The sequence below is a fragment of the Limanda limanda genome, chromosome 16 (genome assembly GCF_963576545.1).
Source record: "Limanda limanda chromosome 16, fLimLim1.1, whole genome shotgun sequence".
Lineage (NCBI taxonomy): Eukaryota > Metazoa > Chordata > Actinopteri > Pleuronectiformes > Pleuronectidae > Limanda > Limanda limanda.
Window position 1 is genome coordinate 23,146,017 of NC_083651.1, and position 144,179 is coordinate 23,290,195.

The following is a 144,179-nucleotide window of genomic DNA, read 5'->3' on the forward strand; positions in this document are numbered from 1 at the left end:
ATCCATCCATCCATCCATCCAACCATCAATCCAACCATCCATCTATCCATCTATCCATCCAACCATCCGTCCATCCATCCCTCTAACCACTCACTAAGGGCATCCAGTGCAGTGCAAGCCTCTAATCTGTGGGCCTGAGCAGCTGCTGCCTTGTGGCTGACAGGCAGCAGGGCTCTTATTATTGTACACACATGCATGCACTCACACACATGCAAGCGCACACATACATGCGCATACACACATGCAAACACCAAAGTCCTCTCATGTGGTCGGCCAGCTGCCGGTGGCGTGCCTTTCCCTCACCAGTGTGACCCAAACACTGCTGCTCCAGCTCCCGGTGCTACTGCACAACTCATGGGACTTTCCAGTATATGGGAAGTGAGAGATAGAGCGAGCGGTGGGATCAAGAGACGCGAGAGGGAAATTAAGGGATGGAAATATCCGCAAGGTGAAGTGGAAAAAAAGCAGAAGAGGGGAAAACGGAGTAGTGACAATTCAGGTATAGGATGGGAACACAGCAGATGAAGAGACGAGGGGGAGTTTGAAGGAAAAGTGCATAAGCACAGAGAGATATGAAACCTGGACAAATGATTAACTCCTCCCAGAAGGTTATGTTTTCACCCCTGTCACTTTGTTGGTTGGTTTGTATGTATGCTTGTTTGTTTGTAAGCAAGATAACAAACAAACAACTACTTGGCAGAGCATGAAACTTGGTGGAAGGAAGCTGTTTGGCTCAGGGAAGAAACCATTTTTACCTGTTTTCTCAGGGAATAATAATTCATCGATCTTGATGAAAACAATCAAGCATCTTTAGGAGATTGAATTCTATTAGTGTGTGAAATTTGGTGCAGCTTGATTGAATGTAAGGAGACTTTTGGACCTTTTCTAGTTTTGATATTTCGATATTTAATATTTGAATTGACAAGTTTTGTTGCCTTTTATTCAAAGTTGGGTTTGAAATTGAAAAAATATCTGTAAAACTAATCCAATATTCACTAATACTAAGTTTATTTTTGCACACCAATAATACATGACTCTAATTTCATGAATTCATGTTTTAATATGTAGAAATATCTCAAATTAATTGCCCATAGTGAAAATTATATACCGTATAATTATATTTCTAGGTCACCACCAGTTGTGGTTGGTTCACTCTCGTCTAAAAATAAAAACATCAAAGTGGTTGTGCCAATGCGTGCAAAGCGCCAATGAAACAGGAGCCGTTAAAGCCTGTGTTGGCATCTGGACTGATTAAGGTGGAAGCTTACCTGGTGACACAGTGTCTGAAAAGCAAATAGATGCCTCCTGTGTGGACACGCAGATGGATGTTAACACTCTGGATCGGTACACTGCTGATCCTTTTGACATGGTGGAAACAGCTGGAATAGCATTTTCAGGTGTAAACATCAGTAGAGAAGCATGGAACAAAGTATTTATTGACAAGATGCCATTACAGGCCGATCGAACTTCTTCATTGTGGTACTTAAAGAAATGACTGGAGCTGATATGCACTGCACGGATCTCTGTTGTCTACGAGACTTCGCTTCTCTTCTTCAATTTTTCTCTTTCTTTATCTTATATGCATGATGTCTTTATGTAGCTCACCCCTCATGTATGTGGTATTCTTCCTGAGTTTTCCCTTTTGCCTTTATGTAATCTCTCTCTCGCTCCAGACAGGTATCCACATGGTGGAGAGGAGACCATGTGACTCCGGTCCTACCTGTTTGGCTACATGCACCTAGAAAATCCCACGACATCCTCCTGCTTCACTGTCATCGTACATGTTCACAGTAGATCTTTAATTTAGCAAAAACACAGCATGTTCATTGGCTCAATCAGTGAACTAACCATCTATTTATTTATATACACAGGAAAATTACCATTAAATCTCCAGTGTGCCAGAACAATGACCACTTATTTCTAAGCATTAGTAATATACGGGGGAATTGACCAAAGCAAGAACTCGGATGGGAAGTATTCATGAAATTCATCACTCCACCTCTTCCCTGCCCCATCGTGGCCGTGCAGCCCAGCCCAGCAGGCTGCACATCTGCTGGTGAGGTCAGCAATCTCTTCCCATCGCAGTAACATGAGGATGATGGATGCTTTGGCCACAGAGGGTTTCTCTGTGGTTTCCTCCTCTATGGAGCGCAGATCCAGATTCGATCTGCCCGTCTTTCCTTTCTCTCTGATCTCCTTCTTATCTTGCATCTTTAGCAACTATGTCATTTTCAGAAAGGTTTTTTGTTCATTAATTACTCTCCTAATGTATTTCTCTCTCTCTCTCTCTCTCTGCTTCCCTCTCTTTCACTCCTCAGGTTTGGGGCGGCGAGGAAAGCTTTGGGCAGGGCCAGGCTGGGTTAGGTCTATATAAAGAAAATGGAGTAATATCTGTCATATGGTCTGCATCCCCATTGGTTGGCGGTGGCAACAAACAGTTTCTGACGGAAGCCTAAAATTGCCATTAGAAAAAGCTCAGCTGTAAAAGAATGAAGGCATTTTTCTCAGCGTCTCAAATGCACTGAAATGATTTACGACGAGACTTTAATCGATTCAGACCAATAACATTTGGAAAGTTATATATGATTCGATTATTTTGTCCCCTCCATGTGTGCAGGAAGCTGAGATGGACGCACATGTTCTCAATCGACATAAAGACACTGGAGGCCCATTGAGGAACTTCCACAGGAATCAATGGGACACCATCTTTGAACATGGTTCTCCTTCACACATCTAAGGTTGTGACTAAACTGCTAAGTCACATTACTAATTCTTCTTGGATCATTTCCTATGCTTGGCAAATAAAAACATCTTCATGTGCATCATCACCACCCTCTGCTCATGGAGGAGGGGACTGATGTGTTAAATGCATTAAATGGCCTGTAGATTTTATTCTGGATATGAGAAACTCAGACCTAGGACTCACTTCACGAGCGTAGCACCATGTGGAGATTCATGGATTGCGTGAGGACATGTTGTCTGTATTTTTTCGTATATGTTCTCGACAACATAAAACCCAGGCCTCAGAACCATGTGTATGTCATTAAAACCCATAAAGCAGCTGTGCTTTGGAGACGATTCCACAGTCCGACAGCAGCGAGCGACATTGAGGGCGATGTTTACAATGCATCAGGGAGCTGAGGTGTAGCGCTGGACGTACTGAACCATGAGAAACACTCGATAGGACTCACAGAACTCAGAGTGCAGACTGACTGGAGCTGCACAATTGTTTCGGCTAGCCAAGTTTTTCGGAGTCTCTCATTTGGATGCTTTCTATTTCTACAATTGGAAAAAGCACCTAGCGCCAAATCTTCTGTTTTCCACAGAACAGAGTCACACCTCACTTTGCCTTTACTCAGTGAGTGGCAGAGGGCAACAGTTCATCACGCAGACTGGGCTGTGCACAGATAAAAACTGCTTTCACACATGCACTGCAGCCCTGAACTTACCTAGACATGACCCGGAGGAGCTGTATATTCAAACCCAAACTTTAAAATCCATCAAACTGGACTTTAATCACTTTAACAGTTCTCTATCCATGTAATAACAGAGTTAATCAATGTGCCAATACCAATGCGATGAGGTCATTCATCTGTAAATTGGTATTGTGGTTCCATGACGTGTTTTGACTACATCCTCAATTTTACACAGTGCCTTTACTGGTCAAATCATACACAAGGTTATGATCTATACTCTTGTTAAATTTCTACCACTGTTTTATTTGATGCTAAGAGTTGCTTTGATTATACTTTACTTTGAGGTTTTTGTGGTTTTTGGAGTGAATACCAGGAAGGAGCTTTGCAGCATGATGTTTTGAAAACGTCTGGTTGGATCACACGTGTGACCTGCTTCGATCTTCTCCTTCCAGTGAACATCACATTGAGAAGGGGGAACGGGAGGAGCTGCCTCAGCTGTAATCACACATCTTCACGTCATGTATGGGACATCCATTCACGTTCCATTCAAATGGATAATACTGTATATATAGTACCATACACGCACACACACACACACACACACACACACATATACACACACACACATATACTTACAGCCCCATGTGCGTCTGGTCATGGGAGGTGATGGTGAGATCAAAGCAGTCCGCTTGTCACCCCACACCGAAACCTTTTCCAACACACTCACTCACACGCACACACACACACACACACACACACACACACACACACACACACACACACACACACACACACACACACACACACACACACACACACATGATTCAGGATGTTGTTAATCAGTAGCAGTTGGAGCCACTGGGGAGGAACATGAAGAGATCTTTTTTTTGTATTATTAGATGTTCCTGGCTGTTTTACGAAGCCCAACAAAAAGGACGGCTTCAACGGTTGCATTTCACAATATTTGAGATAATAATAATAATTTGTATTACAAGCCCATATCAAATGTTAGTGATGTTGATTTATGATAAATTCTTAACAATCCTCAATGCTAGTTACAATTAAAGTGAATTCAAAGACTATTTTTCTGTTTCCGATGGTAAAGGACATTGTGTAATACATGAGTAATCAACATTGAAATATCAAATAAACATGAAAGGCATGCAATCTGCACTTAAGTCTCAGAAATGTTAAGGTCTTGACCTTCTATGTAAAGGGCCTTGAGATTATGTATATTATGATTTGGCGCTATACAAATAATATTGAATTAAGTACCATGACCTTCAGACCTGCTCATCTCTTTAGTGACACATCAGCACAACTTTCTGGGGTGCGATGGATCCTTTTTTGTGGGTTTCAACTTATCTTTCTGCAAAGTGTTCCCTACATACACACTTTTGTGCAGGAAACAGTGGTCACAGCGAATGTTCAGAGTTATTGTTCTTAGGGTTTGTTGAATTTGTGTGTTACCTGCATCTCCATGTGTTTACTTTATCAGCAACTTTTAATGCAATTCCATCCATGTCATCCATTATCCTATAAGTGTGTAAATAAATAGGTTGAGCAGGTCTGTTGCATTACAACATGTCACCACACAAGGAAGACATTTGTGGAGGCAGGCATGTGGATTCTATTACATTATATAGTTTTAAAATGTTTAGGTATTCCTTTTTTAAAAGCAAAGAAACAGAAGACACAGATATCCCACTGGTTGCTCGACCACTACACAGGATCCAGAGTGAGTCACAGCCTGAGTCTGGTGGGTCACCACATGTTCTCTATGATTCAATGGGTTTGTGTCACACGATGAGACTGTGTTTCCCAAATTTAGGTGCCAGATTGAGACTCAAGGGAACCGTGTGAAAAAACACAAATCCTCTTCAACACACTGTTTTATTTACTGATCGACCAATCACCGCTGTTTTTGTATATTCTTTTTCTTCCAATAAAATTTACACAGTGTCCCCAGTACTGTGAGCCCTGTATAAATCTCCCTGGCCGTTAAGACGTCTGCAGTGACCGTAAATTGCTCCGCATGTGGGATGAAGTCTTTGATTCCCAGGGCAGACTAAGTAATGACATGGGAGTCATTAGATGAAGAGGTTAGTGCTCACCCGCAGTGAGGGGGGCAGGCTATGTGCTGGAGCTAAATAATAGGGTGGGGTTGACTCCCAGATCAGGTGAATGAGTACTTGTCATTTGTTAAATGCGCCACATTCACACACACACACTTGTGCTCACAGATACACACGTGTGTCCAATTACAGGGACACACACATTTGCATGAAGTCAACACTTCAAACGCACAGTCATAACATGCATAATATCCATCGTTATGGTAATTGAGCCATTTTCTCTGCTGGGATTACTAATCTGGAAAGAAAAGATAACACACTCACTCTTTTCACTGCAGGGGAAATTACAGGCATTTAGGTTGAGAGGCTGCGACTCTGTAAACTCTCCCCTGGAGCTGCTCTTTAGTGAGGATCATCTCGTGTTATCATGAAGTGCTCGTGATGTATGGATATTTGAAACCAGGTGATTTTCATTAGTCTTTCCAGTAAAAACTCCGGCAGCTGCTGCACGACCGCCAACAAACTTCCAGCAGCTACACACACAGTTGCAAGCTGTCTCCTTTATTTAAAAATGTTATGGGAACGAGAGCCTCGAGTTACGGTAAGTGTTTGTGTGCGTCTGCGCTGAGTCACCGCTCGAGAGCCACTCACCAAGTGGGGGTCAAAGGTCAGACGAGGTCCCACCTGGCTCGATGGGAGCGTCGTTGTTCTGTGTAGTCACAAGCTTCTTGTGTGGCTCCATCAGATCGTACAGACCGAGGAAATAAAAGTTCACTCTGATGCCGTATCACCAGGAACATCCCCCGCGTTCACACACACAGGCTGTAATGACACAACTGTATCCAGATGATCATGATGGCGGGAGGATCTCGGGTTTTTAGAAACACAGACCTGACGAACTTAGAGCTTCTGATTGAGATAACAGTGTTAATCTAGCCGTGCTTTCATCATCTGGTATAAAAAATGCAGAGGACCCACGCTCCTACGTCAGTGTGTCCTCCCACTTTCCCTTTGTGTGTCTTACTCCACTCATTGTTGACTTTGGATCAATGAAAGTTTTATTCCCCAAAATTAAAAGTTCTCATAACAACGACACTTTCCCCAGAGGCGAGCGCTGATGTGATGTGAGAACATCGTGTTGGAACGCAAACAATTCGTTCAATGTGCAAAAAAAGTAGTGATAAAATAGAAGGAATATGTAACAAAAGAGATATGTTGAAATTTTGGATGTGATGTTCCACTGGCGGATCGGTGTTTACATTTGAGTTTCCACAGTTTTCTCGGGAGGGAAGTTGCTGATCCTCATGCTAAGTGGTCTCAACGTTCCTACTTGTGATCTTGTGCTTATCCAGTGTTGTTTTGAATCTCTAAACGGAGATTTGACTCACAATGAAAACTGAAAATTGCCTTCCCAGTTCCTAATGTCGGCGATTAATCCTGTGATGGAAGGGCGAACATAATCACGTTATTTTGTGTTTCAGGTTCCAAGGCTCGTTTCACATTTTATTTTGACACTCATAGCGCTGAGAGAATCACAACATCTCGCTCAGGCCCCAAACTGAAAAAGACGTTTTTCTGCACTAAAGCTGGAGTAAAACAAAACAGCAGTGAACCAGCCATCTACAGCGTAATTCCCATCTTTTCTCATTTTCCCGTGTTATTTTGAACTGCGCTGGAAAGAAGAACAAAGTCCTCTGTCTCTGAAATATACCGTCACTGGTTATCATGATGTTTCTTGGTCTTGAGTCTGTGTAATGGTTGGTTACAGTCGAAGTCCCGGCCATGCAACGCCATAGCAACCGTTCAAGACATAGACAAGAGTGTGATCATGTCTGTGAGTGTGTGTGTGTTTGTGTGTGTGTGTGTGTGTGTGTGTGTGTGTGTGTGTGTGTGTGTGTGTGTGTGTGTGTGTGTGTGTGTGTGTGTGTGTGTGTGTGTGTGTGTGTGTGTGTGTGTGTGCGCACATGGTGTATCATGGGAATGTTTTATCGAGCAGACAAGAGGTCCAGACTGAGGGGTGAGACTTTCACAACTCAATATTTCCATGAAGTCAATGATTTCTTCACTCTCACAATTTAGCCTCCATCAGTGGCTTTGTTCCTGGAGAGCTTTATTCCTGGAGAGCTGCCAGCTGATGGAGACCACAGTATATTCAGGAAGGTGCGATAATTACAATAACAACTTCTACATAAACAAGCAAGAATAAAACTGATTTCAAGAATAAAGAATGTGTTTATGGTTAACAAATATTTTGTAAATAGTCTAATCATTCATCCAGTTATTGTCATTTTCTTTAAATACAAATAATAAGAAACCTGTACTACAGGGGTTGTTTATTTGAACCCAGCTCTCTCTTTCTTTCTTACCAGTACTCTAGACTGCACACTGTGTAACTATGGGACTCAGTAGAGCACGTACCTCCGCCAAGGCCCAACAGTCTCCTTATAACAGACACATTTAAATTCAATAAATCCAGATTCTTGTTTGGATCTGCACAAAATTACCCACACTCATAAAAAGTCTTCCAAACATGTCAGATTTTTTTTCATCAAGATCCACAAATTATTCTATGATGAATCAAGGAAAATGTAAAGAACAAACTGACTTTCTCACAATGTTAATGATTGCGAAAGAAATGTCCACCCCCTGATCCAAAGCCTCATCTAAAATATTAAATTGGTAGTTTCCTCACTCGTACCACAACGTTACGTTGAGTTACTTTGTAATCTGTCAAATAGTTTGAGATTACAAACAAATGGAGAAGGGTGCAAACATAACTTCTGCACAGGTAATAGAGTTAAGATTTAAATGAATACTTACTGTTAAAATGTTTCCATTTTATTATATTTATTAAGGATTTAGATTATTTAAAGGATATTTCGATTTTATCATCATTCATTAAGAATTTATCAAGCGATAAGAAATATAGCTCATCTAAGAAATCTTCACTCTATGTAGCTTCATTCACTTCAGTGTGAGATGGACACGTGCATGTGCCTGTCACAGTTTAACTAACTAACCCTTGCATGTAGGATTTCCTCTGGTGTATGAACACACTGTCAATAAGACATCTCTGCATCTGCCCAAAGGCCGCACCTGCATGTTATTAGCCCCACAAAGTCCCCATTAACACCCTGCCACCATCAGCAGGTAATTTATTGCTTTAATTACAGACAGAAAGAATACCAGAAAGAGTTTATAACCACTCTAATAGGTATAACCCCTGCAGGTCACCTGTGGGGGTCAGAGAGGTTCACCATCACTCTTCATAAAGTGAGTTCAGGGCCTGGGAATCTGAAGAGGACACGAGACTTCAGGATTCTGAATTTCAGGTGCTTCAAACACGGAGGAAGCTGAATGTGATACAGAATTGTCATGTTCCATTAAAGGCCAAATTACAAGGGGCAGGATGGAAAATGAAGATGCTCGGACTAGAAAGAAATACTGGGTTAGACAGGTAATATAATTTAAAAAATATGTGTAGCTCATTAACAAATACTGCAGTTCCTAAAGCAATTTTTTGTCTTATATTTGGGGCTCTGTAATAAATAATAAATTATTATAATGAAATTACATAGTGTTACGGATTATATGATTATAAAGTTAAATATGTGGAGTCCTACATTACATTCTGTCACTGAGTCAAGACAACCGCAGTACGACATCTCCAGCAGCTGCAGCTTATACAAAACAACCTTCACCAAACATTGGAAAAAAATTGTATTTAACGTATTTAACGTTCGCCTTTGATCCGGATTCCAATTCTCAGTGCATTCCTTTCCCACGGCATTTTTTAGATATCCACAAAATTTCTAAAAAACCAACCAAAACCACAGTAACATCGACCAGATTCAACGAGAAAAATGTCTTAACTGAAAAAACATTATTGGTTTGAACCCCTGCATGGCTCCATATGTCTCTGGTCAGGCTGAGCACGCATCTGTTTGTGTACGTGTGTGTGTTTATGTGGTCGGTGAGGGTATTTGCATATATATATACTAGAGAACAGAGCACATGTGAGTCTGGTCAGTGTGTCGTACTTGCATATTTATGTTTATCGTGTGACATTTGCGGAAGAAAAGTCTCACTAAGAAGTGTGTGGTTGTGTGTGTGTGTGTGTGTGTGTGTGTGTGTGTGTGCGTGTATGTGTGTGTTTGTCTGTGTGTTTGTTGCTCTTGCTGGTGAGCAGGGTGGGGCCAAAGACCCTGATGTGGTCGCCCTCTGCGATACCTCAACACATGTGGACGGGGGCAAGAAGCTCCATGCATCACCAAGAAAATCTGGGAACTGTGTGTGTGTGTTTCTGTGTTTGTGGTGTGTGTCTGTGTGTACAGAAGCATTTTTGATTGGTTGATCTGGCCATACCGATCATTATCTATTTGTGTGCCATGACGACAGCTTGGGAATATTTGCTCCAGATACGAGGAACAGCTGCCTGGCTAAACCCTGAATGGTTCACCACCATCACTGTCACTCATCCTGGGAATATGTCTCTGTTTGTGTATTTGTTATTGGTTGTGTTTGACAACATGTGCTCAGCAGCATCTCTGCTAGGGGCCATAAAGTGGGACCAATCATGAGTTTCTCATTCGTGCACAATTCCCAGTTCCCAGTATAGTGCATATGAATCATGTTTTGTTTTACTGTTAGCTGTATAGCTTTGATTCAAAACCACACATCAGTTAATTTGTTTTTTTACTTCAAAAAAGCTCACCAAACTCTTTATAAAAAACATTATATTTATTGTTAATATTTTTAGCAAGTGACTTTTTAAAGACTCAGATTGACTCATTTTCCCTTTGTATCCTCTCTATCCACACTCACACACACACACACACACACACACAGCACTGTGCACAGTAACTGTATACAGTATAATGTATGTACGAACAGTCACAAATCACAGATATATAGAGAAAGACTGTTTCATGACTGTGATTTACTGTGAGCTCTTGAACGTATCACCACAGACCAGTGATACTGAGAAGCATTAGTCATCCGCAGTGAATAAAAACCAAAGAACAGTCACATAAAGCATGACTCCGTCCAGCTTCTCAGTGAGCAATGGTGTCCCTGTGTGTGCACGTGCAACGCACATGACAGCGGAGGACTCACACAGATCAGTCATGTGCATGTGTGGGTATAAGACTTTCTGCTTTGTTTGTTTGTAAAGATCTTACGGAGAAACATTACAAAGAAATTAAGATCACTGCCCCTGCTTATGAAATAAAGCAGAGACCTTGTTTTAATGGGAAACTCCACCTTGCTTCAACCCCGCTCGTAGTTGGTAGAAGTTTTATACACCATTTCCAAAATAACTTCCTTAAGTGTCGTGGTATCATATATCTGTTTCACAACACACGCCTCTGTAAATTGTGGCTATGACACATGTCGAGGTTCTCCGTGCGGTGCTGTGGCGGTTCCCCGAGCGGTTCCTCGAGCGGTTCCCCGAGCGGTTCTCGTGGTGTTCGCTCAGCGAGCAGCTGCAGAGAGTCGGGGCCAATCCGCTGCTGACTCGACTGTTCTGCTTCCAGGAGCCGACCGACCCAGGCGAATGGAGTTCAGCTTTTCCAGAGATCCCGGGCTCTCGGGATCAAACAGCGTTGCTAACAGGCGGCCCCGAGCAGGCAGGCAGCGGTCACCACAGCAGCGGCCCCTGGGCCAGAGGGAAACACCCTCCCTGTGGCTTCCCTCTCCTAAATATTAAAGACCTGGCCTTCCTCTTTGGCCATTCCTGCTTTCCTTTATGTGTGTGCCATTTGTGGTGGTGTAAATAAGAGAAAAATATCCAAACAAGCTTGAGCTCCATTACTGGTGTTTAATATCTATGAATCTGGTGACACATTCCGAAAATGCAACAGAAACTGAGGAGCATCCACATCTGTTGAAACACTTTGAGTGACTTGCTTTTCTCAAACGTATTCTTGTTATGTCGCTAAAATATGAGGGTGCATTTTTTACTGAAAGGCCTTCGGAGAACATCAGCTGAGCCCTCTCTTGTTGCTCGGCCTTTGCCTTCCTGCCCTCCTCTCCTCGCCCATCCCTAGCTCTCCTCGCTCTGACAGGGCTACAGGATTAGTAACTCTCTTCCAACGCAGGGCCACATGTGTGCATTGCGGCGAAGGACAAAGGCTTTACACTCCGTCAGCCTGCAATCACCGGCACACTCCACCGCCCGCCGCTCAGAGTCATTATTACGTTTCGCCTGCTCGACAAAAAAATCCACATGTTGCACCTCATCCATTGTTCAAGCTACGACTAATTTTCTCTCTGAATCATTATGTGACTCATAAACAATTTCACATGTGGCAAAGTCCCTCCCTTCTTCTCATCCCCCCCAAAGAAAAATACACCAATTACACCATTTTTAGCCGCAGTTCACTTAGGTGTTGAAGTGTATAAAAGAGAGAATGAATATAAATACATCATCAATGTCAGTTTAAGGGGCTCAATCGAGCATGGAGGGGGCATGTGGGGGGGGGGTGGCGTAATGGGAGCGAGGTGAAGAGGTTCCCTTGTGTCTCCGGCTCCCGGGCACCAGGTGGTGTTTCAGTTCCTTCACCTCACCTTCACTTCCAGGAGCTCTGGCATAATAAAGGCTTGTTTAAACAGTCAGGGCTTGGAAAAGAAGGGTTGAGAGAGACAGAGAGACAGAGAGAGAGAGACACACACACACAAGGTAAGAGGTGAGAGAGGTGAGGAGAGTTCACAAAGAAGGCTGTGTGTGTGTGTGTGTGTGTGTGAGAGAGAGAGAGAGAGGGAGAGAGAGAGAGAGAGAGAGAGAGAGAGAGAGAGAGAGAGAGAGAGAGAGAGAGAGAGAGAGAGAGATGCTCTCTCTCTCTCTCTCTCTCTCACACACACACACACACACAGCCTTCTTTGTGAAGGCTGTGAGAGAGAGAGAGAGAGAGAGAGAGAGGGAGAGAGAGAGAGAGAGAGAGAGAGAGAGAGAGAGAGAGAGAGAGAGAGAGAGAGAGAGAGAGAGAGAGAGAGAGAGAGAGAGATGCTTACTAGAAAAGCCGCAGAGTTTGAAAGTCAAGCTCGTTTTCCTCTCTGGCGGAAGAACACATCTGGAGAGCAGGTGTTGCAGCCAGCTGTGGTGCAAAGGGGAGTCGGTGCAGGAGCGTAGGGCGCGGCTCCCTCTACAGGCCGTCGAGGAGCATTACACCTCAGAGGTCAAGGACAGCGATTGACATGTCCAGGCAAAGACCAGCCACTTCCAGAAGGTTCCCACTTCACTGGTTATAGACATGTTCATCAGACATTCAAATCTCTGTATTAAAAGTTATTGGATTTCATGTTGTATAAAACAATCGAGCGTTTTCAATGGAAACAGCTAAATGTTATCCGCATGGGAACCTTTTCCCCCCATTCAGTACTCTGGTAAATGTTGAGTTACTGCCATTGGAAATGTAAAGGAAACAGTTGTGGTGCAGCCCACACACACACACACACACACACACACACACACACACACACACACTCCCATCCCTTTCTGTGTTCATGAACACGTCCAGTTGCCTCAGACTTGGGCACTTCACTTTAAAGTCAGGGTGAAAAATGATTTCAGCGTGACAGAGCTCAAAGTAAAAGGGCTCCACAGGTTGGTGTTTTATTCTGTCACGGAAAGATTCCCTATCTGTTAGTTTGAGGGTGTGTGCGTGAGTAAGTTTGTGTGTGCGTGTGCGTGTGCGTGTGTGTGTGTGTGTGTGTGTGTGTGTGTGTGTGTGTCTGTGTGTCTGTGTATGTCTCTGTGTGTGAGTGCTCTTACGTGCTGTCTCTCTCTTCTGAAATGAGTATATCCGGTGTATATATGCCCTTTAGTATATTTAATACCAAGTGATACGCTGTTCTCTCAGACATAATAATAAGAATATTATTTAAATTTTTATTATTAGTAGTATTCATATTTTCAAAAGGTGCAGTATTGAATGTTTCAGCCTTTTTTTCAACGTGCAAGATTTACTAAGACTATTTTGAGGCCATTAAAATACAAATAAATCTGTAAAACCCTCAGTAGTGAAACGATGCAGGATATTGAAATACACACACAATCCATGATGTATCATTGAATCAGTATTTATTTACTCTTCCTGAAGAAGAGGCAGATATAAAAAACTATAAAGAAAGTCCACTTGTTTTTATCAAGTAAAAGTTTTTAATATAAAGCCGCAGCAGTGAAATATTAACTTACAGATACACACACTCTCGATGTTTGTCTCTCTGGATGTTGCCTAGGACAACCAGCTCATAACACTGCGAGTATATAAATATTGTATTATAAAGACGGCCAATTAATGACTAGGTTGAAGATGCCACTGCTAAAATAATGTCGCTCTAGATTATTAAGTAGAGAATAACTGTTGTCATACCGCAACAAATTGACCACAGGAAATCACGGGGGAAAAGTAACAGCTAAATGAAAGCCCTGAATAAAATCTGATGTGCTTTGGCACTGATCTTTTGGACTTTAAATTTAAAACATTTGTTGAAATAAAAAGCATTTAAATATATATATAGCACGTCAATCCAAACCATGTGAGCAAATACACATTCGTATACATATGCATATGGTAAATGGATTGCATAGCGCTTTTCACTACAAGTCACATTCACCCGTTTTACACACACATTTCCAGAGCAGCCGTCAGATGCAATTTGGGGTTCAGTGTTTCACCCGAACCACCGACCTTCTGGTTGGTGGACAACCCGCTCTACCTCCTGAGCCACAGCCACCACATGTAGTCCCTCAGACAAAACAGTCAAATTAAATCATTCAATTATTCCTTTTAATAAGTGCTTAGGGATGGTGGTTTCCGTCTAGAAACACCGGCCAAAAGAAATGTGCTTTTCACTTCGTTGGGGAGTGAGTGTGGAGAGAACAGAGCACCAAACATAAAACAGTTCTGCAGAATATCTAGTTTTTCACGGTTACTTACCACAGAATTCATTCAGCTGTTAAACCAAATCATCGGCTTAAAAAAGGGCCAGAGATGGAAGCAGCCTAACTGAAGATTTGAACCTGGCATGATCATATGGGACCTCACATAAAGAGGAAAATGAGGACATGTGATTCTTCCTCCTGTGGTATGATCAGTCACATATGAGCCAAGTGTCCTAACACAGGTCTGAGCCTGACAGTCTCACTCTATATCACAGAGGTAAGCTCCACATGATGATGTCTTACCAGTAATTATATTAATCCACTTTCTCTGTGTGGATGATAAATCTGAGACTTTCTACCGCTCATTAAATAGTGACTGTCGAGCTGTTATGACAAAGAGCATGTCACAAGCACGAGTACATAGTTGTGCGTGGCTGCACATTTACGTGTGTGTGAGTGTGTGTCTGCGTACGTGTGTTTGTGTACGCAAATTACCGTGTTTGCACATTCCTGGCCCTCCAACATCATGTGTAATAAGCTTTACTTTGACGTGCCCCGAAGATGAACTTGGGAATCAGCATCGTTTGACTTCTGAGCTTTTGACATGGCTGCCAGTCAGCATCAGTGGTGGGATGAAACCAGAGCTGCTGCCCTCAGAGGATCTTCTCTCGCCCTTTTCTTTTTTCCCGCTCTCTCCCCTCCGCACCCCCCTCGTTACCACTCGGTCTCGAACTCTCTGTTCCTCTCCCCTCTGCAGTCAGGTAAATCTGTTTCATATGACTGCGGAAGAGGCCCCCTCTTTAAACCTGGAACATCAAAAACAATATAGTTATGCAATAATGTATTAAGCTCAATCTAAAATAGATAATTTATTTAATACTGCTTGTAGCTTTGAATCACTAATCAAGATAAAACAAGATAAGATAAAATATGAGTCTTTATTGGGCCCACTTTGGAGATTTTTACAGCAAAGAGGAAATATGGAAATACACAATAAAAACACAATACATACAATAAAGTAACTTTTTTAAAAAACATGTGCAGTGGGATGTGAGATGCAGTGTTACAGTATAACTGTAATGCACATACATTGAATGACATCACACAAGCTTTTATAACCTCATGCCTTGATTAATGTAACAGTCTTTTCTCTGGTCTAACTCAGAAAAACCCTCAAACTACTGCAGCTTGCGTTTTAACTCGAAGAGATATGATCACATAACATCTGCTTCATCATTTTTATGCCGGCTCCCATATTGTTTTTTTTGGATAGATTTTATAATTTCATTCATTTCTTTTAAGGCTCTTCGTGGCCGGGCCCCCAAGCTACATCTTTCAAATCCTTATTTACTTCTATGCAGCTTGCGCTCTCTGGGCGAGTGTCTGCTGTCACTGAGGGGGAGAGAGAGTTCGCCATCAGAGGCCCGAGGCGCTGGAAGGATTCCCAAAGAAATCAGACTGTCTGAGACAGCGTCTTCCTTTAGTTCTCCACTTTTCTCAGAAGGCATATTCCTGAATTTACATGGCGTGCCAAGCTTTTATTGGTCTTATATCTCTATTATTATTATTATTATTATTATTATTATTGTAACTATTATTATTATTATTACTTATTTACATCCTCCTGTATTCTGTATGTGTTTTCTTGATGTGTGGCACTTTGTACTTTGTATTTAAAAGGGCTCTATAAATAAAGTTATAATGAGAAAATTATAATTATTGAAGCTGAGTTTGTTTTTTTAACCAGCAAGGAATGTGCTGTGGTATTGTGGGTATTTCTGTTATTATCTTCATTCCATAAGTATGGGCTGAATGACTTGATAGCACCACACACACACACACTCACACACACACATACACACACACACACACACACACACACACACACACACACACACACACAGTCACACTACAGAACTATTACACAGTGATTTCAACACCTCTGGAAAACAATTCCAACATTATAAGCATCACATAGAGTAGATTTACTGCCGTATTAGACTGTGCTGGTTTCATCTCAGAGCACCCAGTGAACTGCCAGCTCAGTGTGCAATTGTAATTGTCAGTTTTATGCACAGGCTGCACAGCGCCTGAGTGGAATTTATTGGTTGCCTTCGGTGCGTTTCCTCATCAGGGGAATGATTTATATGCATTAAAATAGCAATGCATTTACACCTGGTGGCTAAAAGGTGTTAATCAATTTAATAGTTTTGCCATATATCATTATTTTATCCTTATTATTATCAACACATTTTTAAAAAAAATAAGTCAACCCCTTAATCTTTTCATCAAACTCTTGGCAAGACAGCGGAGGAGTGTGCTTCCAGGAAAGTCTAACAATTACTGTAAAACTCGGTGTATGTTTCGGAGCTTCGTGTTTGTTCGAGCCTGCACAGTCGGGATATTTGTGCGTCGGTATGAGGATGTGGTCGTGTCACTGAATCTCACAGCATTTCTTAATTATCCCCTGAAACGTCAGACCTGTATACATTGAGCAGTTCAAACAAACCTCATAATCCAAACCCGTAGCAGATTAGTTTGGATTTCCTTTTCTTTTTTCCTTTTTTTTTCTGGCCACAAATTGATGTCACGTTTGTCCTGCTCTCCAGGAAGACGATGGGAGATGATGGTTGGTTGTTGCCAGGTTACAAGAGGTGAAGGGGTTGAGGAATGTCTCTGCCTGATGGTGTTTTCAGGGAGACGCCAGTGAAAGTCCTGCTAGCTCCTGGACACGCCTGCACACTCGTTATGCTTTTGTGAAGAATCAAATGATGATTTGGCTCTAACGCCGTTTGTCTGCGTTGCTTCTCCTTCTCGCTCAGTGCTCTCTAAATTGTCTGCTTCTTCAACTCGGGTTTTTTTTTATCTCCCTCTTCTCATTTCATTCTCTGTCAGTCTTATTATTTTCCTTCTTAACCTCCTCGTGTTTCATTGGCCCATAACCTCAGGTCATCTATTTGTCCGATTGTTTGTTTGTTTGTAGGAAAATGCAAAACTACTAGAATGAGTTCCGTGAAATTTTGTGAAGTAGGGGGACAGTTGATCCAGACCAGGGTGTGATTCCAATGTGGTTTTGTTATGGGACTGTTGAGCCTTGGTGGTCTTCTGCCCTAACATATTCTTCTATCTGAAGGTGTTGACTACCTTGTGAGAGCCGACAAAACATAGCTGGTCCAGGAACATGAATGACCAGACATGCACATACCATTCATACACACAGCGCTACAGTTACTGTATATGTGCTAATTCACATATACTGGGATAAAGAAGATTTAACCAGGTCTGATACTCTCAAAGATATTGTTTCGAGCAACTTACAAAGTCTGAATCTGTCGAAACAAACCTTTAACATCTCTGATCCAAAATCCCTGCACCCAAAAGGATCTTTGGCCACTTTTCTCTGACCACTCAGTGACATTCACTCTCTGCTTGGTGTCAGATATCATCCACATTTCACTGATCAAGAGGTTAAAGTTATCCTAAAGCTCATCTGTGTTTCTGTGGCTCACACATACAGCTTCTTCTTTCTGCCTCTGTCTCTCCCACTCGCACACACACACACACACACACACACACACACACACACACACACACACACAGAGAGCCCAGGTCATTATGGAAAGCCACTGCAGTCAAAAACCATCAGAGAACACAAGGCTACAGAGAGCATGATAAGTAGCTCTTTACGTGGCCTGATATTATCATATTCATGCCTCATTCATAACAGACAAACTGATCAAAAACCTCGGGCTGTTCCAAAAGGTCATCTCCGGGGTTCGCCATGGGTCGACCCAGCCCATGAAAGCTGAGGGTCATGGGAAGCTGCAGTTCTTGGCTCGACTGGATAGGAACTTCACTGACAGGTTCTCTCTGAGGATGTTTGTAAAATGGCCGACCACTGATACCACAGCAAAGAGCAGCACTCTGTGACTGTGCTGTACATCCTGGGCCAAGGACATGGCGAGCACATCATGACCAATGAGCTGAACCAGGGAGGAGGCGCTGAGAGAGGGGGTGGAAGAGAGTGGCCTTTACTCTGGGTTCGGAGTAGGAGAAGATGTGTGGACGTGTGTGCATGTGTGTGTCTGCGCGTGTGTGTGTGTGCGCGTGTGTGTGTGCGTGTGTGTGTGTGTGTGGAGAGCAGTGAGGGAGCATGTGCCCGTGTTTTAGTGGGTTGAATTGCTTTGATTACATTTGGAGATAAAAATCAGCTCCATTCCAGTCGCTGCTTTATTGTGTTTGATGTCCGATGAGCATCCAGACGGAGCTACTCAACACGCATAGCCTGTTAATGTAGACACACACACACACACACACAGACACACACACACACACAGAGGACATGGCGTTGCAGCACAGGTGTGTGAAGAGAACCTGACCTGACATCACCTTTCTGAATCCTCCTTTCGTGGCTCTTTTTGTCATCCTCCCTATTTATTTGACCATCTGTATCAGTCTGGATATTTTTGGTGTCAAGTGGTTTTCTTTCTAAGTAAACACATTTGGAAATGCTCTGTCACTGTTTAGGGTGGGAAAGCAGTGTGTGTGTGTGTCTGTGAGTGATTGTGGTGGGGAGGTACATCTCTGTCTCTCTCACACACACACACACACACACACACACACACACATGCAAATGTTTGACTCGATGCCGTGGAAACGGGGCGATGTTTGGTCCTGATAGTTTCTCTCTCTCTTTAATTGTGGGGAAATGGGTTTCAGATGTTACTGTGCGACTGATCACTTCGGGCCCTGCTCAGCCCCGTCATGTCCTCCCAAACCACATCAAGGAGCGCTGGGCTGATGTGGGACGATAGCGGCCCAGCGAGCGGAGGCCCACTCCGGGGCTGAAAGGCTCCTCTGGGTGCCCTTGCAATAACAAGATCCACATTAGCAGTAGCCGTGTGATCTGTCTGCGAAGCCGGGCCGGGCCGCTGCCTGCCGTGTGACATGTGACGCTACTGCACAAGAACAACAGATGAAACATGATTGGAGCAAAGGATTTTCATGCAGTTATAGTTTGTTTAATGTAGTTTTTTTAGCTGATTCTCGTCCTTGAGATGGGTTTTCATGTCTGGAATAAAAAAAATCCGTGCTGTTGTTGGGGGGGCTTCTCTGTTTTCTCGTCAGCTTCACACACAGACTATGAGCAGGCCAAGTCCTTGACCACACAGGAGATTTAAAAGCTCATATATTCACTATTTTCCTCCCATGTATATAAATATGTGGTGACAGCCAATTAGAAAAACGATGAAAAAAACTGCAAAGCAACATTGAAAAGTTAATGAGTATAAGCAAACTAATGAAAACTTTCCTCCACATGTTTTCAGCACCTGTTGAGGAGATGGCAGATCGCTGTGGGTGTGACAAACCCACATTCCAGTAATAGAGCCTTTTGGTTGCTCTGGTTTGTTTTCCTTGGATGACTCCTTACCCCTGGGTGAGGACTCTGGTAACTCACAGGGGGAGAAGGCAGGGGTTGATGTCATGTGTTCCAGCTTTAAGAGCGGGAGAAAAAGAGAAGGGAACGCAAAGATGCAATGCTGCCCTCTGTTGTTGGGTATGAGGACATTGTCCTCAACATATGGATCAATATGGACAGAAAAGAAGCCTGAAAATGCCCTTTTACATTTCATCAAAACTGGAAGAATCCTGTGTATTCTGGCAAGATGGTCTTAAAACCTATAGGAAAGCTGTCATCCCATTACAGCCTGTTACAGCATCAACAGACAAAACCCTTGGTGCCTTTACTATACTGCAGACTGACATAGAGCTGTGGCTCTATTGAGTCGTGTATTTCTACATTTCTCAGTACTAATGACTTGATGAGCGTATGTGGGCTAAAGACAAAATCCAACACAGTCTGCCCTCACACAGCATTTATCTTCATACAAGACTGGACACAGCTTTGAAACAGTTTTTCTCATCAGACTTCACCAACTAATTTAACTGATGTCTTCATCTAATGTCTCCTTGAAGTGTTTCCCATTGCTCAACAGTGCTATGATCAACCTGTAGCTATCGGGCACAGTTCTTTGATTTTGTTTTTATTCCATTATTTAAATGTTTTTGAATCTGGTGTTCAGAGCGGTAACTAACATTCACTTCAATCATCTTTAAGTGTCTTTTGGAACAGAGACAGCATTAGTGAGTGTTACCTAACTGCAGAATTCAACGCCATTGAACATAACATCCCGTTACAGAGACTAGGATGAAAGGAACCAGACTGAGCTGGTCCTATCTATCCGATCTGTCTTAGCTTGTTCATAGTGAAACCTCCATGTATGCAAAAGTTAGATACAGAGTTCCACACGGTTCTGTGTTTGAACCAATTACATTCATCTTATACGTGTTTCTTTTAAATAATATTATTAGGATTTCTTCATGAACTTCAAATGCTATGCAGATGACACTCAACCGATTAAATCTGAAGTAAAAGATTAGAACTAAATTTCAAGCACCTCTGAAGAACATATGACCTATAGAAAGACATAATGTAACGATTTACTATGGTTATACGATATACTCAATAATCACTGGGAACTTTTCGACCATTGATGTTATCGCACTTCTTTCCTGTGGAACCATGTTGACAGTTTGATTCTCTGAGGCAAACAACCTCCACAAGATAATGCTTAAGACTTTCCTTTTTGATAACAGGTAGGGCTGGCTCAGGCTTGCCTTGAACAATCCCTTAGTCATGTTGTAGAGGCCTCGACTGCCAGGGGACTTCCCATGATGCACCCAGGATAAATAATTAATTGCAGGTAATTCTCTTACTGTAGGCTACTTAAAAAATCATATTTGTGTTATTAACTAAATGCACTTAAATCCGCAAAAAGAGAAGTACACTCTGTCTTGAAAATGACCTCCTTGAGGGCTATGTTCTGTATTGGAATGTCAAAACTAATGCATTAATTCATCAAAAGCATTTGCTGAAGCCAATTTCATTTTTAATACCTGTAATTAAGTCCTTCTACAGCAATGCATCATATCTTGGAAACTCGTTAATATATTTTAAAACATTTCATCACGCAGAGTTACACATAGCTTCATCGTCAAATTAATGCAGTGAAGTAAAATGTCCAGTATTTCCCACGGAACCATTGAAGTAGAGTAAAATGATAAAGTAAAGGGAAATATCAAGAGATGTACTAACTTAGATATAGTAGGAGTATGGTACTTGAGTAAATGTACTCGGTTACATATGTGGTTTAATTTTCACGTCATTTTATTTAGCTTAAGATCACATAAGCAACAGAAGGAGTTCAGCAGCCCTTTTCCAAAAGTTTTCTTAACAGCCTCCCTTTAACTCTTCCAGGGAGATGGGGTCCTTGAAGTATGTTCTGGATCTCACATCTGTAGTCTCCAATATGAGTCAAGGACCCAGGCAGAGTCAGTTTGTACTTTATTTTATCTCATCTCGTCCTCGAATTATAACACAACTTCATCTGTACTTTACATCCCTCTGATTAAAACAAATGTAATCTCTAGAAATCCCACTGAAACCAAAGTTTGTGCGTCCGTGCATCGCTGATCCTTATCCTGACAGGTTACACACCAGTTTGGTTTGGGGGGGGGTTTCCATTATAATCTGCATTTACAAACACACACGCATTCAAGCATGTGTGTGTGTGCGTATCACTTTGTGCCGATGCCGTGGTGGGAAGGAGAGAAATGTGGGGGAGGATGTGGGAGGAAGGGGAAGTTAGATAGCCACCAGCTGATTGAAATGTATCAGCCAAGTGGACAGCCGCTTCGGCTCAATGCTGGAGCTCTCCCTGATCTCCGGCTCAGAGTAAATACAACCGCCAGAGGCTGGAAGGGGCTGTTTGCATTGAAAGTTGTGTTTTGTTGCAGTTATAATAGAAATTTAGAGTTATTTCTTGCAGGTAATTGCAAGTTTGTGAGCGAGACTTGCACCTGTGACTTGGCAAATAAGTTACTTTGTGTGATGAGCCCTTATCTCTTCAATGACCTTTACCTAAATACATTCAGTGCAAATTCTCTTTCAATCTGTTTGAAATAAAATCTTCGAAGAAATGCCACAGAGAGCAGGACAGATCACAGTGGCTCTGCCCTGTGGGCACGATAAGCCCACAGACAAAAACATAAAACATCTGTTCCCCATATTTCATGATCCTTCCATGAGGAGCAATCGGAGGTTACTCCAAGTCATCATCACTTTAATCTCTGCCTCTCTGCAGCAGCACTCTCTCTGTCTTCCTCCTGCTCTCCTTCAGTAGCTCCTGTTGAGCATCAAAGCCTCCACACTCGGTTCCTACGGAGCAGGAATCTCCCTACTGTGTAAACAGTCCTTTCCAACTGAGAAACAGATTGGATTTGAACCTGCGTGTGAACCTCGACATCTTCACCGCACCATTCAGCCGAAGGGAAACTAGGGTGTGGGCGGAAAGGGCTTTATCTTGCTTTGGGTCTAATTTACCTTTTTGAACAAAAGGAAAGCATTTAATGGGACTTTTCAAGACGAGACGTGTAGTTTCTCTCTGAAAATGATCATCGTCTGGCATTGGCTCTGTGCGACTGATACAGCTCAACATTAATAAATCCGTTTTGGACAGGTTGTAGGAAAATGTATATTTATTCAAAGACACGTAAATCATTTCCACTTGCTGGAGATGTTATTTTTACTTCATTTTTGTGACAGGGTTTTCCAGACAGGAAAGGAAAAGGCGAGAATGGGAATCAAGAGGGGTTTATTTTGGAAGAACAAAGAGGGGCTGGTAGGACCAGACAGCATGCCATCAAAGGCAGGGTTGATGACAAGCAGAGAGCGGTGTGTGTGTGTGTGTGTGTGTGTGTGTGTGTGTGTGTGTGTGTGTGTATGTGTGTGTGTGTGTGTGTGTGTGTGTGTATGTGTGTGTGTGTGTGTGTGTGTGTGTGTGTGTGTGCGCGCGCGCGTGTGTGTGTGTGTGTCTGTCTGTCTTGATTTTATCAACAGCACTTTGGCCCTATTTTGATGTGTGACCTCTGTCTGAGCATTGAGGATAAACCGTGTCTAAATGCACATCTGCTCATGCGCACACTTAAGTGCAAAGGGACACACACACACACACACACACGAACATCTATTGACACACTCACACTGCTGAATGGCCTCATATCAAAACGTTGCTGAACTTCCGTGCAAGGGCGCAGCCTGGTGGTTGTGCAGGGTATGTCACCTCATCTCACAGACTCCTCACAATCTCGGGCTGTAAACATCATAAACACGATCATGATTTTATTTAGTGTATTCATTCTCTGTCTCCTTGTTCCAACCGCTTTTTCTGATGTCCAGAATTTTAAATGGAGTTCCAAGCTTGAGCTTGCTTGAGAGTACATGAGGGATTCAGCCTTGCCTGTGTGCATGTCCCCAAGATAGGAAACATCAAAGCATTGAAATGCTTATCATCCCCTTGTTGTAATTATAGCAGTGAGCCACAACAGCACAGACGACTGCCGGCGGATTTTATATTTACATGCATCCACCAGTATCTGTGTTTGTTTGTGAGAGAGGGAGAGATCGGCCTTTGATCACCTGGCTGTGTTTGATTGAATCGGTGCAGCTCTGAAGCCTTGTTCTGATATCGCTCATCTTTTTGTCTTTTGGTGCATAATTCAATAGGAAGCAGCAGATGGGCTTGTTTAGCACCAGATGCTTCCTTTGTGCCGTGGCAGGTTACATGTGCCTGAGCAGGGTGGCCACTCCAGCTCTGACAGCCACTGCATCGCAGATGGTATACATTATGTGTAAATGATGTAATATGGCATATTATGTCAAATGGTATATGACAAATCCTGTTGATAACATTTATAAATGATCAAAAATAAAACATCAGTCAATAGCAGATGGCTGCAGAATACGACATCTACATTTTCACTGAAACACTTGAAATATGCCTTGAAATTATTTGATTTAATATTTGTTTGAATAAAGGTATAACAGAGAGTAAACTGTAGGCCAACTTAAGTATCAAATGAATCCATGTTCATCATGCAGAATTTAATTATGATCATTGGGATCATTACTTTTGATTTAATGTTATTAAGGATACAAGTAATTGACTATTGTATTAATGTGAAAGAAGTATAAATGAAGCTGGTGATTGCCAATTTCTACTGCAATTAAAGTGAATACAGACCATTTACACACTGTTGATTAGTTTCATCAGTAACTATGTAGCTTTGTTTACTTGAAGAGGCAGATTTAATGATAATCATACATCAAAGGACTTGAGGTAAATTTACACAAATGTAAATCCTAATGTGTAAATGTCTACTTATGAAAGAGAGTCGTGATAAAAGCAGCTTCCTCCACAGAGCCGGTGAGACGAGTTGCATATTTCTCAATGAGAGGATGACTGGGATATAAGTGCCCCATTCACTGGTGTTAACAATCCTGCTTTGTCGTGGATGGGAAAGTATGTGAATATCTGGCAAGTGTGTGTGTAAGTGTGTGTGTGTGCAGCATTATCAGCAACCTCATGGCCATGCAGCTGCAGACAAGAGGAGGAGAGGCAGCCCTGTCTGTGACATTCACAGTGACCCACCTGTGTGTGTGTGTGTGTGTGTGTGTGTGTGTGTGTGTGTGTGTGTGTGTGTGTGTGTGTGTGTGTGTGTGTGTGTGTGTGTGTTAGAGAGAGGGAGATCCCACCTGCCTCTCTCTAGCTCCCTTCTCTCTGTAGATTGTATTTTGTCTCCACCTGCCTGTGTCGGCCGTGCTAATCCCTCCCACCGGCTCTGACAGACACGTCTTCGATAAGACGACAAGACACCTGATACCTTTTCTGCTTCATCTCACACAGAGACACACACACACACACACACACACACACACACACACACACACACACACACACACACACACACACACACACACACACAGCTGTGTCTCTATGACTTCAGAGGATATTACATTGGTTTCCTGGATACTCTTACCTTAACCATAGTTGCCAAACCCAAACCCAAACCCAAACCCAAACCCTAACCTCAAGAAACTGTCTTCACCTTAGAATTTTATGATTTACATTACTGGGAGTTGCTTTTTGTCCCCATAGAGTGATTGTTTAAACAGATTTGTATTCATTATCTTTAACATAATTTAACACTATAAAACAAATACATAACAACAGGCATAAATAAATACTATGGCTTAAACATAAAAGTAACCTTTTTTGAATATGCAGCTTCTGGGAGAATTTCACAGATTTATAGCCTGAGGGAAGAAATTGCAGTAAACTCTGATGTGACAATATTTGTCGCATCTGCATGTCCGTTATATGTCCGTCCAATATAGACAAACATTGAAACACAGGACACTATCTTTCTCTTGTCTGAGCTGTGGGCTCCCTCCTCCACCCCCTGTCTCCCTGACTCCTCACTCCCACTGTCCTGTTGGCAGACCCTCAGTAAATTGACGGGGGGATTCTGTCACTACAGCTAATATTAGTCAGATGTCTCGGAAACCTCCGCTCCTCCTCCTCTCTTCAGTCAATCTGATATGTCATTCCACAGCTTCACTAAAACTAATTAAATGTTTGGGACGAGGTGGAGGAGACACCCGCTGACAGCAGGTGTCACCAGAAGGCCCCACAAGACAAATATGTCCTCAGCATCTGGGTTGATTTGCAGTGGACAGGATTTGGCTGCCCTCCAGTGGTCCACTTGGGACTTGTCCACCTCAAGTTCACATATTGACTGGTTGGGTTGAGAAGACATCACTCTCTTTCCAGGTCTGGTAAATCATGAAAGGTATGAATAGATTCTGAAACAGTTTAATTAATGTTATACATTTTGACTGTGAGTTCAAAATAAAATGGTTTTGTCAACTTTGAAAATGTGTATATACTTTTCAGCTTTTACAAGTGCATATCTGCTGCTTGGAGGAAAGCAAAGTAGATCAAGTTCAAATCATACAAACATGATCCTGGGTACATTTCCTTTTCCGAAGATAAAATTAATATAAAACTAAATGGGGTCTCTGTCTTGTATTTTCTCAACCTTTCTTTTGTAAATAATATTGAAACTTTAATTTAAGTTTGTGAGTCAAATAAAATATTCTTGCATTATTTTGTACTATTTGTAGGTACGTTACATTACGTTACTTTACATTACTTTGCTTCACAACTAGACAAAAAATATAACAAAAACATGTGTTTACGAAGGTGTTATTGAAACAAGAAGAACTAAGACGTCAATAAGGAGCAAAAACATGTCATAACGATGCTGATACTGCAGGATCTTATGTGTCTCCACTTTGAGAAAGTTAAGTGATTTCAGAATGAGTGTGTTGTGATCAGATCAGGTTAAATTGGAACATGGGTTGTTCAGAAGACAAAGAGAGATATGGCAGCTGCTGTAGTTACACTAAACGACCACTAAGAGGCAAACTCACCCCAACGAATGGAGAGAGAACTTCCTGACTGTCAACCACAGAACAATATTGCTGCATAATCCAGAAAATGCAAATGAAGCATAAATGTTTTGATGATGTTTTGCACTTTTTCCTTTTTTCAGCTCAGTCAGAAATTGATAAGCAAATACATATACTATATACACAGTGTTTTACACGATTTTACAATATGGGTAGATATAGATTTTATACTGCAGTATTGTGGTGTTTAGTTTGTTTTCAAAGCTGCATTATTCTGTGTTTTTATAAAAAATCACAGATCAAATGAAACCACAGACAATATCTCCCAGCTCTTCAGCCCCTCTCAGCTCTATCTATCTCCATCTTTAAAATTAACTTTATTGAAAATAGGTGGCATTAAGACCCATACATTTATCAGAGTTGGTAGAGACCTTAACATAAATTATCTTAGATTCAGCAGAACAGACAAACAAATCCAACTCCATCCTAATTTTACAGACATTATTATATTGGTGTTACATTTAAACCTGCTGCCGCCTAGTAGCCCACAAATAAGTAATCACAACTTTAATTTGACATTAAATTTATGACTATTTGCAGTCACTCTCATATTCAAAACATATATGCGAGACATTTAACTGTATGACTTGCCATTTGCTAAATAATTACACCATGATATATATAGAAATGTGTATAAAAGTGAAAAATAATTGTATCAAAAATAAGGGAAAAACTGAAGGAACCATCACACTTGATTATTCAGCAGTCCTGTGATTTTTAACATACATATACATTTGGTATCTAGGTAGTTATGTTACCGCCACAGAGGCTTTAAGCTTTATTTGAACACATTGAGATAATTCAGCATCACATCCTGTTGCGTTGTGTTTGATTTGTGAGGAAAGTGTTTTCTTTTGATCGCCGTGTGTTTGATCAAACGTTGCTGTGATCAAACAAGTCTGTGGGAAATGGGGGGGCACTCCCAGCACTCCCAGCACTCCCAGCACTTTGCAGGTTTAGAACATTGTTGTCCTTCATGTAGCTGAACTCAAATCTTCTTACTTCAACCGTTTATCCCGACACGGTGGCTTTGACCATTTCAACAGATGCATCAGACTATTTATCGGTGAGTTTGATTGTCATTATTATTCAGCTATGATGATGAGGATGACAACTATATTATTTAAATGGGGTTGTTAAGTTAGCATTGACGATGATGAATACTTGTGAATGTGATGACAATGCTCGGTGGAGTAACAGCTGTTTAGAGGATTATGTAAATTAAGATTATTTTTTTATCTCTTGTTACTTACAACTTTAGGAGAGGATTTGAGTGGATGCAAACGACCATACTTGTCCTCTTTGTACCCAGATGTATGTGTTTGCATCATAATATCCTCATCTAAATATCATCTTTCATCAACAGAAGCTAATACAGTCTACTTTAAACAGCACTTTGTATTTGCTGGAGGATCTTATTTCACATTTACCCATGTTATCTGTCGTCTGTGCTGAACTTATAGCACCACCGCAAATGTCTAAACTAGTATTTTAAATTTCCAAAAGTACAGAACACTGCATTGACCCACAATGCCGTTCAAGTTGCGGTACCTGTAAAGATGTTTTATGACATTTGTCCTGTGTGTTTTGTGGTAGTTCAGTGTAAACAATAGAGCAAAGGTTGACAGTGTACCTACTGGCTTCAAAACTATCCACGCTGATATGAGGTCAAATACAAGTGGAGACAAATACAGCCATAAATACTAAGGGTTGTAAACGGATATAAAGGCTTCTGACTGTCTCCCTGTACTCATCTGTATATAGACTAAAGCTTCACCTCACAAATAAGTCCATGGGCCACTAACTTCAGGTGACGGCCCGTGCTATTTGTATCTGTTTCCATTTCCAGCGGGATGGAGAGATCAGACAGTCGTCACGTAGCTTGGATGAGGGCTTGATCTGCTTCGGCTAATTGGATGAACCGTGTTTCCTGGGACATGCGGGTGTGGAAATAAACATGGAGTCCCTTGATATAGGTGACGTGTTGTCTTTAAAACATGACCCAGCCTGTCTGGCATCAAACACATGACGGTGTAGGAAATATTTTTAACATCGAGTTTGCCCAGAGTTGGATTTTGATTCTGAAATAGGATGAAACTGTTACATTTCTCCACAAATAAGAAATTGACCAGGATAAGTCTTCCAGGGGCCTATAAAGAATGAATGAAAACAAACTCATAGAATATAACCTGAACACATTATTCATAAATGTTGGTCAGTATATGAGCCCATGTTTCTGATAGTAGAGATAGTTTATAGATAGCACTCTCCCAAAGTATCTGGACTAGTAAGAAAAGATCCTGAGCCTCTCAAGTGCAGGTTACCTGCTAATAGGCTATTTATGAAAGCTTAGCCCTAAAAACAACAGCCCTAGTGATTGGATCATTGATCGGCTTCTTCATTGGCCGACCCGGCTGTCAGTCATTGGGCTGCACCCGCTGGTTCGTTCAAACCACAGAATTGACTCAGTGCGACTGATCTGGGTTTTGTCTGCAGCCACAGGATCGTGTCGCAGCGTCCCCCCCCCCCCCCCTGTGGCGCCGACTGAGCATCTGCTGGAATACAACTTCCTCCGGGAGAGAAGGAGCATCTCCAGCCTCCTCCGGGGATCACACGGGCTGAGGGAAACGCGTAAATGGAGTTGCCGTCGTCGTCGTGACTCTTCTCCACCGCCTCTCACCCTGCAGAAGATCCTGCGCTGCTGCTGTTGCGGCATCCGTCACCACCCCTCGGCTGTCTCCTCTGCAGACATGGGCACCGTCCTCTCCATCTCCCCCGCGTCCAAGAAGGCGTCCATCATGGACTCGGAGGTCGCGGGAGACAAGGCCGACAAGAGCATCAAGCGGCACTCCATGTTCGTGTCCCTCTCCTGGAGGAAGCTGGTGTCCAACTCGGCCAAGAAGAGCGCCAAGAAGGTGACTCCGAACCCGGTGGTGGCCACGCGTGAGGTCCCGAGGAACCAGGTGGCCCAGCTGAACAGCGAGAACATCAGGAAAACGCACGGGAACGAGGAGAGGAAACCCAAAGCGCCCATCCCGGTCCCGGTGCCCACGGTGCCCACGCTGAACCATGACGCCGTCACCCAGAACGGGAGGCTGTCCTCGGTGCAGAAGCAGCCCAGCAGCCTGTCCCTGGTGTCCCCGAGGCGCATCGTCATCCAGGCGTCCACCGGCGAGCTGCTGCGCTGCCTGGGGGACTTCATGTGCCGCAGGTGCTACAAGCTGAAGGAGCTCAACAGCGGGGAGGTCATCCTCTGGTTCCGCAACATCGACCGGACTCTCTTGCTCCAGGGCTGGCAGGACCAGGGCTTCATCACGCCGGCCAACGTGGTGTTCGTGTACCTGCTGTGCGAGGACGCGATCGTGGACAGTGTGTCGTGCCCGGCCGAGCTGCAAGGAACCTTCCAGACCTGCCTGTACCTCGCCTACTCCTACATGGGCAACGAGATCTCCTACCCGCTCAAGCCCTTCATGATCGACGCCAACAAGGACGTGTTCTGGGAGACGTCGCTGCGGATCATCGACAGGATGAGTGCCAAGATGCTGCAGCTCAATGCGGACCCGCACTTCTTCACCGAGGTCTTCCAGGACCTGAAGAACCAGCGGGACACCAGCGGCGAGGCGAACCTGGACCGCTGACCTGGGAAAACAAACCAAGACTCTGGAGGTTTTTTAATTTCATTAATCAAAACAAAAAAAGATGGTGAATGTTTTTTCTGCAAAACCACGCGACGGTGGCTTTGAATCAGAGGACTGAGGGGCTTCTCGCCCTGATGGGGGGGCTGAACATCTCATGATCAACAGCGTCAGTGTGGTGTTTAGGCTACAGTGTTTTAGGAGATCTCATTCATGCATGCCAGTGGTATATTGTCCGCTCTTTTTTTTTGTGTCTTGTCCCTTGCGACAGGGATTGACTTCGCAGGTACAGACATTCAAACCCCCCCACCACCCCTGATTCATTCACGATGGATGGAGGATGTCGCAGTGAGGTGGAGGCTCCAGGCAGAATAGATCCGTGAAGCTGGAGAGGCAGAGCTGTCCGAGGTGCTGACCTGTGCAGCCCACCCCCCACCCCAACCTCCACCACCTCCTGCTCACTTTTCCACAACAGAGCTGAGCGTGGCTTAAGAACAGCTCCCATTCATCCCAGTGCATCTTTAGCACATAAGCCTAAGCCTGCAGAGGTGATACATGCGCCGTGCACAGCTCGCAGTGGTATAGTTGTTAAAGCTGTTAAACATGCAACAGATAACAGAAGCATGATTCCTTCAAGAGGAAGAAAGACTCTGTACATCTGTAGATATTCTCTCTACTTTAAAAAAAAAAAAAAAAAGAAGCTTGTTTCCATTTGTTAACCTTGAGTGGATGTTAGACTCTCCATCCTGCAGAAGAAGAGCGGCGTGCTACTCTAACACCGGGCTGGTTTCATCTCCTCTCGTGTGACACCAAATTTTGTCGTAACGGCAACGTTATTGTGAATGAATATAACTTGTTTTCGCCTACCTATGTGATACTGTAGTAATGTACATGCAGTGGGCAAATGTAAAACGAGTTAAGGGAGTATCTTCCCCCTGTAGAATGTGATAAACTGCACTAAAGGGGCCGGTAGATGCCCACATACAGCAACATGATCAACACGAGGAATCTGTTGAGTATTGCTTGTCACCTGTTGGCTGCTGTGATTCATTGCTTTGCAGTAAATTGCAGAGGTCAACTAGAGTGAATGGAATATATCGTGGATTTTTTTAAATCCCCTATACGTGCCAACTGTCAAATGTCATGGCCTGAAACTATATGGTTTACATGTACATATCCCAGGTGTTCAATTTGCTGTTTTATTTTTTATTTATTTTCTCTGTTCTGAAGGTGCAACAACAAAAAAATTGCGCTTAATGGTCAACCAGTATTTTTGCCCTGTTCTGTAAATCTGTGCTGTGAGCCTCGGTTTGCTGGATTCATCTCCATGTTCAGGAAGGATGGTTCCTTCTCATAATGTAAATACTGACTGTGAACGTCTCATTCACACACGGGTGTCATTGCAGTTTCTATAAGCTAAAAAAAAAGTCATTTCAATCAGACTCTGAAACCAAAATCATGGGGCAAACGTGACAGTTAGTATTCAGTATTACAATCATTCTAATAGTGCTCATTGTGACGTTGTGTTGTGAATTCATTGTTTTGGAAAAGTGGAATATAAATGCTGCTATTTTGCACAGCTGTGATCAAAACCCTCGATGTGTTTTTATTTTGCACAGCGGTATAACATAATGTCCGTGTACCGATGTTTTCTTTTCGGGTGCTGCAGTGTTTGCCATTTTAAGTTTTGCCGTTATACTGTCACAGAGTCTTGCTGTAGGACGCTCATCTGTGACATAGATCTTTTGTACAGTTCATTTTTTTCCTATACGTCGTATGGAGAACAATATCTAGATGTGTGTGTGTTGTCTGTGGTGTTGTGCCACAGTCGCATTCACTCTCTCTACATGTTAAATAAAAGGCCTATACAGTGAATGTTTATGGTGACCCTGATAAAATAAATCCAAACTTATGTAGAATCTCTGGTCTCTCTTGCATTGCTTTTGGTCATTTAACACTTTGTCCGGCTGCTTGTGTGCGTGTCCGCTGACACACATGTGCACACATGCTTGGGCGCCATGTTTGTTCAGATCTTGCCGTTTGCTGAAGCTGTAATTACCCTGACAGCCTCTTATCGACTGATACCGCCCACTAATCCTTGATTTTGAAGGGAGCCCTTGGGACCCGCTTATGCAATAGAAATAAGTCTATGACAAATATGCTTGCCATGAGGTTGTCAGGAGACCGGAAAACGCCAGGGACTTCATCGGTTGCCATGAAACTAAAACTCACAAGATAGGGTTATAAATACATGGAAAAGTTTACCGAGGCGAATCGTTATATACCACCGGGAGGACGGGCCTATGACTAATCTGTGAAAACAGCTACATTACATCCCATAATGTGTTGCAGATGAATTAGCCATGCTGCACGCTGAGGACGCCGACGCCTGCTGACACATTTAAAGGGTATTCTCGGCTTCTCGGCCGTGTGAGCCCTGGGTATTCTAATTGAGGCCATGCACTGAAATGGGAACACTAAACAGTAGCAAAGTCATTTGTACAGAGGAACCTGCTTGCACTTCTTTGCTGCACTTTGGATAATGATTTACAGAGATGTGAAAGAAATATATAGAAAAGCATTAATTAAGAATATAATAAAACCATCCTTGAAATGCATTTACAAAAGAATTGAAGGTGCAGAAGTGTCCCTCGGATCTGTGGAGGATTTACTGAATGACAGAATGGAGCCAGATTGACAAGGTTTTCCTCCTGGTTTTATGAATAAGCCACATGGGCTGCAGGGTTCCTTCATGTGATTGGTTAGAATCTGCTGCAGTCTCAGAACTGTCTGTGACTCTCTCTCTGTCTCCCTCTCTCTTTCTACCTCTCTCTCTCTACCTCTCCCTCTCTCTCCCTCCCTCTGTGTGTGAGTATGTGTGTTGATCTAACGGGGACATACACTATCTATTTGGAGAGCTAAAATGGAGGGATGCGGACAGAATTGGCCGGGGAAAAAAAGGAAAATCAGGACACAAAGGGATCAGGAGGGAAACAGTTTGGAAAGTAGGTGGGGTGGAGAGACTGGTGAGAAAGTGGAGCAAGGACGGAGACATAAACAAAATGAGACGGATGAGAGGACAGAGGGATGGAGAGGGGACACACAGACAGGTCTCCTTTTATTCAGAGCACTGCAATCAAACACCAGTCTGATGAAAAAGGAAGTATCCATCCATCCATAATTACTTTGATCATTCCGTATCTAAAACAAAAGGTGAATCCTCTGCACCATCAAGTCATAACGCCGTCCCTAACTAAAACCTTGAAGTCTCACATATTTGTTATGGAAGTTTTCTGGAAGCTGGTGAAAGGAGAACAGCAGCTGATGTCTTATGCAGAAGGTTCTAATGAAGACTTGATGCATCAAGGAGAGCAGAAGGTGGAACAATATACAAACGCTAACAGAGTAACATGAGCAAATGTCACCCACAAGTCCCACAGCATCCCAGTAAATCTCCTTCATCATGCGTCACCCATTCCAACAGCACATCCATCAATGGCCGTCACTCTCTATGTTACTATGTAGGTGGTCGCATCCTATTGGATAGTTAAGCATAAAGCCTGCATTCACGAATCACAGTGTGTCTTATCACTGGTGAATCACACAAAAGAGTTGGAGTTGGTGAGAGTTGAAGTGTCTTTCTGAGTTAGATTATAAAAGTCCCTGAGTGTAGAAACCACAATGCACTGCTGGTTGGTCCTTTATCCATCATCTGACCTTTGACACTGATATGAGAGAGAGAAGGGAGTATCTGTGAAATCTCTGTTGTACAGAATTAGTATAAACATAATATATAGTGGCATACACAGTAATGTGTGAGGATGGTCAAAAATTCCTCAACAATATAATTAAATACCTATTGTAATAACAGTTTATCCCATAGGTGAATGTCCGGCTTGTTGTCTACAGCTGAAGTCTCCGTGTTACTTTATCCATTTGTTAAACTCTAATCTTGCATTGCATCACAGCATTGTCTAATATGACCTGTGAAGTCGCACGTGAAGGGAATTACAACACAAAGGACAACAATCCCTTCTTGTCATATCTCTGCTGAGTGTTTTTTTCTTCACAGGTTGATTCTTTGTGACAGAATCCAGCAGCGAGGTTATGTAACAGCCTCCCAGTGTAGTGTTTGCCAGCCTTTCGATTCATTATTAAGATTCAACCCAGGTCTCTTGAATATCTGTCTGCCAGTCTGCCTTCTGCATTCTTCCCGGCCGTGTCTCTATAGTAACGGGTAGGTGAGTGAATGAGAGCTGGACAAAGTGAGCTGTACAGGGCTGAGAGCGTGGGCAGTGGCGCTGCACAACACATTCACTAAGCTGAAGACATGCACAGCAGTGTTTGTGAAAATGTTATCTCACACTGCAGGTTCCTGAAATACAGGATACGATTTAACAACTTCAGGAAAGCAGTAAGTGATGTTTGGCTTCAGAAACAGCAAATGAGAAAACAGAAAATGAGAATATAACACTTTGATTTTCTATTAAATAATACAGTGATTTAATTTAGGTCACTTGGTAACGCCACACTTATGTTGTCTGGTGTTTGTTTATATGGGTTGTAAATTGACTGGGTTGTGTTTACTGAATTAACAACCAATCAAAGTGCTGAACACTTCGTCATTGACATTGACAGCACAGCCACTGTGATTGATAGTTTCTAGATTGTAACTGTCACTCCACATCACTCCGTCACATTTATCTGACAGCTTTAGTTCTTTGCTACCTTTCCAAAATATAGCTGAATATGGGCTATACAATTTTACTTTGATTAATATATTAAATGAAAATGTTTAAAAAATCTCACAATGTTGAAGAAAGTGAGAGTAAATTCCTGGATTCGCTGGCAAATACCAGTCCTTGGTATTTGTCCAATTAGCTCTTTATGTATGTACTTTTCCTGGAGTGGGATTTTAATAACAGATCTTCTACTTGTAATGGACTTTTTTGTTACATTAATCTATTGGTACTTCTACTCCTGTAAAGAATCTGAAGCTCTGTTGAAAAGAGATTCTCTTCGACCTAACATTTGTCAACGTCATCCGGGTCGTAGAAGGACCAAATGTGGAACAAGTGAGGGAACGCTGTGTGGGGATTATGTCTATTTTGCTGTCCTCTTCCTATATAACCACACTGCTAATCTCTTTAACTAGATTACCTCTGTGTTGAGTTGTAAGTGAGAGGTCGTTCCTCACCACTTAGCAGGATGAAATCAGGCTCCGGTGAAAAATTCGAACACAGACTCTTCATTCACTCCATATTTGTCATTGACCACACACACCTATTAAATGTTCATTCTCATTTTCTCGTCTTTATTTGTCAGTGAATCATTTCACGCTGCATGAATCTGCATGATTATTTATCCATTCAGTTTTATGTAACAGATAAAGTCCGTCCTTGGATTTTGAAGTAAAGCGGTGCTCCGAGCCAAGACCATTATCTAAATTGACAAATTAATATTTCAAGCAAAGCTTTAATGAATTTTCTGTTTTTTTCCCTTTGATATTTGTCACAACTGGGACACTTGCTGAGTTCTACTTGAAATTGCAACTATATAGGAGAGAGACTCTTAATACAGATAAATATCATGTTTCAAACTCTAGAGAGGATTTTTTGAGCACGATTACAGATTTATTTTGTGTGATTTTATCTGACAGAATGAAGATCTCTACCCAGACATGTGGGTGTGTTGGATAAAAGGTTCAAACTGCTCTTTCCTCTCTGAGTCTCTCTCTCCTTCATCCACACCTCTTTCTCTCCACCTGTCATTCTCAAGTCTATTTCAGCAGCGTGTAGGTGTTAGCACTCTAATTTAGCCGAGGCCTCATTACCACTCTCCCCTGGTGGAGGAATGACTCACTGACTGTAACACTTTGCACAAATCCCACTGAATGCCTCACTCCCTGCTTCCTTATAATAAGAACGAACGCACTGTTGGGCCCATGGGAACGTTTCTCTCACAGATGTGTGATTCATAGACACCTGTCGGAATATAATGAAACTTGAGGAAACAATAAAAGATATATTTTTAGAATAAGGTGTTTGGAATACAACACAAAACGAAATCCTAAAGTTTTCCTCTTTAGCAGTGAATTTGAGTTATCTGGGGATTCTTTACCATTTTTGATTTCTGTGACTTCTCCCGAAATCAGTTTTACACATTAGATCAACATATTATAACAATTCCTTCAATTCAATTCAAGAACTTTATTGTCAGTTCCAACCAAACAGCAAAGCTGTTCAGTGTACATGCATGAAATAGCGTTTACTCAGAGCAGTGTTATTTCAATAGTAGCTTAAAAACAGACAATTTAATCAATAAATAGTAAGGTTATAAAATAAGAAACAAACAATATACAATAAGGAGACCTATGAGCAAAACATATGGCCGAGTTAAGTCAAAAACAACTGTAAAAGTGTCTTGAGCATTTAAAGGTGGATTTCATTAAAGTGACAATTCAGATTAAAAAATAAATATCTTCTTTAAGGTGACTGATTATATGTATATGCAGTTGGTGATATGAAACAAGTCTAGGATGTGGATACTATGATAATCTGCTTTGGTAATCTGGGACCCTTGTATCAAAATCATTCAACAGCAAGCGGAAACGCTGAAAAATGTTTGAAAAACTAAAACTGTCATGATCCTGCTGTTGTGACTCTGAACGTTTTAAGCATGAAAGACTATTGTGGTTCTGTTTCATGGGCTCTTTGGTTTATTGACTTTTATCTGTGTTTCCTTGTGTTAACGTTTGTGTTCAGTTATTTCCCCCTGTGTTCTCTGCTTCCTGTTTTATTTTGAAATGATATTCCTTGTGTATCTCTAGCTTAACTTCCTGTCTCTGTCCTGTTTCCGGCCCCTGTGATTGTCTGCACCGGTCTGCACATCCTCGTGTGTGTCACCTGTGTTCAATAAGCCCCGCCTCCCTTGTGTAAGTGTCACTTCCTCTTTCACTTGTTATCGTCTTTAAGCTGTCATGTTCCCAGTCTTTCTGATGGTTTTTCTGTTTAGTCTTTTCTGGTTTCCAATATGTTTCTGTAAACCTACTTTTTTGGACTTTCTTTGCTTTCGTATCTTGTTCTTTTGCAGTTTTATTTTTTGCCTTATTTTTGTGTCCCGCTTATCCACTATTCCTGACAAAAACACATTTTAAACAACTCAATGCATATTGTGTTACTTGAACGCATCACAAACATAATTTGATTAAAAATTAGTGCATTGTCTCATTTACCATTGATTTACTTAACATTAATCTTGTCAGGACCTGAAGTCATTGACCTTGTCATGCAACTCCAGGGGGGGGGCTCTTATTGACTTTGGTTTTGCCCCGCCCCTTTCTGTGACATCAGCCCCATGAAGTCATGTTGACTAGATTTTGTACAGGAGATAAACAACATTTACCTGAATTCCCCCTTCACTGATTTTTTCTCATGTTGTCTGACAGAATCTCTTGTTTTCTCTCCTCATGCTCATGTTCAAGTTTTCTGAGGTTTGAGGAAATTCATGATTTTATTTCTCATCATGTTAAATTTGTCTTAAATTCATTACAGTTGACTGCTTCGCTCATAGCTTGTTAATGCAACAATAGTCTAAGATATCAGAGCTTCCCACCTTCACCTGAATGCATCCTTTTGAAATCAATTTGTATAATGATGATATTAATTTGACAGATACTACTACTTTAAACAGTATTAATTAGTTTTATTTGATTTTTGCATCCGGTTGACACCAAGTGAATCACCTGCAGCTGACTGGTAAAAAAACTAATTGAAAATGTTCTATGGAAAAGTCTAAATGTGAATATATTCAAACAAGTAGAATAAATTAGAACGCTCAGAACTGTCATGTTGAAGACTTTTATAATGATAACAGAATGCCTTTATATGACTAAGAAACAAGAGTACAAAGACGGTCTCTGCTTTTCCTCCTGCTTCTTTCTCCTGCTCATGTTTTGTCCTCGTTCCTCCTCTATGTTCTGCATTCACACTGTTAATCCTGTGGCTCACAGGGAAAACACCCACCTAGTCTGTTACGCAAGAAGAAGAAGAGCGGATGAGTGATGCTGAGCAGCCACAACAGACCCAGCAGATTAGTGGCAGAGAGAAACAGTGGCACTTACAATGTTTCGGAAGTGACTCAATCGATCCCTGCAGGGTTTCCGGGAAGGTGCAGTGTGTGCAAGGTGTGATCAACACATCAGGAGACTCAGAACAGGATCTGTTTGTGGTGTGTGTGTGTGTGTGTGTGTGTGTGTGTGTGTGTGTGTGTGTGTGTGTGTGTGTGTGTGTGTGTGTGTGTGTGTGTGTGTGTGTGTGTGTGTGTGTGTGTGTGTGTGTGTGACAGAGAGAGAGAGATTCAGTTGTCAATAGCAACCCCATTTCTTTCATTTTAATATGCAGGACACACACACAAAAACAGTACTGCTGTGTGTTACACTCGCTCTCTCTCACACACATGCACACACACACACACAAACAAACACAGTTTAAATCTCTCTCGTACTGTCACAGAAAGAGGTTTTGGGTTAATCTGCTCTCTGCAGACGCCTCTGTGTTCTATAATAGACCAACATTGTTGTCACCGAGTTATGTAAACGGTGCACTGTTGTTGGGAGAGGTGTGGCGCCCCCGTGTGGACAACAATACTCAGTGTCACACTGTGGCACAGCTACAAGAGCTGCAGCAGACTACTACAGCAAAGGTACAAAAACACACGTATGATAAAGAGTATTGACTAAATTAATAAAGCAAATCTGATGTTTTTAGATTTACCTTTTCAGATGAAATACTCCAGTCCTGAACAAACAGATGATTTCACTATTAACCTTCTAAAATCATCCAGTTCTAACTGGAGCGAATTCAAATCTCAAATGGTTTTGCTATATGCCCCAGGACTGAGCTTGAGACTGAGCATCATCTGTCGTATCTGTTGTTGTTCCAGTTATATCAGGTTATTACATGTAAATATAATGAATTAATGATGCTGCTGCAACATAACAACAGAGCCTGTGGTGACTCACTGGACAAACAAGAATAAGGATCTGGATATCAGGGAAAATCCCATATTAAAATGAATTGATAGATTACATCTGAATATAAACTATGTATAGACACTATATATACAATGTTTGCACTGCTATATCATACAATCAAATTAAAGTTAAACATCTGGTGGGGATTGTTGTGCCACGTTGAAACCGTCTACAGTGGTGTCTGGCACTGTGGTGTATTAAGTGTTCACTGAGGCACGATTCAGAAACAAAAAGAGGCTTGATCATAACAATCTATCTTTAATCACATCATTTGTTTTTCATTGGTACAATTGCTCTATAGCTACAGGAGGAGCTCATGACAATGGATGCACTGTAATTCACTTCAAAATCACTAGAAAGCAGCGACTGCCTGAGCCTGTCCGCACCCGACAGTATGTACAGAGGATTCACAGTTTCTCTCACTAGTCACTCTGGTCACACAAATTACGACTCTACACCTGTGAAGGCCTTTTATTTTTATTGCAAGGGAGTGAAGTTGGATTTGTGATCTAATTTCTGTATTAAAGAAACAATGTTTTGTGAAGTCGACTGGTTAAGATGATTTAGTGGTTGGTAGTGGTGGTGAGATTTAGTAAAAGTGAAAATTATTAAGTCCAGCAAGCGTTTGGTTATTTCATGAAACCACACGATGGCGCCAGTGGTCCACAAATAGCTGATAATTTTGCTCCGACATTCATCTGTAGAGAAAAACAGACCCGGACCTCTAAGAAGGGAAGAGACGAAGTAAATGAACCGAAAAGGAGGAGAATAACTAATAGAAATTTAACTACCTTCTTAAATAATGCTCTGTCATTTGTTAATTTGGAAAAACTGCTCTTCCACACGAAGACATTTATTTATCCACGATTAAATTTCACAGATTGTGGAGGAAACTGGTAAATCGAACACGTGGGCTGTTTATGTATAAAACAAATCCAATTAATTCATGTAGTTATTAAATTAAGGCGCGTAAGTTAGGTGCCTCCTGGATGGATTTACTGGTTAGTCGGGGAGAATTTGTGTTGGCCCAGTTTGGCCAATATAGATTCAAATTGGGTGAGAATATTTGACAGTCTAATTTTCATTCCATTGGCCCAAATCACACCAGCCCACGCGTGTACCTTTTTAAAAACCCAAATGTATTTGGCCCACATCATATTTCCAACTGCACCCCCCCTCTCTCGTTGGCTGCTGCGCGTCACACGTGCGGTCGGAATCCTTCCAGTGAGTCCAGAAGTTGCAGTAAACGTCAGTAGTGGTTGTTGATGTTACTCAGGTTGTTGATGTTGCTCAGGCTGTTGATGTTGTTGACGCAGCTGATGTGGGCCGGGGCCACGGAGCCGAAGGGCCCCGGGGCCTGCAGGTTGTGGCTGTGGTACAGGGCCGTGGGGGGGGATCCGGGCCAGTAGGAGAACCCCGAGGGTCCCACGCCGGGAGCCATGAGGTTCAGCTTGGAGATCCCGGGGAAGGGGATCGGGGAGAAGTTGCCCTGGAACTTGTAGATGGCCTGCTCCGTGCTGGAGGGCTGGCACACCTGCGCCAGGCCGTGGAAGTCGAACTTGTACGCGTACCGCTTGCCGTGCACCTTGGTCATGATGTTCTTGTCGTAGTAGTAGCGCAGCGCACGGCTCAGCTTGTCGTAGTTCATGTTGGGTTTGCTCTTGCGCTCCCCCCAGCGCCGGGCCACCTCGTCCGGGTCGAGCAGCTTGAACTCTCCGTTGGTTCCTTCCCAGGCGATGCACGACATGTTGCTGCTGTCGGAGAGCAGCTCCAGCAGGAACTGCCACAGCTGGATCTGCCCGCTGCCTGCACGGGAAATACCATATACACGCATCATATAACAATATTAAAAATATATCCTGAAACCATGAGATAATCATTGATTTAGCACAGGTACTATCCGTGCAAAGCAGTGAGGGATTAATATCACTTTATTATCATTAGTCAATTATTAACCTGGTGATATACAGAGAGTTTTTTTCTCTAAACAAATAGCTTTATCGAATATGTGCTGCAGACATTTTCAGATTTTTGATAAATCATTTGTGACATTTAATATTTCAATGCTTCTAAAACTAATGAATGTTCTTTATGTTCTCGGATAAATATCAACATCATGGTACTATTCAAAATGAGGCATTCACAATAGCAATTTGAAATATAACGTAAGGACTTTTTCTGGTATTAGTCAACAGCCGTTTACATTTCAAATATTTGTCTAAATGTGTATTATTTTTGATTTAAAATCATTAAGAGCCGCTTTATTTAGGTTTCCCGAGGTTAATGCCGATTTAATATATTCATCTCTGTTTGCACCCATCACGTCTGCTGCGTAATAAATCTGTGACACTGAGGTCATTTTACATGTATTTAGTCTTAATGCACAAAATCTGTTTTTATTTAATATTTACATTTCCTTTGATTTGATCTATGTCTATTTGACCGATGTGCGAGAAGCAAATACTACGGCGGCTACAAACTCGGACCATGAATTAAGAAAGTGTGTGATTTTTGATAAAATTAACCTTTACATTTAAAAGACGATTCTGATATTTTCTGTATTATTAACAGGGTGAACGATATTGATTCCTCGGATCTTTAGGTCCTAAGTGAGTTTTGTTAAAATGAAAAAATATGACTGCTGTTAGATTATTATTTTGTTAGCTATTATTATTATTATTATTATTATTATTATTATTATTATTATTATTATTATTATACATTTTCAGATACAATGCCGGAGATCTGGATGGTTCTAAATTAAATTCAATAATGACACATTACAGTGATCCCCTCTGTGATCCATTCTCTTACCTTTTTGTACTCCTGTGTTTATAGGACCCCATGATGTCCCTTTGCTCTCTTTCAACAGAGTTTCTGTTGGATCTGAAATCAAACCACACAAATCGTCATCATCACCATCAGCACCCTCCTCATCATCAGGTGCCTAATCCTTCCTGTTTATAATATATCACATAGAAGAGAAGACGCTTTCAGGAACAGGCCTGATGTCCAAATATCAGGAGCTGCTTTTAAAACGCAGATGGCAATTGCTTTGCTGGGGAAAGAAAAATAAATCCACTTGTGTCCATATTTATTTCTAAGACTGTCATTTATTCTAATGAGCAAAAGAATTCAAACAAACTTAAAATAAAAATACTCTTAAAATCTGTTTTCAAAGATACAATATTGATGATAATAATAACAAAAGCTTCCAGTCGCTGTTATAGAATATGCGTGGCTGTATAATTAACCAGCCCTGTGAAACATGATCCCCCCCAAAAAAATAAAAAATAAAAAATTCAAAATTAAACATCACAAAATCCCGCTTAAAGTTCAGATAAGAAAACGTCCTAATGGTGTCCGGGTAGCGGTGTGGGACTGACGCGTGAAGCGTGTCGTCTCCGCGGTGTCCTCTGCGGAGGAGCCAGGAAACGCGTCCAGGAAAAAGGATTTCCGATTTCCGACAAAAGAGCAGACGAGCTTTCAGATTGAACCCGAACAATGCGGCGAGGAGACGGACCCGCAGGACCCGCAGGACCCGCAGGACCCGCAGGACCCGCAGGACCCGCAGGAAAGAGTCTGAAAACACCCCCCGGCAACATGTTTCTATGAGTCTTTAAGTCTTTAAGGGACTAAATGACCAACCTGAGAGATACATGCTGAACATGAGGTTTCCTCCGCAGTCCTGTCTCATTGTGTTCACTTGTTCAGAAAGGGTTGGATTTCATTTCGTCGGCGGCGGAGGAAACGATTTTTATTAAACTTTATCTCATAAATGTGATCTGGAATAAACGCGGGTGGACAGATTGAAGTTTCCAGGCAACTGTCACTGGCCCCCATCTCTGAGACAATATTCAGACAGCAATTTCCCCTGGTGCATTGCTTTAATTAAAAGAGCAATTTACCTCTGTCAGCCCGCCTGGTGCCCACAATAAAAAGAGGGCCGATAGAAATTCGGCCCCTTATCAATCCGCCATCACAGTTTAATAAAGTTTCCGCGTTAAGATCTGAGTCTCTATGGTGAATTGAAGTGTTTGACATGGAAACCAGTTCAGATCCTCCTCACTTTTCCGCCTCTTTACCTCCTGGCAAACAACAAAGACCTATTTCATGTTGGAAAAAGAACATTTACCTGGAGATACACGCTCCAGTGCACATGAGAAAACAAGAACATTTCATCCACCCCCCCTTCCACCCATGCACCTTCTGCTTGTGGGTTTAAGGTTATATAGCCTGTATCTGAAGGCTAATGAGGTTGTAACTTTAAAACCATGGTCCCTGATGCTCACTGATCTTATCATGTCCACTCAGATTTTTCTTCTTCTGCTGTTTTCTTTTTTTAGAAGCAATAGGCTGTGCAAACACTATGGGGCTGTGGTCCTGTAAGTCTGGTTTGGACTGTAGATCACACAGTGGTTATAGAATCTAGTATATTCTGATATTTTAGAGGTGACAGATGAAATCTTGATTCACAATTCACACAGATATGCAGAACATTTTCAAACGCTTTATTGACACAGGTGTAAAAACTGTGGACAGTACACATACATTACATTGATTACAATTCAATCAAATGTCTTTTATTAATAAATATCCCACATATGAGTATATTGATATTCAACCCATGCAGATATCAAGCAGTTTATGATCAATCAGGGCTAGACTGAGACATTCTAAGGACTTTTATTTTGAAAACTGCTCTTATAAGTCAAGCATTGCTCTAATTGATCAAAGGTCCAAACAAAATATATGTTTAATATATAAGCAATATATGTAAAAAAAAAATGACTGGATGATAGCGGCTTGTTCATCCGTGACACATCTGTCACTGTCACAACACTAAACATGATCTAATCAATACACAAAGGCTGATTAAATCCTTTTAAAATGGTCCAAAAATTATCTAAACACATTGACACTCATACATGTGTATTCCTGCATTGGTTTGGTGTCTTGTCCTCGTCCTGTACAGAGACATGAGAGAGTCATCGTCTACAGGGACAAAAACCAGGTTTGTGCCGTTATGTGCCACGTAAACACATGAATTCACTTTCAGATACTTCCGTTAAAAAAGAATTAACTAAATAATTTACAAAATATGACATTACCCAACAGACATGCATCAAGTCTTAGCTTTATGCTTAAATGAAAAACATGTATTGAAGCTTTCTGTTTTGACTCAACTGGAAGTGAATGGTCCTCTAATCATTTATCATTTGAATGTCACCTGACTGAGCTCAGATATTCGCAAATACACAGACACACACACAGTAAAAAAAAACACACTAGACCATAGGTGAGTCAGAATAAGATTGTATCAGGCTACGTATGAGTATTGGATTGGGTGGTAAATGCAGATTAAACAATATATTTTCCATGTTCCTTCTTCCTGAACTAAAACAAACAAATGGATTTTCGATTCGTCACGTGGCGGCGGCTCCTCTGGGGTTTGTAGGTGTGTCTGTGGCGTCCCAGACTTGCTTTAGCTGCCTGTGTCCGTGTACAAGTCGCAGGCAACTTAAAACAAGCCTCGAAAACAAGACTGTATATCCCAGCACGGAGCGGTAGATAAATACAAATTTATATTTATCTGTAGTGATCAGCAGGAGGCCAGATATCGACAGGAAGAAAAACGAAAAAGCACAACAACACATGTCTGGGCGATAGGTTGACCTTATTCGCATTAAGTCAGCATTAAAGGTAACTTTTACCACTTAAAAGCATATTCGTATCCACTTAAAACATGATTTAGAAGTGTCTGATCCAGGTGCCTTTCCTAGTATGAAAGTAGTTAGTAAATTAAAGCAGTAATAGATCAATAATCAATAGAGTAATAACCTACTAAAAAGAGCTGTCATCAAGATTTGGTTCCAAAATTCCTCTGTAGTCTCAAACCTACCTTGTCCCTGTGCAGCCAAGGAGCCCCAGCCTGCAACTGCACCAGTCAAGTGTCACTCCTCAACCAGACCCGAGTGCAGCCTCTTTAATCAGGCTCCACAGGAATGTATATTTGAGAAAGGTGTGTGTGTGTGTGTGTGCATGGTTACACATTTATTAAAGGATCCTGGTCTTTTGGGTGTGGGACTGTGGGACGGTGCAGGCTCGTGGGTGTGTAACACGGAATCCCACGTCCTGGACAGACAGGAGGGGTGTGTGCGCAGGTAAACACACTCCAGGATCCTGGCGCGCGACTGCAAGATACACATCATGGTTCCACATTAGAATAAACAAACAAATGCTAAGCAACTATAACTCATATGAGGAGCTTTTGTCATGTGCCAGGTTGCGGTGCTGAATCAAATCATCAAAATAAATGGACCACATGTTCATTTGTAAATCACAAGTGCCATAAATATTTGTTGTAGTTGCATCTGATCTGAAAATTTCTCCCCTGACTAACCTGCTTCTCTTCATCTCACCTGCATCTCCACCTTTGTGACCGGGGGTTAGGATCCATGGCTTTCACATGGCTTAGACTACAATGTGCTGCATCATAATATTAAAGTCATAACTCTGCCAATGAGTCACTGTTCAATCAAGACCAAAAAATAGAGAGTTGGGCTTTTTCAGATTTAGACATTTCACATTGAACTATCTGAAAAATGCAACGTCACTGAGTATATCCTGGTAAGTAGGCATCTTGAAGATGTTTTTCACAGGCCAGTTTAAGAAGTATCATCGTAGAACAGTAAAGAGTATAAGCTGGTGGTTGTGTTGCACATCTTTTGAGGAAACTTTATTGTGAACATGTACTTTATGAGTGTATTTAAGGTAAATTACTTTCATCATAGTGAGCTGTCAGACAGGCCCCTTGTTCAAACAGGAGCTAGCACAGTGCATACATCCCTAACTTTCATTATGGATCATGCTTTGTTTTTCTTCTTTCCCATTGGGATAAAATCGCTCAGAGCGACAGGACAATAAATTCTAAATTTCAAACATGCTCATGAAATAATTAAACAGTTTAAATAAAGTCGGCTGCATGTGTGCATGTGACACCATGAAGCAGCTGGAGGACCTTCATCAGGCCTCTGGGGTGTTTCCACAGTAAAATTACAAGCTCTTGAAAAGTCTTTCCCTTCCACATCCGGTCTCGTCCTACTATTGATCGTTTAAATCTAATTTAAAGTGCTACTTTTTTTAATCTTGCTTTTGAGTCTATCCCATATGGTAATGTAACTATTTAGTTTACTTAATGCCTTTTGTGTTTTTTCTTTTCTACAGATTTTATTTCTGGCATTGAACTTGTCTTTATCCATGTGTTACCTTCCTTTCCTATGATTTGGCACAACTAGTGATGTATTTAAAATGCTATATAAATGAATCTGACTTGACTTGACCTCTGTGCATTTGTTTTAATGATCAATGCTGAACAGAATGTTTGCAAAGCAAGAGCAGAAGAATTTCAATTAATTCTGTTTTTAAAAAGATTGATTCAATCTAAAATTAGTATGTATCTGTTCATTTCTTCAGTGAATAACATCTAAATGTGTTGGTTACATTTAACTACCAGCCACCAAAGGTCACATGGTTTGCATACAGTTATGCTATATTCTCCAACTTATTAGCAGATTGTGCCCAAACAGTCGAAGAACAAACAGTGGAAACAAATGTGATGTCGTGCTCTTGTTTATTGGAAATAAGAATACAGTCTGACAAGAACAATATTGCACATCCTAAAGCCTACCGAGTCCACTCATTTCCATGAAGGTTCACGATAGGCCTAAATATTTCTTTTAAATAAATACAAAGCATAAACCTATGTCTGATAATCGCCTGGTTCTTTGGGCTGAAAGAAATGTGCCCACAGGTTTTGCTGTGGTTGTGCTCCTGCAGTTCGACTTATCGTCATTAACCAAGTAACAAACCAATAAGTTTAAAGCCAATAATTGCAGTTTGTATGAGCCTTATTTAGGTGGGCTGATAAAGATCATTGTGGGAATAAAAAAAGAAATACTGACAGTCTCTAGTTTTTCAGAAAAGCCTTTATTTTCTATTTCAAAAACATGCTTTAGCTTGGTGGTAGAAGAACTTCGATATCCATACATGCAGAGCCACAGACTGAGGGAGAGTTAGTCCATCTACACGTCTGTGACAGTGGTCCGTCTGTCCGGGGGGGCTCAGGTAGAGGAAAGGGTTCGGGGAGAGTTTTTCAATTTCATTTTATTCATGCGGGGGAGTCAGGCAGGCAGAGGGAAGGCTTAGTGCTGGATCCTGCGAATGGACTGCACCTGGTTGGTGTGAGCCTGGGTGCTGAACTCATTGTAGTTTCTGTACTCGCCTTGGTGTCTGTCTCTCTCCAGGATGTACTGGTAGCCACGGTAACCAGGGAACTGGTAGGCCACCCAGCTGCAGGGAGAGAGACGCACAAAGAGATGGGGTGAGCGATAAGGTCAGGGTGGGATTTAAACAATCATTTATCCAATCCATCCATTCATACATCTTTTGTCTACAAACAGCCGTTTAATGAATGATTTCAATAGATTCAGTCAAATAACAAGACTGTTTACAAGAGAAGATCAGTTAGCTGGAGATGGTTTAGCCCGTCCAATCAGACTTTAAACATTTATCATTTTATTTATCTGTATTTTGAATGTTCTCGCCATATTACACACAGTCAAGATGGATTGAAAATGCTCTATTTTACCAGCTCCAACCATATTTTACAGAAGAATATTTGAAATAAGAGTGGAGATGAAATATATACGGTTACAAAATGGACTAACAAACAAAGATGAGGACGCTTGACTTACGCTCCTGAGTTGACTTTGATGGAGGGCACCTCCTTGCTGCACCAGCCCATGGCCTGTAGGGAGGGGTAGTCGTCGCACATCTCGAACTTGCGGCCCTGGAAGTCCTCACACTCGTACAGGGTCACCTTGCTGTCGCTGTGGTTCTGCAGAGGAAGAGAACAGAGCACAGTTGTGAAGGTGCAGCCACTGTCAGGGGAGCTGTTGGTGAAGTAACTGATGTGAATATTTAGATGTAATTGGAAGGCGAGTTGGGGAGAGATGTTGAATGTGTGGTAGCTCGTGCTGGTTCAGTCATTGTCAATAAAGTATATCTGGCATAAATGAAGGCCAGAAAAGGTTTGGTTCATGTAGTGCAGCTAGTTTAAAAGGGTTTGGCTGCTGGGTCATGTGGTGGAGGGAGTGGCAGGGAAGTGTGGAGTAGTTTGGAAGAACAGGAACTTACAGCGCACTTGATGGGTCTGAAGGAAAGCATGTGCTCGGTTCTGTAGCTGCTGTTTCCACTCCAGGCCTCGTAGCGAGGGTAGTCTCCCTTCTCCAGGATAAACTGCTGTCCCTGGAACTCGGGGTACTCATAACCCACCCAGCTGGAGGAGAGAGATGAGGAGAGAGGTGTTACACTAACATGTGCTCAGAGGACGTAATGCCATAGACATTAAACATTGAAACAAGTAAATCTATCCTAAAACCCACAGGATCTTACGTTGTACCATTAAAAACCAGGTAATTTAAGTGCAGCTACATTGAAACTGTCAGTATGGTTAAACAATAGAGTCCAACGCCCATGAGGGAAAACAGCACGCAGCCTGTGTTGTCCCTGGGAGCACAAAGCAAACATTAGATAGTGCTGCTCCTGCCTCCTCCTCCTCCTCCTCCTCTACTGCTGCTGCCGCTGCTGCTGCTGCTGCTGCTGCACCCAGGCCTTGTTATCTGATTGTCAGTCAGTCAGACTCTGTGGCTCACAGCCAGCAGCTGCACGCAGCCAACTCATATCACAACAGGGGTCACACTCGGGTGCATGCACACACATGCAAAACCATAGATGCCCCAACTAGCAATGTAATAACACTGTTGGCTGTAATTTATGGCTTTTTTTTATTTATTTGGCTTTGTCTACTCGATGATCTGAGCTGGGTCGTGACTATTTTAATTAGACTTTTTCAACCACATAAAATGAGAATTATGAGATGAATAAACAATGTGGTTTTATTACATGATGTTGTATGGTTCTTGGTTAACTTCAGATTTTAAGGTATAAAGTAAATGAGCAAGACTTCAGACCATTCATCACCTTTGTTATGAAGGTAAGATATTGTTGTTTAGGATAAAAATGCTAAATCTTACCCGAGCATACTTGTTAATCGAAGAATAAATTCTACAATTTTCAAATTTCAGATCTGGCCTCATGATAGATTTAGATACTGTAAATACAACACACACACTGGATAATTTACGCATTATGACCAACAAACCAATAGACCAAAAAAGAAGTGATCGAGAGATGAGAGTAAAGAGATTTTCCAAAAGAGGAGAGGCAGGAGATCCAGAGGAACAAGAACTATGTCGACTTACGGTCCGTTCTCAACCTTGATGGAGCGGATCTTGATGAAGCCCCTCTCCATGATGTTCTGGCACTCCAGCATGAACTCGCAGCGCTTGCCCTGGAAGTTCTCCTCCTCCCAGACTGTGATCTTGAACTGGCCCATCTGCTCCATCTGTGTAGTGTTCATGGCTGCTTCTTATCCCTTTGTGGGTTACTATCTGATGAAGAAGAAGATGGAGGGTTTAAAAAACATTAAATAGATAAAATCAAATAAATAAAACCAAAAGACCTGTCCTGAGTAGTTGAAGCATCAGAAATGTTCAGAAAAGTGTTACAAAAAAACATATTGTGATAGAAAATCCTCCTGATCGTCCTCATCCTGAAGAGACAGATACAGGAAACAAGACTTCTGATACTACAAGCTTATTCCAGTGTCGATGAAAATCTTCAATCTTTGTATTTTAGCATCAAGAACAAAGATAAATACGATTAAAAACCTAAAATTCACCACCCTACTGTATTTCTGTTAACAGAAGGCCTATGTTATTGTTCCTCTACTAGACCGATATTTCAGTTAAGGCCTCTTGCTCCAAGGTGTCACTATAGGAGTGAAAAAATTCCACACATTCATCATTTTTTCCATTTCTCCACCGCACAGTTTTCTCTCTGTTTCAGCCGAGCAGATTCTGTCAAGCACAACCTTGCCTGTAAATTACACCTCGTAACTGAATTGTAGCAGCTGCACAGAAAACAAATGTCACCACAGCAAACCACCACAGCTAGAAAAGCACGAAAAGCACAATCGGAAGTCTCTAATTTTCACAATGTTCCATTGAGTTTCAAACCATCCTCAGTCAAGCCTTTTTAGATTTTTAAAGTAAAAACAGTTTGCATGATGTTTATAGGCCAGACACAAGCATACCAATGAGGCATTGGCTTAAAAATAGCAGCTATAAGCCCTGTTTTTTTACTCTCAACAAATCAAGCCTCATTTAAAGGTCGTCCACAGAAGTCTACATATTAACTACACAATGTGCAGCAGCATCTCTGTGGCTGTGGGGCTCCACCCACAGAGCTGTGCTCCTGACTGCAGTATCTCTGAGGCAATGTGTTGAAATACTTACAGACAGTACTGAGGTGGGACAGAGCCGGTTTAATCAATGTCGGGGGAGAGACCCTCACCCTGGTTTTTATAGGGCCGGGCCCCCTGGACCCACGCCACTCCATTTGCCCGTCAGCCTTGCACACTCAGCACCTGACCGGCCCAGCTGAATGGGAAAGCATTAGCCTGGCGCTTTGTGGAGGCTCCAGAGCACCATTGTCCTCAGAGCCCCAAACTGACTTAGTCATCAATATGGCAGCCATGCTCAGGGGCAACCTGACCCAGGACTATACAATAGCAACGCACTGACACAACAGTTTGATTGGTGTGGCAGGATAATAGACACATTCTGGGAGCTGATCCCCTTGCACACTCGCTCCCTGGGCTGTTGGTAAACTGGATCCTGACCTGGAGGTGGGAGAAGGCCCAAAACCATGTGGTGATAGTGAGGGAATCCTTTTCATTTCTTTTTTCTGAGTGCTTGATCTTGAAAGAGTCAGTAGGATGAAGTGCTGTAGTTAAATCTTCAGTGGTTATAGTAGCTCATGACTAACTGGGAAACTTTTACAAACATGTATGTCCCCACACCTTTGGCTACTATACAGAAATATGGAGCATCAGCATCCAAATGGGAGCAAAGACCTTGGTTTGCTCTGTAGCTTTTGTAACTCGTTCTTCCTACACATCAGTACTCTAGTATATTGGAAACATTAAGATGTATTTATATGTGGAAGGATCTAGCAGAATAACCATCAGATTTGAATATAAATAGATTTTTAAGATGGGAAATCAACAAAACTGGATGACAGGACAATTCATATATTTTTGTATTTGAGTCCTATCCCATTTTTTTATCGTATAACTTAAATAGTTAGAACCTATGCAGCTTCGAAGAGGACAAATAAAATCCATTCATCCATTATCTTATTATCATCATGCCAGAGCCCATCCCAGCTGACACTGGGTGAGAGGTGGGAAACACCCAGGACAGGTCATCAGTCAATCAGGCAGCAAATAATATAAAGAAGCTCAATATTGCCCAGTGTTAGTCACTTAATTAACAGACCTGTAATTATAGAAGCCACTCCAGGCTCCAGCGTTTGGGTTTTAAATCTTATTGTCAGGGATTCCAGTTCTGTTTGATTATAGATTTTCCTTTGTTACATGTTTGGAAACAATGGCTGAGAACGGTAGATTATCATGTTTTAAACCCTACTCACAATCATGTGTTGTATAAGTCTTTTGTTTGCTTATGCTCTTTCTGTTACTTGTTTCTGAGTCTTTGTGTGAAGTCAAAATGAAAACACTAATTCTAATACATGTTTTCATTTCTATAATAAATGAAATATATAATAAAATACACACACACACATAATCAAATTTTCTTAATGAAAAAAATTATACTCGTACATATGACGGTATACTGTCAAAATACTCTAGCTCTATTGCTCTAGAAAACAATTAAACTATTAGTTCTGGAGTAAACCAAATAAAAAGGAGCCTTTCCATGTCCCACTCGTCCTGTTTAGTTCTGACTCTGTTATTTCCTCTCGTATGTTTCATGAGTTTTCACTACATCAGTGTTTAAACAATATCTGTGATGTCGAGTCGAGCAAAAAACGCTGAACATCAGGGGCTCACTTTCCTTCATCATTGGTGACATCTAGTGGCGAAGGTATTTATTACACTCCCGATGGCCGAGGCCTGTAAATAAGGCCTTTCGGTTTAGTGTGTTAACATCAGAGTGACTTCACATTCACTCACTAACCTGTTGCTCTGACTTATTGAGGATTGAAACAAACATTCAGATAAAAATTAACACAGCATGCTAGAGGGGCATAGTGTTTTATATGTGTGTGTGTCTGTGTGGGTGGGGGGTGGGGATTGAGGGCTCTCACCTGTGGGCATGTGTGAGCTGTTTGCTCTTCTGTTAACCCATTCATTGTCCTTCCCTTTGTGTGTGTGTGTGTGTGTGTGTGTGTGTGTGTGTGTGTGTGTGTGTGTGTGTGTGTGTGTGTGTCTGTGTGTGTGTGTTGTCAGCCTGCCTGTCCTCAGAGCAGGTGATGGGCAGGTGAGACAACATTCGCATAAAGACCCAGATGTCGTATTAGTGTGTGTTCATGCTCCAATACCTGAGTGACCAAGTTTTTGTATATGTGCAGTACATACAAATAGGTAAGTGTGTGTACATGTAGTCATGTGTGTGTGAGTGTACATGTATGTTTCTTTGTGAGTGTGTGTGTGTGTTTGAAATTATTTCCTATTTCTTCAGCAAGTCTGATAAGAAGCTGTTGATTATTACTCCTACACACACACACACACACGCAGACACACACAGTGCACACCTTATTTCCCTGTTAAATACAGCCTGGGGAGATTTGCATGTGTCAGGTAGACTGAACTTGTACAAAGATAGTTCAGTACTGCTTTGAATCCTTATCTGGCTGTTTGAGATAGAAAAATTCAATTCATCTCTTCTCACTGCTCATGTTATGATTCAAATACTTTACATTTGACACTCGAGTCCATTTGTAAGCTTTAAACCCTGGAGGCAGCTGCCACGAAATCTTCTTCGACTCAGGTTTTAGAAGTCAGTCCCTGCTATGATGACAAATAAATTATAAAAGTTAAACAGGTTAAATGTTGCTATGTGTGGAGAGTATCAGCTAACATGAAGATGGAGTTTATCAGACACCTTGGGAAGTAGCTGCAGTGTGATCAGGAGTGAGTCTGCATCTTTTATTGGAGGTCGTGTACCAGCCTCAGGACATTAGATCATGTTTATATGCCTTTAAATACAGAATTTCATTGGTGGATTAAAGTTTTAAGTGAGTTTCACAAAAGAAAATATTAATCCTGGGGACGATCTGTAGTGCAGAGAAATGAGTGTGTGCTTTTCATCCCGGAAGTTGTATAACTCTGGACCAGCTGTAACGATAGCAGCTGGTCCAGAGTTTGAAAATACAGCTCAACGTTTCAACAAAACTTTGTAATGGAATGGAATGATAATATGTGTACTGTGTCTGTTCCTTAGATAAAGCAGTTAAAATGCATAGAAAAAGCATTAAAGAAGCAATTGTCCTTACTTCTCAATGCAAATAAAGCATGGAACTGATGGAGGATTCGTTAAAATTACATATTTGATATTATATATTTAGTTGTTGTATGAAAAGGTTGCAGTGCACGACGGGTGTGAACCACACTGCACAGAGAGCCTTGTTTTCTGGGTCAGCGAGAGTCATTTGAATAGTCAGTGACTGCACCTGGACACACACACAGACACACACCATTAATACACACCCACGGACACACACTGAATAAATGCCCTCCTTCAGGTGGAAGATTACCATGGCGACTAATCCAGGTAAGGATGATGCAAGCAGGTCTTTTGCTCGGACCACCTCCATTCGCCCCCACTGATCCCTGCGCTGACTCACAGGCAGCTGGATTCACCTCCATGAGACATAGAGAGAGAAAATGTGCATTATTACTAATTATCTATGCTTTAATCTTCAACTGATGAAGACACAAACACACACACACAACAGTTGGGGGATGTTCTGAGTAACAGGGAAGTCCCCAAAAAGGGAACTTTGAGTGTTTAAGAACAGAATTTAACAACTTTTTACCAGTAACACACAGTGACACATCAGAGTCAGAGAGCAAAGGAAAAGAGTTCGGCCAACCAGGAGTGAGAGCAGGCCTCGGCCATTTGCATGAGTCCTCATTATCAGTAACTGTCAGAGGAAACAGCACATAGCCTACAGGCAGCACAGACAGACAGACACACACACACACACCCTCTGGGAAACACTTGCTCCACCATTTACAGCGAACAGTTTGGCAGGCACCCTAAATGTAATCATCTTCCCTGCTGTACGGATTCAAAGTGCTCTCTTAATGATGCTGATACTGTACGGCCCTGCACAGCAGACCTCAGATAGGGTCACGGCTGGGGCAGATGGGAAGAGCACCCCCCCCCCCCCCCTTTTGGTGCTTCTCTCGTTTCTTAAACGTTTTACTCAACGGATGAAAAACCGGAGAACAGTCGAGAACAGCACCAGAGGATGGAACACTCTTCAGGGATAAACACACAGCCCGTAGATAGAGCGTTGAAATTAAAATATGATGAAACTGAATGACAATATTAAGTAAATAGAACATTACATAAGAGTTTCTGGTGCATAATATGTGCTTTAAAAACAATCACCATTATATTTGACATCGTTATGGCCGTGTCTCTTGTTTGCATTGAAAAGCCTTTACTGGATAGAATTCAGTTTGGGTTTTCCCACCTGTTCCATGTGTGTCAAACATGACTCGGTGATTCAAACCGTCTCCTGAAACAAACGTCCTCATTCAGACCCTTTCTTTCACTGACACAGGTAAAACGCAGGTGCTTAAGCCTCCACGTCGAATCCTGAACAAATAGTGCCGCTCCTGGAGCTGCATGGAAGGGAGGGTGCAGCAGCAGGACCAGTTGGGACAGTCGCTTCAAACTGGAGCCAGGTAACCAGGATACTAAGGAGCGTGAGTTTCCTCTCCTCTGGCTTTTAACAAATATTGACTGGAGCTTCCAGCAGAGGCAAATAGGCTCTCAGGTAAAGAGAGACATGCAGGAGCGGCTTTGTCATAATGTCTTTTGTGAGGTGATGATGCCTACATGAGATGTTTTATTGAAAGAAATGAACGAGTGGAGGGAACGTGAAGGGCTTTGTCTGCACAGGGCAGCAAGAGGTGAAGACAAAATGTGAATCAAATTTCAGCCTGACCAAGACGTATGTCACTGGCAGGTGGACATGCTTCACTACGGGGCAACATAATTACTTTTCATGTTTTTTACTATCACATTTTCAAAAACATCCAAATTTGAGACACATTTCAACTTCACAGGTTTCAAAGGAAGATATTTAATGGGATATCTCATTGAATGAATTAAAAACCAAAAAAAGAAAGTAAGGATATTCAAACAAAGGATGTATTAAGTGTGTTTTTGCACTTTGTGTGTTACACTGCATGTCATTGTCATGTTTCTGCAGGATTGTGTAGGTGAAACTGTGTTAAAGGGAATTAGTTTGACCATTTGAAAACAAATTAAAATAGGTAGGTTTATTTTAGTAGGGTACGATAACATAAACCCTCATCGGCTGTTGGATAAAAAGAAGAGACATCAGTGTAAATACAAATCAGATAATTTAAAGACACATGTGACCGTTAAAATAAGAAAGTAATGGATGCTAAAAGCACAAAGGCTGAATATTACATCTTATAGCATCCAAAATGACAGATGGCACATATCAGATGTCTGCTGTGTGCTTAATGTTTAGTTAATGATTAACATAAAGTCCCATTAAGCCCATCTCTCTTCCCCCGGTGCTCGCCTGCAGCCTCAGCTCATGACGTAGGAGATGGACAGTAATGAATAGACCCCTAGTGGAAAATACACAGTGTCATCATGAATGTGCCAATGGGGAAAAATGATTAGCAAAAAGGGAGATGTAGATTATCACCCATGTACCGTTGTAAATGTCAGTCTCCTCAGCAGCCTGCGTATGATATGACATCGTCCAGCTGCCGTTCAAATAGAAACGGAACAACAACTAAACAGAGACTAACCTTCACTTGGACGCTTTCCCAACGACAGTTACAGGTTTGTCAGTGGTGATGGTGTTATGGGTGAGCTGAGCAGACAGGTTTTAACAGACATATGGCTTCATGTGTGACTGGTATTCAGGCTCACTTTATATATATATATACGTTTTCAGAAAAAAACAAGAAAATACATGTTGGACTGAAGCTGAAACCTCCTGCCTTGATAACATCTCTGAATTCACCTGCTTTGCTCTTTCTTTACTAATAATAATCTAATAATCCACACGCAGTATTCAAAAAGAATCTGCTCAAATTAGTGTTTTTAATAGATCAATGGTTTTAATTGTGTTTCTTTCCCTACAGGTGAATGATTGTGACTGATTGTGGCTCAACGGCTGCCTTGTCTTTCTGTGGAGCACTGCATGAGGCCACCTGTATGCAAATAAGGCCACCTCAGTGAAATGCTCCACACACACCTGGAGCTACAGTCACTGACACTGTGCTGTTGCTGAGTTGTCTTACATGGATCAGACTTCACCGCTAGTGTACTTTCTTTGAAATGTGTTAGAAGATTTGAATTCACCATCTGTTCTTCATTTAAAGAATTTGGATCCCTGGTGTTGGCTGCAGCATCTGGCCTCACCTATCAGACGCCCTTCATTTAAATACACTCAAAAACCAGTGAGAACAAAGACCATCAAACTTTCTTCCCTCCATCCTTTGTGTATACTTTAAGGCTTGACATCGCTTTACGAGCAGTGATCGTCTCCCAGGACCAAAACCATCCTTGCGCTTTTTTTCCAGTTGCCAACCCGTACCTGCGTAACGCGAGCCGAACGAACAAAACTTCATCTTCAGGTATTGTGCGTGAGGCTCAACGTGAAGCAAATACAGACATGGAAAAGAAAAGTCACAGAGGGTGAGATGAGGGTCCTGGAGACGGAGAGGGGGGGAGGGAGACGTAACAGCTGGTTCCTCCTGGCGTCAGGGAACCTTTGGGAGAGGAAGATTCAGAAAAGTTAGGACCACAAGTCAAAGTAAAGACAGCGACTCTGAGGTAAAAAGGTATTTAACTTACCTTGAGAGGATGCAAAGATATAGAAAAAGGTCAACGTGCGCAACCTTGGTCAGGTTTGGATCAGCTTTTACGCGCACTGAATGTGTGCTGCGTGTGACAGGTATACACCTTTTATACCTCTACATGCTCCCTCTCTCTCTCTCTCCCTCTCTCTACCCCCCTCTCTTTCTCTCTCTCTCTATACCCACCCCTCCTGCATGAAAACGGGTGAGGGGGGGGGGAGAGAGAGAGAGAGAGAGAGAGAGAGAGAGAGAGAGAGAGAGAGAGAGAGAGAGGATCCTCAGGGCGCGCACAGACACCTGTCGCACGGTGCGTTGCTCTGATCCAATATTGACATAGAGGGGGAGGGTGCGTGTGTGTGTGTCTGTGTGTGTGTGTGTGTGTGTGTGTGTGTGTGTGTGTGTGTGTGTGTGTGTGTGTTGGAGAAGCACTCTCTCCCTCTCTCGCCACACACACACACACACACACACACACACACACACACACAAGACTTTAAATTTGTCTCACCAGACCCTCTCCTCCATCCAAAGCGCCATCCCTCCTCCTCTCCTGTGCCAGGCAACGTGTCTGACCTTTGTGCCTGCGAGGAGAAAAAAGCCTCATTGTATCGTAGCTACCTGTCGACTCCATTTGTCCCATTCACCTCCTGCTGGGGCATCATTTCCATATCATCTACCTTGCAAATGACTGGGCTGCTGGGAGGCTCTGACTCACCCGGCCTGCCCAGCAACTCTTTTTGGGGGTAAAGCTGTGGTATTATGTGGAGGGGAAATATTTGAGGTTAAAACTTAATGATATACTGAGGAAAAATCAGCCTTGAGAAAAAACTGACCTATTCTGTAATTTAAAACAACTCTATAACGTTTTTTTGGTTGGAGCAAGACTAAAGTCTTTTTAAGAATGAGGACAATATACATGAATTTAATTATATGTCTCAGGTTGATGTTTGTAATTATTTAATTATTTAATCTTCAATTTAAAAGGATCATTCCTCCAAATTGACACGTCAGGTTCATAAGCTGTGTTCGTAACACTATTTGTCTCTCCTTGTCTTTTGGGACTGTGCAGGAACTTGATTCAAGTTTGGGAAATGTTATCAGGTTTATTTTTAAATGATTTAAATGACAGAACCCCTGTACTTAGAAAACTCAGACCATGAAATAAACAAATTGAAGCATTTCCCAGGCAGAGGAGGGCTAAAGATCAGAGATGCATCATGGGAAATGTAGGATCCTGCTTTTGAAGCTGGAATAAAAAATACAAAAGATCCTCCTTTAGTTTGGCTACTTTCTTTTAAATCTACCTCACAATCTTACAGCAGCACAATGCAAGAAAAAATAAATTAAGATAGAATATGAAGACAATCACTTGATTAGAATTGTTTTTATTTTAGAAACCCATGTTAAATGTACTATAAATATATTATAAAATTGTTATTGCATCTTTTATTAGTGGTTTCTAAAATTGTTTTAGCAAGGTTTAGAAATGTAAATAAGGATATCATTTGATTTAATAAAAATGTTCATTATTTCACATTTCATGACAGATATATCAAAACCAATAAAACGTCTGAGAAAACCGGAATATTCATTTCAACCCTGTCACCCAATCTTTCAGAAATACACAAACAGAGCCTCAAGATTCAAATGAACAGTATTTGTGCACTTAAGGTAGTTAATAATTGTATGATTCCTTAAAACCGGACTTTTATTTTAGCCGGGTCCATTTAAAGTTGGGTAAAATCATGAAGAGATTTCTTCACTTATAATCCACAGCTCACCTCTGCCATTTATCCCATATCCAGATCTACTGTACATCGAGTTAAGTACGATACACTATTAACAGTTGAGCATCATTTAGAATTAAATATGAAACAATGTTGAAACAAGAAGTTTTTATTGAGTTCATTATACAAAAAAAGTCACTGCATCTTCTTTTAGGAAACTTATTGGCACGGAAAACCCAAACTATAAGCCTCTGTAGGAGAGGAAACTTCATATTTATCCATTGAATGAAGCAGAAAACCACAAACCGTTTTCACTGCATTCACATGAGGTCTAAATTCACTACAGTTGCAGCCTCAGGTCTGCAAAGTCTTTCCAAGGGGGAGGGGTCTAAGTGTAGGCAGTTCTTTCCTGTTTATCAACTTGTCTTTTGGAGAGAGTAAATAACCAGTGGGCAAACTTCTTCCACACTTGTTCTGTCAGCTCTTTGATCTGAGAGTCACCTGAGAAAGATTAATGCCTAAACTAAACTTCTTTTACTGAGCAGCGTGGACGGCAGTGGAGTTAATTGTGTCAGTTGTGAATCTGGCTGCAGTCAGATTTCTCCTGTTTTGGGATTCACAGTAATCAGAGGAAATAACCTGATCATACAGACAATAATCAAACTGATGGAAAAGGCTGAACTCCTGTGAAGCAGACGGTTCCGTCATGTTCTCAACGTGGTAAACCACACACCATCATTTCCATTGTTGACCTATAAAATTCATAACTTTCAAAAAAAAAATTAAGTCAAGATTACAGTTTGTTATTGAAAACCCCGGCATCCATTAAAGTAACACGCTCAAGCCATTTAATCAACTTAGTACTGATGAGCTCGAACTGAAAAATGAAAGACTGTAACTAGCACAGATTAGTGTCTGTGATGTGGAAAATACAGCTTCAGCAACTCCGAAGTATTACAGATGCTCAATTGTGTGCTATAAAAAAGAACAGAGCCCCAGATATTAACGGAGTATTATACAACCGTTAACAGGCATTTCCCATACACACCCTTATTTGTTCTGCCAAAATTTAGTGTAGTATTTCAGCAATTCTACACAAAGCACACAAAGGACTTGTGCGCTATTGAAAAAATCAAGTGTCAGTGGAAGAGGTGATCTTTGTCAAGGGAAAGACACCTGGACTGATACTTTGGTATATTTTCTAATTAACAAGATTAGTAATTAAAACACATTTTATCCTCAAATTGAAGCATTTTGCTGAATCTGGATTGAACCTGGTCAGACGTTCCCTCACCTGATCAGGTGTCAGGTCGGGTTTTGCGGCGGATGAATTGGAGGGAATCAGAAAAACACACATGTAAAGCAGCTTCTTTAAAGGACAGGATGGAACGACAGCATATTTTTACAGTAACGCGTCTGATCCCAAACATCTACGTCTGTTTGTGTAGGAACAGTTTATTTTGCATTTAAATGTGAAAGTGTACATATTGCTTCTATGGAAACAATCACGTGCACTCTGGTCTATGTGGACTATGTAAAAAAACAAACACTCCCAGGTCATCTGCATAGCTAATTATTAGAGTTGTTATTTAAGTTTTAGAAGAGGCGTAATGATGACACGACTCCCAAGCTCCTATTGGCGGCTTCGACTCAGGCGCTTTGTGTAAGCATCCCAACCCGACTTTCTGTACGACTCGGCAGCTTTCAGCCTATCAGGAGCCTCCAGGACACCCCGTCCCACGATGATGATGTCAGAGGCTTTATTGTGGATAACTTCCTCTGGGGTGGAGTACTGCTGGCCCAACCCGTCACCTGTACGAGAAGAGAGACCCAGAGAGATGGGATGAATGACTGAAGAGGAGCAGAGAGCGAGGGACAGGTTGTTGGGCACTGGCAAGAAAATCCTGATTTGATTTATTGTGCCATAGCACCACCTACTGTTAAAGATGAGTCACAACACAGAAACCAGAATTGTATGTCTGCCAACCAGTGTAGTTTCTGTCTTCATGCCAAGTTTCACTTTTTCGGAATTAACTTTACAATATCAACAATGTCGTTTAGACACTTATGGTGACTAGTTATACAAGATATATAAAACAACTCTGTTTCAAACTCCACTTTTCTACATATGTATTAACCTAGTAAGATTCAAACTACTTGTGTCATTCATGTGTGTGTGGTTTCTCATTGCAGTTAATGAATAAAGGATTATATCATATTAGATTATAATATTTAATACCAGTTTCAGGTATCTACAATTTCATTATGACTCGTCGAAATTTAAGTTGATGATATCTTCAACACCAGTGTTCAAACTTGATTTAAGGCATCTTGAATTGAAGTAAATTTAAGAAATGTTGCGCTTGGATTATGATTAGTCAGAATTACATTGTAGATATCTGAAACTTGAATTGTCATTATACTTAAGTTAAAGCGGTTTATAATACATATAGAACCAGCATTGTGCAAGAAGTGAAGTGATGTATTTGTGGCATCAATGCAGGAGTTCACTGTTTCTTTTCTGATACTTGGAATGTAAATTACACTCAAATGAAACAGAAAGGTTGAAAAAATGAGTCAGTTCACCTCCAGCCTGCATCTGCACCCCGGGGGTCATGTGGATGAACTCCGGCCTGGTGCCCACCTTGGAGCCACAGATGAAGCCGATCACAAAGTCAGACTGCTCCTCCGCCATCTTCAGCTGCGAGCACAGAGAACAGAGTTAACCACCGACAACCTGTAGCTACTGGAGATGGTTAACATACGGAGAAACACACGTACCACTGCCTTAGTGTATTCTCCAGTGGCCAGTGAGCCCTGGGAGCTCATCTGCGCTATGAGCAAACAGCCTCGGCCCAGACTCTTTCCTACAGCACTCAGACCCTTCACCACACCGGGCCCCGGCACCGCATGAGCATTCACAATGTGGGACCAAGATGAGATCTGGTACAGACCACCTGGAAGACAGGGAAACACAAGCACACTGTAAAGCAACTTAAACATTAACAAAATAAAAGTTTTGTGAGATTTTCTGAATAAGCCTCATACAAATTCAGACTAAAATTCACTAGATCCTCTAACCTTGGTACTGATGCTTGACCGTGTTCCCAATGTCGGCAAATTTGCGGTCTTCAAAGATGAGGAAGTTGTGTTTCTCCGCCAATTCCTGCAGCTTCTGGCAGCAGTCCGCCGTGTAGTCCTGTCAGCAGACATGACACGGTGAGTGCATTTGTCTCCACAAAGTTCTCCTTTGCAACAGAGCGGTTCCACTCCTTTACCTCGAGGATGTCCACATGCGTCTTCAGCACGCAGATCTTGGGACCCAGAGAGTCGGCCAGCTGGAGAAGCTCCTGGTTGCTGGTCACGTCTGCCGACACGCAGAGGTTCGACCGCTTCTCCTCCATGAGCGTCAGCAGCTTGGAGGCCAGAGGGTGAATGTCTGCGGGAGGGAAAAGAGGGGAGAGTAGAGGTAGAGATTTATTTCCACAACAACATTTCTAGAACAATCATGGAGTGGGGGGGGGGGGGGGGGGGGCGCCTCGGTCGATCAGCAGGAGGCAGAATGTAATGTTTAAACTGTGCTGCCGAATGTGTTTTAGTTTACAGTATATCAATGCTTGCATCGGCCCTTATGGCTAAAAGCTCTCAAATATCCTGGTCTTTCCAAGCTGACATTGTGAGGAAAAAATTCATCTGACCCGTTGTCTCACTGCTGTGGCCTTGGCAAACAGGGAGTTTGCCACAATGGACGGACGCAGCAGATAGACACAGGAGGATTTCATGTCTTTTTTCATATTACGTTTTATGAAGCACCTCTTTGTATTGGTTCTGGCTTTTTTGAATTTGCGGCCAGTTGTTCCATTTTGAGCCCCCTTGCTTGTTGTATAAACTCTGCAGAGCTTATTATTATAAAGACTCAAAAGCAACTCCAGTTTGAGAATTTCATTATTTCAAAATCTCAAGATGAATTTCCATCACAACATCTTTATCTTTCCTCTCTTTTTCATTCTGAGATGTTTGCATTTCTCCAGTTTTACGTCAAACACCATCAACACTCAATCGCTGTGAAGTTTCCGGAAACTTTCACGCTGTATCTACAAGCACGAACAGTTCAGGAAAATGTCCAGAGCAACTGACAGGGACATTAATCTCAGGAAAAGGTCTGGAGTTCAGTGCAGGCCTGGAAGCAGCTTTAGTTACTTGGCAGCTTGGCTCTGTCTGCGTAGCTCAGCTCCAGCTTCTGCTCCACACATGGCTTCTTGGTGGCAGGAGCCTCATTGCCGTTCTCCTCCTTGGGCCTGGAAGGGGCAAGTGGCAAATGTCACTTTGGGACGGGCACGTCAACACGTCAAAAACACAAACCTGCACATATGTGTCACTAAAAAGGGAAAAGCTGCACAACTGTACCTGAAAGTGTTGTTGTCCAGGATGAACTCGCGGACGCTCTGGGCCGTTTGGGCGTCGATGCGTTCGGCTGCCTGCAGCACGTTGAGCAGCTTGAACATGGAGATGATGGGATGGAGGTGGATTCCCCGAGACGCCAACATCTGCACGGCGCCTTGCTCTCTGTCCATGAGGACGATGGCGTCTGTCACCTTGACAGATCAAGCAAATATTAGAAAAATAACAGTCTCTTTACTTCTATCACTGGAACATCCCCACCACTGTATTTGGATACTGAACCTTGAGTCCCTCTTCGTAGAGGACTTCAGAAGTCTCCATGATGCTGGTGCCGGTGGTCACGGTGTCCTCGATGATCAGACACGTGTCCCCCTCTTGATACGACCCCTCCACCATACGCCTGGTCCCTAGAAAAAGAAGAACACGAGGAAGCTTAGCAGTCTCTATTATGAACTCTGGTCACCTATCTAGCAGAGAACTACACACTGGACCTTTTAAAACCCGGGTCCATTGATTCTGTCCTTCCCTCTCAGCACCCACCGTAGTCCTTGGCCTCCTTTCGTCTGATGAGCATGGGCAGTTCATTCCTGGAGCAGATGATCGTGGCAATGGGCAGAGCCGTGTACGGGACCCCGCACACCGAGTCAAACTGGAGACCCTCTTCTTCCACTCGCTGGTAGATGAGACTCGACACCTGAGAGTAAAACAAGGTTTACAGCAACAAAAAGGTCAGAATGTAACCATCAAGGGACAAAGACACAACTAATGTTACATCTTTCAAGGTCAAACACATTTCATGATCACGTTTAAAATCCATACACTGGATGTATTACGCTCAGACCTCACAGGGAAACAACCTCAACAACTACAAATCTGGTTCTTTACTGGAACCTTTTATTGGATTTCATGTACATTCTGATTATGGCAGGTTGAGCTTGATCATAAATACAGAGTTACCAGTTTATTGAGTCAGCTTGGACAATTTCTTGAATGTCAGTGCAATAGCCCTTTTCATTAGTATGTTTTATCTAAATTGTGGTTGTTTTTACCCTAAAATGGGCCATTTATACTTAAATACTTTATATTAACATTTAAAGCGGGTCCTCTGTACCGAGGCAGTAGCCCAGACTGGACAGACAAAACACCTTTTGAGTTTTTAAAACAACTGAAGGTACCACAGGTTCTCTTTCATGTTTAGAAAGGGAGGGTGGTGTGAGGGATCCAGCTGCAACGTGCAACTCCACCACTAGATGGCACTGAATTCTACACACTGAACCTTTAAAAAAGGCATATTAAGTCTTGCATTAACCAACAGCTGCAGAATCCTCCAAGTACATCTATTTATAAGTCTGTTTAGTAATGAAGGTGTCATGGTTCCTGACCAGAGTTTTAACAGAAGTGCCCCAGCGTGTTGAGCTGGTAAACAACCACGTGGGCTCTAATTATAACTCCCAGGGCGGATATCAACACGGATGTAAGAACAGGTTTTCCTCAGGCAGCAGTGGAGCAGCAGCATGAGTCACGTTATGGAAACACGGTGTAAAGGCATGGAGGATCATCAGGAGCACGTGTGTACCTGGTTCATGAGAGCCGGATGGGACACCAACACGCGCAGGTCGATGTAGATGGGCGTCATCATGCCGCTCTTCAGCTTGTACTGACCGAACTTCACCGCGTTCACATCGTGCAGCTTCAGGATCAGACTGTCGAGGCACGGGTTCGCCATCTTCTCGTCTGTTGACAACAAGAGATCTCTCTCTCTCTCTGATTTCACTCTCTCTCTTACTCTCTCTCTCTAACTTGTGTCCCGAGCTTCGCTTCCACAGCTGCAGCAACAGTCTCAACACTTCCGCTCAGGTTATTTTCAGAATAAGAGATTTTTTGGAGGATGTCGACATACTGAAGTGAATATTTTATTCAGACCCCTAAGTCCGAGGTTTCCTGTAACTTAGCTTATTTAAACAATGTTTTAAAAAAATACATGGGAATAAGACAGAGAACAAAACAAGCCAGAACAAAAATAAGAAAGATTGCCCTAAAGAAAATATTAAACAAACAAATCTATTTCATTAAACAGCTTTAATTTATTATGTGACAAGCATCAGACAGAAAAATGATAATGCCACTGAATTGTAAAGGAAGGGGGCGACAACCAAGAAGAAGAAGAAGAAGAAGAAGAAGAAGAAGAAGAAGAAGAAGAAGAAGAAGAAGAAGAAGAAGAAGAAGAAGAAGAAACGATGGCACGACCAATCCTTTGACAGTTTTGCTTCAAAAATAACTCAAATTTTTAATTAATTAATCATCTCAACCAGTTGTGAAATCATTTATTCAAATTAACCAACTTCATCATTCATTTGGTTTGTTATCTAGTTTATACATAAATATTTTACGCCATTTATTCTGAAGGAGAGAAGCATACGTGATGTCACCTCCGGTATAAATCTTTTTTTTTTCCAGAATAAAAGTTAACCCTGCAGATTTGTACAGTTTGTCCTCCTGATCCTTTAGCTGCTACGATATATTGATTAAGATCACGTCTTTAAAACACCTCTGTCCATTAGGACATTAGAATAGATGTGGCTGCCTCAGCTACGTTTCACAAGGAGGGCTCTGGGTTTGGAGTTCTCTGTTTGCCCTCCTGTCTGTGGTGCTGTGACAAAGTGAACCTTGATAGTCTGTATCACATGAGGTTAAAGGGCATGTTGTCATACACTGCAATCTGTTGCCTCCCATTGGGTATAAAGCTAAAATGTCTCTACTGTATTTCAGGCGGTTTGGTTTGCATATACCAATGCATGTACCATGACCAATAGACTTTCCTCTGTTCACACAAAAATAACAATTCACTTATTATCTTCTCACCACTATGTTATATTTCCATTCTGTGCAATAACAAATAGATTTATACTCCTTAGTTTGTGTTTTGTTTGATTTTAAACTTGTTTTTCATATAAATTTGCTGACTTTCAGCAGTAGCCCCTCTAGTTTTGTTGCTTTCCTTGTAAGAGTAAGCTTCCTATTCTACTATATTTTATTAAATTGTGTAATTGGCCTTATTGAATCATTTCAAAGCTCAACCTGCTGCTTTGGGTGATGTTATACCATTAATAATTAAATTGATCGTTACCATTGACCCAGTAAATTGGTGACCATCAATGACTTTATGTGATTACGAGTACTGTCTATATGCTCATTATGTCATAGGTGTGCATGAGCCCCCCCCCCCCCCCCCCTTTTTTTACCCTCCCAGAGAGAAAGAAAACCAAAAAGAATTGTCTTGGATTTTTATTAAAAAGATTAAATCCACAGTAGTTCAGAGTTTTGGCACCAACAATATAAAAAACATGTTAAATCAAAAAATAAAGTGTACACCCCAAAATAGCATTGAACAAAATGCCTGAATAAAAAGGGATAAATAAAAAAATACAAACATTTATGTAATTAAAAATGCATTTCACTTGGAAATAATGGTGATTCTGTTTTTTCTTCCCCATTCATTTTTGAAGCAAGAGTCCAACTTTTGGTTAGTCAGCTTTGGCTCTATAGATTGTAGATGTGCTACAAGGCAATGCTTTTAAACACACACACTCAAAGGTAACAGTGCTAATCTCTTTAAGAAGGTTTGACGTTTTAATTTGTAAATCAGAGAGTTATTAATGACCAGTTGTTCTGCTCATATCAAGAGAGACAGGACACTTCTACATCTGTAACCCCCTTCATTATAAAGAATACAAACTGACGGACGAATTTTATTGAGAATCTGATCAACTGTCATGTCTGTCGAGGTCAAACGAGTTGAGACAGGATCTGTAACAATAGTTCCGGGCAACAAGGCATTATTATTACTACCTTAATGTCTTCTGCATTCACGTTAGTCACAAAAAGACTAAGAATAGATTGTGGGAAGTACATCAGATACTACAGTTATCATCAATAATGGTGGTTTGAAGTGGTGTGTTCCGTTTTGTTCAAAGGAAGAGAATTGTGATGGAATGTTCTGAAATCAAATGAAGTCAAGAAAGTACCAATGCAACAGTAAAAATACACAACAATACTGCATCTGGAGTGTGTGTTTGTGTGTGTGTGGTGAGTTTGGGTTGGAGGTGACAAAGCAGCAGGACTTGTGTGCGCTGATACTTGTTTCATTTGATGAAGAAAATCCATGTTTTTGGTGAAGAACATGAAAAGTTGTAAAGGTCTTTGAACAGGCACAGTGGTTGGTGTTGAAAAGTCTTTGTTAAGGCACTACAATTTAGTGGTGGTGGTGGTGGTGATGGTGATGGGGGGGCTTTCAGGCAAAGATCTAATGGAGAGGTCTTTACATGACGGAGCAGGAGGAGGCTTCCATCCTGAAAGGGGTCTCGCGTTTTCCTTATTCACTCACACTCCTCCCGGCTCTACTCTGTGGGGCTGAGAGCATCGGCCAGGAGCTCGGGCCTCAAGCATTCGATTGGACACTGGATGTTCTGGACGGCAGGAAAGAGGGAGGAGCCAGGAAAGAAGGAAAGGAGACGAGGAGAGGATTAGTTTTGACTGGATTTACAGCAACATTTACTTTTTGAATCCCTCTCAATTAATGTTAAAAACAAACACATTAGGGGTCAGAAATATAAAAATCTACAGTGATTAATTGACTCTTCGCCTGCTTTTGGTGAATAGTTGATCCTAACTACTTTAATATGCAGTAGTCGTAAATGCCTAAATGTACAAACATGATATTGCTGATATGCAATCAATATTTAGCAGAATGAAAATTCAACGAAAGGAGAAGATGAAGTCACCATATTAAAGGTCAAATTCAAAGTGAGCCACTAACCAGTTTGCGTAGAGAGTTCTCTCTGTACCGGTCGTAGACATCTGAGCTGACAGGTTGCAGGAGGTCGGCGTCTACATCTGTATGTGGTCCTGGTCTTCTGCAGTTCTCACAACGCCAGCCCTACAGAGAGATGAACACACACAAACACTCAGGCCACATGGTTTCCATCGTGCTACACAACTGAATGCACAGAGAAAACCAGAGTTTCTGCCAATACTTTCCACATTATCCCTAAAGCAGCACAGAGGAGGTTTGTGCTCTCAGAAAAAACTGCACACATGCACGGTGTGTTACCCACCTGTTGTCCTCCGTAGCAGGTACATGTACAGATGGCGCCCATATATTCTTTCTGCCACTGGTTTCCCACTTGGTACATTTTTCCATCGTCGTAACATGTCGACTCATCTGCAGGAAGGAAAGATACATATTGAAATTCTGCTGTCGCCTGCTGGAGATCTAGAAGTTTGAGTTAAAAATAAAGTGTAACATTAAGAGTGGAGTAAGTTAATGTAAACCAAAGTGAACCGGAGAGAAGTTAATGTCAGGAGGGATCCTCAGTGTGTCGTGTGTTTACTTACGGGGTTCACACTTGAATTCTCCCTTGCCATTTCCCATGCAGGTGCAGCTCATCATGTGACCATTTTCCACTTGGCGATCCCACTTCTCTCCGATGCGGTAGTTGTTGCCGTTGTCGTGACACCACTCTGGAGGAGGAGAAGAAGCAGGGAGAGGGAACGAAGGAGGGGGGAGAGAGTTCGAAGGAAGCGAGGGAGTGAAGATAGAAATACAAGAGGAAGAGATGTAGAAGTGAGGAGATAGGTAATACATTGGAGATGAAGAATAGAGCAAATAATGGATAAAATGAGGGAAGGGGTGTGAACATGGGAGAGAAGTTTGGGTAAAGTTCAAACTTGTCCCCTTCAAACTGCAGCGACAGATTCACAACATTCATCTAATTTCCACACAGCACAGTCAAAATTACAATGTCTATAAAACACAAGAATAGGGAATTCATCTTCCCTGGACAAAATACATTTCAGACAGCAGATAAAAGACACACTTAAGGACAGTCACAGTCTGAGTTTCACTGGTTTCCACTTGAATTCGCACGTTCTCGCAGTTGGAGATAAACAGAGACGAACAGACAGTGTGATGACCTAAAACCATCGCTGGTGAATGACGATGAACTCAGTTTCTGGTATTGTCGTGTTAGCTAAGAAGACAATACAAACAAAACTGAGGCTCAGGTTAGCTAATTAGTTAAGCTTAGCTTCCCCTCAAGGCAGGGTCACACATACACAAATATGTATATGGAGACATAGCCTTTAGGCCAGTGTGAGCAAACCACAGACACAACTGCTTCAGTGAACATGAAGCAGTTTAACTGGTTGAAACATGTAATACATTGTATTTTACATTAAATACAATGTATTCAAGTAGTAAATCGTCTGGTTGCCCACACTGAGATCGTATTACTGCATGTTGCTGCACATAGAACATAAACTGACAAATTCTATGTCTTAAACACCCCAATAGTTAAGGAATTTATAATATGTATAATGCAAAATGTTTTCATTAATAAATAAAGTATTTAACTAGTCCATCTTATGACTCAATGCTCGTTAAGAAAGTCTTTGGACATTTTATAATTCCCTCTTATAAATTCCTTTTGTGTAAATCCCATAGAATTATTTCACTTCTAATTCCATGTTGTGCAGTTGGGTGTTTTTGCAAAGCATGCAGGGTTGGTGTGTTATTAAGCCACTCACTGGATGAATCACACCTAAAGTGACCACTGCCCAGGCCGAGGCAGCGGCACCACAGCTTGAACCCGGTGTCTGACATGCGCTCCCACTCGGAGCCCAACTCGTGATAGGTGTGCGTGAACGTGTCGTAGCACACATCCCGGTTGCCGGTAATCGGAACGTCACCTGGAACTAAGAGAGGGAAGAAAAACATGTTTAGAAAAGGACGAGATGATCTGGTTTACCTTATTCCACGGTTATCACAACAATGAAACAAATATACTATTCATGGTAAAAAAAAATGTATGTGTGAAAGTCAAGCTTATTGTGCCGAAAGAGAAATTCTCCTCGTGTGTACCAGTATTGCCAACGGTTACGACTTCCTCCAGAACCTTCTCTCTAGCCCCGCCCCTCATGGCCTCCACCACAACGTTGTAAGACGCTCCAGAGGTCAGGCCAATCAGTGTGGCGCTGTTAGACGTGCCAGGAAGACGCATCTATACGGAGGAGGACAAAGTTAACGAGGGGCCTTTACATTTCCAGCAGTAAATACATGTGTGTGTGTGTGTGTGTGTGTGTGTGTGTGTGAGTGTGTGTGTGTGTGTGTGTGTGTGTGTGTGTGTGTGTGTGTGTGTGTGTGTGTGTGTGTGTGTGTGTGTGTGTGTGTGTGTGTGTGTACCTGGAAGCTCTGCTCCTCCATGTGAGTAATGGGATTACAGGACACCTCATACTCTGAGGTCTGAGGAATGGGCTGCCAGGAGATGGCTGTGATCGTCTGTGCTTCCTGGGGCACGTCTGTCTCGTTGTCAGGGAAACCGAACGCCATACCAGGCAGAGGACCGTCGCTCACCTACGACATCCAACACACAGCGTATAGACAGAGTGAGATCATAACATCACAAAGACAGTTTAATAAAAGATTCAACAGCGTATATATTAGCTCCCCTGCAAAATGTTGTATTTCTGAGATTTACATCTGATCATTTCAGGCTCACACACCTTGACCAGTGGAACTCTGTTCCCGTCAGGGCCTGCTAGAGGAATGTAGATGAGTGGCTCTCTGAGAGTGGGTCTCTGGCCCTCTTTGGGTCCCGTGTAGGGGACATTCAGTCCATTATTGGGGCCAAGGTTCTGGTACTCTGTGTAGATGTGCTGGCCCTGCTGGCCTGGCTGGTATTGACCACTAGTGCCAGCCAAGTGCACGTGGTTGTTGTTGAAACTGGACACAGCAAAAGGAGAAAGAAGAAAGATGGGGAAAAGGGGTAAAGCATGATTAAAAAACATTCTATACGTAAATCATTTCAGGTAGTAGCATGAATGTACAGGTTCTTACATCTGGTCAGTGAAGGTCTCAGGAACATCCAGGATGTCTGTGCTGGGTCGGTAAGGAACAGGAAGCTGAGGCAGCTCAGGGACCAATAGCTGATGATCTGTGGCTGGCTCTGATTGGACAACAGACACATGTATGCCAGCTGTTAGCAGTCAGCAAGGCAAAGCAGAAATAATTGTATTTCCACTGTGTTACAACCAGAGGAGGAATGTCCATCTGGTTTAATGTAACACTCATGAGGGAAAACCAGACTCCATCAGAAATGTAGGATTACATAATGCAGTTGGTGAATCCAGACCATAGAAACAGACTGATATTAAAATGTGTATTAACATAATTTTAATGCATTGCTCCTCACACTCTGAGCTGTAACGTGGCTATGATAACACTATAATGACATGAGTCTGACACTTACAGCAGTTTATCTGCAGAGCATTTGGGCCTGAGGACAGAAGCACCATACAGCAGGGGGCAGTATAGCATAACGGCTCAAACTTGTGCAGTGGTTGTAAGATCATTTATTTATTAAAACAGTCATGGTGACAAATAAATCAAATCTAAAGCAATGGAAAGATGAGATATATCTTCAAGTACTGTTCATCTTCAACCACCTTATATAAAAACAGCATTCTAATGGGTAGTTCTGACTCATTCACTTTTTCCATTGTCTTTACTTTGAAGCCTGGTTCAGAGAAAGCTGTTTGCTTTTTTCAGTCAGTAAAATACCAAATTCCCTCTGGGAAACAATGAAGTATTTCTGTTTCTGATTAAACTTTGATTTCATGGTTTTATCAAAAGTTTTGTGGAAAGTCTAAAAAGCAGCTCTTTTTTTTTATTTCTCAGCCACAGTTGGACTGAACAACTTCAGAATGTCATGATTTAAGCTGAAAGGGTGAAAGGTACAGCTTTTTATCCATTTCTCCAAAATAAGAAACTACATTCTGACATTTAATATCTTAACAAAAGAGCAAGTCACACTCAGTCACACAGCGAACCGACCAATTCATGCTAACAGTTGTACTTACGTGTTCTGGCTTTGCCCACTAGAGCTGTGCTTCTCAAAGCGTTCTGCAGTGCAACGATCTTAATGACATACTCCGTTCCTGGTTTCAGACCTGTGACCAAACAATACAATAATTATCAGTGGGTTTACTTCTTATTTGTAACATTTTAAAATCAATATATTTGCATGTACTGAGTGTCCCGTGGATCTGTGCACTCACCACTGACTATGGCGTAGCTTTGGCCTGCATGGGGCCTGGGGATGACTTCTCGAGGCAAACCCCCCGCCTCCTCGTAGGTGACGTAGTACCCAGTGACCCCCGGGCTGCGGGACGGCTCCCAGGTGAAGGAGATGCTGCTCGGGTTCAGGGAGGTGAAGCGGATGTTGGTGGGCGGGATGACCAAAGGTTTAGCTGGAAGGAGGCAGAACAGTGAAGTAAATACTTTGAACAACTCTTTCAAAAACATGTTTGGGCAGAAGTTCTAGATAATCAGCAGATACCAAACTCAACGCTAATCACACGAAATACTTTAAGTGTTACATAACATCTGCAACCCTCCAAAACACTGACTGAGACTGCAGGGCAGGGTTTGCTGGGTACCTGTGGTGGCGGTGAGGGTGAGGGGGGCGCTGCGTCCATTCCCTTTCAGAGTGTAGATGTTGATCTTGTAAGTAGTGCCAGGCTCTAGACCTGTGATGGAGAACGAGCGCGAGTCGGGTCCGATGGTCCTCTGGACGGGCACGTAGCCTGACGTGGAGGATGTGGGTGTGGCCTCGACCAGGAAGCCGGAGATGGTTTCCGTCTTGGAGCGCCAGGTCAGAGTGATGGAGGAGTCGTTAACGTCGGAGATGCGCACGCGGCGAGGTGGGCTGATGTCTTGAGGAAGATGAGGAAGAGGAAAGTGAGAGTGAGAAGGCAATGAACAAAACAAGGAATGAAAGAGCGTGTGTACAGGATTGTTGTTTTCTTATAACTAAACTGAACAAAGTTTAAGCATCAACAACACCATCTCAGTGTCTTCCTGTAGGACAACTATGTGTAAATGTTTAAGTTAGAGACTCACTCTCCAGAGTGGCGACCTCCACTTGGACTGGTCTGCTGGTCAGAGAGTTCTTCAGGGCGTAAACATTGACCTCATACGTAGTTGCAATCTAATGGAGACGGAGGAAAAGAGAAAATAAAACATAAGACATGTTGCACAATCTCCACAGAATAGAGTTGCAATATCCCGGCTGCTGCCACAATTACCACTGTTATGTGCATGTTTACATGTTTGGATCCACATGTATCAGCCTGCCTATGTATTACTTTTATTCCTGTGAGCGATGATCGGGGAGTTTTCATGCCTCCACGTGTGTGTTTGTCACGGCATGTCTCAGGTGCATTAGAGGGTACTGTACAAAAGAGGCTGGAACTTTACAGTAGGATTAGATTGTATTTTTTATCACCAAGGAGGTTGTGTTTTCACCTGTGTTTGTTAGTTTGTCAGTTTACAATATTACACAAAAACAAAATTGTGCAGAGAGGGGACATGACCCAGGGAAGAATCGAGTTAATATGGACTGTTCACTCTCTTTACTATTGCAAGATGGGTTATTTTGCAGCATTTTCAATGATTTCTAAGATAATTAATTCCTTGATCTTGATGAAATAAAAGCATGCACATTAAGTGGGACATAAAATCAACTTGTAAATAGCTGAAATGTATCAAAATATAATCAACCAGTGAATATTTTGTTCGTCTACTGGCTAGATGCCCTTAAGGCTCTTATATACTTCTACCTATCCGTTTCTAGGAGAGGGCTCGACGGAGGTCGAAGAGTCTTTTTGATTTTTACTAATCCGACCACTGTACGTCGAAAAAAATTCACCGCCAAACCCATAGGTGGCGCAACGGAAGACGAGCTCAGAGAAGCCTACCCCAATTTTGGGAAGAAGAAGTCCACGTGTGTCTGTTTATCTCTGTCTCCCACACACTGAACCATGGCAACTAACAGAACTAAATAAAGTGACACCCAGCAGGTCAAAATGTTGATGTTATCGTTTCTTAGCGCAGCGGTTCCCCGGTCTTGTTTCCGAACTGTGTTGCTGATTCCACAGCTTGAAGCTTGAGGCTAGACGGAGCTAGCTAGCTCCCCTCCCAGCGAGCTTTCCCCCCAGCTTCCACACACAGTCAGCAGGGACTCCCGACACTAACTACTACCCAGTGTTTGCTTCTAACCTGGTGGTATTATATAAACAGTGTCACGATAGAAGTGGAATTAAAGTCGTGACGGCGGGTTTTTGCACTGTTACCACTGCAGTTAGCATGGTTGCTAGCCCGCTAGCCTAGCCCGCTAGCGCCGTTTTGAAAGCTCGTTATAACCGTCTGTGACCGTGCACACATGCCGTCAGTGCTCTAACGAGCCACCGTCAGCCGGACAACTCTGCTGGCTTAACACACACGTCACATTAATCGTAGAATTGTAGTTGTTTATGTGTTTATTGTGAATCAGGAAGTAAGAGGTCCGGAAATGACGTCGAACAGAAATGACGTCGTACGGAAATGACGTCATACGGAAATGATGTCGTTCGCGGACCAATCACAGCCAAGAGCTGTCCGTGGGCTCTCCGACATAACACGGACAGTTAGAAAAATCAGAGGTGTACGAAAAGCTCTCCGAGGCGCTCGGAGAGGGCGTTTCACGACGGATAGGGCGGTCTTATCTGTCCGTTTTACAAAATACGAACAAGCATAAATTGGCCTTTAGTGACCCTCACTGGTCCCTTCTGTTTAATAGATGAGAAAGAACTAGGGTCCCCCCCCCTCCCTTCACAGACCCACACTCACCATGAGCCCAGAGATGTGTGCCTGAGTGGCGTCCGGGGCCAGGTTGATCTCTTTGGTCGGCCCGCTCTTGTTCTTTGGGTTCACCACCACACGGTAGCCCGTGAGGCCCTTGAGGGCGCTCAGTCGGTTCTCTTGACCCGGCACAGCCCAGCGTATAGTGAAAGAGGTGGGGCCAACCTGGGAGGACTGGAGGTCGGTGGGGGGTGTGATGGCTGGGGGAGGACAGAGAAGTAAAAGATGGTTAGAGGGAGACAGTCAAGTAAGAAAAAAAATATTTTACACTTTTAATTTAGACCTTTTCTAATACATCTCGATCCTTATTTATCTATTTTCAAAAATATTTCATATTTTCATTTAACATTTAGAACTTGTTAGTTGTACCTGTAGCTTGTGTCCCGATCACTGGGGTGCTGGCGGTGTCTTCATGCATGGCGATGACCTTCACAGTGTATTCAGTGCCAGGCTGCAGACCGTAGATGACAGTGGACTCTGCGTCTCCTCGGGGGGCCGGACGCACCTCTCGCTCACCCTCCTCCGGACTGGAGTACAAGATGCGGTAGGAAGTCACGACTCCCTCTGGACTGTCCCAGGTGATTCGCAGGGAGGTGGAGTCGATGTCTGCGAAGCTCAGGTCTTTGGGACGGTCCACGTCTAAAGGTGAAGAGAGTGGGTCAAAGGCAGAGGTGAGTAGAGGAGACGTAATGTTGTTTTCCTATTTGTCAAAGCGTGGAACACAATATTCCATTAATATCTCTCTGGAGAATGTAAACCCTCACTTGTTAAAGCGTTCACAACCAGCGGAGAGCTCTCTCCATCTTGTCCCAGTGCGTACACACTCAAAACGTACTCCACTGTGGGCATCAGGCCTGAGAAAGTCATCTCTGTCTGATCTAGAGAAGAAGAATAGAAGAATGTGAAAACCAGAATTTAAGAAACTACATAGATTACATTTTTCCTGCAGTGGAAATATAAGTGTAATTTGTGGGATTTTGGTCGGAGAACAAACCTGGAGCCACCACCTCAGTAAAAGATGGTCCCTGTCCATTTTTGGGGACCCCAGTTACCCTGTACCCCTTAATGGGGCCCTGGGCCGGGCTCCACCTCACCGTCACACTGTTGTCATTCAAACCCGTCACCTCCATTCCAGAGGGGGAGTCGACACCTAGTGGAGGAGACAGGAGAGATGATGAGAGGAGGAAGAGCGGAAACAAGAGGAAACTGCCTCATTGCTAGAAATGGGTGAAACGTGGTTTTGCATCCATGATGTGTTTGTGTGTACCTGTTCTGTGGGTGACATAGATGGGAGTGCTGGAGGCGGGGCTGTCTCCTCGACCAGTCACAGCATAGACAGTGACGGTGTAGTCGGTGCCAGGCTTCAGGTTAGAGATTGTGGCGGTGGACTGAGAGCCAGGGACTGTGAACTCCTTGGGGTTACTGTGACCTCCTGGATAAAGATGAGCAATGGTAAATGACAACAGTACTGGCTTTTAAAAGTCTGTAGACTGATGAACAAGTAACAGGAATCTTAACTGGAAATGGAAAGAAACTACAGAAACTTTTAAGAACTTGAGAGTGGGGGCTAAACAAGGTATCTCGTATCGCATCATATTAAATCGTACCGTATTACATTGGATTGTATCATGTTATGGCTCACCTGACTCTCCATGGGTGATCCTGTAGTACCGCACAGTGACAGGAGGGGCGTCCCAGCGCACAGTGATACTGGTGGGGCTGGAGTCCAGCACGTCCAAGTCTGTGGGAGCATCAGAAACTGGAGAGAGAGAGAGAGAGACATAAAAAGATACACGTTAACATCATAATGAGGATAAAATGGTGAATAAGTGACAGTCAAGCATTAAATCGAGGTTTCCTACTTGTCTTCTGTTTCCCATCGAGCGGCAGGCTCTCCTGGGTCCCGCTGACGGCGAAGATGTTGACCAGGTACTCAGTGTCTGGGAGGAGGCCTGTGAGGGTGAAGTGGTTCCTGGAGGGGGGCAGCCTCTCGTCTTTCGTCCTCCCGCCGGTGACCATCTGGTAACGGATGCGGTAACCGGTGATTTTGCTCTGGGGAGCGAGCCAGTGGATGGTGAAGGAGTTGGTGAAGATCTCCGAGAAACGCAGGCCCACCGGTGAATCCATCGCTGAACATACAAGGGAAAATATTCATTATTATTGTTCTCATGTGTTTTCTTAGATACCACAGGGGAGTTCTGGACCGATATTATCTTATAACCAAATCTGATGAGCACAACTCACTTGTTTTCTGGGTGCCGACAACAGGAGAACTCTCTCTCTGCTCATACACACACACCACGCTGACTAGATACTCTGTGTGAGGCAGCAAGTCTGTGCAGAGGGGACAGGAAATAAACACAAATGTAGTCGTCTGTTTTTGTATATGAACATTGAGGTCAATGCTTTGTTTCTGTGAATAACTTACTCCTCAGCACCACCTTGTTATCCCGGCCTCCGGCACTGGTCTCTGTAATATCATCTTCATCGTCAATAGGGTGATACCTGAATAAATAGGAATGCGTGGATGAACTTCTACTAAAAATACATCCGTTCAAGATGGCATTTGAATCAGATTTTTAAGAAAATATTGAGGGCATTTCTTGTCGTACCTGATGAGGAAACTATTGATGTCAGCAGAGTTTGGGACGACGGGAGTGACCCATGTGACTTCAATAGTGTTAGGCCCGACCTCGCCGAACTTCAGATCGGTGGGGGCGGGTACAGCTGAAGAGAGGAGAGGGCAAAATGATTTAAAATGTTATCTAAGAAAAAAATGAAATAACTAGAAGAGAACTAGAAGAGAAAAAGATTATATTTCTTAAAAAGGGAGTCTGCTTTGTGTGTGTGTCTGTGTGTAAATGTGCGTCTGAAGATTTACGACATCTTAAAAGTGAGAGAACAAGCAGTGTTTGCATTAGGGGGCAAAATTGCCTCAGTGGGATAAATCCCCCCTCAACTAAAACCAGATGTTACACACACACATACACACAGACACACACACACACACACACACAGACTGAGGATTATTAAACTGAAAACCCAGCATGCTGAGCAATTACATCAGCAATTTTCAACGTTTGACCTAAGAGCCTTGTATTGGGGTATATAACAAAGCGGGATTGATGGCTCACCAACACACAGTTGGGTATAGCTGATCATAATTAACGACAACGACAGTTGGGGAGTACTTCGATCTTACAGGTATGCTGCGTGACCGTGGTGGGCTCGCTCTCGCCGTTCTCCGTCACCGTGATAACGCTGATGTCGTAGTCGATGCCCGGCTCCAGTCCATAGACGGTGTATTGACCCGTGGTCGGCTGCACCATGTCCTCAAAGATGGGCACGCTCTCGCCGGCCGCCACCACCGTGATCCTGTAACCCGTGATGGCCGTGGTGTTGAGTGGCGACCAGCGCAGGCTGATGGTGGTGTCGCTCACGTCCTGGAAGCTGAGGTCTGTCAGCTGAGGGATTTCTGGGTAAGTGGAGAGAGGGTGTGGAAGGAAGGGGGGAGGGAGAGGAAGAGGGAGAGAAGACGGAACACCAAACACAGAGGCAAAGGTGGAAGGAAAGGGGTTAGAGGCAACACGTTGAAGCAGTGGTTAAAAGAAGCAAGGACAACTCTGGTCTTCCATTAGGTTTATATATTCAATATATCACAATTATGGAAGAGTGAATGTCTATAAAAGCAGCTTTTCCTGGTATATATTACTAGTTAGTGAGATTTTAGCTACTAGTTATTCAATAAATCTTCTCCATTGAATTTCTCTTAAAATATATACCAAGGAAATAAAGCATTAATGTTGAAAACAGTCGCAGAGCTGTTTCCATTAGCTGGTTGGTGATGAGTTAGAGAAGCAATGCTAACAGATCTGTTATCTGTTGAAAGAAGTTGCTTCTGTAAACAACATCTGGGTCTTACCTGTTCACGTAGAACCTCATAAAACTCAGGATCTTTTATGTAATTCATAATCCGTTGGCCATCGATCAGCCATTGATCTCATTCACATCTCACCTGGTGTAATGATGGTCGATACGGGGGTGCTCTCCATATCATCCTTCACCGTCACCACGCTGACGTTGTACTCCACTCCAGGACTGAGGTTCTCCAAGGTGCACGAGTTCTCTCCCGCCGCCACAAACTCCTCCACGCTGTTTCCTTGCTGCCCATTGGTCGGAGTGCACATCACTCTATAGCCAGTGATGTCTGGAGAGGGACAAATGAGAGACATTTAGCTGTAGTTTGATTATGGATCATTTTTATTTGAATGTCTTGGCATGCACGTGTGTTTGTGTACAAGCGTGTGTGTGTGTGTGTGTGTGTTGCTGGGTAGATCTGGTACTAAGGCTCAAGGCCGGCGCATGCTTCTGCGTTTTCACGGGAACGGAGACGCAAGAGCCCTTCCGGGCCCCTCACGGCCCTTCCTACGTCCTTACATGCGTCGGCCAATTTTTCTAACTAGACGGCAAAGCCCTGCAAGCGTCACCCGGCAGCGAGGGCTGTGATTGGTCTGCTGACTACATCATTTCCGGAGTCGCATTTCCGGTTCATGCCCGGAAACCACGGAAGATTTAGAAGAACGAATATGGACCAGATAGAAGAGCACTTGGCAGAAGAGATCCGACACTATGTCCACTAGTATAACCCGTCACTAACCGGCGGATTTTTCCGCCAGAAAAAGGCTCTGCGGAGCCGCCGTGGCGATGTAAATAAATCGCTCTTCTTCGTGCAACACACGAAGAAGAGCCGACTTCGACAAAAAACATTACTGCGCCTAGTGTTCTGGCGGGGAATTGCATGGCAACACGCGCAACGGTTGGAGAACCATGAATGACAACGAGTCCTGCGTTACAGCTGCGTGCGTACAACGCAGAAGCATGCGCCGGCCTTCAGTTAAATGATCTGGAAGACAGGACAAGGTCTGTATGTGTGTGTATTTGGATGGCAGGAGCTGGCATGCAAACACTTTCATTCATCAAGGTTGTCAGTATTTACAATATGAATATGTGTGTGTGTGGGTGTGCTGCATCAGTGTGTGTCTGAGCTGTCATGCAGACGTCTTCTTCCATTGGATCAGTCGTTGGTGCCAATGGGCTATTTGTCGAATCAAACCCAGAATCACTTCCCTACCTCCCTCCAACAATCTCTAACCCAGACACACACACTTTACGAAACTTTGTGGGGGGGTGCAGCTTTTTGCAACAGTCAGTCCACAGACACGGTCAAACCTTCTTCTAAAGGCTCCATTATGCTTCTCCGTGTCCGTGGCGCACGGAGAGACGCACGGATCCCACAAACTCTTTTTGATTTTTGCTTCTCCGATAACTTTCCATGCTGAAGACAATTCACCGCCAAACAGAAGGTGGCGCAACGGAAATCAAGCTTAGAGAAGCCTACCTCAATGTGCATAGAAGAAGTTCACGTTTGTTGTTTACAGCTATGGTTTACCTCCTCACGGCTTTCCTCACACACAGTGAACGGTGGCAACTAACAGAAATAAATAAAGTGACACCCAGCGGGTCAAAATGCTGATGTAATCGTTTCTTAGAGCAGCAGTTCCCTGGTCTTGTTTCCGAACTGCGTTGCTAATCCCACAGCTTGAAGCTACACGGATGCAGCTAGCTCCCCCAGCCAGCAGGGACTCCCGATACTAACTACTGTCCAGTGTTTGCTTCTGACCTGACGGTGTTTGAGAAACAGTGTCATGATAGAAGTGGAATTAAAGTCGGGACAGCGGGTTGTTGCGCTGTTACCACAGACGTTAGCATGGTGGCTAGCCCGCTAGCGCCGTTATGACACGGCGTTATAACCGTACACACATGCCGTTAGTGCTCTAACCAGCCACCGTCAGCCGGACAACGGTCCAAAATTGGCACAGGATCATTTTGATGAGTTGTTTATTTCATTTCACCACGAGACTGAAACACAGGCACAAGAGCAGCCGATACTGATCTCATGGAACAACAACATAAAGAATAATTATCTGTATGTACACAATGTTCGTTTTGTTGCTCATATCGAGCTGAATTTCAGAGCTTTCATTTATAATAGTTTTGAGTTTAGGTCTGAAGGTTGTGATGGTTGCTTATCAGACCAGAAATAACACCAGCTCTTTAAATTATTCACAATTGTATATATATACACATCAAAGGCACAAATGACAACAGTACGTTTTCTAACTTTACTCTGCAAACATGCCGATATGAATTATCTTTCTGTTTATATACAAATGTATTTTATGAATAATGTGATTTGAAATTTGATTCTTACGCATATAATAGACTGTAGATACGAATAAAAAGTTACACTTCAATAAGTGAGCAGAGAATTGTGTGCAACCGTTAGCCTGCATTAGCATTAAGCTAATTCAGCTACCTCAGAAGTGAGCACACAAGTGCCTTTGATCTTGTCACAATGTCCCAGCCTTGATCTACTTCAAAGGCTTTTTGGAAAGCTTCACACAAGATATCTATTGCACACAATTCAGACCAGTGCAGAGTGGACCTGTATATTTTGACTTAATATTGCTTTCAAGTATTTTATTATTATCTCTAAAGACAATGGACCCAAACCCAACGGTTGACCCAGAGGAGATGGAGTTGACCTACAGTATTTTGGACTTTGACATGCTAATGGCAAAATGGGAGTCAAACATTAGCGACTCTTCTCTTCCTCCTAATGATACCCCTGCTGAGGAGAGGGGCCCCCAGGAGCCTCAGACCGAGTGCTACGTGCCTCCCGGAGCAGCACCGCTCAGCCTGGAGCAAGCAGTCCTGCCTGTGCCTGGATTTCATGCTGCACAGACCAACTTTCCTCTTCTTCCTCTTTCTGATGCACTACTTGCTGAGGTAGCGTTTGGCCCCCAGGAGCCTCAGACCGAGTGCTACGTGCCTCCCGGAGCAGCACCGCTAAGTCCGGAGCAGCCAGTCCTGCCTGTGCCCGGATTTCATGCTGCACAGACCAACTTTCCTCTTCTTCCTCTTTCTGATGCACTACTTGCTGAGGTAGCGTTTGGCCCCCAGGAGCCTCAGACCGAGTGCTACGTGCCTCCCGGAGCAGCACCGCTCAGCCTGGAGCAGCCAGTCCTGCCTGTGCCCGGATTTCATGCTGCACAGACCGACTTTCCTCATCTTCCTCTTTCTGATGCCCTTGCTGAGGTAGCGTTTGGCCCCCAGGAGCCTCAGACCGAGTGCTACATGCCTCCCGGAGCAGCACAGCTCAGCCCGGAGCAGCCAATCCTACCTGTGCCTGGATTTCATGCTGCACAGACTGACTTTCCTATTCTTCCTCTTTGTGATGCACCTGCTGAAAGAGCGTTTGGCCCCCAGGAGCCTCAGACCAAGTACTACAGGCCACTGGGAGGAGCACCGCTCACCCTCCAGCAGCGAGTCCTGCCTGTCCCTAGATTTCATGCTGCACAGACCGGCCTACCTCCCCTTCATCCTTATTATGCCCCAGCTGAGGAAAGGTTTGGCCCCCAGCAGCCTCAGACAGATAACTACTGGCCTCTGGGAGCAGCACAGTTCAACCTGCATCACCCAGTCATGCCTGCCCCTGAACAGGCTCCTCCGATGTACCAGCCACCAACTGTCATGCAGCCAAACTACATGTACTACCAGGGAGCTCCTTCTTACTACAGCCAGGTAAGGTATTATTAACAGGTTAAAGATTCATTCATAAGAACTTTATCAATATCAGCTATAACGAAATTCACTATTAGAACTAATAGTTCATGGCGAGTAGTGATCATGACTGAGTTCTGGGATATACCACAGAGCAACTATGACAGATTATCCATCAATCGTTGGTCTGTCATTGTTGGGATTACCACGTTAGCATCATGACAGGGATTATTAAGTCTGGTTCAAGTATAACTATGTTCTGGCTGTGTTTTTAGTCCACAGCAGCTTATTCAAGCAGTAACTAAAACTTTGTGTTTGTGTCTCCAGTTCAACAACGGGCCAGTTGTGAGTCTCCCTCAGGGCATTGGAACAGGCCTGACTCCTATAGGATCCATGTATGTATCTCACATATAAATGCAAACAAACACACACCTGTGAGCCTCTGTTTGTATCTTCAAACCCTCTTCTTCTGTCATCTAATGTGTCTCCCTGATTGTGTCTTTATAGGAATGGAAATGTCTATTATGGGGTTGCGGACTGTTCATCTCCTGCTGTCACTTCAGATGTCTTTGTAATTAACTCCAACGCGCCACAGTAAGTTCACCTGACTGATTCATCATCTGTGGCTAACCACAACAAAGCCCGACTCAAAATCAAATCACAGTCACCTCATGTGTCTTATTTTTATTATCCATCTATGAACCTGTATCCTCGTTTCTTTCCTCAAAGCGGAAATTCATGCTCTCCCTCTGCTTTGCTATTTTCCCATAGAAAGAAAAGGTGTTACACAAAGCTGCACGACAAGAGCCAGCCGTATGTCAAGAGGCCCCCAAACGCGTTCATGATATTCCGCATGGAACAGAGGCCACTCGTTGTGGCAGAGATCCAAAACCCTGAATGTGCCGCTGTCAACAAAGTAATTGGAAAGAGAGTAGGTGTCTTTGCTCTGTATGTTTGGAACTCTTGGTGTCACACAAACTTCACCAGAGTTTAATAAAAGATTTAAAAGCGGTCGAGTAGGCTACTGTCAAAGACAACACTTCTAAAATGTTGAATTGTTCCTCTAACTATACTTCTGTGTGCACTTATGCTTGTGTTGTTGTGTGTCCACAGTGGAAGTCAATGTCCAAAGAGGAGCAGGCAAGATACTATGAATATGCAAGCACGCAGAAGCAGATTCATTATCAGCGTTTCCCTGGGTGGTCGACCCGTGACAATTACGTATGTACTATGCACTATGCTCACATACAACTCCTACATGTTCATATCATTTAACACTCAATAATGCAACTGATATCACAGTCTGACATGTTGTCTTTGTGTACAGGGCAAAAAGAGAAAGAGGATACGGAGGAAGGGTCCAAGTACAACTGAAGATTATGTGATTTGAACTCTCCAGGTCTTCACTTACTGCACCTTTTTCAATAAATCAATAAATAAAAGGTTTCCTCCAGTCTAATTCTGATCCATCACAGATTATCCATCGAGTAAAAAAATCTAAATCAGCAAAATAAGCCTCGAAGACAAGGGGTAGGGCCAATGGGGTTGGGCCTTAATGTTTCGGAGCAGACAAGCCAGCTCCCCTGCATTTACGAGTAACCAATCAGTCTGTATCAGTGCATTCATGTACGTCTGTATGTGTGTGTGTGTGTGTGTGTGTGTGTGTGTGTGTGTGTGTGTGTGTGTGTGTGTGTGTGTGTGTACCTGGTGTACTGGCTCCATTCCACAGCACAGTGAGCTCGCCAGTGTTGGGGTTAGACTCCAGGTTGAGATCCGTGGGGGGAGAAAGAGCTGGAGAGGAAGAGGAGGAAGAGGAGTCAGTGGAGGAGAGAAACAAAAGTAAAGGCAGATTAAAAATGTGGCATGGGAGGAATAAAAGTTATATTTACGCGTGACAACACGGCGTGTGATTGGCGTTCCCTGCTCCTGGCCGTTGATGACCGGCTGGACACTGTAGGTGTACTCCACGCCGGGTGTCAGGCCGGAAACGTAAATGCTCCCTGAGTCCGAGGTCACGTCTCTGGGGGCTTCTCCGCCCTGACTGGGACGCACTGTCAGCTGAGAAACAAGTGAACACGAGAGTCAGAGAGACAGAGGGACACAGGAAGGGGAGGGGGCGGGTAGGAGGTAAGGGTCGGAGGTTAATGTTTTCCCAAGAAAATGGATGCCAGCGGAACATTCTCATCTCTGGTGTGACATATTTTGACCAATCACATTTATCCTTGAGGCCTGAGCCTAGTTCCCATATCAGCAAACTCCAAAGGGGCCAAACACAGAAGTTAGTGATGTGCTACTAACAGCAAACACAGGGAAATACTGTTTATAAGGACAATCACACAATACAGTCTACATGTATATGTAAATATTCAATACAAATGTGTTATGTATGTCATGTATGAGAAGAGAACGTACCTTGTATCCAACCTTGGGAACTGGATTCCAGGATATTATGATGGAGGTGTCAGTCACATCAGTGCTGAATTGAGGAGCGTTTCCCATTGGTGGAGCTACAAACACACAGAGAGAACAAGTGGGTCAGGTTCAGTTTCGATTTATTACATTTACATAGTCGATACACATTCAGAAGATAGCTCCTTTATTTTCTATTAGAATCCGATCGATACATCGGCCGGTATGAAAATGTTTATCTTGCAGAATAAACAATACAGAGAAATTGTTCATTTTTAGTTGTTCCAAGTTCTATGTGTTTTTTCTTTATATTTGTAGGTAACTTATATAACTACTATGGTTAAACCGTAAAATATCAAGCCTAAATAGAGATTAACAGTGTGTCACTGGAAGTAAAATAGTTCCTTCACTCTTTAAATAATTAATTGTTTTATGGTCAAGACTCATCTGGTAGACAGTCGGCCTGGTCTCAAGCTTTAAACTCTTTTCTATAAGGATTTTATGAAATATCAATTGACAAAATAAATGTGAAATGTAATTCCAGAACCAGAGCTGTTCTAAAAGTGGGCAGTCACAGTTATGCTCTATTACAGTTATTTGACACAAGGGTTTGAAAGAGACATCTGAGGAATCATTGCCAGTATCTTCATCAGAAATGGTTTCTTCCTTTCGATAGGTATTGGACCCACAATATAAAAGTGCCTAAATTCTCATTTGTATATCAGATACTCACTGGTGGTAAACACAGCGATCTGTCCTTCCCCCAGCGTGGTGTCCTGCTCGCCGTGCAGCGTGGCGGTGTACTCGGTGTCCGGCCGCAGGTTGAGCAGTGTGTACTGAGAGAGGCGAGCAGGCAGGCGCAGCTGCTTGGGATTGGAGCCCTCGACGGTGAGGAAGAGGCGGTAGCCGCTGATTTTGGCTCTGGGGGCGAACCACAGCATGACGGCACTGTCCTCGGTCACGTTGGTGAAGCGGATATCTGTGGGAGCATCCGGCTCTAGCAAGAGAAACATTGATAAACACTGTTAGATGTGGAAGAGTTTGATAAAAAATAAAAATTTTACACAAAAGAGACAACCATGTGTGTGTATTGTCTGTTGGACTCACTGGTAGTTTGCTCGCCAATCAGAGGCAAACTCTCCTCTCCGTTGTGAATGGTGTAGACGCTGAAGCGGTACAGTGTTCCCGGCTGTAGGTGTGTCACCTCGATGTAGGAGTTCTGACTGACAGGCAGGGTCATCTCCCTCTGAGGGGAGACGGACTCGTCCACTGGGACGACGGTGACACGGAAACCCGAGACATCAGTGCCCGGGCCGGTCCAGGTCAGCACGATCTTATTATCGGACACCTCGAAGAACTGCAGGTCCGTGGGAGAAATCACTTCCTCTGTGGACAGGAAACAAAAGTCTCTTTTTAATATCCATTTAGATTTATCTCAGAAGTTTTAATGATATTGTAGAGTTAGTGTATTTTGGCAGAATCGAGACAAAAAAGCAATCATGTACAGCATTTTTCAACAGATAACATGTCCAAACATGACATCCCATAAACCCCAGTGAACGCTGCTCACCCAGTGTGTATGGTTACCCCCATAATTCATGTGTATTAATGTGCTTTCCTTTCTCTGGCTTAACCAAACATGCATCTGCAGTAGATTCATTTCAGTACAGAGTTCGTCTAAACCCCAGCGGTCTATCACTGAATAGCTGGAATAACTCTCCTGCAGCTGTTGGAAATAAACTTGGTGGTTCTGTGGAGACACATGTTTCTTAACTGCATGAGGGAAGGGCCCATAACTCACAACAGCATAGAATTAAGTTTAAGTTTAGATAACAGCGTAATGTTTTGTTAATATCCGTAGTTCTAATTTATCTCAGCTTTTACAACGTTGAGCCTTCTTATCACCTCAGATAATACAAAAAAGATGGAAATTAAATTAAATTCCATGTACCTTTATGTCAAAACATGATTTTAAATCATTCTCTGATACGTCATTCATTTCATTTTATGTTGCATATCATCAGAGCACAAGCCGGTTTATAGTTTAACTATCAAATCAGGTGTATTGCAAATTATCTGCAGAGAAAGTGTCAAATCATTTCACTGCCTCATGTTCTGCACAAAACACACACATATCTATACCTCAAGCAAAGTACAAAGCAAGTACCTACTTAATTAACAAAGTACATATTTTATCAATTTATTTGTCCTTCACCTCAGTAGAATGTTTGAGTTCTACCTCCACCACTGAATGAAATAACGATCCTGTGGCAAGCGCAGCTCTGACTTGTATACATCGGCCACAGAGAGGGAGATTTACTTCAAATATACCATCACCTACTCTGAACTAGGTTATTTATGTATTCCATTGTACTGTACAAGTAAGCACACACACAAACACACACACACACTTTTCCAGCATCTGCTTGACTGACCCAACAGCATGTTTCGACCTGGCAGACTCGCACTGTGCTACGTAACCACAGTTGAGCAGAAGTCGAGCGCAGCATTTGTGAACTCGATGACTTCACTTTCCATTGGAAAACTCTCTTGACTTCTAGTATTGAGAATTGAAACGTGTCCATAAAGAATCGCTAAATAGGCCACAAGACGACTCGCAGGTGGATGTTGGAGGGAGAATTTCAACTCAACTTCACATGATACACAGCTGGAACTATGGGGGGTGTTTAAGGATCAAAATCAAAACATTTGCAGATCTGTGGTCCCTGCAAAACAAATCCTAGTTGGACAAAACAAGTGACATGTGTCCCAAAGCTTATTAATCTTTTCATTTCACATAGTAAGTGCCAGCAAATGGAAATTCTAATCTCTTTCAACCAATTTGTTTTGGTAAGTATTAGTCAATATACCACTAGATACATAGACATTGTAAGTATGAATAAAAACATAAACATATAAAAGATACTTCTCCAGAAACCCTTCCCACTGTTCTAAAGACTTTGCTCGACAATTTCTATAAAAGATACACACATTAGTTGTCGGTCTTTGCACACATTGTTTACCTGGCAGTGGATCTCCTGCAGTGTTGACCTGCACAAAGATAGGCTCGCTCTCCAGGCTGTCCTCCACGGCGTAGATGCTGATGTTGTACAGCTTCCCAGGTCGGAGGTCGCTCAGGGTCACGGACGTGGCCGTGTCGGGCAGATTCAGCTCCGTGCTCTCACCTTCCAGTGACGGCGTGTAGACGACTCGATAACCTGCGTGCAGGAGGAGACCGTACAATTCATCGAGAGCAGGCAGAGGTTCAACTTGGCCACATGGAGGTGAGAGATTTTTAGCTGCAACTGACGATATTGACGTAACTAACCTGTGATGGGAGCCAGTGGTTTATCCCAGCTGATCATAATGGAGGTTTCTCCCACCTCCTCCACTTCATGCTCAACAGGGGCATCAGGAGCTGTGGAACAAATGAGGTGTCACTTGATTTACACTTGCTGGTACATCGTTCACTCCATTGATTGCAGATGAGAAACTGTATTTCAGTCTAGCCCCAATAATTCTTGTGCCTTAGATGAGGAAGAGAAAACACCCGAGAAGAAACGTGGATGGGAATAAGAAATAAGAGGAAAGTGGAAAGAGTGTGTGTGTGTGCATCGTCTCACCGGTGATTTGTGAAGTAGTAAGAATGAGGGTGTCATCTCCAGTATCTGTGACCTCATAGACGCTGACCGTGTATTTCCTCCCAGGAAGAAGCTCATTAAGGTTCACTGAGGTAGCTGAACGTGGAAGATCTAAGGGGAAAAAGACATTATCATAAAACAACTCAGTTTTCATGCTTCAGCAACTAAATAAATGCAACAATACACATTTATTTGATGCCACTGCAAATTACAACCAAATCAAATTGTATTTGCAAATGTATTTCTGCACATGTATGTATCTGCTGTTACCTAGCACCATGGGTTGTCCTGTGGTCTGCCCCTGCTCACTGAGCTCATACTCCACTCGGAAACCAGAGACTGTGTCGGAGGCGGAGACCCAGGAGACCACGAAGCTGCTGGAGGTAATTTCCGTCACCGACTCGGAGGTGTCGATCACAGGCGGAAGCTGGGTGGTCTCCCCTTGTGAAGTAGCCACTACAGGGGGACACACATATGGAAAACAAGAGTTGGCTACCAGACAAGACTGTCCAGGAAATCACTTCTCACAGAGGACTAAACAGATTTAAAGAAGAAGAAAAGATTGTGCTTTTATGATGTTGCAAGCACTTCCCCAGACCCCGGTTTACAGTATCATCTTCCAAATTTTTGCAAACCAGCAACAGTGGATAAGGTTAGACAAACATTTTGCAAGGACATGCAGAAGAAAAACATCCGCTCCTCAAAGGCCAAGATGGATGATGTAGACACGGTTAATACTGTCACACAATCAGTGTGTTTTGAAGCCCGGCCCAACTCACATGATCCATAATTGGTGGTGAAGTCAAAGCGTGTGATCTCTCGGCGGCCGAACCGCAGAACGCTGACCAGCTGACCCTCGTAGGTGATGCCGGGCTTCAGTCCAGAGATGGTGTAGGAGTTCAGGTGGCCAGGGATCAGCACCTCCCTCCACGGGGTGTGGGTGTTTTTCTGTCAAATGGGATGAGGGGCCGTTAGAAAAAGAGAAGTGAGGGTCTTTCAAAGAAGTCAAATGTTAGAATATGAAAAGTCAGGTCATTGTAAACTGTGATGGACGATCAGAACACTCACCGCTCTCCACTTGAGGATGTACTGAGTGATGTGAGCAGACTGGGGAGCATTCCACTGAATGGGGTGCGAGTTGGGCTGGTTTCCAGATTCCGTTATGAGCACCTGCACAGGACGTTGACCACCTGGGAGAGAGAGAGATAGAGAAATACAGACAGAGGTGTAAAGGCCAATTTATGCTTGTCCGTCTTTTCTAAAACGGACAGATAAGACCGACATATCCGTCGTGGAACGCCCTCTCCGAGCGCCTCGGACAGCTTTTCGTACACCTCTGATTTTTCTAACTGTCCGTCTTTATTTCGGAGACCCCACGGACAGACATTGGCTGTGATTGGTCCGCGAACGACATCATTTCCCTACGACGTCATTTCTGGATTTCACATTTCCGGACCTCAAACTTCCTGCTTGACAATAAACCCAAACACAACTACGATTCTACGATTAATGTGACGTGTGTGTTAAGCCAGCGGAGTTGTCCGGCTGACGGTGGCTCGTTAGAGCACTGACGGCATGTGTGCACGGTCACATACTGTTATAACGAGCTTTCAAAACGGCGCTAGCGGGCTAGCCACCCACCATGTTAACTGCGGTGGTAACAGTGCAAAAACCCGCCGTCACGACTTTAATTCCACTTCTATCATGACACTGTTTCTATAATACCGTCAGGTTAGAAGCAAACACTGGGTAGTATTTAGTGTCGGGAGTCCCTGCCGAGTGTGTGTGGAAGCTGGGAGGGGAGCTAGCTAGCTCCGTCTAGCTTCAAGCTACACAGAGCTTTAAGCTGTGGAATTAGCAACAGAGTTCGGAAACAAGACCGGGGAACCGCTGCGCTAAGAAACAATAACATCAGCATTTTGACCCGCTGGGTGTCACTTTATTTAGTTCTGTTAGTTGCCATGGATCAGTGTGTGGGAGGCGAGTCGACAGAGGTAAACAGACACACGTGGGCTTCTTCTTCCCATAAATGGGGTAGGCTTCTCTGAGCTCGTCTTCCGTTGCGCCACCTATGGGTTTGGCGGTGAATTGTTTTCAACGTACAGTCGTCGGAGATGTTAAAATCAAAAAGACTCTCCGCTCTCCGTGCAACTCTCTCCGTGAAACGGATACGTAGAAGCATAATGGAGCCTTAAGCAAACCAGTCTCACTTTTCGTACTGGTCAGAAGGGATTTTATGGATGGTGCAAAAGGAATTAGTGCTTTTAAATGTACAATAACTTAACGCCAACACATTGCCAAATTCATTAAAATGTCCCAAAGCCTGAACTTTTACGTGACCCATCTTAACATTGAGTATCACTGAATGTGCAACAGCTTGTTCCTTGAGCAGAACACAGCAGGAGTGAGGGGGGGAGAAAAACCAGCACGTCCCTGTGAGATTCCAGCATCTCTGACTTTCTCTGCTCTGCAACCTTCTCTATTTCACCATTTTCCTAACCTCCCTGTTCTCTAGGAAGTATTGTGTTACTGCATGAACAGTTTGTGTGCAGTGAATCAGCATTTAACGGTGACTTTACTGGTAGTTAGTATGAACATAATAAACCGAATACACAGTAACAAGAAGCATTACTGTAAACAATCTGTATCTAAATGCCTTTTAAAATCTATTTCGAACCTCTGTTAGGACTGTGAACAGAACTAAACACAATATAGCTATGGGAACAAAATAAATACAGTTTAATCCATTGTCCCATAAACCCTGAAGCATTGTGGACATATATGGTTGATGTCATGTGAAATGATCACGCAAGAGAATATGACAACTTTAGAAACAGCAAGCAGCCAAGAGGAGAAGTATAAGAATTGTTGGATGAAGTCTATCAGGTTGGAGAAAACCAGGTTTTGACACCTAATTGATCACAAGGCCTCGCTGCAATCTGCCAAACATTTAACAGCTGTCTATAACATTTGGGAACCTCTGTTGGTGGAATCCTCTGTGGAGAGCTTTGCAGTGGGGAGTTGTGCAGCTGACAGGAGCTCAATGAACATCTGACTGCACTGGACAGACCTGGGTTCTGTGCAGTTTCCAGGAAAAAGATAACCAGACATCTCACATATCTGAGTGTGCAGGTTGAATACATAAGCAGGTGATTGGAGATAAAAGAAGAAACCTGATATCAGCACGAGTTCACAGCTGCAGACTCTGTACTGGTCCCAGAAATGAAACGAGGGTATCAAATCATCTCTAATGCAAACAGAGGTAATTTGGAGAACATAAGCTGTGCTGATAGAAGCTGGTAGCTTCTATAAAGAACTGAGGTTTTCTGACCGTTTTTCCAAATAGCAGAGCTGTAATCCAAGTTTCTTAGCAAGTGGCTTGGTTAACCAGAAGTCGCTCGCAGATACGCAAACCTCAAAAACAATCTGGGACCAATTACTGTCTATTACAGACCCACAGGCCACTGGCGAGTGGAAGGGCTGCGGAGAATCAGATGTGGGACGTGCATGGAAACGGAAGCACCCTTGCAGTGGATGCATGTGCACACACACACACACACATACACACACACATTCTCCCGGCATTATATGCACATCTGTTAAACTCCAAACCCCCCCCCCCCCCCCCTTACTTTGCAAACCTAGACACAACAATCATTCTTGATGACGGTAGATGCACGACAAGATGGTGATAAGGACTAAAGTAAAGGGAAGCAATATTGAGAGTCTAAAGATTAAAACCCAAACATGGAGATGATAACGCAGGTGGCAAAAGGTAAAACATTCTTTTCTTTTTACGAGATCTTATCAATGTCTGAATGGCTGAATCTGGAGTTTTGCCATTTTTTCCTTTTATGGTGTTTTACTCAGTAAGCCGAGTGATTTGGTGTCTGGATCTGCTCCTGACTGCCCTTAAATCTCAGTTTGCTGTGTTTTGTAAGTCTAAGCACACACACACACGCACACACACACACACACACACACACACACACACACACACACACACACACACACACACAAACAGCATGTTCACAGCTGTTTGCCATTACGGCCACTTAAGGCAGAACAGCGCCCTACATTTTGTATCTCCCGTCAACCTGCTTCACACACAGAGGAACGGTTCGATGTTCCCTTACCTAAAACTAGTCAAACCATAGGACTGCACTTTACAGTATACTGATGTATAGCATATGCATGTGTACTATGGGATGTGTTACAATGTTTTTTCTCATGCTCTAATCACATAACTAAACTCACACCACAATCTTGATAAGGAACTAGGGGGACATGGGAAGAGGAGGGAATGGGAACAGCTCTAAATGTCATGCTGCACTGGCAGGACTAGGAACACAATACAACACACAAGAGCAACAGTGGACACGCAATAGTTGATAAGTGAACAGGGGTTGAATCAACTGTTAAAGTCCAAAAAGAGTGGAGAAGTCCAAAGGGGGATAACGCCTGGAAATCTACTTTGACTTGAGAAAGGAGGCTGAAGGAAAAAGAAATATAAGCGGAGACAAACCATCTTACAAAGAGGTTGGAATCAGTGATGCTATCTAGCCCGGCTTGGTTTCAAGGAATTAGGAGACGTAACCATAATGGCTCGATACAGACATGTTTCACTGAAGCATGACCCCAATCTGAGTGATAGAGACATGAAAACCGATGGGGAATAGAATCCATAAACTTGAAAACTGTTGCTGAACGAGCTTTAAAGGAGGGAGAAGGTGTTGGTGGTACACACACCCACACAAACACACAAACACACAGAAACAGCCACGCTGCAGTGTGGTGTTCTGTACAGCTGTGGCAACAGCACAGGGGATGTACCACATGCCAGCAAGAACAAAGGGCCCCTGAGTGGGGGGTGTATTTGTAAAAGAGGAAATCACACACACCCCCCACCCCACCCCAACCCACCCCTGTCTGCTACACATCAAAGTCTCGGGCCTCATTTTGGAGGTGACTAAAGCAAACATTTTGCACTGCGAGAAGTGAAGCACAATTTGTAACTTTAACTAATTTCCTCCCATCAGTGTCTGTGAATTTCTACTGTGAACATTTAGTCAGTTCTGTACAAACATGGTTTTACAAAGACACAAAGCTTCAACAGCTTCAATAACTGAATGAAGACCTAACAACCAAACAGCATAAAACAATACAACAAGAGACTGACACAGAATCAAAAGTCAAAGACCAGGACGGGAAAAGAGTTGCGGCAAAATGTAAATATTTCAGGAACAAAAAAATAAGTAGATTGTCAAGATTGTGATAGAAAGTCTGACTTTTCTAGGAATATTAAGTTAGTAAATGTTCACTTCTTACCAGGGTATGACTGCTGGGGCTCACAGCTAAGCTCTCCTACACCGTTGCCGTAGCAGTAGCACTTGTACATGATCCCGTGGATGAGTTTATCCCAAGACTCTCCAATCTTATAGAAAGCTCTGGTCTCCGGCTCCTGGCACTGGTCTGTGGGCGGGGGGGCATGAAACCAGTTCACTCAACAGGCTCCACTGGTGAGAGCAATTTTACACATGTGGAACTAGAAATGCATGTGCTGTCCAATAAACCATGTTTCATCTTACAGAAATCATAAGATAAGTTGAAGTAGATAGAAACAAAATAGGAGTTTAGACTTCATTAAGGTTCAGTTTAGTTAAAAACTTTTCACATGTTACACCCATTGAGATGTAAAACTATAACTCACCGACGGCGTCACACTTCCAGCGGCCACGTCCCTGTCCGTAGCAGGTGCAGTTCATGGTGTATCCCTCTTCATGTTGTTTGGTGAAGGTCTGGTTCACCTCATAGGTCAGAGTGTCCACAATACACTGGTCTGCAACACACACACACACACAGACACACAAACATAAGGTATGTGACGTCGTGGACAACACGTCCAAAAAGAAACCTCTCTCCTCTGAACATCTGCTCTACTGAAGGCTGTGTGTGTCTGTGTGTGTGCGTGTGTGTGTGTGTGTGTGTGTGTGTGTGTGTGTGTGCGTGCGTGCGTGCGTGCGTGCGTGCGTGCGTGCTTGCTTGCGTGCGTGTGTGTGTGTGTGCGTGTGTGTGTACACATGGGCTGCAGGTGCATCTGAAGCCCCTTAAAGTGCAGGTGTGCAGGCTCACTTCTGACCTTTTGGCAGGTGAGTGATTATATGACACGTGACCTTTCACCTCCTCACTCAGAGAATTATAATATAACTCTGTAATTATGACGCCTCACACATAGAGGGTAACGCAGCCGGGACAGACGACCCCCAATCGTGAATTCTAGTTCCTCTGGGTAAACGGGAAATTACCTATTCGTAAATATATGAACTTTGACCCAACTTGGCGACATTTGCCTGCTTTTGTGTAGGTGTGACTTTGCCCTATTGACCTCTCAGAGCTTTTTATAGTACGTACAAAAGTCACATTCAAGCAGCGCTTTTCTTGGTAATGCCACTTATACAAAAAGCAGTCAGGGGCCTTTCAAGGTTCAGTATCTTGCCCAGGGACACTTTTGGCTAGTGGACAGCCCGCTCTACCTCCAGAGCCAAAGTCACCCAAATGAACCAGACTGTTACAAACACACACACACAGATACACACCTTTGAGCTGGGAGTAAGCAACGCAGCTCCACTCTCCTCTGCCGTTGCCGACACAGGTGCACCGCATCATGTGACCCAGGACATCATGGCGTTTGTCCCACTGGTCTCCCACCCGGTACATCACGCCTTCGTTAGCCGTGCACACCTCTTCGTGGGCTGGAACACACACGACAAAACCAGTTAGGAACACAATACATTTGTCTAGAAACTACAACAGACTCACACACAACACAAGCCAAACTACACCATTCATAAACTGATGCACATGCACAGACATGCATCCAACGCATCACTAGCAACAACAGCAGTGCATCATTTTCAAAATAAAAAACAGACACGTTATAATGAATGATCGCCGTGGAGATCACCTGTAATTACAACACAAGGTTGAAGAGAGAGGACGCCACCATCTCAGAAACACCTGCGCCCGTAGATTTAGACTAATAGTCGGAAACAGCTGTTTTGTCTCCGGGTGTGAATGAATGACTGTGTTTGTTCGCCACACGTTCCCCGGTTATTAAAAGAGAGAGAGTGCTTTTCATCAGGAGGGAGAGAAAGTTTGTAAAAGGCGGAGGGGACAAGCAAAGACCTGCCTGTGAAGAAACAACACGCCTCTGTGTCTTCTGGATGCAGAGGGACATGGACCAGACCCCCCATGTGGAAAATAATAATATTAGGGGAGATTCTGAGCTTATCTGTGAGTGCAGCAACAGAACTTAACAATTACGTCATAGAGTTTTAAAAGTTTGCAAAAAGTTTTATGAATTAGGCGCAGTCTAAACGACTGACACTGCTACAGTAGGAGCAGGAAGAGCAGCTGATACGCCTGCATGCCCCTGAACGCATCTGTTGAACCCTCCTCAGAGAGAGAGGGGAGGTGGAGAGGGAGAGAGATGGCAGATCTGCTGTCTTGGAGCCCGTCCAGGTTTGTTTTTTTATGTCAGGAGCAGAGCCAGACATCTGGTTCCTAGAATTGAAGATCCTCTGGACTGGGTGAGATGGAAGTGCATCAAGGTCGTATAGACAGGGCAGCGGGAGGTGTTTAGGTGACGGTGAAGGACGGTCGAGATCCTTGGACGTTGTTTGAGATAAGACGTGGTCAAGTTAAAACTGATTTATATATTTGAGCTACAGCAGCTGAGCTACATGTACTCCTATGAGTTGACATTTCCTTGTTACCATATGTCTTAGCATATGTCCTTCATACCTCATCACATGAGGTGAGAAGTAAAATACTAAAGGTCAAAATATAAGGAAATAAAAGCCTTAGTCTTTGAGAAACAGTTAAAGTCACTATATTGGACTTCAACTGTTCCAGTTACAAAGGGCCATTTAGGATTTTAATTTATTAACTTGAAATACAACTGTGTTTTAAGGAACTTAACAATTCAACCGACATTCATTTCTTTAGAACCACTTCATGCATTCTATGGGTAATTTGACCACTAATTTAATGACTCTGAAAGTGGTCGTTTAAAACTTAACTGGCTGTTTGGACATTGCCTGCAACAGCTGTGGGAGCTAAAGTTATAACCCCCATCCCCCCACCCCCCACACCAAGGAAAACAGCTTTATAACTACCTGTGTGTGTGTTCGATCTGATGATGCAAACACACGGGGCTGGATTTCAGAGAGAGAGAGAGATTGTAGAGATTCTGATATGCGAGTGATTCTGTTCTTTGAGTGTTCGAGGTGAAGAGAAAACAGTCGATCTGATTGGTGCTGTTTGCATTAGGGAGGTGTGCCCTGCATGTTGGCTCGCAGGCGTAGACCACTGACCCACCATCCCAGCAGCAGACACCAGATTTAAAAACCTCACCATTAACATCTCAAGCAGCATGTTTATTTAGATGATCCCTGTGTGAAGTCATGGATGTCAATATCAAAGACCCCCTGCTGCTCTGCCTGCCGCACTGACACACGACCTGCCTGGACCCTGGCTGCAGGGCACGAGCACCGTTTGTGTCCTCGTTAAATCTTGACGGGCCGTTTTTTTGTTTTTAACGACAGGGTGTTGGCTCAAAGGTGAATCCCGGCACTGGGGTGGACATGTAAAGGAAAAATTCTGAAGGAACAAGATTAGAAAGTAACCAGAAACCTCCAGAAACAGGACAAAGACATGTGCATGAGTCAAAACACCTGTACATCACCTATCTATCTTTCACAACATCGTAAAAATATAATTCCTTCAGATAAATTCAGTCCTTCTCTTTGTTCCCCCTCTAGGATTCTGAGACGACTTTACCTCAGATAGGTTGCATAGATTTTTCCACTGTGAACCCTGCACCTTTCACAGTTTGCTGCCAAACAGACTCTTTTATCTTCGGTCTGTCCAAGTTTGAGTCTACAAAAGTCTGCTTAGACGTAGACAGATATAAGAGGGGATTTCTTTCTGTTCATAAATTAGAGCCACTCTTCCTTCTATTTTGGGATATTGTTAAGACTCCCCTGGCACTAAGCACACAGTATGCAGTCACTAAACTAAACCAATGCCTGGAAAAGCATCAAGGTTGTGGCCTTGTTTCAAAGATGAAGATCCTCACAGTCTAGAGCCAGATGAGGGAAGAGGACGCCGATTACAAAATGTCGAAAGTGCAATATAGCAGGATCTCTGTTTGGAGAGCAGTGCCAGACACTCACATATGTTGAAACCACTCAGCTGCATTTGTATTAAGTGGCTTTGGCAACTTTTATAAACTTACGGTCAATTGACAACATAATTGTGTGGTTTCTAAAAAAGCCTGTTGCTGTTATTTAGACATCAACACACATCAACATCAACATCTAAAGAAGTTCTGCAGATTTTGATTGTTGTTTCTCTTGTTTTATTTTACAGCCTTGTCATCATTACCATCCCACCACTCCTTCACAGACATTAGTGCAGAGTCAGTGCCCCCCCCCCCCCCCCCGCTGCTTTACTGGCTTCAGCCTCTTTTGTTACCCACGGAGACCTAATTAACACCCACACATCACAACAGCACTTTTCTCAGAAGGCAACAGGGACTTCAATGTCTGTTCCATCAGCTCGGACTCCTTTTTAACGTCACTATGATAATAGCTTTTTATGCGAATGGGATAATATCTCCCATCAAATGTTTACACTGCTGAAGAAGAGAAGAGGAAGAACACAAAGGCCGTGTTAACTCCTTGATTCAGACAGGGCGGAGAAACATTTCACTGAAGACCGGGAGAGACGTTGTAATTAGCTGTGTTAATCACGTTAGTTTCCCCCATGGCAGGTTAGCAGAGGTGATCTGCAGTTCCCAGGCCTGTGAGAGCCACAGTAATGCAGATCCACTTAAAACACTTAAGTGGTTATAAATAACTAGGCCAGAGCGATATGGCTGATTATCACGATAGATGTCACAATTATACTTGATGAAGGTTTAAATACTGATTATTGCTCCTGGGTGAAGGCTTAAAACTCTTCTTCATGAGCAAAGAAGGACAAACTATTTAAAACATTTTAAAATTATAAGGTGATACCTCCTCAAACTGTGTTAAAACAAGGTATAACCAATATGTGGGTTAATACTGTGCCCTTGTTATTTTGTTTTTGATAAAATTGCAATAATTATTGATATTATTGTATTGCCCGTCTCTATTTATAACCTGTGGAATTTATTTTGAAGCACTACAATGCATAAATCAAATTGTTAGATGACAATATAAGTGACATTTGTAATGCTGCATTGTGGAGAATGCCCTGTAATTATTGCTGCTAACCAATTTCACAAATAACACAAATAACGAATCTTTATATCTAAAACAAACATGTTGTACGTCTCCATGTCTAGAAACATTTTGAATATAACCTTTTAGAACCGATGAGTCTTTCCATTCCTCTCTCGTCATCTCACACTCACCCGCCATGGGACAGAAGCCAAAGCGCTGCTCGGTGTCATAGTCCACGGTGGTGCCGCACCACTTCATGCCGTCTCTGCGTCCGTCAGCGGTGCAGTCGGTGTAGTTACGGCCGTTGTAGAGGTAAGGGAACTGGCACAGGGCACCGTTAGAGTTACCGCCTCGTGTCGTCACCATCGCTGTTGGAAGGAAGAAATTAAACTTATCATACCACATCACAACTTCTGTTTCTGTGGCCTGTGTGTGCATAGGACTGTTTTAAAGAAGATGAACAAACTATTTCACTTTAACCCAACTCACCGTTCTGCTCTGTGCAGAAGGAATATTTCTGTTCGGCCTCAAAGTCCGAGGCGGTGGAGCACCACAGCTGCCCCTCGCTGCGTCCGTCAGAGGTACAGGAGTGGTACGTCTTTCCCTTGTAGACAAACGGGAACACACAGGGCTGACCTCCCGAGTTGCCACCGTACACAGGAGCTGGTCCGTCTGCATGAAGAAGAAGGTAAACATCACACATCCAGATAGGACCACTTCAAACTGTTGTAAACACCTGTTGAATTGTGTTGTTTTAGCTTCAGCCTACAATCATAAAACTCAATGGGTCGTCTGTGACTGTGCCGATAATTAGAATCCCTGAATTCATGAAAAGCAAAAGCGTCTCTTACCCCACTGCTCACAGCTGACTCCATTCCCAAGGCAGGTACAGATCATCTGCTGGGCTCCCTGGGTCTTCATCCAGCGCTGGCCAATGAAGTAGCTGAGTCCTGCATCAGTCCGGCAGGGCCCGTCCTGGGGGGGCTGGGGCTCCAGCACGGTGGCAGGTTGGTAGATCGCAGGCTGGATGTTAGTGATCACACGAGAGCCGGAGCCTGAAACGGAACCCGGGAATCAAGTCAGACATGCCAGTGATGAAGTTTGAACTAGTAGGATGGCCTGATGACTTGACCAAACTAGAGATTAAGAGAGATTAAATGGGTAAAGGGCTTCTTTAATCACCAATCAATTAGTTCCCCTGTGTGAGAAACACCATAAAACACAAAAAGAAACTTTCCATTTGAGTTTTGTTTACCCTCCCAGGTCACAGCCTGTGGCGTCTCACACCTCATTATCACTTCAGGCCACTTCAGGCACATTCTTCCCACCAGCTCTCTTCTCCTTCATCCCTCCCTCCTCATCCTCCCGCTCCCTCGGACCATCTCTGTCTCATGTCAACACTCGGACACTCGGCACCTTTTATCAGCCCCCCTCTCCCACCCTCAGCATCTGTCTCTGGGGTCCGTCTCTCACTCCACACAAAAGGGGGACAGGGGCTGCTATCAGTTCTCACCCAGGCCGGTGGTGTGAAGAGAGGCATGTCGCTCACACTTCCACTCCCCGCGGCCGTTTCCTGTGCACAGACACTGGAGCAGGTGGCCCCGGGCGTCTGTCTTGGTCCAGGTATCTCCGATGCGGTAGCTCGACTGGGTGTCCTGGTCGTTACAGCGATCTAGGGGAGGACAGAGTGACGGAGATTAGTTATAAACACAGAGAGACGGCACTGTGGTTCTCTTGGTGGAGATCTCCAGGAGGGATGTAAGAGTCAGCAGTCATCCGGTGGTGGGGCGGGGGGGAATGATTCCTCCTGGCCACCAGCTGTTGGCGTGTTTGTGCTGCGGTGACTTTGTTGGTTCCTTGTTGAACACATGCAAGATAACAATTTATTGATGACCTACACTAAACAGCCTGCGAGGCCACCCTGAAGTCTGACATGTGACAACATGTGACGAACATTTTCTATCATGTGTTGGATCAGCTTATTTTTAAAGATTTGAGTTTTGGTTCTAATTAGAAAAACATATGAGCAACATTTCCTCCAAAATGTGTAAGGATCATGAGTTACAATTCTTATTTAGTGACAGTAGAGACCCTCATCTGTTTGACATGTGCAGAGACACAGCAGGATTACATTTAAGATTTGATGAAAAAAAGGTTTCTCACTCCTGGAGGTGCATGTGATTCGTCCACTTCCCTCCCCCAGACAGGTGCAGTCCACCACCATCCACCCCTGGTACGGTTTCTCCCACGTCTCCCCGACAACGTAGGATGTTCCCGCCGAGTTGTCGTAGCAACGCTCCGCTGCAGGAAACATACACTCGTCAAACTACTGAATCAATCAGATATGACTATTCTGTTCACTATTCAACCCTGGTGTTCACTAGTTCATAATTTGTTTCATCTTTTATAACATCCTCCTGCTCACACTGTATATATTCTATATCTATTTGTATCTTTTTATCTCTAACTTCGTCCACCCTACAATATTTCCTGTCTTACAACTACAGTGAATCCGTCTGTGATCAGCCGAGTGGAGTCGTCTGTGAGTCAGTGACTGTCTGAGTGACTCACCCACTGGTTTGCAGGTCCACTCTCCTTTACCGTTACCCAGACAGACACACTCCAACATGTAGCCTCCTGTCTCATGGGGTCTCCTCCAGGTGTCCCCGATCTTATACGAAGCCCCGCCCTCATGACAGCGATCTGGGTACAGACACAAGGAGATAAAGAGTAAGAAAAGAAACTGAGAAACACTCTACAGACATCAATCCAATTATCTAACCACCGGGGTAAACTGCAAACAGCCGCATGCACGCCACCAGTTGTTAATCCAGTGTAGAGAATATGGAGATTAACCAGTTTAATGGCACCAGTCTGGCAGACAGGGATATACACATGAAGCACGTGAGCTGGGGTGTGTGGTCTGTGGTGAGAAACACACTTACTGGCAATGGTGCAGCTGATCTTGCCCCTGCTGGATCCGATACAGGTACAGTCCCAGATCATGCCGTCCTTGGGCCTCTCGTAGGTGGACCCCACGGTGTAGTACTGCTGGTTGATCTTATCGAAGCACCTCTCCTCTGCTGCAGAGAGAGAAAGAGAGGAAACGTGTGTGTTGCATGTGTGGACAAGGGAAGTGAAGACAATACCCGATGTGGGAGATGATGCAACAGAGACACACTCACCCTCAGGTTTGCTTTTACACTTGATGCCAGCGACTCCATGGCAGGTACACACCAGAGTGCTGCCCAGGTATGGCCGGTCCCACTGCTCGTTAATGTTGTAGAAGTTTCCGTTCTCTATACAACCGTCTGACAGGAGAGAAAAAAACATGCAGCCGATGAAACTCTGGTATAGGAACCTCCCGAGCCTTTGCTCTTACACACCCAAAACACACAGTGCAGGGAAAATGTGAGGGAGGAAAAAACACACACATCATCCCCGGCCGGCACACACCCACAAACCCCGGTACCTGCCCACCACGGCCTCTTTCAACTGTGGAAAGACAAACGCAACCTCTGGAAAACGCCTGAGCCACAACTAAAACTTCAGTGGTGAGCGTCAGGGGGTTGAAAGACAAAAAAGACAAACGCACACCAAAATAAACACAAACTCTAAAATGGGTATAGACACTTTATTGTAGGGACAAGACTTCACCAATGTCTGTGAAAGTGACTGTGGATGTGTTAAAGTTAACTTCAAAGAGCCCTGAGGCTAAAGAGTAATAAATCAGCTACACACACACACACACATACACACACACACAAACACACACACACACAGTGGAGAATAATATACACTTCTCTGTTCTCTCACCCCCACCAGGCATGTTCTTTGTTCACATCTAATGACCTCACATGCCACTTATATATCTTTTTTGGAACCTTTTATTTCCCCAAGTTTACAAAATGGAATAATGTTTCCTCTTTCTGAAGGTTTGATCTTTGTAACCTTCAAATCGGATAAAGTTAAGAAGCTGTTCAAGATTAACAACTGATTATCATTTTTGTGGCGATTATCAACACACAATACACAAGGCATTGAATATAAAGTGCATGGGTCGCAGGGACGCAAAAACTGATCCACACAGCAGATTCAGGAGTTAGGGACAAAAGATGTGTCCTCTTTTCCATCTCCACCACACAAAGTCTCATTATCTAATCACTTATTTATCCTTCAGTATAAGAAGTGACTTCTGGTGTTTACCAACATGTAGGATAAATAATAAAAACACTCACCCTGAGAGACTGAGGAGGGCTGGTGCTGCTGGCCCTGTCTCCGGCTCCTGTGCGTCCCCTTGGGCATGCAGTGCACCGCGCTCCCGATGCAGAGAACAACCAGCACCCTGGCTACAGCGCTGCCGGACATCCCTGTTCAGGATGAGAACCCCTCGACTTCTGCAGAACCAACCCACAGGTGCTCCTTGGTTGCAAGCTGGGGTTCTTTACTGGCTCCAGTGGTCGGAGATGACTCGGTTCCAGTGGTTCCAGTGCGCGCTCCAACCTCCCCGGAATCAGTGCGCACGGCTCCGCTGCTCCACGTCGCTCCTCTCGGGCTCTCCGGTCTGATGTGCCTGATGTTACCAGGCTGTGGGGGGGCGGGGTGGGGGGTATGGCTCTCCCCCGGAGGTGGGAGGTCCGACAGGAGGGTCCCGGGGCTGCCGTGCTCATGCAAAGTGTCGGAGGGAGGCTGACAAATTTTTTTTTTTTTTTTACGACTTGAAGATGGTTACGCACGTATAAACTCATTTCCTCGCTATGAGGTAAGAGCAGCATCCAGACGTGGTTTGTTTCCAGGCGACCTGCAACACGGAGGCAAACAAACTCCAGCGTGTCTCTGACTCCAGGACGCTGAGGAGAAGCCCCCTTAGCTCACTTTGATTTCCCCTTCTCATGGTTGAAGATGCAGGGGCCCAAATGTTTGATATGTCTGAAAACAGAGTGAAAAAGAAGAGGTTTTCTTTGGAGTAAATCACACAGTTTTCAGAGGCCTTCAGAGCTTTTGAAAGCTGTGTGTGTGTGTGTGGGTGTGGAGAAATGATTTATCATGGAGCTTGAGCACATTTAGAGGAAAGTTACATGCTACATGTGAAGTGAAGGGTTAAGCCAACATCACAAACATCAAACCAAGCAGACTTATGGCACAGGATCTTATGTTACATTTACTGAGAAGTCAGAGGCTTTTACTGCTGTGGACAGCAATCCTTCCCTGTGGACAACACGTTGTGTGAGTTGTGTGAATTAAGAGAGATTGAATTATTGTCTGTTCAAAATCCAGAAATGTTCTGCTGTCGAGCTTTATTTCAAAACAGTTGGTCCATTGGTATAGACATCAAATGTAAAATACAACACAAGAATATAGAATACAATCATCCCATTTTCTAAACCCGTAGACTTTTGTTCCAGCAATTCCCAAACAGTTTTGTCTCTGTTAAAACACTCAGTCAGTTATTCTAAAGCTTTGCATTAAATTCCACAGCAGAGCATTAAAAGGTGGAGACGCTGCTGTAGCCACAGACATGTGGCGTGCACTTCTCCATCTTGGAAACTTGAGAGAAATTCAGAATCCATAACTTTTATGACATTTCTTTTTACATGACACCACAAGTGCAGCTATACAGTCTGTAGAGCGCTTCACTTCTAACATCTGTTCTCATCATCATCACCATCACATGTGTTGTTCCTACAGATCAAACCCAGATTTCATAGTTTGTTTACAACATTTAAGACTTAGTCTGCCATAAAACATGAGGGAAATACTTTTTCAACAACTTGATGCTTGTAAATTGGTTATATTTGTTTTTAGATCTTGGAGAAAACGTCAGGATTTGTTTTATTCAGTAATTAATGCTTTTGCTGATTTCTTTGTTTTAGTACTTATTTAAAATTTTGGTGTCTCTTAAAATGTATCTTAAAAAAGAAGAAGTGAACTGAAGAATCACTTAAGGAGTGAGGATTAGGATCATATTGGCCACATAGCTCTGCCTCAACCCACCGTCAGTAAACACCTCCAACCCCCTCTGATGAGAGTAACTTGAGCAACCTTCTACTTGAAGTGTGTATGAAGAGTCCCAGGTGTGCCTGAAAGCCGATCTTAACTTAATTTGGTGACTATCCTGTGCGTGAAACCACATCTTTGCAGAATATGGCACACTCATGTGTTTCTTGTTTTATCCTTTAGGGCAGATGTTATCTCAAACATGACAATTGACCGAGTGTTAAACATTCATTTTGCTCAAATTCACACCATGCATCAATAACCCAAAGGTTACATGGTGTGGCTACGCCATACTACTATGTTTTTGTGTGGAATCGCATCAACGCATCTACACTACTCCAGAGTATTGGAGTTGCTAAAAAGGAAAAGTTTTGGTTCCGTTTTAGTTTGAAAACCGGCGCTGCGTTTTAGTCTGGAAGGGCAGGAACTGAAATGTATGGAAACGAAGATGTAGACTCTCACAACCGTTTGCCGATTTGGTCGACGGAGCCTTTCTCTGATTCGTCAGGCTCCCAACACATGACCCCCCCCCCCCACCCCCCCCCCCCCCCCCCGCAAGAAAACAACTAGCATCTGCCTCGGCTGCCAGTGTAGAACGCGACATGGATAATCAGTTAGGAGGGACACGCATGCCTTCTTGTTTACCAGGACTCCCCCAGTGTTCATGAGTGGTCACGTGTTATCTTTTCTATTTCCTCAGGTTGTTTCCGAAGCCTGGTTTTATGTGAACTTGACATGTTCATTCAAACAGTCACAGCCTTGCTGCAGGACCCTGATGCTGTGCAGTACATCAGCCTATAGGTGTTACACAGTCCAAGTAATCATCTGCAGGAACTGGGTCACATGGCGTCAGTGTCTGGAAAACCTCCAGTAGCCTTAAGTTTCAATGTCTGGAAAGTGTTTATGTGTCCAGGGGGGATTATCGAAAAGATCCCTCCATGATACAAACTTAACTTCTGTGATATGCAAGTCAAGACGTTCCGCTTGTTTTTACTCTTCTGGTTGTCCAGTTTAAGACTTTTAACACCATATAAAGAAAGAGAGAGAGGAGAGCGCTCTATCTCCGAGTCTTTGCACATTTCTTGTGACGGCTTGTTTTGTGCTTTGAGGCATTACATACTGGGAGAAGCATGGGGTTCGTTTAAGGTTTGTACATTTTTCAGAGACGTCATTTAGTCAGTGAGATATATGTGTGTGTTTGGTTTAGTAACTGAAATATAGGGTGAGATTTGTAGCTCTGTCTCTTTGTCCATTTTTCTCCAGACTGGCTGCTGTAAACATAGAAAATAATGAATTATTTTCTATCGATACCTCCTGTAATGTTTCTGCCCAAGTGCAAATTTATTCACCTAATCTATGAGTGGTGTCTTCCTTTCATGGCTTCAAACACCTCCAGACAATTAAGATTATGCAATCTTAATTGCTTCAATAAGTTATCAAGTAAAAATGTCAACTCGATGGACCCGGGAAAACCTTCGCCTTCCATTCACTTCCAATCTGTGTGAACGAGGAGGCAGAATAAAACATTTGCTTCCTTTAGTGAAAACAAATGGCCTTGTTTAACTTTGGTTTGTCAGTCAGAAAATAGCAGCATTAAACATAAGGAAGCTGTAGTACAGGGTATGACCGAACTTGTTTTTAATAGATGGAGTTTAGGTCAAAATATAATTGCTTTTGAGAAAGAAGGAGAAGGCAACAGCGTGTTTAATGGCTTGTCATTGTCACATGATGTGTATTTCACATCCTAAACCAGTTTAAACAAGGGATCCAGTGCTGACAAAGATGAAAAAATGATTATTTTCCTCTGCAACACCATGAGCTCATATGTTAGAGCAAAGAGGTTCAACACCAGACGGCTTAGTCAAGCGAATCAAACCATGGGTAAGATGTGGGGGCAGACGTCTGTGGGTTTATCCTCTGTGGGTCAGGAGAACGATGGCATGCAGAGGTTCAACAGCGGCAGCATGACATTGATCTGTGCAGTTTATGTTTTCTTTTAAAGATCACGTCAGTTGCACAGTGTGTCTGAGGTTTGTGTTATATAAAAGGATCTTTATGAAGCTCTGGTTTTCACCTTTTATCCGATAGTGTTTTCCAAACAGGATCCAGCTCGATAAGTGAAGGAAGGTCACTTCTGAGGAGAGAGACTCCACATGTGTTTCTAGTTACAGAGCTGCAGTGTCAATGCAACCTGATTATCTGTGTGCATATACAACACAGCTCTCTGTGGTAGTTAACCTCAAGCTAAGGCTTTCTTTCTTTCTTTCTTTCTTTCTATCTGTCTGTCTTGCTCTCTTTTTCCTTCCTCATTCCTTCCTCCCTTCATGTATTTCTTCCTTCCTCCCTCCCTTTCTTTCTTTCTTTCTTTCTTTCTTTTTCCTTCTCATTCTTTCCCCTATTCCTTCCTTCCTTCCTTCCTTCCTTCCTTCCTTCCTTCCTTCCTTCCTTCCTTCCTTCCTTCCTTCCTTCCTTCCTTCCTTCCTTCCTTCCTTCCTTCCTTCCTTCCTTCCTTCCTTCCTTCCTTCCTTCCTTCCTTCCTTCCTTCCTTCCTTCCTTCCTTCCTTCCTTCCTTCCTTCCTTCCTTCCTTCCTTCCTTCCTTCCTTCCTTCCTTCCTTCCTTCCTCCAGATCACACTCCTCAGTATGATGTATTCGTTGAAAGCCGATGTGAGACAGAGGTGAAGAGGGCATCAGATATCAGTGGCTGACGGCATCTTCACTCCCTGAACCACAGGGTCACTGACAGTATCATGTTTTGGAGTTGACCTTGAATTCAGAGGTGGAGACGACAGAGCATCAGAGAGTTTGTGGGACAGAGGGACGGTCGACTTCAGGGCCTCGAAGCAGAGGAGTGGAAACGGACATGTGGCATTGCATCATGCTCCAATGTGAGGTAATCACAGTGCTATTAATTTGATGCACTGAGATAATGACTAACTGAAAGTGCTAACCACTAGATTCAATGCTTCCACTGGGTGGAGGCCTCTTCCAGTTCTCTGTCTGTCTTTTATTTGCAGGAATGTTTCATACGTTCCGATTCTAAGTTTGTCCAAACACATAAATGTAACTAATAGATATCAGGAGTAAAATATAAAATAGATCATGAAAAGAAAACCTTCAGAATAGACGTTTAAAAGTGGGATGAAGTTTGGTGTGAGTGGAAGTGCTACTGACCTTCAGATTTCTGGCAAAGGGAGATAAAAACAAATTTATAGAAAAGAACCTTCACAGAGATATGTAATTGAATTATTCACACACAAATAGTCTATGAGTGGGAGTCTCCTGGATAAGCATGGCGTCTCTATTGCTTCATCAATGAAGCACACACACACAGGCTATCTGCAGCCTATGTGTGTGTGTCTGTGTGTCTGTGTGTGTGTCTATAGCCATCCTGGCTCTGTCCCTCACAAAATCTGATAACCACATGTATTTAGTTATTCATGGTGTTGAATCATGAATCCGGATCGTTTCGGTCTCTCTAACACTGATGTGCTGGTTGTTGATGAACTACGTGGTGCATGTGTTCAAGTAAACATGTCTCATAAACTCTCAGTTAATCACCAAACACAAAGTAAAGTTCTGTTTCTGCATCGACGTCCACGTCCAGATCGTGATGTCTAAGAATCCAAAAACTTCCCACCTCTAAAAAAGCCAAAGATAAAAACCTAAATGTGTAATTTTTACATTTTCTTTTGACTTGTCTAAATCAAGACATGTTTAGGAAGCAATTCATGTTCCACAAATCTCACAATTGACTGATGCATGAGTCCTTCATCCTTTGTGTCGCTTTACACTAAACCCTAAACTGGAATCACTTGCCTGTGGTTGAACCACGGATGTTCCTGAGTGATGATTGAGACGGAAACCCCACTGAACAGCTATTATCTGGTTATTGTGCAGGCTAACTGCCTTCTGTGGGCTTCACATATAAACATACACACATTCTTATGGTTCAATTGGTTTTAAATGGTAATTGGCTATTAAAAGCAAATCACGCTGGGGGGGGGGGGGGGGGCAAGCTGAGAAGTGCTGCAATTATTTCCAAGTGTGCAACTTGATCTGCAGGCGGGCGGAGGCATGAATAATCCTCACAGACTGATGGAGCTGTAATGGAGGGAGGGTCGGGGGGGTCATGAGACTGATTGGAGAGTTGAGAAATTTGGGCAGTTTATGAAGTTTTATGCTGATGTGTGGGAATTCTAATGTAATGTGTGATTGCATCAGAATCCTGAGAGTGTACAGGGGTCGCAGCTGTGGAGCCTCCCTACGACCGAAGCTACTCTCAAATGTTTCTCTCTTTGTCACTTCTGTTTTTCATCTGCTATTCCCTCTTTTCTTTCTTTCTGTTTCTCTCTGTGGTTTGGCCCAGTGTCCCGACCCGGCATTGAACAATCAGCGATTCCTCAAACGTTACTGTTACATCCCAGATGAGTTCCCCCTTCACTTTCTCTCTTCCACCTCCATTAATCTTTTCCAGACTTTATTTATTCTGTATTTTCCTTATTTTAATAAAACTTCTTTCAGTATGACCTCCCCTCATCCCTTCTTAATGTTTTCTTATGTATCTGTGTTTAATGAACTGTTCTGTCCTTTTATTTATATGCTCTAATTATATCAAGAGCTGCAACAGTCACAACAGGATTGATGGAAAATTGAAGACAGACGTAAACAGTTCTTGGTTCTTGTTAGTTGTCCGGACAAATGAAGCCAAAGCGTGTTGCTTGCCCCCTGCTGGCTGGCTTTGATAGCGCGGCTTGACAGCCTGGACAGTGGGAGGAGGTGCACAGTGTGTGTTGTCCATCTTTTTACCACACTACAGTTGTGTGTAGATGTTGTTCTTTTGTCTGTCCTACTGTTGTTTGTGATTGTGTTTGTGTTTCCCGGTTGTGTAGCGTGTAACACAACATCGCCACTTGTTAACTTCCACTGTGGAGTTTAAGCGCGAATCCCTTCTAGTAAAATCAGAAATTAATTAAACTTTATGAGTATTTGAGGATTTTTACGAGCACCAGGCTTTTCCGAGGTTTTATCACTGTGGGGCAGCGTGTGGGAACCTCCATTTGGAAGGAGGAGGAGGAGGAGGAGCTTATTAAACATTCAGTTGTGCAACGCCTACACCTTTGTCCGCTTGTAGAAGTCTGTGTAGTCATGCATTTAGTTAGTTTCTGTTTTTACTTGTTTTACACATCCACCGACAGACAGATTATCATTATCACAACCCCCACCCCCCACCCCCGTGTGCACTTAAAATACAATAAAGATCTCTTACATGCGCCTCACTCGGAGGAACATATTGAATTACACAAAAATGTAACAAAAACATTTCTGATTTGCCTTCCCTCTGCCCTCCTCCTCCTCCTCCTCCTCTTCCTCCTCCTCCTCCTCCTTCTCCTCCTCGGGGAGATGAGGTCACAGTCTGAGGGAAAGATGGAGTGATTAGGAGCTCGGACTCCACACTTTTCATGGGTGGATTAGCTCCGGGTATCTTCAAAAGGCATCTGGGTATTTATAACTGTTCAGAGCTGGTTTGAAGTGACTCGTAAATCAATGTGCAACTGAGAAGTTCAAGTTATCGTCCCACGATTCCTTTTACGCATCGAGAAGTGACGGCTGGAGCAGCTACTGTCGACATTGGTCTCGGGTGTTGAGTTTACAGATCTGGCCTTTTAAATATTTTAAGATTAAGTTGCTCACAAGTATTTGACAGCAAAATACATTTGTAGTGAACGGGATTAAATGTGCATTTCATTTGATCTTTACAACTTGTTGAGGGGTATATATGATGCAGATCTCATGGATATTTGATACTCATGTCTCCATTCAACCAAACAAATTAAACTGATTACACGACACCCCCCCTGTGAGACCCCAGTCATGACTATTTGCTGCAGGAGACTTGTTCTGGGAGCGTGAGAGCAACATGGCCTCTAACCACCTCTGCAACCATTAGGCAGCAGAACGCCACAGATATTGAGTGATTCACATTTCCCCAACCAGTCAGTTATTGTGGATAGACGGGGGAACTTCCAAGTGTGTCACGTACACCTCACGCACCACTTCCACTGCTCTTGTGTTGGGAATGAGCAGCTTTTTGAACGTGTGGAACGTGATATCTGTTGTTTTAAGGCGCCATGTGAGCTCTCTGGGTCTCAGCGGCTGTGGGAACACATGAGTTCATTCATTGTTTTAGATCTAAAAATCACGAGCCAAATCGTTGTCAGAAATGGTAACGTGGGGAATTCGCTTTCATTTTCGTAACTTTCTGAAATTGACAGGATTGGCCCGGGTCAAGATTTAAACTTGTCTCCTTGTTTTTATCACTGTGTTGCCTTCAAGTGCGACACCATGATTGCCTTGTGCTATATGTTTACAATCACATGTTTTAAAGGCAAGTAATATACATGACACAAATGAGATGATCTAGTTACACAACCAGGGCAGCTGCAGCTCAGGAGGTCGAGCAGGTCGTCCACTAACCAGAAGGCCGGTGGTTTGATCCCCAGTTCTTCCTTGGGCAAGACACTGAACACCAAATTGCCGCTGATGGCTGTGCCGGCAGGGATTTGAGTGATGTATGATAGAGAAAGCACTTCCTGTCTTACTTTTCTTTTTTGGGTTTCCATATCACAATATCAAATAATGCAAATTTAAGTGTTTTACATACTTATTTGGATCCCTGCCCAGTCAGAATGTATTTTCTATAATCTATCACAGTTTCCTTATGAGTTATTTGTTATTATATGATTTATATGATTTTAATGCAGCATCTTCTTATCTTCAGTTTCACTGCTTTCAAAACTTTTCTCCCCTGTGAAAGAATATTTCATGAGAGCTTCCCCCAAATCAAACCATCGATGGTGAAAACCATGAGACCAGACGTCTGTATCTATTAACATCATAAAATAATACACAGATATAAGCTGCACCAAATTGAAAAGCTCCTCTGTAGACTAAGCATCTGTGTCCTGAAAGCAAACATCCAGCAAGCTGCCAGTGTTTGGTTGTTCAGTGAGCAAACTGCGGGTTAAACAAACCGAGCGGCCGCAGCGGATCCACTTGGCTCATTCTGGGTTTATATAAATGCATCCTGCTTCCTTCTCGCTCTTTTCCTCACTCTGTCTGTCTCTACCTTCCTCAACATGACTTCTCATTTGGTCCTGGTCTCCCCCTCCCCCCCTGTAAACAAACACACACATGATGTCATGGCCGCAACATTTGGTTTATCTCTCGGTGACAGAACGTAATGCACTGAGCTGTCGACACTCTCTGGGAGTCTTCGCTGGAGGGGAGGAAGTTAGAGGATACACGAGGGAGCATAGTGGTGGTGACGGTCTTTGTGTGTGTGTGTGTGTGTGTGTGTGTGTATGTGTGTGTGTGTGTGTGTGTTTAGTCAGTACATCTCACAGACATGTGAATTGGGATGTGTCCTATTGGGTCACAATAGTTTTCCCTGGAAAACTGGACGGCTTTGTCCACACAAAATATTAAATATGATCTCCGTCAAATAGTCGTGCTTGGTCGTTCACATACACTGGCCGTGTGCGTGCTGGTGTTGGTGGGAAGAAGTATACACTGCAGTCGGTTGAGAGGAGGGATTTCTTTTCTCAGATCGAACTGCGGCGGAATGTTCAGCAAAGCTTTGGATTCGCAGCTGGTGGTCAAGTCGTGACTGATAAAAACCCAATCAGTAAATAAATGTGTGGGACTGAGTCAGAGTTTCCAAAAGTCTCAGTTCCCAGACTAACAGAAACCAGCCCAGCAGTGGTTCCAACAGTTTCTGTTTTAGTGGGCGAACAACTCTGGAGTTATGCATTTCAAACCTAGAACATATTGGTGTGGGCCCATCAGTTATTGGACGCACCTTAACTAACTAATAAAAAAGTAGATTTACAACACAGCCTCTTAAAGCCATTTTTACACCTTTTCTCTTGTGACATAGTAGGGTACCACTAGGACAAACTTCTATTGGGTCAGGGTTTTATATTTGTGTGTTTGTGTGTGTGTGTGTTTGTGTGTGTGTGTGTGTGTATTAATTGAGAGGAAGTGAACCCAATAGTTTAAAGAATACGTTTGACTTGTCAATGTATATTTATGTGAGGAAGTTTTTCACAATTTATTTCAAATATTTCAAAATAATAATTTATAACTGTTGCATAATTGGCTTTTGAGTCATTTTCCATTTGAACCTGCACTCTACCCGACTGATGACTTCCGAAGAATTGATCATATATTGCACAAGTAGAATTTAAAGGTCAGTTGTCAGATGTTGTGATCTCCACCATGCTTCTCTTTGATTGCATTAGTAATATTTAGGGAGAAAACTTATTTTGAAATTCAGGATGATACCAGTCTAGTGATGTTTTCACTTGTTAATGTTCACTTCTCTTCACGTCAGTATCTGTATGAGGTCGAAAGAAGAATGTTTCCCAGTTTTAATCTGAACCAGGTCCTGTTTTTAGTTTCAGACCCAGACTCTGAAACAACATTTTCATAATTTATGTGCACAGGCTGAATTGGTACGGCTCTTTATTATGGGCCATCGCTATATATGGCTGGAGAACATGTTTACATTATGGTCTGGGACCATTTGGGTGCAGGTCTGGGAACACACATCAACATTTGGTTTATTTTTTGTGTTGGCTCTCGGTATAATTGTCGACTAGATTTCAGTAACATGCGTTTCCTGTGTCTAGTTGTTGTGGTAATGATGACGGTCGGACTGGATTGTGAACAGAGTCTTTAAAAGATGCATGAGCCCAGACAATGGCCGCCTGACCCTGCTGACCCCTGTCTGACCTGGAAATACTTAACATCCTCATTTGCATATTTGTATGTGCAACACAACTAATGCAAGAAATAAGAAAGAAAATACAAAAATAATTCTGAGTTAGTATAATTTATAGCAGTATACTTCTTAGATATTTCTCCGCTTCTTTTATTCTACTATAGTAAATTAAATGTGAGTACGTCTCAGACTGTTTTGTCGTGACCATACAAAGATATAAATCTCATGTTCGTTACCAGGGGGGATTTAGATTCTGGTTTCCATGGTTACCCCATAACACTGCCGAGGAATTCCAGAGTCATGATTTGATTGCAGAATCGACAGCCTCGAGGAGGAAAGGGGGGAGAACGGCAGACTGAATGGATGAATGCGAAGATAAAAAAGTGAAAGAATGAGGGAGATGGATACAGACCAAGAGAGAAAGGAGAGAAATAAAATGACCGCCGTCGGCACCGTGCACCAAAAAGTGTTTGGTTGAGTCATTACAATATCCTAGAATAACGGTTACTAAGCACAGAGGGCATGGAAAGTCGGGAGAGCTGGGAAATGATGACTTCCCTCAAACGTCTGACTCATACACAGGCTTGTTCTAATTAGAGGTATCTACTGTATAACTAGAGATGGAGATGTTTGGGAGCAGCTGTGTGTGTCTGTGCACGATGCCGAGCAGGATCCTATTTGCATGCACTGTGTGTTTTCTTTTCTTATTGTGCTAGGCCGAGTTAAGTATCATTATTACGCTGTGTGTTGTACTGCCCCCACGGACGTGGGACCAAAGGTTGAGGAATATCTTCCTTTCTCACATCTCATGTTTTCCATCCTCCCTCCACAAGGGAAATCACGGAGCTTTTAGCAGTTAGAAGATGACACAACATGATGAGGATCCAACACTGATGAGGATCCAACATGATGAGGATCCAAGATGGACTGAAACTTCTTTTGGTTCCACTTTTTTTTTTGGGGCTTCAATCTTCATTTCAGTCATGGAAACTCTTTCCTTCTTGTTAAATGCATTATTAACGTAAATGGAGATATGTTCATTTGATTCTTCAATGGAGCAGTTGTGGTATTTGTTTTATAATGTTTTTGGCATGTTATGATTACATATGTGACTGACTTTATACTAAATCAACAGAGCTGACAGCCAGGCGGCCATTAAAAAGGTTTGCAGTTGGATATTAATACCAGCATTTTTTACAGATCTGTATACTGTCTGCCTGGATTCATACCACAAAAGGTAATCAAAAAATTATAGGATATTTGTGTATCCTACAAATTATTCATTATTTATTCATATAATAAAAAAGTGCTGCCCGTAGATGCACTGTATGAATGTGTGTGTGAATGGCAATAAACCTTACTGTGAAGCTCTAGGAGTGGTCATCAGGACTACAAAAAGTGCCATATAAATACAGAGCATTTACAATTTTAATAATTCTTTAATCCTATTAAAAATCTATACCAGTATCTCATTGGCATCACTGTCCTGGTTCAGTTCTTCAGGTCACATTCTTGTTTTTTTCTGTGAAAGGAGTTTAAAGTGAATTTGCAGCTTTGTTTTCTTTCTACTACTTTCTAAATTCTGAGTGTTACATCATAACCTGCATGAGTCAGTTTGGTCTGATTGGAAACCAGTGAATGGAAACCGACTGGTAACTGCATACACATGGTTCCAGACGGCTCTATAACAGTATGTAGACACTGCAGAAGTATTGAAAATGCATCAACTGGACTGTTATGACAGAGAGGAACCAGTGGATGAGGGAGGGGTGGGGGGGGGAGAGAGAGATAGTGTGTGTTGTGTGTATTAACCAATGAGTGTTTAACTCTAGGAATCCACTGTATAATGCATGTGTGCATGTTTACCTATTGATATGGACATACTTTCATATTGACTTTGTAACTTCGACCCTAAGTTTCAAATAAGTGGCCCACATCACTCACACACTCACACACACACACACACACACACACACACACACACACACACACAGCCATGCTCAACCCATAAATGTGGACTTGCATTAATGTATTTCATCAAAGAACAGTAAACTATAAATTAGTTGTCAGCTCAGAAAAACAACATCTAATTGATTGTGCAGTATCTCTTAAAGTATTCAGTTACTTTAATGGACATCTGGATTTGCCATAAACAATGAAGGGCTGATGGCAGGATGGAAATGTTGAATGAATCCAGTAATAATTGGACGTATAAATATAATAACAGGTCGTCGTGGTGCTCGAACGGGATTTAACAGTTTGAATTCCTACAGGTCTTTATTGAGGAGGGTGTGTGTGGGGGGGGGGGGGGTTAAATCTACCACACCATGAAAGTATAAGCATGAAACCATGAAAGTGTGTGTGTGTGCTATGTGTGTGTGTGTGTGATAGAACAGGTCAAGAGGAGCTTTTGGTTCCTTTCATGTCTCTAAGACGGGCCTTGTGTTATTAGAGGAGCCTCTGTCTCTGTGCTACCTGTCCACTGGAGCAGGGCCGATAAATCAGGTCATGTCTTTTGATGCTGTGCAGTGACCTGCCCTCACATATCTGCCCGGCCATCAGAACAGAAGAGGGCCTGTTCCTCTCGGTGAGGGCAGCCCACTCTTTATTAATCCCTCTTGATGAGAGACAGGAAAATGAGAAGGGTCGAGCACCTCATCATACGTGTGACGATCAAGTGCAGCCACGAAGAGACATTTTGAGCCATTGTGGCAACCTATAGGAAGCTATTTACATCCAAAATCACTTGTGTTGTTTTTGTTTTATTTATCTTAATTCAATTTTATTTATGTTTTATTCCTGGCCGGGGTCTTGATGTGTGAAATGTGCATGTTCTCTCCCTCAGTTCATTGAGGTTGGGTTAATCAGAGAGTGACTGACTGTCGGTGTGAATGTGAGAGTGGATGTTTGTCTCCCTGAGATACGGCAACCTGTCCACATATTCCCAGATATTCCCAGTGCCAAACTGGGATTGGTTCCAGCCCCCTTGTGACCCTCGAACGTTAAACGGTGAAGATGATGGATGGACGGATGGTTATTTATTCTGTTGTCTCAGAAGTTCAGCCCTGGTCAGTTTCAGTCCGTTGCTCAATCATGCAATGTGCTTTTAACCGTTTGAACCGACATGTTCACACACTGGGTGTGTCTGGTCAAAATCAGACCAGTGCTTCCCTAAAATCCAGCTCAGGATGTTGTAATAATGCAATGTCAAGTAAGTGATATTTTAAATATTTTTCCCCACCAGTGTCTATTGGTTTTCACTGTACACCGTGTATACTCATGCAACAATGTCCATATCAATGTTATGAATAGGTGGATGTTACCTTTTTATATTTCAAATAAACTGTCTTTGTTTTTCATATTGTACTTTGAAAAAAGTCCCTTTTTAAGCAACACGACCTGATTAATTTTCCTGTTTGTTTCGTGTGCGTCAACTCATCTTGTTTCACGATCTACGTGCGTAGTTGGACTTGGTTTGGCTGAGGCAGCATTGTGAAATGCAGACGTGACCCATTGATTAGCAAATTCAATTCTATCAAAACAACAAACACCCGTCTGTGTCACATGTGTGATTGGTACAGTAGGAAAAATGACCTGAGGACAATGACGAGATGTGGAAACGATGTGCCAGTGGCTCAGAGTCATACCCCACTCACTGATTCCAAGTAAGTCCTCTTGGGTTTGACTCCACAAAATCTTGCTTCTGTGTGTTTGTCTCTGTTGGAGCAGTTAAAAAAAGACATGAAACAAAAAAGAGGAATTTTCTCTTCGGCATCCAGTGGGTTGAGATGTTGAATTATGCGTCTTGGTGGGGGGGAAACAATGATTCACTACTTGGTATCACATTGGGGAGACTTCGGATCACTTTCCCCACCATAGATGGACATAGTCTGCTGCTCTGGATGTGTGTGTGTGTATGTGTGTGTGTGAGTATTCTTCAGACATTGCAACTTTATCACTTTGTTTTTTGAAACAACATCTGTCCACTCTAAAAACCTCATGGCCTCATCCGACCGATTTTATTCAAATTATTTCAGCAATAAGTAAAGTAAACCACACACACTGGTCATTCGTGGAAATGCGAGGGGGGGGGGGGGATTAACAAAACATGATTTGTCACCGATGTGTAACCATGTGGGCTTGAAGTAGTCTGTAAAAACAGCCCCAGTGACCTGCTGTGTGGGTTCTAAACCTCAAAAACAAAACAAGGGAAGAGTAATGATGAAGTAGGAGAGAGGCGGGGGGGGGGGGGTGCTCTTTGCCAGTGTTGGCACAGGTTACAGTAATAATTGATTAACTGTTGGAATGCAGTATCTTTACAGGGAGCTACACGTGTAATGAGCTTATCAGAGTCACACACAGGCCTGTCTGTTGAGCTTCCAGGACCCAGATGAGAGACATGACCTCCCCCCCCAACCACCACCACCACCAACTGGCTTCCGTAGATACTGTCGTATGTTATGCTTTCTTTGAATCACATTACCCACGTTGACCTTCATCACCTCACGTCACATGGGCTTATGGAACCATTTCCTTAATTCTTCTCGAACGCACAACCCTGAGCTTTCATCCAGCTGTTTACAGAAAGAGTGTTTTATTTATTTTTTATCTTTTGCCTCCAGCCATCAATGTAAGTCATTGTTCGTGGGCTCCCCAAGAAATCACATCAACCATCTTTAACTTGTTCAAAACATACCAGCTTAATAAATTTAATAAATAGTAGTCCTTGTTTTTAAATTACTGAATCGTCCCGGAACAGTCGCTGTACTTAAATCAAGTTTCTTTACTCTATATAAAGTTTCTTCTTTTTCTCTTTCTTCTTACTTTTAGGACGAAGAACATTACTACAAAAATAATCAATGTGTGGTAGAGAACAGTGGAACAGCAAGATTTGAAGCTGTCTCTGCAGACGGGTGCACACGTTGCCTCTCTGAGCTTCTCCTCTGCCCTGGCTCCAGGGAGGAGTTGGCGTGCAAACACGAGGGTGAGAGATTCTTTGACTCTGTGTTGAAGACAGAGGACTGAAGCAAGTACGGGAGACTCATCTACTCTGAGACCAGACCAACTTGTCCTGTAACAGCTATTAATTACATAAAGCTCAGTGGTATTTTCAGGAAAGCATTTTACTTTCTCTCACTTATCCCACTTCTATCTTTTCCTGGCTACTTTCCCAGGCTTGCTCACATGCTTTCTCACGATTTTTCCTCTTTTCATGGTCTTTATTTTCCTGTTTAGCTCATGCTCTTTAGGAAACCCCCCCGGCCTCCCTCCCCCCTTCTGATCCACTGGGTAAATCATCAGTTTTCTTGTTAAAATAAACATATTTTGCCATTTACACATATTTATTACAGCCTTTCTTTCTGCTAAAACACAGTAGCTTGCAAATATATCATAATATAATCAAATGAGGATAATTTATAGTTAATATTTATACGCATTTGTTTAGTGATCAAAACTTAAACTGACAACCACAACTTTAAACACATTTGAAAGGATTGCCATGATTGTAGGTGTCTGTGGCATGGAGAGCGGGCCGTCCACTAATCAGAACGTCAGTGATTCAGTCCTCTGCTCCTCCAGTCTGTATTCGGAAGTTTCCTCGGGCAAGATACTGAACCCTAAATTGCAGATAGTGTAGAAATGGTCTAATAGAAACACTGTGTGACTTCAATCATCTTTTTTACCTCCTTCTTTGCTTTACTGGAGTTTGCTTACATCAAGTTTTATCACTTTTCACATTTCCTCCTCTTGTCTCTTCAACCACATGTCTCCCTCCTATTGTCTGTGTCTATTCTGACTTTTGTCTGAAGCCTTGTCTCTTCCTCATCTCGTCTTTAATCAGTTGGCTTCTCCTCCCTGTCCGGATGACCCGAGTTGATCTGAGAGCCCTGCAGTGTTTTCATTCATCGTTTATCTGAAACCTCTAATCACTCGAATCCGTCTCACAGGCGCTATAAAAAAATGCTCTCTCTGAATGTAATGTGCTTCAACACGCATGTGTGTATAAGGGTGTGTGTTTATGTGTGTGTCTGTTGTAACTTTATGAAAGACTATGCATCACACCCAGTTAATACATGAATGAATGCGTGTTTACCCTTACCCTTATCTGTCCTGAAGAATATGTGTCAACTCAATTTGAAGATATCTTTGTTTCTACTCAGAAAGTTAAGTTGTTTAAATTATGATTATTTGGTACACATTATAGTGTATTGTGTATAGTTTATACCTGCATATATTCCTTATGTTGACTATTAAAGGCAGGTTGTGTGTGTGTGTGTGTGTGTGTGTGTGTGTGCGTGTGTGTGTGTGTGTGTGTTTTGCGTGTGTGCACCATAACTTCACAAGTTGACCATTAGCCAGTAAAGATAAGCACCTTATTAACCTTCAGCTGGTTATAGGCCGAGAACAGATTTCCCCATTGAGTCTCCTCACATCAGAGAGGAACAGATGTCGACCTAATTTGTCACGTTTTATCTTTTTTCTCCCTTTTAATCTACTCGTCTCCTCCCCTTTGCTCTTGGTTTCTCTCTCTTTCTCCCTCTCTCTTTCTCTCTCTCTCTCCCTCCGTGCTTCTTTCTTTTCCTCCTCGCTGTTTCTCTCTGCGGCTTCATCCCCTCATCTATAAACAAACAAAGACAAACCGTTTCCGCAGCCCAGAAATTATGTCATTTGAAACCTAATCTGAGTGCGATACCCACAGTAATCAGTCATGCAAACACTCCCAGTGCATCCATCACATTATATGAAAGGATTTTCTCCTTCTGGTTCCTTTGAATATTCATTCATGTAGCACACTTGTGTTTATTTGACCATCGCTGCATGATTCTTTGCACAAGAATGCATTTAATAAAACTATAATCTATTTAATTTTTTTCATTCCATGAGAAGGAGCCACATTTTGAGGTTTTTTCAGCTTAGCATGTCTCTGCATATCCCATTATTGTAATATAACACTAAAACTATTTAACTATTTGCTGTTGAAGTTTCCAGGCAGATGTGCACACACTTGCACAGACAGTTGCAGCAAGTTTAACTGCCGCTAATGAGCATAATTGCTCTCACCTAAAATAATCATGCAGCCCTCTCGAGACTCCATTCTCAGATGAGCCAGATACATAGAAACCAGATGATTACCAGGCAACAGGCAAAATAAAAGTCGAGAAACTTTTTTTCGAAGCAAGCGAGAAAAGAAAAGAGCATTGAGACCCAATTGGCTTTCTCCCCTCGTCACAGGGCAGGAAGTTTGCCAGACAAGGCCTCCATGCACAATCAGTATATCAGACTCCCTCCTCCTCCTCCTCCTCCTCCTCCTCCTCCTCCTCCTCCTCCTCCACCTCCTCCTCCTCCTCCTCCTCCTCTTCCTCCTCCTCCCCCTCCGTTACTCGTCTTTCGCATCCTCTACCTCCTCCGTTTCCCCTCTGTCCCTCTCCGTCTATCTTATCCCGATTCACTTCCTCTCTGCTCACCTCCTCTCCCTCCGCCTCCATCTCTTCACTTATTTTATCTTCCCCTTCTCCTGTTCCTCCCTATCAGCCCTTTTACACCGTGGGAGGGAGTGGGTTAAACAAACTTTTACACAAATAAAATAAGTGATCTTGTAACACATTGAAGAAGGTGCAGAGACAGATTTTGAAGCATTTTGTTGGAACTGTCTTTTTCTGATCATATAGATTTAAACCTACAGAACAAGATGTGATTCACTCTACATTTGTGCATCATCTTTATTTATCAGTAGGATAACAATATTGTATGTTATTCTTACTTCCAGGAACACATGTAAAGTGAAGCCGCCTGTAGTTTCAGTCCAGCACGATGTCAGTGAGAGTGTCAAAGCTTCTTTCTGGACCTATAGATGCAGTCATGTTTCATTTCTGAAGCCTGATGAATCACAGCCAGAAACAACAAACCAAAGTCTCCTCCGCTGTGTTATCATTAGAGGGGGGGGGGGGGTTAAAACAGACTCGAGCACGTATGAAAAACCAATGTTTTCACCGACTTGAGTTCACGCAGAGTCGACCTGAAGCTTTGGCAGTCATGGGGTTTTCATGTGATAGCAGCGTGTGGGTTTCCCTCAGGAACGCTGGATAGGTTGGTTTAAAGAAAAATAAATACGAAGTAAGAGCCCTTTTAGATCTTTGTTTCCATCTGTTCATCACTCGTTCTCCTCATGGGCTTGGAGGTGCGGTTCTAGTATCACTCCCTCTCTGCCTTCATGTCCAAGCAGCTTCTATCCACTTTACCCAGCTGCTCTCACGCTCTGTCATTTAACCGTACCGCACTGAGGGCAGCATCCCGCATGAGTGTGTGTGTGTGTGTGTGTGTGTGTGTGTGTGTGTGTGTGTGTGTGTGTGTGTGTGTGTGTGTGTGTGTGTGTGTGTGTGTGTGTGTGTGTGTGTGTGTGTGTGATTGTGCATGTTTGTGTGTGTCTAATGTGTTCCTCCCAGAGGGAAGGGAGGAGCAACGTTTCTGAGGGAGATAGGATGCTTAACCAACTGCAATGCATGCAAAGATACAAGCACACACACAAACAAACAAACAGAAAACTCTGATTCCGCTCAGTAGTTGAAGATGACTTGTCGACAGTGATTTTATTTATTTAACTTGTAAAGTATGTGCACTGTACATATTGCAGATTCACCACAATAATAATGATAGATGCGAGAAGAAGAAAATCATTAAAGTAATCATTGATTGCTTTGTTATAAAGATTCAATATTAGCTGCATTGATACTACAGGTATTTGGCTGAATTATTAAACTCGTGCCAGGTAGATTCACATTTGACTCTGTACATTCAATTACCGTGGTTGATGAAGCTGAACTAATGGCCGCAGCTAAAAAAGTGAGTTCAAATTGGATCAAATGTCTTAAACAGTGAATAGTTGCAGACGAGATATATGGACATAAATAAAAGAGCAGAGTCCGATAAGAAGACAGGCAGACAGTGAGACATACGAGGGTTTCTCCCTCATTCGACCTCTGTGAGCGAGTGGCAGCTGTTTTTCAATGAGCTCATAATAGTGGAAGCCCGGTATTTGTCATGTCTGCCTGCATATATGTGTGTGTGTGTGTGTGTGTGTGTGTGTGTGTGTGTGTGTGTGTGTGTGTGTGTGTGTGTGTATGTGTGTGTGTGTGTTTGTGTGTGTGTGTAGGCCTACCAGAGTGGATTTCTGGGTGGTGAGTCAAATAAAGTGGAGATTGCAGAGTCAGGCAGAAGCATATCCCTGTGTCCCTGAGCAAAAAAACTCCTCCAACCTATACAAACACACACACACAGGGTGATCAGAGTTAGTCCTCCTGTAAGACTCTATCTATATTATATGTTGGGTGAAAAATATCAGGTTTTATACTGGGAACTACACATTTTAAGTCTTGTAGATTAATCTGGATTTTTAATTATTTCAATAACTGATCCGTTGCCAAACAAAATGGCCCAAAAACTTAAAAAGTACATAATCATACAGAGTAAAAGTACAATTGACATCTTCGTCATAAATGAGCCCAAAAGCTAGCAGATAATGACAGTTAACAATTGAACGTCTCTTAAATCCATTTGTATCATGCAAGTTGAACTTACTTAAAAGGAATAAAATGGCAACAAAATGAAAGAATTATCCTGGAACTGGAACAAAATCTAATGGAAATCAATTTAGTACTTTTTCCTTAAGCCTGCTTGCAAACAAACGAACAGCAATGAAATAACTGATAAACTCTATCAAACTGCAAAAAATCCTTAAAGGTGTCTGACTTTTCCAGAGAAAGATCCATGAATTTTTTTCCTGGGAAACCAGTGACAATGTAAAAAAAAAAAAAAATCCTGGATCTGCTGTATTTATTCGGACTCACAGCTGAATTAAACTGGTTCTTCCCTGACCCATCCTGCTTCCTTCCACCAAGTTCCGTGGTCTTCTGTCCAGCAGTTTCTGTGTAATCCTGCTCACAAACAAAGAACCAATTAAACCACAACCTCCTGAGCAGATGGAAAAAATCTAGGGATCTTATTGGTTTGAGAAGGGCTCAAAGTTATTGGTAGAAACCTTGTTTTTCCCACAGCCCAATCAATTCACTCAAGGCACACAAGTCCAGTTTACTAAGTATTATACATGTTTAAGGCAAAAACAAGTAAATGATCCACATTACATGTGTTGAATGACCTGGACGGTGAGAATTAAGTAAAGCACACAGATCTAACGTAACTACGAAACTTTTTACAGTGTATAGCAAGACATAGACGAAATGATGACTGTATAGAAAGATGATCAGACCTTTGATCAGACGTCTGGACTGATGTTTGGCAGCTTGTAGCAGACTGCAGGAGCATCAAGGTACACCCAAGATATAAATCAAGTTGAATCTCTGACTTCACCGCAGTGATTCAGCTGATAACAGAGCTTCTGTTGCCAGGAAACAGTCTGTAGCAAAACTCTAATGAAAAACTAAAGGCCTCTAAACACTATAGACAAAGAAGTCAATCAATCAATCAATCAAGTTTTATTTGTATAGCCCACATTCACAAATAACAATTCGTCTCATGGGGCTTTAACATTGTGTGACATCCTCTGTCCTTAACCCTCAACAAGAGTAAGGAAAAACTACTAAAAACCCTTTTCACAGGTAAAAATATGTAGAAACCTCAGAGAGAGCCACATGTGAGGGATCCCTCTCTCAGGACGGACAGAAGTGCAATAGATGTCAGGTGTAAGAAAACATCATCAGGATTTTTAGCAGCATCCATGAGGCTAAACATTTTTCAATACTATGTGTCAGGCAGTCCCGCTGCAATCACAGTCTCTGGCCAGCAGCCAGCGAGACCACGATCCAGCGTCAGGATGGTATCCACTATAGTCTACAGTCATTGTCCACCGCCGCCAGTTAGAATCCATCATCAGCTGCCGCCTCGGTCGTGGTCCCTCATCATCCGATGCCAACGCGACAAAGGATCCTCCATTACAACGACGATCAGCTGGCACGATACAGAATCCACCGAACTGGATCCACCATTGCGACCTCCGACACGCGATCCACAATCATAATCCATGGTGCGGCCACAGCTGTGGCCCTGCATCTGTGGGCGCTAAGGCACAGAAACTCCGGGAAAAGGGGTCAAGTTAGTAACATGTACTGATCAGATAAGAATTATCTTGATGTGATAAATATGGAGAAAAAGGAAGGAGAAGCAGGAAAGAGAAGCTCCGTGTGTCTTGTGTCATAAATTCCCTGTGCGTCTTAGCATCATCAGGGGTTTTTGCCATTTAATCAAATTTGGAACATCGCACTAATTAGCTCTAACTATAAGCTTTATAAAAAAGGAAGGTTTTGAGTCTACTTTTAAACGAACAGAGCGTGTCTGCTTCCCTAACTGAAAGTGAGAGATTATTCCACAGCAGTGGGGCTTGATGGCTAAAAGCTCTGGCTCCTACTCTACTTTTAGAGACTTTAGGGACAACAAGTAAACCTGAGTTCTGGGATCGGAGTGCTCTAGTAGGTTGATATGGAACTAACATCTCTTTAAGGTAAAGAGGTGCCATATCATTAAGGGCCTTGAAGGTGAGGAGGAGAATTTTAAATTCGATTCTAGATTTAACAGGAAGCCAGTGTAGCGATGCTAATACTGGAGAAATGTGCTCTCTTTTCTTAGTTCTTGTCAGGACACGTGCTGCGGCATTTTGGACCAGCTGCAGAGTCTTTAACGACTTGCTGCTGGAGCCTGATAATAATGAATTACAATAGTCCAGTCTCGATGTAACAAAGGCGTGGACTAGTTTTTCTGCATCTTTTTGCGAAAGGACATGTCTGATTTTTGAGATATTACGCAAGTGGAAAAACGCGGTCCTAGAAATTACTTTTAAGTGACTATTAAAGGACAAATCAGGATCGAAGATCCTGACAAATCAGGATCGTGTCTGTTGTGTGTCTGTTGTCTTTGACAAAATTAGCCTTAAGCTGGTCTCACAACTTATGTCATAATTGTATTGCTGATAGTGACAGTGTTCCAAAGAGTGGACACAAAGCTAGTGAGCCTCACTTGTGCGTTTTGTGACGCTGTTCCTCTGTTGAAAAATTACTTCAGTTTATTTTTAGTCAATCCCACAATTTCTACTTAAGGTTTATTACCTGCTCACCAGAGAACCAGATGTGAATCAATCCACCAACTATAGTCTGAGTAATATTTCCTTTGAATAAAACTTTACTGCTCAACTGTTTAAGGAAAGAAGACTTTTGTATTTGAGGTTTAACAAATTAGCAAAGAGGGTAAAGAAGTAACAAAGTCATTGTTATACATCATCATGTTGCTCATTCCAAAAGTTAGTTCGGTGAAGTCTGACAAAAATTGCAGGTTCCGTCTGAAACCAATTGTTACCAGCTGCACCAGCGAGGTTGGTGTTATTTTCACCCTGTGAGTGTGTCTGTGTGTGTTTATGTGTGTTGTCATGGCAAAGTGTGACCCTTTGGACACCTCCTGTAGTGGAAGCTACCACTGAGGTGGACTGGAGAACCTTGGCAGGTGATAATGTGTCTGTGGACAGATGTTGTGGATGTGGCCGGGTCACAACTGTGAAAGACACGGTCACCAAACTTTACCGGTGTTGAAGGTCGAGTCTGAAGAGCTGCTCTGACCCATAAGTATCGAGAACACGGGTAATAATTTAATGAGCATTAAGTAATTATGTAGTTAAAAATACAAATAATAATAGCTTTATTCGTATAGCACTTATCTAAACAAGGTTACAACGTTCTAAACAATATAGTTAATTAAAGTAAGTGAATCGGACCATTGTACCGATTCTGGGGCTGCATACTTTACTGCCCTTTTCAGACATGTTCTATTCAGGTGAAGTCATTTGTCTGAGCCACATTTGAATGTGCATTCGAAGGGACACGGCTCACTGTGACACAAGTCATTCTCCGGATGCATCCTGAAGGAAACAGCCCCTGAACTGAGAAACAGCCGTGTAGTAATGATTGGTCATGGGTCAGGAGGTCACCATGGCGACAGACGTCTGGGCTGCTATTATCCCATCGCAAGATGGTCCCGCTTTACTGTACTTCACTCTGGTATTCAGGTTCATTAAACTTATGTAATTCAATACATCATAATTAGAAAAAAATACATGAATGGCAACTCAGTTAATGGAAGAGACATAAAATATGATGTCACTGCTCCTGTGGTAGATAGAATCATGGGGTCAGAATTAGGTTTATGTGAGAAACGGGTTCTATGATGGGACACTCGCTGATTCGATTGACCTCCCAGCTGTACTTACATTCCTATGTGGGATTACACACACACACACACACACACACACACACACACACACACACACACACACACACACACACACACACACACACACACACACGCACAAGCACACACACACACACACACACACACGTACATGGTAGTGATGTATTATACACTGTCCTGTTCATGCTGTGCACTGGGTGTACATGTGCTTCTATGTCTTCCTTTTTGTTTGTCTCTATCCATCAGTGTCTCAGTGAAGAGAAGCAGAGCCACTCTTCCATCTGCACCATCATTACATGACATCACACAGCGTCACAGTGTGTGTTGCAACAGGAGGAGGTTCTGTTCTCTCCTCTGTCAGCAGTGTGAGTTCGACGGACTGATCCAGCCTCTGATTCATGTCACAGGAATCAGGAGCGTGAGTGGGTCAGAGCTGCTTGGCTGCTCTGTGGTTAAGACTCCATGTCAGGTAGAATGAGTTCACATCAGACGAGTGTTGACAGACAAACCCAGCCAGGTGATCAGAATGGGGATGATTCACCGTCTGACCTTGGATGCCAGAGAGGGGGGGGGGGGAGACTGAGATGACTGTGACAATCTGTGGAACTGCTCGTATAACTTTCTTTTACTCATTTATCTCATTCCCAAATAACAAGATCATCCCATTCACCTTATCAACACAGTGAATCAGAACTCTTTGTATTTAAGCAGCATTTATTTTTGGTGAAGCTTTCAAGAGAGCAGCTTAAGCAATACATCAAAACATGTATATGTGTGCAGTTGTGTATTTCCATATTGTCATGTTTTTAGCTACAACAAGAACAACTAACTCCAATCACTATTCTATTAACAGTTTAGTTAATCAGTTTAATTGTATAGCACATGTCAACAAGGCAGTTCAAAGTGCTTTATATAAAATATTGATGTATAAATATTAATATCATGACAAATTTTAAAAGCAACATAAGACAAAAGAGAAGAAGAATTAAGAAATAAATTGGAAAAAGTCAAATCAAGAATAGAAAATAAATTAATTGAATAAGAAATATAAAAGAGTGAAAGTAACAGTGCAGTGGATGTAATGAGTCATTATTTGATTAAATGGTTCCTAATGTAGCAGGATATCAGAAATATATCTTGAAGAAACAGCAATAATTTGAAGTACGTGTTTTGACAGACAGGGAGTGACTTGTTAGTGAGGACTTGAGCAGCAGTTTGTGGAATCAACAGTAACAGTGGATTTAGTGATGGAGACTATTCAGGATATATAGGGAGATGAAGACATTCACACATGTGGAAGTGAGGTTTTAGCAGGTTAGCGGGTGGGGCGCCGCCTCAGCAGCTGTGAGACGACTCCAACATCGCAAACCACATCAGTGACGGCTGCAGCCCACTTACACACACACACACACACACACACACAAACACACACACACACACACGCACACACATCTGCACATACACACTCACACACACACACACACACACATCTGCATCTGGATATCTCTCAGCTCTCATATTAATGCAGATCACTAGTTCTCACAAACTTATCGTCTTATCAAAACATATTGTACCTTCACAGTAATGTCGTCAGATGCATTGAGCTGCAGAACCAATAGTCCACAGTTATAGGAGCAACATACACAGACAGACACTGAGGGGGGGAAAGTGCTTCTCTCCTTTAATCATATTCAGATTGAGGGGGAATGAATCAGGATATTTTAGGAACATTAGTGGATTTGTGTAATTACTGATGCACCACTGATGACCACAGACAAGCTGGGGAACACACCCTGCCCTGCCCAAGGGCTCGCTGAGGCCATCTGGGCTGTGTGTATGTTGAATGTACATGTTTATATGTAGTGTGTGTGTGTCTGTGTGTATCTGTGTGTGTGTGTGTGTGTGTGTGTGTGTGTGTGTGTGTGTGTGTGTGTGTGTGTGTGTGTGTGTGTGTGTGTCTTGACTGTGTTATCAGTGAAACACTCCTTTTTATCCTATTTGCATTAAGTATTTTGACTGATTGAAGAGTGTTGATTGACATGATAGAAATCTTTCACTCTAATTCGTTTTGTAAGAGCACTCGCTCACAGATTGGATGAATAAGCAAATAACACTAGACATGCACAGAGTGTCTGAGTGTTTTTTAAACTTCAGGCTTTGCTTTTAATAAGAAATTAAATTATCTTGTCGCTCAATCTATTTTTTCTCTGCTCAGGAGCATTAGTACCCAGGTTCTATAAATATTACTTAACTGCCATTACAAACAAGCCTTGATTAATATTGTTTTATAATTCATTCTGCCTTATTATGCATTGTCATAAGGATGGCAGATAGTGTAAAACATAACCCTTCTTTCATGTTTACCCAATATCACAGTTGCAGTTGGTGGGTTTGAGTTTAAAGCACCATGAAGGAGAGCTGCTTTCCTGAGCAGACTCTTGACTTCTGACCCTCTGCTGGGAGTCACACAGGTCAGAGCACCACACTCGGGTTTATTTATTCAGTTCTCTAAACATCCGCTGCACATCGTACTCTGTTTGTGTGTGTGTGTGGGTGTGTGTGTCTTTTGATGTTCTTGTGCATGGGTGTAACACCGTTGTCATTTATGTCTTATCATAAGTGAGATAAACGGTGCTTTTACAGGGGTTAAAACTTGTAAATACCCCGCCCACCGCCCAGTGTCACCTGGGATTGGCTCCAGTTCCCCCCCGCGACCCTCAGAGGATGAGCATTACAGATAATAGATTGGTGGATGGGCTTGTTAATCCTTATTGCCTGGTTCAGTAAAACTAAAACTGGAAAAAGGTGCTTTTATCAGCTGCCGTTTCTGGGCTTGAGATAGTATCCCATAACAAACCAAAGGAACAGGAGTGTATCATCCCTGAAGTCTATTGTTTTTCTATTTTTATGACATCTGAGATTCTATTGTTGGACAAAACCAAAGTGACACAGTCTGTCATCCCAAGCAGTTTCCTTTGTAAGTGGAAAATAAACAGCTTGTCCCTGAACACAGCACGCTGACATCTCTGAGGCTGCAGGCGCACTGTAACACTCGTAGTGACAACAGCACTTTGATTTGTAGAAAGTTTTATCATCTTGATTTACAAAGTATAGATAAGGCTGATGGAAGGGGTGTTTGTTTTTCAAATATTTGGTCATAAACCAAAGTTTCTGAGAAAATTTGATTCTGACCTGATGACGGATCTGGAGCAAAAGATACGAAAAGAATAAAAACAACAATTAGAATGAATCAATTCAAGACACGTTTTATTGACAACATTCTTATTACAGTGGGGGATGACACTGAAGATCTGTGCAGATCTATGTAATGTTTTTACCAATGTTAACATCCCAGAAGCCATATTCTATAAAACACTGAGTTATCCTCAAATGTTGACTTCTCAGTATAAGTATAAATAAATTGTCATGGTCATAAATTGTCTGGCTAACACCAGCATCACTCAGTGTATGATGAGATTTACGTGCGTTAATGGGATACACAGCCTACAAGACTAATCATTCTAACTGTGTTTAGTCTCTGGAATGATTAGTATAAATAAGTATAAGGTCACTTTTACTCATCTTTCCAGTCCAGTCAGTGGATTCATGCTTTCGGTTCCTCTGCGGCTCATCACCACAAACTGTGACATTCATCCACATGAACCATTTGTCACTGTGGCAAAGAGCTTCGTATGTGGACAGGCCCTGACCTCATGAGTCATGAGTCCCTGTAATAAACTACCTCAGCATCAGTGTTTATTAGTCTTTGGACACACAGGAGACACCAAAGAGACGTGGGGGGGAAGCATGTGAAGGAAGAAGGCAGAGAGCATGAAGTTATTCTTCTTTTCTCATAAAATCTAATTTGATATAGTTTGCCTAGAATCAATCAAGCCACAATATTCTTATCAAATTCCAACATATTTAAATTTCTTCCATGTTGTGTATAATGTAGCTTTGTTTAAACAAATGAACAAACAAAATCTGATTTAATCAGCTTTATGAAATGCTGGAGGACTGATTCTGTTACGGCCGGTCTGAACTGAGGTGTTTCCCTCTGTTTCCAGTCTTGGAGTTAACTGTTTCCTCGCTGTGGTTTTGTATTTAGAGGAGAGATACTGTATTAGAGTGGTAGCGTCTGATCCTACTGTCGACAGGAAAGAAAATGGTCTGTTGTCCCATGCAGGCAACTATCTATCCCATCAGAAATCTCTGTCTCTCTGTAAGTGACTCACATCTCTACAGAACATTCATCATGTCAGCTTCACTCGGCATGTGTATCATTAAGGGACCAAAGTGCAGAGTTATATATGTTCAATATTGATAGATTTTGAATAAACAGGCGCGCTGTAGCCGTGGCGACTGGGACTGGCACAACAACAACTACAACTGGTTCTCAACCAGCATCACCACAGGCCAAGCACAGCGCCCATTCCAAACAGGCAGGTTTAGAATGGGACGCTGAACTAGTTCCTTTAAATGTTATAAAAATAAAGCAGTATGGTTTAGTTCATAATGAAGCACAAGTAAAAACCAAGGAAAGTAGAATAGCTGTTTCCTGGGGGGTATACAGAGAGAGGCTGAAGATTAAAGTGAACATTAATAACCAGAATTTGACATTAAATACTTGTCTTTTCTCTCTGTTTTTTTATCCACTAAATCATTCCGTTCCCTCATCTGTCACATTTTACTCCAATAAATATTAGTACTTGTCACAATCATCATCTTATTTACTCTCTTTGGGACGATATTTCAGTGAAAGTCTGGAGAATGATGTCAGCATTGCACGAGCCAAAACGCACACACACACACACACACACACACACACACACACACACACACACACACACACACACACACACACACACACACACACACACACACACACACACACACACACACACACACAGTGTTGTAATGAGAAAAAGGTGCAAGCAGCACAATGCCTTTCAGGGCTGCCAGACGATTGGCCCGCTCCTCATACCAGCTCCCCTCCCCCAACGCCCGCCCCCCCCCACCCCCCCCCCCCCCCCCCCACCCCCCACTTCTTTCAGGTCCACATCTGTTTCCCAAACTTGGGAAGGGGCCTTAGAGAGAACAATATCTGGGTCAGAGTAAACTCTCTCTTTCTGTGTGCATATGTGCACACCAGCATGAAAATGTGTGTGTGTGTGTGTGTGTGTGTGTGTGTGTGTGAACGACATACCACAGGGATCGACTGGATGAAAACGGTCCCACACTCTCTGAACCTGCAGATGCTCTGGTCCAGATGTGTGTGTGTCCATCAGCGTGTCTACGGTTCAGCCCTGACTTGATTCAGAAATTGGTTTTGAATCAAAGCCATGATGAGACAGTTTCATCTGTGACAACTGCACAGAAAGTGAAGTTTTACCAATAACTGAATTACCGACTAATGTTCAATCACCTTCTTCTGAAATCCTGAAGCACTGCTACTGACACTTGAACAACCAAAACTGCATTTCAATCTGTATCCCTCTCTTCAGTCTTTAAAGAGCAAATACTTCCCTTTGAATATTTTGGGTAGAAGTATGAGTTTAATAGAGGAAAAAACGTTTTACCCATCTGTTATACAAAAGTTTCACTCTGTTTTTTTCTTCCAGTTTGGAGTTTAATCCACTGGAACATTAGTATGTGCTGCCACCTTTAGGACAAAACTGTCAAGACAGTTTCAAATGAAGCCAAATGCCAATAATGACACTAACTGAGAAATGTACTTTATTTGTGACAAGATGAAGAAGAAACAACCAAAGTATCACAGAAATAAAACATACAGTTTATCAGAATCATTAGTTAACATCAGTTGTGTTTAATAGATTGTCTCATATTAAGTATAAAACTAAATACTTATTTGTAGAGGATTTCTTAACTTGAAAATGAAATAAAAAAGAACAAATAAGCACAAAACCAGTATTTTTCCATGTGAACAAGTTCTAGTGAAAGAAAAATACTGTGACACAGAGAATTATATACAAAGTACAAAACAACACATCTAAATATAACGTTAAAAGCTAAGGTGTAAATGAAAAAGTGCAACTTACCAATATGCAGTGTAAATAAATTCCAACCATCATATCAAAGAGCAGATATTGATTTGCTTTTAATAATAAGTGCATGCAGGTCTGTGTAGGATGATTTATTTTTGTGGAGCATTTCTCAACATTTTTAATATTTTTTCTTTACCCTCTGTCTCTCAGCTGTGTCGTCTTCTTTCTGTCTCCGTCTCTCAGCCTCATTTCTTGGGATATTTCTCTTTGGCCAGTCTGACAAACTCCTCAGCACTGTCCAGTGACACCAGGCAGTCCTACAGGCAGATGATGAAAAGGATAATAACTTTATTTGTGTAGCACCTTTTAAAACAAAGATACAAAGTGCTTTACAATAAAACAGATGACGTGATGACAGATGTAGGAGCCTGATCGTTCAAGGCTTTTAAAAACCAGCAGTAAAATCAATTCTAAACTCACAGGCTTAGTGAAGGGCAGAGAGGATTTATGTAATGTGGAGATGGGGGCAGGATGCAGGAAGAGAAGGTGAGATGCAGAAAAAGACATTGAGGGGAGATAAAGAAAAGGAAGATGAAGGATTAAAATAAGAGGTGACAGACTTAAAGCAGTAAAGAGAGGAGGAAATGAAGGACAAAGAAGATGAGGACGGGAAAACATCACTGTTGTTGTAACATATACTGTGACGTGTGTGTGTGTGTGTGTGTGTGTGTGTGTGTGTGTGTGTGTGTGTGTACCATGACACAGAGGTATTTGTTCTGGGGCCCCGTCCCAGAAGGGAACAGCGAGGTGTGGTCGAGCAGCTGTTCCAACAGATCCGTGGTTCTGTTGTGATGATCCGGATCTCGACTGAACCTCCGTTTGTCCACGCACAGCAGGGAGTCCACCTCACACTGGTACCCTGCAGGGATGGAGAGTCACATGACCAGAGCCGGGGGCGTTTTACAGAGAGATGAGAAACGGACGAGAGTTGAACAGAGTGAACTGAATGAAGACGTAGCCTCTCACCTAGCTGCACGAGGATTTTCTTCCATCGAGATCGTACTTCTCGTTTTGCGTAGCGCAAAGTGTGAATGTCATAATTCAGCTTCTCCCACTCCTACAGGTAAACACATGAATATAGAAATATCATAGTAGTGGATAAATCAGTGGGGGCTTGCTTGGGGAAGGATGAATACGTTGTAACATGGATGGGACCAAACTTAAATGTCAAAATACCCTTTTTCTGGAAGATGGTTTCTAACATATTATTTAGTTCTTATCCCTTATATCTTGATGCATGTTCTAGTGCTTACGTTTCCCTGTAAGTTTGAATATAACCAGATGGCAGCACCCGTGTCTGGTATATTTTACCTTAATTTTGTTAAACAGATGGAAGCGTCTTGTCGTCCATCTCTTTTTACAGTCAATGCACACAAGACATGTTAGCATCTGAGGCAGGACGCTGCTTTAAAGCCCACATGTGTTTGAACTTATTGTCTGATTAGACGTCTCCTGAGGACGCTGCTCAAACTTTGCTTCATTCAAATCTCATTGACCCTCATATTAGATCAACCTGAGCCACACCCTGATCAGCTAATATAAGTGAAAACAGCTGCATGGGCAGGGTCTTTAAGACTGGGTCACTTTCTTTTGTAAAAAGACAGGTCCAGAAAATTGGGTAATTTCTCTGAGATTTCCATTCACAAATGAAACGACTCAGGGGGAAACTGTCATGTCCTCCTCTGTTCACAGGGCTAGTATTTTCCCCCTCACTGTTTAAATGCTTTTATTGTAATAGATACGTTTGGCCTAATATTAAACACAGTCCCCCAACACGGCTGGAATGGTTGAGTGAATATTATCCCTGAATGTCCTGCCAGGCTGTCGGCCAACATCTCTATCGAGGGTCACTTATTAACACAATGTGCCCACAGTGTCCCGAAGCTCAGCGTGGAGACTGTCACATGCTCGCCACAGTCAGACTGTCTCCTCAGAGACGGACAGCAGTGATGAGAAATTAATAATGTAATATTCCCGTTTACGTGGAACTGTCTTTCCAGAAATTGGTGTCTTTCTCCTTCTGTCTGGAAATTGTTTGTAATGAGCGAGTTGTTTTTTTATCGCACAGAACTGACGTGAAACAGTGTGTTATTCAGAAACTACCTCAATGGAAACGCATATTCTGAATACACTGTGTACACGTCAGAATCAGAATGAGTTTACTGTCACCTCCAAACACGTTTAGCAAACATGGAGGTTAAATGCTGTAGCCCACAGATCAGACATAACAACACATAGACAGGTGTTAAAGAAACATAAGAGGAGATATATTAAGAACAGCAGACAGCATTTAAACAATATATAGCGTAACTCAAATAACTCAAGATAATAATAACCAGATTTGAAATAACCAAACAGAAAATGCAGTTTGCATGAACCTTGTCAAAAGAGGAGGTAAAGTTTGTATCCAAACATACAGGCTGAGAGGCACAGACAGGGTCAGCAAACATCCAGACAAGGCCGGGACTTTTATGATTATTCATATCAATAATAAGGGACAGGTCACTAAGCATTGTGAAAGTGAGGGGAGAAGAATCATATTTATACTGTAGATCCTATTATCCAACTCCCCTCACAAATACACACACACACACACACACACACACACACACACACACACACACACACACACACACACACACACACACACACACACTCACACACACAGTTTCTGTATGTCCTAACTTGTGGGCTAATAAGGAACGTACAGTATGTTGCTGTGTAAGATTTGCCACAGATTGAGTAAGTAAATAAAGTATGTTGCTTCTTTCTGTGTGTGTGTGTGTGTGTGTGTGTGTGTGTGTGTGTGTTTGTGTGTGTGTGTGTGTGTGTGTGTGTGTGTGTGTGTGTGTGTGTGTGTGTGTGTGTGTGTGTGTGTGTGTGTGTGTGTGTGTGTGTAGCCCTGTCACAGCCCAACCTTGGGAACACATTTAAGATTTACGGCTGGTTAATTGGGAAAAGTTTGTCCAAATTGGGGACAGAAGCTGTGTCCTTTAGTAGAAAGAAGCTTCTTAGGTCAGTGGTGAAGGTTAAGGTTGGTTTAAGGTTCACTTAAAAGCGTGTGTGTGTTTTTCCAAATGATGCCCGACCACAAACAGGACGAGCTCAACCAGCTTAGCACCTGTGGTCTCGTACTCTTTTAACATAAAACCTGATGAAAAGTTTATTACACGTTTGTTATGATGACAAGGAAAATACTTTTGCATTGAACCTAAAAACAAACAACATGGTGCATGTGTTTCCCTCTTTAAACATCCAGTAAACACAAACTATGTTACTTTGGAATCTAGATCAAGTTAATTTACTGATGAGACTTTGAGGCTTCTTTGAGAGCAACCTGCACGTCGTCTCCTCTTATCAGATAATGTCGTTAGAAACTGGAACATATAAGGAAGACTGAATTAGAGTTTGACTGGATTACAGTGGTACCTCTGTAATAGAAATACAGTAAATCTTTGTCCAGATATACAGTAAAGGCCAGGTCTCTAAATTGGTTAATTTCCCTAATTATACTGATACTTATGATTATGGAATCACATGAAACTAGAGCTATGTACAAAAATACTGGAACATTTATAGATTGAATGTCTGGAATATATGTAAACTTATGTTATAAATATCAACTTAACTGGTATATAGATGAAATTTAAAAAAAATGTAAAAGCCTTGTATGATGTGGTACTTACATAAAAATCTGAAAAATTAGATCCTACATGAATAAAAGACAATAGCCACGACTTTCAGTGTTTGTTGCATTTCAGTATAAAAGCACACTGTTAATATCATATGTCAAAATGAGATAACAAATGGCTTTCTAGTTAGGGTCTATGTTCTATACTATATAATAATTGTTAAACCATCATTATAGATTTAATACATCCAGATTCTAGTCATAATCTAAAGGGTGTAGACAATCTGACTCATTATAGATAATGTGCCATTATAAAAAGATGAAACAGTGAAAAGTGACAGGAGTCATATTTTTTACTTTCATAATAAAACCACAGTCAGTCTCAGCAACATTCAGTTGTGGTGATGTAACCAGTGTCCTGCAGAGATTTAATGACATATTAAAGAGAAGTATCTCTCTTTTGGAAGGGAATTATCAGTGTTTTGTCATAGGAAATAAGAGAAATGCTGCTTTTTTCTCTATTTGTATGTGTGTGTTTCTTTTGTCCTCAACATCAACACAGCTCGTCTCACCTCTGTAGCCTTGTCAGCCTGGTCTCTCATGCTGATGAAGGCCTTTAACTCTCTGTCCGATTCTCGCCTGAGGGGAGAACCGATGGCTCTGTTTGTGTTGGACAGTGGTGGATCAGACTTCTTGTTGCTCGACGGGCTCCGTCTCGAAGTCTCCGGCCCAAAGAGACTCTCCTCCTCTGTGTCGTTGTCACTGGAATCACTGGGCAGCAGGTCCGGCGGACTGGGAGCTGCCCTGGTTCGAATACTGAGGAGGAAGACAGAGGAAAGAACTGGTATAGAAGCAGGACATGAGAGGCAGAAGGTTTCTCTGTCATGGTGGCAGGTGTTTCTCACCGCAGAATGGCATTCTTCTCCTCTCTGCTGTGTCTCAGGTAGTAGTGGCAGCAGCAGATAGTGAATTTAGCCCCCATTGGTCCTCCCAAGAAGTTTTGAACAGTGGATTTCTATCCTTTCCTCACAGATTTCCTCCAGGACCTTCAGGAAACCTTAATATTTCAGAGCTGACAAGTCCTCATTTACAAACGTCCCAAGTGCACAGGAGAATCCAGGAGACATCCTCACTTGTTATGTCCGTCCCCCTTTTCTCCAGGCCCATCCTGGCCTGAATGAGAGCCATCTGTCAATTACATTATCCACGTGAGTCCAAACAGGGGACAACAACAACAGGGAGGGATGAATGGCACATTCATTCAGCAACTCCTGATGGTGCAGAATGCAGGGGCAGTCGGAGGCGTGGCCTTCCAGCTCTGAATTCTGTTAATTATCTGGCGCAAGAGGAGACATATAGTGAGTGTGTGAGAATCAGAATCGGGGGGTTATGGCCTAATAGGTTTACAAATAGAAGGAATTTGCTGTGGTTTTGCTGTGTTTGTGCAAGTAAAAATATAAAAAAATGTAAAAATAGGAAACAGAATTGAATATTCTAAATATTAGTCATCAGGGAAGGGATTTTGCAAAACGTTGTAAATAAACACGAGAGAATGGATTGTGCAAAGTAGAGTTAGTCCGTTATTGGTGATGAAGATAAACACATAAAGAAACAAGCAGTTTCTGCACTGTGAACTTTTTAATATCTCCTGAAATGGAAAAGGTCTGTTTTAAAATAACGATTAATTCCTCCAATGACTTCTTTATCTCAACATTTGTGCTTTTTGCAGTTCCTATATTGAAACAACATAATGAGTTTTCTTTTCTTGTAATTTTGGAATGATTTCCACTACAAAAAAATACTTTAACATGTGAAAACATTAAATTGTATATTTTTCTTCATTTGTTTGTTTTTCTTTTTTGTTTATATGTGTATTGTTTTATATACAATATAACACACACACAGGGTTGGGGGGTGTAATAATTGACGATGAGCAATCCACGTACAATACACCTAGATGGCTTAACGTTGGCGTGGTTGTTAAGCAATGCCTCCACTAGAGGGCAGCACAGAGTGTAGACTATCCGAATACAAACGTTGGTTGCACTGCCCCCGGGCGGTTCCTGGTGGTATTGTTTAGTATGGAGTGTTGTGTGTTTCCGTGTTGACATGTGATGTTGGAGCAGCAGCAGGTGGAAGTCGACCAGAAAGTTTCTAACGGAGCTGAAAACTTCTGAATGAGAAGAAACAAATGAAGATGACATTTAAATGTTGGATCCTGGGTTTGACCCTGATGATGATCTGCTCAGAAACTTCTCTCAGGTGAGTTCAAATGTGATATGGACTTTCAATTATGATTAGAGATTATTTGTAATGATACATGTCTGAGTTAAAATAAGGTGAAATTAAAAACTTAAATTGATGAAGGATACAAATTAAGTGAGCGATTCAAACATTAGATTACATCACTTTTATTTATATATTTTTCAGTTATTGCATGTTAAGTGTTTCCTTGTGCTTAGGTCTGTAAAATAAAGTGCTGACATAAGCTTATTTCCTGTTGCCAATAAAGCATAGTTATCCATTTTTATATCTACAGTTTAGCAGAGGGTTTGCAGTCAACACAGAGTTATAATTACACCAAGTATCACTCCATGGATGAGGTAAGAGTCTCATGTTACATTACATTGCACATTGCATATTTCACAATTTCACAATTTCACAATTCTCTCCTGTTTTGCATTTTGCATTTGACTTTTTATTTAACCTTTAATATCTTGTATATATGTTTGTTTGGTGTAAATATAGTTATTATAATTTTTTTTCTTATGTGAAGTACTTATTGTGTTTTTATGTTTAATGTTCATTGTATGCACCTATATACCAAAGAAAATTCCAGGTAGGTCTAAACTAGCACTTTAGTCTTTAAAGATTACAGGTGGACTTTGGCCAGAGAAAACTATAAATTCCATTATCGAAATGAATCTATCACAGTCATTTAAGTGCAATACAGATTTACAGGTGGATGGAGGAGGTGGAGCGTGCAAACCCAGAGCTGGTCTCCTCTGCTGTCTATGGACACACCTATGAAGGGAGAAACATCACGCTGCTGAAGGTATTCAAAGCTTTTCATTTTACCTGCATGTGCTTTTATTTTCAGTATACGTTGTAAACATCAGAACTGTATTGTGGGGTATTCACTCAACCTGCTTCAACTGCTTCTCACTAATTTACTTATTTCCAGCTAAAGTGACACCTGTAAAGTGACAAAGTTGTGCCGTGTTGTGTGTCTCCAGCTGGGACTGGACAATTCCGAGGGTCGACAGAAGAAGGTTATATGGGTGGACTGTGGGATTCACGCTCGAGAGTGGATCGCTCCGGCCTTCTGCCAGTGGTTTGTTAAAGAGGTGTGCACACATCATTTTAATCACAATATTTTTACAATAGAATGGTGGAATACTCTTTATTTGTTGTGAAGGTTCCCAAGTAGGTGAACTAACCTGGAAGTTTAAATTATATTTTTTAATCTTATGGTCAAAAGGTGTGGTGATCCGTTTTTTCACCATTCTGACCTGTGAGTATTTGAAATTCCTCCTTTGCTCAGATTGTGGACTCATATAAAACCAATAAAAAGCTGGAGCAGATGCTGCAGAACCTGGACATTTTTGTTACTCCTGTAATCAATGTGGATGGATATTTATTCTCCTGGGCCAATGACAGCGTGAGTTTCCTCTTATATGTCACTATTGTTAACTCTACAACACTGTGAACCTCCTTACTGTCATCATAATGTGTGTGTGTGTGTGTGTGTGTTGTTTTCATGTAGACTCGTCTCTGGAGGAAGTCCCGTTCCCCCCCTCCACAGGGAAGTGACTGTTACGGTGTGGACCTCAACAGGAATTTTAATGCCAACTGGGGAAGTAAGTTAATTGACATAGTTTCTTCAAAATTAAATACAATATTTATACTCATCTTTAACAGGTTCACCAGTCAAAGAAAAACATGGCCCAAAAGACTCAATAATTTCTGACGTGGCCAACAATAACATTAGATGTCTGTCTGTAGATTGTATGTAGAGCTGGACGACATGACGGCTCCCCAACAGTCAGGCCAAAGTATCTTGATTACCTCCTGGTGGCTGGCTGCAGTATTGGTCATAAACCCCACCTCCTCTTTGTTAATGGTTGGGATATGGGCTAAAAATGACACATCAACTGCAATTTTCTCAAAGATTAGATGCATCATCTGTTTTTATATACAGCCAATGGTCTATAAACTTCACTTATTGTAAAAGTAAACGTGACAGCGATCTATAAAAACAAAATCACAGAGCTGCAACAAGTGAGTTGATGTTCTTTGTTCCTTTCCTCAGTGGTCGGTGTGTCATTTAACAGCTGTGCACTCAACTACTGTGGGAAGTCTGCGGGGTCGGAGCCAGAGGCCACAGCTGTGATGGACTTCGTTGGTAACAATCTTTTGCATTAGAAGTACAATAGAATGGCACTCTACCACATTTTAATTCTGTATTTTTATTTGAATCTGTACCAAATACAGAGTAAGTCATATGAAAACATATAAATCATGAAACTTCAAGACCCTTTGATGAAAATCATCACTGACATAATTTTTTAAGAATAGCTTTTAACTCTCTTAGCTGCTTTTCCTTGATGAGGTTAATGTTTATATGTCTTCTTCATGATTTGAATCCTCTCTTTTGCTCTGCTTGTCTCCAGGTGGGATGGTTGACCAGACTCTGTGTTTCCTCACCATCCACTCGGCTGGGCAGCTCATTCTCATGCCCTACGGCCACCCGGAGATCTCTGCACCCAACTACAATGAACTGGTGAGTGTGTGTGTGTTTTTATTGAATGAATTTCAAGACTTTAAGGTGAGAGATGCATGTGTTATGTGTGAGCTGTGCAGGTCTCAGTCGGCAAGGCAGCAGCAGCAGAGATGGAGAAGTTTCATGGAATGACGTACACTGTTGGAACATCTCCACAAATACTGTGTAAGAGACTCACACACACACTCTGACCTGATTGCTCATGTACACTGGCGAACAGTACGCTTTCAAACCAGAGCTCTCCATCTCTCTGTGTCCTTCTGTCACTGCAGATCCAAACTCAGGTTCAAGTCGTGACTGGGCTCGTCTCATGGGAATCCCGTTCTCATACACCTTCGAGCTGAGAGACAAAGGCGAGTGTGGCTTCAGTCACTTGCTCACATTATAGTTATCAGCCAAATCTTATCAGTTCCTTAATGTTCCTCCAGGCGAGTTCAGCCACCTGCTACCAGAGGAGCAGATACAGCCGGCCTGTGAGGAGGCGTACGCAGGAGCTCTCTCCATCATCACATATGTTCACGACAAGGATTTCACCGACGCCGTCCTCCCCAACGCCGCTGTCCCCTCAGTTTCTGGGGTTGCCGTGACGATTCTGAGCATTATTATGCCTGTGTTACTCACTGCAGGGGTCTCAGAGTAAGAGAGTGAAAATAAAAGTGTTGGTTGAAGGAGATACTGTCTTACAAAGGCGCACTCTAATGACAGAGCTTTCAACAGAAATATTACAATAATAAATCTGACAATTGACATCTGCGTAGTGTTTATTAATGAAATATATATGAAATAAATATTATTTTGAATATTAATTTAAGGGAACAGACTGGAATAACTGTCCATTTTCAGTGAGTTGATGCTGCTGTTGTGCATGCTTTGCACAGCAGGGGGCAGCATTGCTCTATTTTACACCGTCTCCTCCATGTGAGGATTCATCAGCTTGGGCCTGAAGGGGGGGGGGGGGAATAGTTCATCTTAAAATAAAAATGTTCACATCATCTAGTCAATGGTGAGTCCTTCTTCAGACGTAAATAAACAACAGAAATAAATAGTTTATAATCATGATGACTTTATTTATGGAGCACATTTCAACACAAAGTAAAAAAAGTAAAGTCAGTTTTATAGAGGATACAGTATGGACTAAATTTCAGGGATGTTGAAATGGCTACATACACACATACACACACACAATGTGTAATTATACAATTGAGGTCTAATATTAATTCCCAGCAGAAGCTCATTAAATCAAACTGATGCAGCAATATTGTTGAGACCCTAAAGCAGTGGTTCTCAAACTTTTTCTGTCATGCCCCACTTTGGGTCTAAAGTATTTTTCATTCCCCACCCGCTCCCCCGCCCCAACAAAATGGACAAGTTTAACATGTGTATTTGCATAACATACACATGAACATTAAATCCACATTACTTTCATGAATTTCTGACAAAAAGTTTTTGAAAAATCCTTTTTCAAACAACTTTTTGTGACATTTGTCGCTTCTTTCAAAAAATAGTGCCATAACTTTGCTTAAATTCAACATAATTTAAGTTCTTTTGGTGACATTTAACACTACATTCCTCCATCGGTCTGTACTTTTTAAATAATAGAGAAAAACTTAATTCTTTGGGGCTCCTGAGACCAAAGTATTATTAACCACACAAATACCATGCTCAAAACTTGCAGATGGCTGCAGAATTGTTTTTTTTGTACTTCTGCCTAAAATTCAAAATATTTTCAGAATTGGTTCCCTATTTTTCCACAGGATGATGCAATACATACAAGACGAGCATGCATCCTGAAGTCCTTGTGCATCTACCTGAACGAAGACCATGGACACTCAAGGAATATATGGTGAGTTTCCTATAGTAGGTGTTACAAAGTAGCCATAGACCAGTCTGAGAGGGCACATATTTACTTACTTAATTACGTTTTAAAGGAACTAAAACAATATTATTAACCATTTTAATTTATAGTGTACTGAGCCAGGCAGGTATCATTCATGCACACTCATAAATTAAAACACAAATGAACAGAACGCAGCATTAAGATAAAGGAAGTCTTCACTGATCACCATATGGGTTCAGTTCAAATCAAAAATGTATCCACGTATTTATCTCTGTCCAAAAGGCATCACGTTTTATTCAAGCAGCTCCTTTTGATCATATTGGCAATGGTTTGATAATCTAATGATTCTGCATCTCACACCATAACCAGTCTCTGGTTACTGTAGCAGCAGTACTGTGTGTATGTGTTAGCAGCAGACTAGCAGCTGTGTTTGGGTATAGAAGTGCCTACAAAATATAATTATCATATATATATATATATTTAA

At 42.6% G+C, this 144,179-nt stretch overlaps 7 protein-coding genes across 7 annotated transcripts; 2 read left to right on the top strand and 5 right to left on the bottom strand.

Annotated features, from left to right (window-relative positions):
* Positions 1-29,558: 29,558 nt before the first annotated feature.
* Positions 29,559-30,446, top strand: cdk5r2b (cyclin dependent kinase 5, regulatory subunit 2b (p39)). The gene has a single exon (XM_061089209.1). It carries the CDS (start codon positions 29,559-29,561, stop codon positions 30,444-30,446), a length of 888 nt encoding a protein of 295 aa, XP_060945192.1.
* Positions 30,447-40,726: 10,280 nt separating this feature from the next.
* Positions 40,727-43,174, bottom strand: fev (FEV transcription factor, ETS family member). Its single transcript, XM_061089260.1, has 3 exons — positions 43,126-43,174; positions 42,292-42,363; positions 40,727-41,283 (listed from the first exon to the last, which is right to left on the bottom strand). The coding sequence occupies exons 1-3, from the start codon at positions 43,172-43,174 to the stop codon at positions 40,727-40,729; spliced, it is 678 nt and encodes a 225-aa protein (XP_060945243.1).
* Positions 43,175-47,681: 4,507 nt separating this feature from the next.
* On the bottom strand, positions 47,682-58,206 carry cryba2b (crystallin, beta A2b). Its single transcript, XM_061088857.1, has 5 exons — positions 58,189-58,206; positions 49,803-49,945; positions 48,676-48,817; positions 48,234-48,376; positions 47,682-47,829 (listed from the first exon to the last, which is right to left on the bottom strand). The coding sequence occupies exons 1-5, from the start codon at positions 58,204-58,206 to the stop codon at positions 47,682-47,684; spliced, it is 594 nt and encodes a 197-aa protein (XP_060944840.1).
* Positions 58,207-59,424: 1,218 nt separating this feature from the next.
* Positions 59,425-65,511, bottom strand: umps (uridine monophosphate synthetase). The gene is made up of 10 exons (XM_061087946.1): positions 65,249-65,511; positions 64,213-64,366; positions 63,955-64,079; positions 63,679-63,866; positions 63,472-63,569; positions 62,550-62,710; positions 62,353-62,470; positions 62,053-62,228; positions 61,858-61,972; positions 59,425-61,083 (listed from the first exon to the last, which is right to left on the bottom strand). Exons 1-10 carry the CDS (start codon positions 65,396-65,398, stop codon positions 60,905-60,907), a joined length of 1,464 nt encoding a protein of 487 aa, XP_060943929.1. The 5' UTR covers positions 65,399-65,511; the 3' UTR covers positions 59,425-60,904.
* A 1,471-nt stretch (positions 65,512-66,982) lies between these two features.
* Positions 66,983-103,721, bottom strand: LOC133021190 (fibronectin-like). Its single transcript, XM_061087945.1, has 48 exons — positions 103,592-103,721; positions 102,539-102,664; positions 102,299-102,436; positions 101,925-102,056; positions 101,517-101,654; positions 100,867-101,025; positions 100,205-100,408; positions 99,843-100,025; positions 99,545-99,721; positions 95,679-95,834; positions 94,793-94,921; positions 94,411-94,554; positions 90,151-90,272; positions 89,862-90,030; positions 89,353-89,538; positions 89,065-89,193; positions 88,770-88,859; positions 88,465-88,659; positions 86,549-86,827; positions 86,175-86,438; positions 85,445-85,539; positions 84,922-85,090; positions 84,737-84,823; positions 79,425-79,616; positions 78,612-78,884; positions 78,022-78,136; positions 77,838-77,914; positions 77,654-77,743; positions 77,272-77,538; positions 77,052-77,168; positions 76,677-76,841; positions 76,404-76,559; positions 76,174-76,287; positions 75,779-76,048; positions 75,398-75,609; positions 73,631-73,718; positions 73,168-73,443; positions 72,787-72,978; positions 72,589-72,678; positions 71,567-71,675; positions 71,233-71,452; positions 70,913-71,083; positions 70,592-70,730; positions 70,258-70,425; positions 69,067-69,192; positions 68,787-68,893; positions 68,489-68,608; positions 66,983-68,138 (listed from the first exon to the last, which is right to left on the bottom strand). The coding sequence occupies exons 1-48, from the start codon at positions 103,719-103,721 to the stop codon at positions 68,070-68,072; spliced, it is 7,524 nt and encodes a 2,507-aa protein (XP_060943928.1). The 3' UTR covers positions 66,983-68,069.
* Positions 103,722-133,629: 29,908 nt separating this feature from the next.
* Positions 133,630-138,057, bottom strand: LOC133021211 (melanoregulin-like). The gene is made up of 5 exons (XM_061087974.1): positions 137,981-138,057; positions 137,648-137,891; positions 134,411-134,501; positions 134,140-134,303; positions 133,630-133,701 (listed from the first exon to the last, which is right to left on the bottom strand). The coding sequence occupies exons 1-5, from the start codon at positions 138,055-138,057 to the stop codon at positions 133,630-133,632; spliced, it is 648 nt and encodes a 215-aa protein (XP_060943957.1).
* Positions 138,058-139,227: 1,170 nt separating this feature from the next.
* On the top strand, positions 139,228-142,605 carry LOC133022025 (carboxypeptidase O-like). The gene is made up of 11 exons (XM_061089040.1): positions 139,228-139,337; positions 139,615-139,678; positions 140,029-140,130; positions 140,312-140,422; positions 140,620-140,736; positions 140,842-140,935; positions 141,388-141,480; positions 141,749-141,858; positions 141,939-142,023; positions 142,131-142,211; positions 142,287-142,605. Exons 1-11 carry the CDS (start codon positions 139,267-139,269, stop codon positions 142,496-142,498), a joined length of 1,140 nt encoding a protein of 379 aa, XP_060945023.1. The 5' UTR covers positions 139,228-139,266; the 3' UTR covers positions 142,499-142,605.
* Positions 142,606-144,179: the final 1,574 nt, after the last annotated feature.

Coding starts and splice junctions, on each gene's coding strand:
- cdk5r2b (XM_061089209.1), top strand. CDS start 29,559: ATGGGCACCGTCCTCTCCATCTCCCCCGCGTCCAAGAAGGCGTCCATC.
- fev (XM_061089260.1), bottom strand. CDS start 43,174: ATGAGACAGGACTGCGGAGGAAACCTCATGTTCAGCATGTATCTCTCA. Junction 42,364..43,125: donor GTTCAGCATGTATCTCTCAG/GTTGGTCATTTA, acceptor GTTTGATTTCAG/ATCCAACAGAAACTCTGTTG. Junction 41,284..42,291: donor AAACACAGGAGTACAAAAAG/GTAAGAGAATGG, acceptor TTTCCCGTGCAG/GCAGCGGGCAGATCCAGCTG.
- cryba2b (XM_061088857.1), bottom strand. Junction 48,818..49,802: donor ATCAAGGTTGAGAACGGACC/GTAAGTCGACAT, acceptor TCTCTCCTCCAG/CTGGGTGGGTTATGAGTACC. Junction 48,377..48,675: donor TCAGACCCATCAAGTGCGCT/GTAAGTTCCTGT, acceptor CTTCCTCTGCAG/AACCACAGCGACAGCAAGGT.
- umps (XM_061087946.1), bottom strand. CDS start 65,398: ATGGCGAACCCGTGCCTCGACAGTCTGATCCTGAAGCTGCACGATGTG. Junction 63,867..63,954: donor TCTACGAAGAGGGACTCAAG/GTTCAGTATCCA, acceptor TGATCTGTCAAG/GTGACAGACGCCATCGTCCT. Junction 62,471..62,549: donor CGCATGTGGACATCCTCGAG/GTAAAGGAGTGG, acceptor GTCTGCTGACAG/GACTACACGGCGGACTGCTG.
- LOC133021190 (XM_061087945.1), bottom strand. CDS start 103,721: ATGTCCGGCAGCGCTGTAGCCAGGGTGCTGGTTGTTCTCTGCATCGGG. Junction 94,555..94,792: donor CTGGAAGTGTGACGCCGTCG/GTGAGTTATAGT, acceptor CCCCGCCCACAG/ACCAGTGCCAGGAGCCGGAG. Junction 89,539..89,861: donor CACCACCAATTATGGATCAT/GTGAGTTGGGCC, acceptor GTCCCCCTGTAG/TGGCTACTTCACAAGGGGAG.
- LOC133021211 (XM_061087974.1), bottom strand. CDS start 138,057: ATGGGGGCTAAATTCACTATCTGCTGCTGCCACTACTACCTGAGACAC. Junction 137,892..137,980: donor GAGAAGAATGCCATTCTGCG/GTGAGAAACACC, acceptor CTTCCTCCTCAG/TATTCGAACCAGGGCAGCTC. Junction 134,502..137,647: donor AGGCTGACAAGGCTACAGAG/GTGAGACGAGCT, acceptor GTTTACCTGTAG/GAGTGGGAGAAGCTGAATTA.
- LOC133022025 (XM_061089040.1), top strand. CDS start 139,267: ATGAAGATGACATTTAAATGTTGGATCCTGGGTTTGACCCTGATGATG. Junction 139,679..140,028: donor AGTATCACTCCATGGATGAG/GTAAGAGTCTCA, acceptor AGTGCAATACAG/ATTTACAGGTGGATGGAGGA. Junction 140,423..140,619: donor GCCAGTGGTTTGTTAAAGAG/GTGTGCACACAT, acceptor TCCTTTGCTCAG/ATTGTGGACTCATATAAAAC.